Source organism: Thamnophis elegans, chromosome 1 (assembly GCF_009769535.1).
Source record: "Thamnophis elegans isolate rThaEle1 chromosome 1, rThaEle1.pri, whole genome shotgun sequence".
NCBI lineage: Eukaryota > Metazoa > Chordata > Lepidosauria > Squamata > Colubridae > Thamnophis > Thamnophis elegans.
The window spans coordinates 74690166-74834344 of record NC_045541.1 but is presented as its reverse complement, the minus strand read 5'-3'; the positions used below and the strand labels follow the sequence as shown (position 1 = coordinate 74834344).

The 144179-nt window shown below is 39.6% G+C and overlaps 2 protein-coding genes across 6 annotated transcripts; both read right to left on the bottom strand.

The window, feature by feature from the left end:
• Positions 1–17162: 17162 nt before the first annotated feature.
• On the bottom strand, positions 17163–40282 carry TESMIN (testis expressed metallothionein like protein). The gene is given in 14 exon segments (XM_032212657.1): positions 17163–17632; positions 19209–19384; positions 20493–20632; positions 22337–22446; positions 23456–23527; positions 24126–24199; positions 25489–25565; positions 26070–26088; positions 29993–30023; positions 35879–35985; positions 36748–36909; positions 37594–37652; positions 37942–38056; positions 39764–40282. Coding segments are annotated over 14 exon segments (1854 nt in total). The 3' UTR covers positions 17163–17439.
• An 8632-nt stretch (positions 40283–48914) lies between these two features.
• CPT1A (carnitine palmitoyltransferase 1A) lies at positions 48915–108773 on the bottom strand. Of its 5 annotated transcripts, none has more exons than XM_032220860.1 (21): positions 108745–108773; positions 102763–102820; positions 100525–100585; positions 98772–98925; positions 97821–97960; positions 96138–96318; positions 92097–92198; positions 91171–91308; positions 81172–81249; positions 79937–80044; positions 77935–78022; positions 72151–72346; positions 64673–64861; positions 61778–61883; positions 60760–60876; positions 60342–60506; positions 59061–59195; positions 56586–56738; positions 55099–55203; positions 52580–52672; positions 48915–50924 (listed from the first exon to the last, which is right to left on the bottom strand). In XM_032220860.1, exons 4-21 carry the CDS (start codon positions 98910–98912, stop codon positions 50838–50840), a joined length of 2322 nt encoding a protein of 773 aa, XP_032076751.1. In that variant the 5' UTR covers positions 98913–98925; positions 100525–100585; positions 102763–102820; positions 108745–108773; the 3' UTR covers positions 48915–50837. The 5 variants fall into 5 exon arrangements, with proteins under 5 accessions (XP_032076751.1, XP_032076770.1, XP_032076741.1 ...); XM_032220879.1 differs by lacking the exon at positions 108745–108773 and adding an exon at positions 104723–104793; XM_032220850.1 differs by lacking the exon at positions 100525–100585.
• Positions 108774–144179: the final 35406 nt, after the last annotated feature.

The following is a 144179-nucleotide window of genomic DNA, read 5'->3' as shown; positions in this document are numbered from 1 at the left end:
TAGATTTCTTAGCTCAGCTTGTAAATTAATTTTATTAGTTTTTAGAGGGACTTGCTGGCAGATTGTCCTGATATGCAGAACAGGACAGTCCTTCTAGCTTATCATTATTTCTCTTAAAACCGGTTGCCATACAGCACTGATGAAAGGCACTGAAGTTCAGTTCAGTTTTCTCATCTGATTTGTAGCAGCAGTCCTCAGTAATCTATGTTGAACAGATCCATTGTGTGACCAAAAATTAAATTGTCAATAACAAAAAAAAAACCCTGAAAGCAAAACAACTGAACCCAAATCTAATAGTTTATTCTTCATTTTAAAAAGCCTTGTTATTATCATCAGTGAGCTAACAAAAAAAAAAGACCATTTGTAAAATTATTTTTATCAGAAACTCATTTTTTGGAAGGAAAAAATCCTACCAATCACAAAAGCTGTACTTTGGAGAAAAGAAATCTTTTATGGCAAAAAAGTATTGATTTGTGGAAAAGGAGGGGTTGGTTAGTATATCACCTGCTTGTATTATTTGTCTTTTGTGCATAGACAAAGATTTTTTATTTAAGAATATGGGGAAAATGCTGTGCTTTCTTTTTCAAATATTATAAGACCGCATTTCTTCCTTATACCATACTTAAATAAAAGATCTTTGTCCATGGATTACAATTATTCATATTAATAATTGTTCTTCAGCTAGACTTAGAAAGTGAGCTGCTATTCAAATTCTAAAAGATCCTTTAGCACTTTCCTTGATAACTTTTTCCAACAGACTGGTGTAGCATAAATGAAGTATTTGGTACTTCATTCCATTTGGAAAAGCAGGATTTCCGGGAGAGCAGTTGAATGGCCCAATGGCCATGTTATGACATGCAAGAAGAAAGGCCAAGGGACTTCCTCAACTTGCAACCCATCTCTTACCAGGTCCCTACTCAGACCTCTTTGCTGCTCACTCCATGCTGACCTGGGCAAGTGGTGCCCTTTTTTCTCATGGGAATATATCAGTCCTTCCTCACTGAGCTTCTCACTATGGGCTTCTAAGTGCAAAGGAGTTGTTTCTGCTGTGCTACTTTCCCTTTTTGGTTTCTGAGTGCTTAAAGCAGGTTCAGCAGGACAGCAAATCTGCCCTCCTTGTTCTTGTGAAAGGAGACTGAGGTGGGAGCCTGGCAGAGAGGTGGCCATCAGACCACCACACATTACACCTGCTAGTTTTGACTTTAGTCTAGAATGACTGGGAAACAGCTTGGGCTACCAGTCCCTTCCATCCCAAATAATTCCAGCTAGGATTACTTTTCCTATGAGCTTGCCATGTGAAAATGACCTCATTTTGCCTTGGGCATTGGCTATGTTTCTTCACACCAATCATGAAGGCAACCACCTTCACATACCAAAAGTCTGACCCAAATGAGACAGTGGATATTAGGGTAAGGAGGGAATGTGTCTGTCCTCTGAATCGGGCACAATTATGGCCATTCCCAGTTGAAATGAAGACCAAACTGCAAACCTTACCCATCTCCTGCCACAAGCCGGTGCAGGGTTTGTTTGATGATCTCAGAGGAAGGAGCTTTTCTGGGCTTTATTTCACATTTTGCTCCGCAATCCAGTTTGCACAGGGAAATAGAACTAAGCTTTGATAGTGCTTCCGTTTTCTGGACATAAGCTGAAAACAACATGCAAACCTCTCAAAGGTGCTCCTGGTGGCGTCATAAACTATGTCAGAGGACCCTGACAAAAGATGCAACAGAAGCCTATTCTGAATATCAGTCCTGTGTAAAATGCCATTGTAGACATTACTGCCTCCCCTAACATCATCCAGCTTTAATGAATGGATACAGGTAGAGGGGCAAGAAGGTGATCAGTTTCAGGTAGGTGTTCATTGCCCACCGTTGTTCTAGAATGTCCCCCTGTAGTATCACTTTAGGGCACATTAAGGAGTGAAGTTGTCCTGAAAAGGAGCTCTGCTAAAAAGAAATAGCAAACAGGGAGTATAAAATTTTGAGTTTGTAATATATTACTTCCGGCCTCATGTTCTGTAGGGTTGAAAAAAATAATGAGAGAGAAAAGCAAGAGAAAATAGATTGTCTTATTGATAATAAGTCTAAATGGTCTTTCATCAAGCCAATTTACTTATAATATATGCAAGTCATTTCATAGCTGTTTCTATCTTAGCTTAATGGATATGTCAGTTTACAACCCAGAGCCATCTGCTTTATGGGGTGCTTGCATCATTTCCTCTCTTTTAATTTAATAGCTAAACATTTAAAAAAAAACATTCGCAAGTCTCCTCCATGGAGTACCAGCAAAACTAATCTGTTAAATAAGGACCGGAATTTGGTTCTGAAACATCACATTGGTTTACAACTGGTTGATTAATTTCCCCCACCACAACCCAATGCTTTGAATTTCACTGGACCACCTTCTTGCCTTCCGGCCCTTCCTTTCCCTCTGTGGCTGGCAAGGCAGGCTGTCTATGCCTCATGAAATGCCTCTGTGAACTATATGGTTCTGCTGTCCAGCCTGCTTCTCCTTGCCTGTATTGTTTTCCTAGCAATGGGTGCAAATTTTGCAGCTGGAACCTGCCAGCTTTTGAAACTGAAAACAAGCCCACCTCATGCAGGTGGTCTTTGCAACCAAATCCACAACTTTGAGGTTGAGCAGGAGCATTACTGGCACTGGTGCCCTTTCTATTGCATTCTCTGCGCTGATATAGAGGTCACTCCTTGGGATAAGTATGAGGGTGTCATCTTTGTCCTCTTTCCTCAACACCCTCTCATCAGCAATTGATCCAGTATGTAGATGACAAAGAGGTGAGGCTGATGCTTTTCCTTCGGAAACTCTGGAGCTGCTCAGCATCTCTCATTGTTTCCTGCCAGAGCAATCTCTCAAGCTGTTTTCTGACCACTCAATATATGTGTGCAAATTCTTATCTTGAAAAAAAAGGGTGAGGGCTTACAATTTTTTTTAGAAGAATGGGGAATCATTTAAAGAATTAAAGGCTATGAAAGAAACAATATGAATGTAGTAGGAACAAAGATGGTTTATAAAAAAATAGTGAGTTATGGAGAATGATTGGTATTGTATAAACTAAATTTAGCTCTATCTCCCTTACTTTTGTTTTATTTCTTTATATTTGGAGCTTGACTTAACTGTTGGCTTTCTCTGTTTTGTATAGAGTTGCTTACCCTGCAAGGGAAGAGCATGATGGGCATTTATATAGATTTATAATTTTGTTCTGCTAATGAACTAGGAAGGATATTATTAAAGGGAAACTCTTTAGAAATAGAAACTTGCTGTGCATGAGGGATGATCGGCTGCAAAATTCCACTCATTTTCCTTAAAAGGATTTGGTGTATTATTTACTGATTTGCGTACTGATTAGCCTCTTCATTACTGTGCACTGGATAATAACTCTTCCAAACTGTAATTCAGCATACAGAATAAAACCAGCTATTTGTTAAAAACAAAGGCTAAAAGCCAGGAGTAGATTTCATGTAATTGCTAAAGAAAAATGATTAGTTTAATAGCATCAACCCAAAGCTGTCATCATAATATAACATCATAATGTTGCAATGACTGGAATGGATTTCATAACTTCATGACTTGAACAGAAATTATTTTGATATGAGCTTCCTATGCAACGAGGAAATTTTACTAAATGGACAAATTGGAAAGGAGGAAGATAATAGAAATAAACTGGAATATTTTTATTATGTATTTCCAGCCTTAAGAAAGAAGTAATCACTTTATATCCATTATCACTGTGTAGATGCAGTATGAGTGTGGACAGAAGCACACATTCAGAATTATTGATCTATTGGTACACATTGACAAGAAGAAACTGATCAAAGGAGTGTAATGTCTCACATGCCATACAAGATCTTTTTAATGCATGTTCTTGACATTTTCTGGGTGTAATTCAGAGGTGGGTTCCTACCAGTTCGCACCTATTCGGTAGAACTGGTTCGTCAAATCTACCGAACCGGTTAGAAGAGGTTCCACCAGTGGAACCGGAAAGCAGGCCACACTTACAGAAGAGGTTCCAAGAATTTTTGGAACCCACCATTGCCCCCCCCACACACACACAGAGAGAGAGAGAGAGAGAGAGAGAGAGAGAGAGAGAGAGAGAGAGAGAGAGAGAGAGACTGACACACAGAGAGAGAGAAACAGAAAGAAAGGAAGAAATAAGTAAAGAAAAAAGAAAAAAGAAAGAAAAAGAGTGAGAGAGAGATGAAAGAAAAAAAGAAAAAAGGGACAGAGAAACAAAAGAAAGGAAAGAGAGAGAGAGAGAAAGAGAGAGAGAAAGAAAGAAAACACATGGCCTGCAAGCCACTCCCACCAGGTCACATGGCCGGCAAGCCACTCCCACAAAGGAGGCCACACCCACAGAGTAGGTTCCAAAAAATTTTGAAACCCACCACTGGTGTAATTTATGTACTTCATGAGCTTGGCTATAAGAAGAATATTGAGTGATAAAATTAAACTGGAGCGGACAAAAGTGGAAATGAGTGAACAAAAAGAATCTAGATAGGTTGAACAACATCTGATTAAAATTCATATTAACTACATAGATTGCAGTAAAAGACTTCGATAAACCTAACTAGTTTTTACACTAGGTCCTCATTTTATCATGAATGGATAGTATTTATTTATAATATTTATTATTTCCAGTAAATAAATAATTGTCCCCAGCCTGGTGGTCGACAAATATATTAAGCTTTAATTATGATGACCACCAGGCAGCATGTCGTCGCAAGGCTGGAGAATGAGAAAAAAAGTTACTGAATAGCTGAGGCCATACATGCATTCTTTTTCATCCACAGGAATTAGCTGCAGTTGCTGCTTCCCCCTCCCCCACTAAAAAAATGGGAACAGTTTTATAGATGGCAAAGAAAAACTTTCGAAAAGCAAAGCTAGGTGTCAAACAAGCTTCTTGAAGGACCATATTTCTTTGATGAGTCAAAACGCAATCTCCCAAAAACACCACCATAAATGGGAACAGATAAACATGCTTTCTTGAGAGTACACACAGCAAGTATACCCAGGACAAGGTTGGACTCCGGGAGTTCCTAATACTGTAATGAGACAATATATAGACTAATAGAAGTAATTGTACTTTTAATTCTTTTTTTTTTTTTTTTTTTTTTTTTACAATTTTTATTTATTTATTTTTCTTAACACATATTGTATTTCCCCCCTCCCCCTCCCCCCAAATCCCCACCTCCCTTCCCTCCCCCCGACTTCCCAAAGACCATACGTGGTATAATTTTTGAACAATCACAGTCTGAAATATCTCTACATTGAACTCAGCTTCTTACTGTTACCCAAATTTAAAACAATTTAAATTATTACTGATACTAAGCATAAGCTATCTGGAGTTTTTTAGTCCCATATTTACTTTTTATGTAATCAATCCACTTTTTCCAGTCTCTTTTGTATCTCTCGTTTGAATGTTCTTTGAGATATGCTGAGATTTTGGCCATTTCGGCTAAGTTCATAACTTTCAAAGTCCATTCTTGAATTATAGGTAAATCTTTCTTCTTCCAATACTGCGCCACCAAGAGTCTTGCTGCCGTTATTAAATACAGGATCAAATTAGTCTCTGCTACTGTAAAATCAATGCATATACCCAGTAAAAACAACTGGGGGGTAAATTTTATCCTTCTTTTGAAGATGTTTTGCAGGATCCACCATATTTTTATCCAAAATGCCTTAACATTACGACATGTCCACCATATATGAAAATATGTAGCATCACAAGAACCACATCTCCAACATTTAGGTTGAACATTTGGATACATAGAGGCAAGCTTTTTAGGATCTAGGTGCCATCTATAAAACATCTTATAAAAATTTTCTCTCAAGTTTTGTGCTTGTGTAAATTTCACATTTCTTACCCAGATTCTTTCCCATGTTTCAAGCATTATTGGTTCCTCGACATTCTGAGCCCATTTTATCATACAATCCTTAATCAGTTCTGTTTCAGAATCCATCTGTACTAATACATTATATATCCTCTTTATATGCATTGAGCTTTGATCTCTTATTTGTTTAAACAAATTATCCTCAACTTTTACAAAGCCAATTTTTTGATCTGTTTTCCACCTAGCTTGTAGTTGACCATACTGAAACCACGTTTGAACTACCTTCTCTTCTTTAAGTACCTCTAAAGATTTTAGTTCCATCACCCCTCTTTCTGAGATAAGAAGTTGTCTATAGGTGGTTCTATCGAGTTTTTGTTCTACATTCATATTTTCAATTGCATGTCTAGGAATTGCCCACATGGGCACTTTATCATTTAGTTTATGTTGATATTTTTTCCAAACCCGCAATAAAGCATTTCTTAAGATGTGATTTTTAAATTTCTTATCCGTTTTTTTGTTAAATAACAGGTAAGCATGCCAACCATATAACAAATCATATCCCTCGATATTCAAAATTCTGTCATTAGTTAGATGAATCCAATCACTAATTGCAGATAATGCCACTGCGTCATAGTATAATTTTAAGTTAGGTAATTTCAATCCTCCTCTTTCACGTGCATCTTGCATTATTTTCATCTTTACCCTCGGCTTCTTTCCTGCCCACACAAATTTGTTGATACCCTTCTGCCATTCTAGAAGATTCGCATCTCTTTTAAGTATTGGTAACATTTGAAAAAGAAATAAAAATTTTGGTAAAATGTTCATTTTTACTGCCGCTATTCTACCCAGCAAGGACAAATGCAGTTTTTCCCACCTTTTCAACTCCAACTGTGTACTATGCCAAAGTGGTTCATAATTATACTTGTATAATTTCCCATTTGAGATTAAAATATTAACTCCAAGATATTTAACTTTTTTAACTACCTCACATCTTAGCGTCGCCCCCAGTTCTTCCTTCTGTTTGATAGTCATATTTATAGCTATTATTTTGGTTTTTCCTAGATTTATTTTAAATCCCGAGACTTGACCATATTGATTGATCGTATTCAATAATACCCTACTAGTTTCCTGCGGTTGCTCCAATATTATAACCAGATCATCCGCAAATGCACGAACTCTATATTCTTGCTGTCTAATTTTGATCCCTTTTAGACCGCCCAGGCCCCGTATCTTATTCAGCAGTATTTCCAAAGTTATAATAAACAATAATGGGGACAGAGGACAGCCCTGTCTTGTACCTTTTTCAATTTGAAAGGAGTCTGTCAGACTTCCATTGACAATGATCTGGGCTGTTTGCTGCTGATATATTGCACCAATTGACCGTAAAAAGCCATCTCCTATCTGCATTTTTTGCAATGTCTTCAGCAGGAATTGCCAATTAACTCGATCAAAGGCTTTCTCCGCATCCAAAAATATGAATGCGGCCGGGATTTGATTGTTCTTTCCCAGGTATTCTAAAGCGTTGATAATTAATCTAACGTTATCCTTCATCTGTCTGCCCTGTATAAAACCAGTTTGATCGGTATGTATCAGTTGCTGAGTTACCCCCATTAGCCTATTTGCTAATATTTTAGTAAAAATTTTATAATCTACATTGAGTAATGAAATAGGTCTGTAATTTTTTGGTTGGGTAAGGTCTTGATCTTCTTTGGGTATCAACGATATGAACGCAGTCTTCCACGAGGGAGGCACTTTCCCTCCCGATTGAATTTTATTGAATAGTTCTCTGAGGGGTTCTACCATTTCTAACTGTAGATATTTATAATAAACAGCTGTTAAACCATCTGTACCTGGTGCTTTCCCTAACTTTAATTGTTTAATTGCCTGCAAAATTTCCCCAGAGGTTATAGGTTGGTTCAGCTTATGCCTATGTTCTTCTCTGACTAGGGGGATTTTCTCTTTATCTAGGTATTTGTCTATATCTCCGTCCTTAATTTTATCCCCTTTATACAACTCTGTAAAAAATTCCCGAAATACCTTTTGAATCTCTTCCTGTTGAAACACTTCCTTCCCTCTGTAACACAATTTGGATACATTTCGAGCTTTCCTTTTTTTTCTAATCTGATAAGCCAACCACCTACCGGGTTTATTTGCATTGCAGAAAGTATTATGTTTAGCATATAATAAACTAGTAGCTACCTGGTCAGAGATCAGCATATCAAACTGAGATTTTAATATAGCAATTGTTTCCCTAATCTTTGTATCTCCTGGATTCAATGTTAATTCTGACTCTTTCCCTTTAATTTCCTCTTCCAATTCTTTTCGTTTTTGCCCTTGTTTGTATCTATGTATTTTATTTATATTCATTAATACTCCTCTCATATACGCTTTGCTTGCATCCCATACATATTCCAAAGATGTACCCTTGTTCATATTGAAGACAAAATATTCTGATAGCAATTTTTTACAATCATTAACATACTTTTCATATCTAAATAAATTTTCATTCAACCTCCAGGACCTTCTTGCCTGGGCTACCCTTCCCAATTCCATCCAGACTGGATTATGGTCTGAAAGAACTCTCGCCATAATCTTTGTCTTCTTCACCCTACAAAGTAAATCATTTGTAATTAGTATAAAATCAATCCTTGAAAGAGATTGATGTCTATTGGAAAAAAAGGTAAAGTCATATTCTTCTGCATGCCTCTTGCGCCAAGCGTCTCGCAATTCAAAGTCGTCCAGCATGTCAAAAAAGGGTTTGGGTAACTTAGCTCGAAATTTGGTGTTCGGTCGAGCTGTCTTCTTATCTCTTTTGGTGTCGATCACGCCATTCCAGTCACCCATTAATATACAAGACTCAAAATCCCACTGTACTAATTTAACATGGAGGTTTCTATAAAATCCATCTTGTTGTTGATTTGGAGCATAAATTCCCAATAGTAACGTCTTTTTCCCTTCTAAGATTAAATCTAATGCAATATATCTTCCAAAGGGATCTGCTTCAATTAGCTCAGCTTTAATGTCTTTTCTTAAATATACTACTATGCCATTTTTCTTTTCCATGGCTGAGGTCGCAAAATGTTGGCCCAGTTTGGGGTTAAACAAATATTTTTGATCGGTTGATTTGATATGAGTTTCTTGCAAGCAAATTATGTCATTCTTAAACTGCTTAAGATAATGAAATATTTTCTTTCTTTTCTGTGGAGAGTTCAGTCCGTTAACATTCCATGTCAAAATCTTAGTTGTCATTTTTGGTTGCCTGAAGCTTTTTTAGAGCCTCCCGCAAGGCCTGTCTCACCTTTGGTTTGGCTCCTCCCACAGCTTCTGAGCTTGTTGCAGTAGCACCTTGGTCAGTGGCCAATGATTGTTGAGATTGTTGCATAGTAGCTTGTTTATCCATTTGTCTGGTGGTCTTACGGTTGGATCTTTTTTCCTTGACTCCTTGCCCTTCCGGAAGAGGGAGATGATACATTTTATCTAATGGTTGTGTGGTTTGCTGTTTATCTTGTTCGTCTCGTGGTTTTTCACCATATCCCGAAGGTTCAGGGTATCCCATCTTCAGAATCTTATGATAGAAATCACGAGCTTTCCATACAGAGCTGAGACGATATCTTTGTTTGTCCATTGTAACTATAATACCGAATGGGGCATCCCATCTGTACTGTATCTGACGCCTTCTGAGCTCTTCCACCAGAAAAGCATAATCTCTTCTGGCTCTTAGCATCTGAGGCGGTATTTCTTTCAAAACAATCAGGTCCTGTCCACCAATTTGAAGCTTAGTATTGTAGGACTCTTGTAGTATCATATTTCTAGATTCTCTTGTAACAAAGTATATTACCACGTCTCGGGGAAGTTGCCTTTGTTTTGCCGCCCATGAATTAACACGAAAAATCCTGTCAATCTGCCAATCAGAATTGGATCCCGGTTTTCCCACCAGACGGTCAAAAGCTTCAGAAAACATTTGCTTTAGGTTCTCCTGCTTTTCTTCACGCAGCCCCCTCACTCTTAATGCAAGCTCCATCTGCTTATACTGTATCATAATAATTTGTTTTTCAGCATTATCAATTTTTTGTTCCACCACTTCAGTTTTGGATATCAGGTTAGTTTTAGCTTCATTGAGAGTTTCTAAATTATCTTCCATTCCAGAAATATATTCTGTTATCACATTTACAATTCCCATCATATTATCATTCATTTTAGTGACCCTGGTATCGAATTTGTCATATAGAACTTCCATCTCATTCCTTATTTCATCTTTGAAATCTTTAATCATTTCTAGATTCTGTTCTCTGAATTCTTTAAACATTTCTAAGTTCTGTTCTCTGGATTTTTGGAACATTTCCAGAAAAAATTCTTTTGTTAGTACATCTCCACTAGGGGGCATAGATGGTGGGGGCTGCAACTTTGTGCCAGGTATGGGAGACGTTTTCGGAGGTAATTTAACAGAGGTTGATTTGGATGCCATTATATTTTGGTTTAATTATTTATTCTAAATTACTAATCCACTGTGCTATGTGGAGAAAAAGAAATTCCTCCCCCCCTTTTTTTCCTTCTTTTTTTCTTTTTTTACAAGGGGTTTTACGGAGGATTTCAAAAGAGAAAGTCCGTTTGGAATGTTTGGAATGTCTCTGAATCAACAAAGAGTCTTGAAAGCTTTAAGGGAGTAGCTCTAATTAAATTATAAGAGATTATTTCTTTAGTTCTGTAGCAGGAAGCCGGAGATAACAAATGCAGAAGCTGTAAACGCCATTTTGAAAACAATTAAACAAAAGAGGTTTTTATAACATTGAAGCTGGTATTTCAGATAGAGAAAGGTTTTAAAGTTCACAAGTTGGTCTTTGCTCGTATTGATTTTTAATAGTCTCTTTTCTAAAGATTGTCCTGAGGGGGAGGGGATCCTGTCTTGTGCTGTGGGTAACAGCTGCGAAGTTCAGGTCGGAGTTGAATGACTCAGCTATGGGTTGATCCTCCCCCTCCGTCCACAGCTCACAAAGAAACAAACTGTGAACTTCAAAGAAGATTCTTACCAGCTGAGATTCCTCACTGCTTTTTTCTTGTCTGAAAAAAGAGTTATCTTCTTGATATTGAGTAGATAACGGTCCTGAATTCTGGGGGCAGCTCTGTTAAGCTGCCGACCGGCGACAGGCCACTCCCCGGAAGACATCTACTTTTAATTCTTGTGGGGCTCCTAGACACAAACAAGTTCTAGCAAACAAATTCTAGATCATCTGGGCTTCTAGCAATCAAATTCCAGATCGAGAACATGACCAAAAATGATAGGTTTACGCCAGAGTATCAAGTACAGTATTCATCAGATAGATAGATAGATAGATAGATGTATGTATGTATGTATGTATGTATGTATTACCTTTTATCCAACCATTTTGTCATTGAGCATTCTGGATATCTTAGAGCTTAGAAGCTTGAAACTGAAGTTTAGGGGTGTCTTAGGTTACCTATTTTATTCATAAATAAAACTGTAATGTAGTATCTTAGAAATGTTTAAACTAAATAATTTAGGAATTAGCCCAAATTATTGAATAAACAGTCAAAATATAGTTCTACAGCTGTGATCACATATATGAGAACATAGCTGTCTGTTTTATTTATTTTTCATCAAGCATGAATTAGATAACATATATAAGTATAAACATGATTATGAATACAAGAAATGAATATGAATACAAGGAAATATTAGGACAGGGACGGTAGGCACACTGGTGTACTTATGCATGCCTGTATAGCCTTCTCCTTGAAAGTGTATTTACTACTGCAGAAAATAAGAGAGGAATACAATATGTGAGGTACCAAATATAAATGCTTGACATAGTTATATTTTCTCTCTCTATTTTATCCCATCCCATGTAGTCACAGAAGTCTCATTGTTTGTCCTTTTGTTACAGAACCCATGACACTAATTTTGAAGTGCTGATTATTGAGAAGGCTAAATTACTATCTCTCAATGCGGCTTCTCTATTTGGCATAAAGCCAAAATCTGAGACAAAGAGGAGGGAGGGAAAAGACAAAACCACAATGCACAGCGCAACTTGCATCTAGTGTCATCATCACCAGCTGAAAACTGAAAGTCCCAATTCAGATCTTGGATAATCTTTGGATAAAGCTGATAAAAACTCAACCAGGATGGTGAAGTTTTAGAATCAGGTCTGATCCAAAATATTAAATTTTCATCTGCGGAATGAAGGCAAATATATCATGTTACTCTTTTAGAAAGTTAAAATTACATTAATTTAGGCTTTGACCATCATGCTTGTCTCCTGGTAGTTAAAATATCTGACAATTCAAGGTAAAAGACAAAGAGGAAAAAATATTCTGCAACCCCTGTGCAGAATAGGTTATATTTTTCAGTGATTTACCACTACATTCTTTTTGTAGAATAAAACTTATCTAAAAGACACTTGATAAAGCCTTGAAAAAAATATGTGATGGAGAAAAGATAAATCAAATCCTATAACAATATCTGTTTACATTTAAGATGAAAACTGTTAGAATAAAAATAAGGAATATAAAGTTGATTTATTTAATTGAAGTTCAAATAAGACATTTTTGCAAGTTCTGGTGACCGTCTGTGGAGTTTTTGCTGACACCATGATAGAAAAGCTGATGTTTTATGAATTTGCTTATAGATAAGGCATGGTTATGGAATGCAGAGATATCTCTTGGTAATTTTATAGGGGGTAAAGAATTACTAAATTTGTTTATGCATGTGATAAAAGGTTGGAAGTAACTTCTTTATATATTTTCTTTCTTTTTCCTCTTTTTATTTTTTCTTTCACCTTTTATTCTTTCTATTCCTTTTCTTTATCCTATCCTATTTTTTTCCTCTAAGTTTAATTTGTATTAGTTTTTACTATTGTAAAACTTTTTTACTATTGTAATCAAAATTCATAATAAAAAGAAAAAAAACCTGACAGGATTTTCTTTTATCCAAATTTTGCAGGGAAGGTACCTCTTCAGTTTCATGTTTAAACAAAACTTTATTTTGCCCAAATATAGAATGTTGATTTTGTTTTTCTTATCTTTCTCACAAGTAGAAGAATATGGAACAAATTCCCATTATTATATATTAATAACCTTGAAAAAGTTTCTATTTCAAAAATGCAAAAATTGTCACTGAATGTACTTTTCAAGTAGCAGAACGCCTCCTGCAATCATGGGAGGTTTTTGAGCAAAAGTTGATCAGTTGTTTGTCTTGGTTGGTCTGAGGAGGTAGGACAAGACTTCCAAGGTCTCTTCTAATCCCATGATTCTATGAAAAGGTTCACACTTCTGTAAAGGCACACAAACTTTGTAACTTTTTCTCTATTTAGTGTCATTGATGAAGAAAATCTAGGTTCAGCTTTTCTTGAATTAGTTGTGGATGAGACTATACAGCTAATGATGCAAAATGCATTTTAGTTAATACTCTAGTATCCTGTAATTCATGGATCAGAAGGACATTTCACTAGAAAATGACAGTGTGATCTTCGATCCATAATAACATTATTCCATAGCAAAGGTACTTAATGATATGTTCTGTTCATCTGCATTTTCAAAAAAACCTTCTGTCCTATAATTGAAAAGTGCTTTCCTTTGGGTTGTTTTGGTTTCACCAGCAGTATGCAGAAACCTTGTTGAGCAGGATAGCTTATTGTAAAATATTAGTGGCCATTAATTTTCATTATGGTAATAGCACATAGGGTTCAAGCTACAATTCTCACAAATTGCACAAACCAACATGCATACCCACTGATTGCAACATTAGTCAAAATTCAACTCTTGACATTCATATGCAATATTTATATGACCCACATAACAGCAGTACTAAATGACCCAGAATCTTTAATACATTTTGTTTATATTTTGGGAAACATAGCATAATTTTCAGTGCATAAATGAGACAGAGAAAGTTGGGATGCTGTTAAAAGCAAAAATTACATTTGCTATGAGTCTTAGCAAAATTAACAATATTTATATTACTTTGCTTTTAAAAGTTTAGCATAAACTATTTACCATGTGATTAGGTATAAAATAGTAAAAGTTGCCTGTTTCTCTTCTAAACCCAAAAGACAGGTCACAGGAACAGCCAATGGTCATGGCCAGAATGAGGTGCTGCTGACCATAGCCCCTCATTGCCAAAACTTACATTCTTTGCAGCAGTCAAGAAGTGGACAATTGATTTCACCCAAAACTAAGATTGTCACAGAGGCTTCTTTAGACAGATTTATTGATTAGGTTACAGAAATCTCAACAATGGGATTATTTTCAAATTCAAAAGCTATTTTGTCTCCCAGCCTGCTAAAGTGGGGATTTTTTTCTGTGCTTAACCAGAATGTCTGTGTGAACTAAAGGGGCATTTTTGGCTGATAAAAGAGGAATGTATAAATGTTAAAAATAGAAATCTTTATCAAGCAATGAACCTAGTTACTTAATTATTGATTGGTCTTTTCTATTTTATCTTTCTTCAACTTCCAAACAATATATTGTGTGCAGAATAGAGAATGCAGATTGAAGTAAGAAACAACTTTCCCAATGGTCTTGATAACCTTTGTCATATTTATGGAAGAGTGCTAAGCCAATGATCAAAAACCGGGTTGTCTATGTAGGAGAGAGGTATAGGATAAAGCAGGAATAACAGATTACTAGATATGTATTTAATCAGAGTTCTCCAAACTGGTCAATACTGACCTCTAAGGGTTAATGGAAGCATTTATTATTATGGTCATGGGCTATAATTCAGATTTAGAAACTGATTCATAATATCGCTCCAACTGGACCTATGGATTGTCAGCCTCAGAATTCATCAAGCCATGATTCATCTGGGCTGGTGCTGATTAACCACAGGCATCTCCTGATCAATTGAAGGATGAGGCCTGGCTCCCAAGTCCCAGGTCTCAAAGTTTGTAGCAGTAAGCAAAGCAACGTCTATGAGGTTCATCATTAGGTAAAGTGTAATGGAATGTATCAATTATCTTGAAGAAAGGAGGAACAAGATTCTGTCTAGGAAACAATTAGACAATAGTGTAGAAAGTTAGAACCCAGCCCTCTCCTAGAAGAATGAAATATCCTAGGAAATATTAAAATGGCAGAATATTATATTTTCCTGGATATGAAAAGAGATAAACATGTTTTAAAGACAAAGTAGCTCCCTGCAGTTTCCTGCCCATCCCCCTTTGTCAATGGGCCATTAAGATTCCCAAACCAGTTTATTCTACATAATAGTTTTCGCCTTCAGCTCCAGGGTGATGGGATTAAGGCATGATAATATTAGCCCTTTACCCAACTCACTACGTGACATCTGAGAATTCAATCAAACTTGGGATTCAAAACACAGCTTAGAGAGTTGACCCTGCATGGCCCCATGGGAGTCTGACAGCCAATCAGAATACATTTATTCCACAGGAACAGGAAACAGAGGTGGGGTTGAACAGTTTATAAAAAGCCCAGTAAGCCCCTTTCTCACTCTCTCTTTGGCTCTCTTCTTCTTCACCCAACAGTGAAGCATGTGATCACCTTTTCTGTTCAGGACTCAAGCCATGTGGTCCTGTTCACCATTAAACCATCTTTCCAAGCAGCCTCCGTGTCTCCAGTGTATTTTTCCCCACTTGGAGCTGAACCCAGGGCATTTCTTTCAACAATAGGAGTAAGAGAAACTGCAGACAATCGGGGAAAGAAAGACTCACCCTAATGGATCAAAGAGTTAAAAATGGAGTCAGGAAGTTTTGTGTCTTGAGACTTGCAAGATTCTGTTAATGTATCCTTACAATAAAATAGAATTAGTTCATCTTGTCTTGTTTCCTATTTGGTTTATTTGGGAGGGCTGACACAAAGAGTGAAGCCCGAGTATTTAAGCCAGATGCCTACAGATTGATTTATGGAACCATTTTGCCTTCAGCTTTAGTTGGAGTTTGGCTATCAAGGAACCACAATTTATACTGGCAGAGTCATTTGTGGGATGGGCAGCCATAAAATAAATAATGCATAGATAATAAATATATTAAAATTATAGTATCTATATAAATATGAATGGAGCTTTGAGGAAGAGCTTTTTGCTTATAAATAAGGTCTCCAAATTTCCAACTAACATCAGATCCTACAAAATCCTGACATGAACACAAGCACTCTTCTGTACATACCAATATTTATATCTGCAAGAGCATTGCAGATAATTTTACAGTGACTCAAGTTGTATATTTGTATTAAATCCAACAAGTGTTCCTTATCATCTTCTGCTCCAGAATAGTGATTGTCAGAATGTCTTCTGTAAATAGGTCTTTACACTTGTTTTTTCCCCCCTTTGAGTCATCCGCTATGAATTATGTTATGTCTAATTAGCTTTGTTATTTGAAAGGATTTATTCCCCTTTCTTTCTTGATGTAAGATTTTCCAGACTTTACAAAACTTTTGCTTAATAATGTAATTTTACTATAATGATATATGGCTTAAAGACATTGAAAACATTGCACACCCTCGACTAGTTTTCTTATTACAGTATAATATAGATAGATGTGTTTCTAGCTGCAGTAATTACTTTAATTTCATTGAAACATAAGACTGTTGAGTAATCGGCTATTACTAATGTAATTACTCCAACAAAAACGGTTCACAAAGAGACAGTGTTAGAGTTGTTCCTACATTGTACTAATTTAATAGTGAGTCACGTTTATATATGAAGTGGATAATACAGGATAACAAAAATCCACATTATAATTAAGATGTATGAAAAGCATTTTTTTAGATGTGCTATTGAGCTTTCCAAAATAAATCTGTATCTCTCTGTCATTTTAATGTCATTATTGGTTGTATTACACTGCCTCCTGAAAATCAAGGCATATATTTGTCTTAATCGAACACTAAAGATGCATTTTTCACATTTAAGAATAATATTTAAGCAGGTAAACATCAATTTCATAAGCAGGGAATGTGCACTATACAAGATCCTCTAGATTTGATTTTCTAGTTTCATAGCTATTTTTAAAAATGTTTTTGAGTTGAATTCTCATTGATTTCAGGTATACCATTTCTTTAATGGTACCCTAGGTATTGTTTCTGCCACATCATGTTCCAGAAACCTAAAGAACCTAGGTCCTTGCTCACTGAATTGGAGTGTCTTGAATGTCATGCCTCAAGTCTTCAGTTTTATGTGGTACATATATGTTGCACAATACAAATAATCTTGTTAAGCATATTTATTAGTTGAAATGTATACCATTGTTACAAAACTAGTAAATAAAGCAAATGGAAAACAGTTCCTTTCATTCTAACAATTGAACATTAAAACAGGGACTTTGCAATTCTTCACTTTTATTTCATCTTTAGTCAGACACTGAGTACTGAACAAGGGGAGTAAAGTAAGAGTAAAGAAATTTTATATGACATATACAGACCATATTAGGAATTCATTTAAAGAATAATTTAAATATAGAATAATCCAGCTGAACTTTTTATTGCTCTGCTAATTTGGAACAAAATAATTATCAATTAGATAATATAAAAGCAGGAGAAATAGAATTAGAAAATAAACTGTGTTACTGTATATATTTTATCAAAATTAAAATAATTTCAAGCACTATTTTAGCACTGCAAGTAAAACACATTATTCTACTTTCAGTCCTTTGGATTTAAATTCAGAATGAAGAATCTGTGATAAGCATCTCCCAAATTCTTCTAGGATCATTTGTTCAGCTAAGCAAATGGAGTAATCTTGTTTTTCTGCCTCTTCAGCTTGAGCAAGAAGACAGGCACATGTTGCCTCAACCACCTCCCAAGATATACACGTACTAGATTGTCTATTACAACAAAACAATATATAATTACATTTTAAATATATAAATTGATGCAAAGAGAATTACTATACATAACCACCAAATTCTAAATTTACTCATGGCTTAACTAACTGTTCTGTGACAGATTTGTATTTCAACACTGACTGATCCCTGAATAGATGTTAAGTGACAGAAGAAATCAGTCTGAGAGACACAAACATTTTTTTTCAATTTGCAGCTTTCTTTCTGCAACCAATCTCCTTTTATACAGTTAGATGGAATCTTTCAGGAAAAAGATAGGGACATGGTTGTCTGCAGGGATGACAATAGCTGAAATATGAGCCATGTTACAATGCAATCTCTGCATACTTGCATGCAGTGTTTTGGCAGAAGACAGACAAAAACTTAATTCAATGAATGATCAGATTGGGACAGGCGTATGAAAGGGGGAATTTTGAATTATGCACATCTTGTATTTTTGGCATTTACTTGTCTACCTATGTGTATTGAATGCACAGGGAACAAATGATGAATTAAGATCCCTGCTGTTACCCATCACTTCTTGCACTTTAATGCCGTTTTTCAATATTTTAGTTCATTCTTTCAGAACTCAACTAATGCCAAATGTTAATTTCAGTCTTTAGTCAGACAATATCAATTAGTAATAAAGATACTTTTAAAAATACCAAACTAGGGCAATCTTTTTCCACAGAAATAGGTAGGTTTCATAGTTATTTCTGAAACACTTATATTCTTGAAGTAACTACAGAGAAAATAGTAAATTCTTTAAAGATTACTGAAGCTTTCCCTTATTTACTAGTCTTTGAGTGGCTTTATTCAATTTTTAAAAATCTAAATTATGGAGGTTTTCAGGATATTTCCATGTTTTTTGTTTGCATCCATATTGTAATTCAGTATAAACAGGATAATGGTAAATTCTGAAAGAGTTTTGAAATTGTAGTTGTATAATACACAAAACATATGCATTTGTACATGTGTTCGAAAGTACATCTGTAACAAATTACTGAGTCTGGTTTGGATAACTACAAATGAAAAGAACAAAGGTTGGAAGTCCAGACTCAAAGTTTCAAAGTTTAATAGCATTTGTATGCCGCCCAATCCCGTGGGACTCCGGGCGGCTAACAATACAAATAAAAAAGAATAGAAGGAAAGAAAAGATAGATTTAAAAACACACCATGCACTCCATTCCAAGTGGGGCTGGACCATATTTTGGGGTCAACAGCCCCAGGCCTGCCGGAACAGCCAGGTTTTAGTGGCCTTACGGAAGGCCAAGAGAGTGGGAAGGGTCCGGATCGCTGCAGGGAGATCATTCCACAGGGCCGGAGCAGCTACAGAGAAAGACCCCCCCCCCGAGTAGTTGCCAACCGGCATTGCCCGGTCAACGGTACCCGGAGGAGGCCCAATCTGTGTGATCTTATAGGTCGTTGGGAGGTATGTGGCAGGAGGCGGTCCCATAGGTATCCAGGTCCTAAACCATGTAAGGCTTTAAAGGTAATGACCAGCACCATTATCCAAAAATTTTCCCATAGTACAAAAGAAATGTCTTAGAAAAATATTGCATAGGTAATTAATTTCTACCTTTCTTTCTTGGTTTTTGATAATATTTCAGAGTTAGAAAAAGATTCAGAATCATTTTCTTCATTAGTTTTAAATTCCATTTGAAGTGGCATATTCATTAATGTTTTTCGATCAGGGCTTTCTTCATAATTTTTGCATCCAATACATTTGCAGATAGATGAGCACATAATTTTAGCCTACAGAAAAACAAAATATTTTAATTCTTAAAAATACATGTTATTTAATAAAGGTCCACAATAAAAAAACCCAATGAGATTGGATGTTCAACAATTCAATCATACAGCTGCTTCACTGGAAATAAATCTCCTGAGTCCAGTAATTTTTCATTGAACAAATATTGTTTTATCCAGAGAACGCTTAAATATTTTAAAATGAGAGGAATTTGCCTAATCCCAGTCCAATTTTCATTTGCCCTACTATTCTAGGAGGTTGAAAACCTCTTTAAAGTTTTTAGGGTTCAAACTGTTAGGAAGATAAGGGACATATTGAAAAGAAAAAGCTCACTTCCTGTTCTGTAAATGAAAACTTTCTGTGTCATTTAGGATCTAAAACTATATATTTATTTTAAATCTTTATTTACAGCTTTTCCAAATCGATGAAGTCATACATAGCAAACAGCACCATTGATATCTAAAAAGAAAGTATAGACCAGATTAGGTAAGTTTGACTCCTGGTAATTTCGTAGATGTATATTAGAGCTATGTAGTAGTTTGGATTTTATCTCTAAAAGTGGTTCAGAGTAGGAACATGAATGTAGCAACAGTCTGCAAAATATAAAGCAGTTCAAGCAACTTAAATTGCAGTCCTGTTAGGATGTTGTATATTGTTGCTTCATTCATACATTATTGCACTTTAAAATATTAAGAATCAAACAAGAGCATTGCACAGTCCTAATATCTGTGTTATCTTCCTGGTTACAATGTAAAAGTGATTTGCCATTATCTTTTTCTGGGAATTTTTTCAGATTTCCCCATTTTGGGATTTCTTGGTGGCCTCCTATCCACGTATTAAAAAGATCTGACCACCTCCTAGTTTTTATGGATCAAAAAAATTGGCTAGTTACTGCCATTCAGCATGCCATAGGTAGGCATTTGTCTTTGTCCTGTTGTTTTCTTATTTGTCATTCACTCGTCCCTTTTTAAAATTTAAAAACCATTTTTTTCCACAATTGCTTACTCCAGTTTCCCCTGATCACATACCCTGGAGGTTCCCCCAAATAAAGACTCTTAATGCTTCTGCTATGATAATACTTTTATAAAACTGATGAAAATATTTTCAACAAACCTCAAAGCATTCACAGTAATTTTTTAGGCACCCTGAACGCTTACAGTTACAACCTTTATTATGCCTTGGTTTAATATCGCCAAGTTTTCCTTTTCCAATCTTTGGCAGGAAAGCTTCTGGATTTCTGTCAAGACAAGCCTAAATAAAACATATTATTCATATAGAATATATCTCTCAAGCAGTTTGAAAAAAAAAGTTTACTTGCTTCCTAAAAGCAAACCTTTCCTGAAGTAGATTATGGTTCACTCTTTTCAAGAGACAGAAATTTCTAAGCATGCTAATGTTCCTATGAAATAGAATTATATAAGGCAAAGTGTATATCAGGCAGAATTTCACTGTCAAATTATCTAAAGCACTGGTGTATATTTTATTAGTACATCAAGAATCCTTGATTTGAACCATTAGTCCTAAAAGAATTTGTGCATGTTTCACATGTTCAAAGAAACCCTAACAAGAACAAAAAATCAGGAATCTGATACCATGTTTTCCTACCAGAAAAGTTGATTAAAAAACATAAGTTTTTGTGAGCTGCAGCTCACTTCATCATATCTGATGAAGTAACTTGCAGTCCTGATGTATCTAACAACAATAAGCTAACTCTTGGATGAAGACTTTTGGGAGTAGAAAATTTTTAAGATAGCTCACTTTGAATTCAGATCAGCACCAGCTGTCTGCATCTATAAATCCATTGAACACTAGGTAATAGATGAAGAGACAGTTTTAGAGTTGCTATGCACTTTTATCATCTTGTAAAAAAGACTTACTTAGAATGCTTCTATATAATATGTATCCTATTGGTTGGATTGATTTTTTTTCATCACTTCCTTCCTGCCTCAGTTCAGTTCCTTTTTTTCCTTACCAAACTGTTGTTTCTTTATAAGGGGAGAGTACTCTATCATTATAGACTATTAACATTCAATCATGTCTGATTCTAGAAACTGCTTGGACAAATCCTTGCAATTTTCTTGGTAAGGTTTTTCAGAAATGCCATTGCCTGAAGAGAAATCCAGATGCCATAGGAAAAATACATCTTGTTTAGGAATTGCAAACAATTATTTTCCTATCCCTGTATGCTCCAAAGCATGGTTCTTTTTGCCTTTGTATCCAAATTATTGCTCAAATCTGTTAATTGTAGTACCATTCCTATTATTTCCTGCATCTTCCAGTAAAGTTGAATTGAGAACCAACATGCTAATCATCTGTGGTGAGGTGAAATTGCATCAAAGTGACTGAACAGAGATATGTTTTTAACATAATTTCTCTTTCCCTAATTCAAGTGATATGTAAAAAATGAGATGGTGTTAAGATATCACTACAGGTAGTCCTCAAGTTATAAAGACGATTGAGTCCAAAATTTACATTGCTAAATGAATGGTTTTGCCTCATTTTATTATAATTCTTGCCACAGTTGCTAAGGGAATCACTGCAGTTGTTAAGTTAGCAATATAGTTGAATCTGGCTTCTCCATTGACTTTGCTTGTTAGAAGGTTGCAAAAGGGGATAACATGACCCCGGGACACTGCAACCATCATAAATATGAGTCAATTGCCAAGCATCTGAATTTTGATCATGTGACCATGGGGATGCTGTAATGGTCATAAGTGTGAAAAATTGTCATAAGTCACTTTTTAAAGTGCTATTGTAACTTTGAACAATCACTAAATGAGTTGTTGTAAGTCGAGGACTACCTGTATTTCAAAAGGCTGTTTTAATATGTTTACTCAATTTGATATCCTGAATTGTTGGAATATGTAAATGCAATTCATTCAAAAATGTTTTAAAAATAACACGTTATGAATATAAAGTAAATAATTTTCATATCAAAATAAAAAGAGAACATAGTTGAATTACCTTAATAGCCTTAAACCGTTCTATTTCATGCTCTGGATTGTTATAACAATTATTACAGTTGCAATTACTACAGAAATCACCATTGGCAAAACAATCGCAGTATCTATGTTTAACAAAATAAGTACATTAAATTGTTTGCAGTTCAACATTTTCAGATAATGCTCACTCTTATCTATTATTTTTATTTAATTTATTTATTTAAATTTCCTGTATGGCCACTTGTTTTAACATCACAACTCTGGGCAGTTCATGATCCATAGTAAAATCCATCAAACAGTAAAACTAAAATACAAAAAAGAAAAAAAAAAACTTAAGCCAACAGCCCCTAACTGATCCACAACTTCAATTACTGGGCTACAGCCTCACTTTACCCCCAATGCCTGAAGGAACAGCCAGGTTTTCAATCCCCTCTTAAAGGCTAGGAGAATGGAGGCTTGCCAGATCCCGGGGTGCTGCAGAAAAGGCTTGTTGCCTAAGCCCCACTAGGGAAAGAACTTGGACTAAATCCACTCTACTAGACTGAGAAACAAGTAAATTAAACTACCATATATGAATATCTATTAGTTTTATCCTTTATATATTTTGCCACATTTGTGGGTACTTTGAAGACTGTTAACAAATGGACTTCGAGAAAATCAGTCGTACTAAAAGGCTTTGGGATACATTCAAATATTTTATTATTATTATTTATTTTTATGTTATCTTTTGGGATTCCTTTTCATTATATGCTATTGCTTTATGTTTTGATATGCATCTAATTTAATGCAAAAGTTATTAAGCATTCTTCCTATCTTCACTATAAGCCATGTTTTACTTAAGGTTATTTAAAGAAGAAGAAATACAGAAAATAAAAGACCTAAATGAAGTTCAGATAAACATAAACTCATACCCTTGTGCGAAGCACAGTATTTAACATATAAAAGCAAAAAAAAAATTCCTTAATACTATAAAGAAAATGTATAGTAACTTAGTATAATATACATTTTGTCGAATATTGTATCTGACTTTCCTACAATAACATCTGCATGACATATTTTGAGTATATACAAAAGAAACAAATAAAACTTCTTTCTTATATAGCCAAATATCTCAGTGACATTTTGTTTACTCACAGTTTGAGGCATTGTGATTTAGTGCAGTTGCATGGCTTCTTTGATTTTGTGTCCCAGGAAGCACAAGGAAATCTAAACAAACACATGTTGCATCTAAACTATTATGAAGTATTTATGGAATAGTGCATATTAGAAAGATGACACCCACATAGTGATAAGGTAACAAGAAAAATATCATTGTTTCATTTCCGATTTTCCATTTAGTTTCTTCTTTTGGTATCCATGAATTCTATCTTTTTGGTAGAATAATTAAATTATAAGCAAAAATATTTATTATGTAATGATGTTTAAATTGTATTACTTTGCATTTTTATCTAGCAATTCCAAAACATATATTATTATATTGGGGAAAGTGCCCAAATATATTTAGTTCCAATGTATATAGTATTCTCATTGTTGATTATGTAACAGTATGATTCCTAAAATGAATTCTCCTTGCAAAATTTAATGAAGTATCTCAGAATGTAACCTTTTGTTCACTTGACTGAAATGAAATGCATACAGTATATTTCATTAGAAACTAGGTGTAGGAATCAATAAAATATATGTGCTATATAAAATGCTTTATTTAAAACAATTGTAAATAATAAGTATTTCAGTCTGCAAAGATAATTATATAAATGCCTAATTCATATAATGCCAGGGAAGTGTACATTTTTACAATTCTTACCCAACTAAAGTTAGTTTTGTTGGCTCCTGAAGAGTCAGATCTGAACTGCTTGTATGTATGGATCCATTATCAAGCTGCTCAAAATAAAATCCAAATATTCCATTTGCATTATATTAACATACATTTACACACTATATAATATTAATAACAATTAATAGTCTTAGAGAACATCATTTGAAAGAATTGATATTTTAAAACATTGCCTTCATAGCATACTGTCTTCTATTTATGTTACTACATATTGCACATTGCTGCTTAGGAGCAGCTCCAGATTGTTGAGCAGAACGCCAAAGATAAAAAAAATTATCTGCACATGCTGCTCAATAATACTACAAAATGTTGGAAATGTTTGAAAGAGTGAACAAATGAATAGGTGAAACGAAAGAAACTGTAGCAATGTAAAAAGAGTTGGAATAAAAAAAGAAGGGAAAGAAGCAAAACAGAAAAATTATTTGATACATACTGTATGTTATAATTAAAACAAATAATGAATGAGGATGAAAGGAAAGAGAGCATAAAAAAGATTAAAGCCCAAGAAATGAGAGACTAGATAATTAATAGTAACCAGGTAAAGGGTAAGGATTAGAGTTGGCTCTATATTAGGCAGTATGACATGGTTGCCATTAGCTTGGCAAAATAAAATAATAAAATAAAATATTTATTATAGTCATAGAGCACCATAAATAACTTGACAGATACTGGATGGTAAGGGGATGTCATTTTCACGTTTTGGGAGGGAAAAGTCAGGGAGAAATTAACCTGCTCCAGATAAGGTTATTGGCTGGAGATAGCCATTCATGTGACGGGAAGGATACTAGCTCTTAAACAGGGTGGATCAGAAAAATCTCCAAACATTTTGCTGCTCAAGCACAATATATTATTTTTAGTATGAGTGCTAATAGATCCTATACTTTTCTGTACTCTAGCTGTTTTCCTCCCTCTGAATTATTCTGTTCAGTTTCATGAAACATGATAGTTGCCTCAGTGTATCCTTACCCTGCAGTGGTAATCGAAGGCTCCACACAAGGGATGCCAACCATAATCTCTTAATATATGAAATTTATTTATTCATACAAATTTAGAAACTGCTGGATTCCAAACAATTCTGGGTGGCTTACAATTCTCAGCATGGAAAGAAAAACCATGCTGTTGCTGGGAAGTTAATCTTAATTGCATTATTAAGCCTTTTAAAGAGAAAGTCTACAATAAAATTACAGAAAGGTGAATCCATGCAGCTGGGCAGACAATGACGAGATAATAAAATATAGAGATATCCTTTGCACAAAAAAGGGACAACAACATATAGTATAAGATTGTAAGATTAAAAATACTTAGTTGAAGGAAAAGGAAAAAATATACTTACCTCTTGAGTACAGGTATTCAGTTTACCTGCAACTGGCAAAAACTGCCCAAGTACAGATGTTACCGAGTTGCTTGCATCTAATAAGAAAGTGCTTATTGAATGACATTTGGTGCAACAATATCTTCAGTACATAACTGGGTAACAGATCTAGGTAACTAAGAATGAAGATTTTTGTTACAAAAAATAACGATATATTTATTTCTGAAATAGAAGGATATATTTTAAAAGGATATGTATCCTACTCTGATAGGCAGAAATAGAAATGTCCTTCCTAGTGGAAGAACAATATTCTTACAAATTGAGATGTCAATACAAATAAATGTACAAATAAATGTAGATAGAAAACTGGAAAAAATTGTTCCTACCTTTGAAACAAAACTAGAGAACAGATTGAAATAAAATAGGGAAAAGGCAAACAAAATAGATGATACTACTACAAAATAGGTCAGGCTGCTAATTGGCAGCTGAAGTTTTTTAAGTGGTCGTATGTTCCCACAAATGAATTTGCATGCCTATATATTGTACCATTGACAAAGCTCCAGACACGAGGGATTATTACTGTTTTGCACAGTCAGTCAGACTGGATTTGGCATTTTTATTCTGTGTATCATGCAAATGGGAAAGTAGCAAGTTATATTTACTGGAGATGAGCCAGGCAATTGGATATTATACCAAAGAAAGCAAACCGAATAAAATAGCCAAATAAATCAATGTTAAGATAATGCAGTGAAATTTTTATTGGTTTCAAAGGTGGAGAGATCAAGGTAGAATCATGGTCTGAATAACATGAAATTTCATAAGAATGTAACATTTACATGGAGTATGAAACTTACTGTATCTATAAAAAGAGAAAAATGGGTGAAAGAATTGATCTTCACTGTTCCCAAGACAGTCACTGATGCGATAGTCCAAAGGAGTATCACCTTCAAAGACAGTAGATGAAACAGTAAAGTAATAAAAATCACTTTTGCCATCAAAGCAGAAAGTATCACAGAGACTAAGAAGGTCCAATGGATATACATGCAAAATCTTAAGAAATTTATAAAGGAATCATGTGAGATGCCATGAAAAAAATTGAAAATCTTTGCAACAGAAGGTGAGAACAAAAAGGGTGAAGAAACGGCTAATCTCGTGGCATAAAAAGAAAGCAGAATCTTGACAAACTGTAACCCAGCATTAATTATTTTTAATATTGTACAAAAGCATACTGTCTATGAGTTCATTGATATAGGGATCATTTTTTTGGTGGAAGGATTCTGTAAAGTATGTTAAGAGGAGAGAGAAATCACAGATAAATTATTTTTGTGTGACTTCAGAGATCATAGAATTTAGATATCAAGCTTGATACTGGTGAATGAGAAATATTATGCAGGAGTGGGGAACTTTTTCAGGTATTTATACAAAAAGTCATGGGTGCTCAAGGCACAAAACATATAATAAACTAGCACGATGATTTTTGAACTAGAACTACAAATAATTAGTTGCATTTATAACAGACTACAGTATCTAGTATCTTGGAGATGAGTTATTGCATGGCCAATACCATAAAAAAATCTCTTTTTACAACCCTGTAATCTCTTAAATTGGGGTAGGATGACTAGATGTAGCTGAGCGTTTACTGGCCGGATGCCCTTCCTGACACCACACGGAGTTCATAAGAGATATTTTGTATCCTGCCCTAGAAGAGAAACATCTGCCCCTACCTAGGATTGAACACTCAACCTTCCGAGTGGGAAGCAAGTGTCTTCATTGCTAGGCCACTATGCCACCTACCATATAGTCTGTAAAATCCTGGGAATGGTAAACAGAAGTACTCAAAACTGAAAATGGTGATCTCTATTTGCAAACTCCTAATATTTTTAACTGAACAAATAGTTACATGGTAGCAGTGCTGTATTGGGAGCTAGCTTTTCCCAGAGCAGGAGAGTGAAGATTCTAAATAAGCAAGTATCACTTACACCAGAGTATGGGAGTTTATAGTCACTCTGTGAAAAATGTAGAAAAAGTAAGTTTTGAATCTAAGAGAATATAAGATCATCCTAGAAGATATTAACTGCTCATAACGGATTCAGTTTTAGATTTTAATAAAAAGTCCATCTATTCTAAGCCCTGCTGTGTTGAGTTCCTGAAAAGCTTTTCCATACGTCATGCACAATTCTTTTCCCATTAGCTACTGTTGCTTTGAAATCTTACTTGCCATATTATTAAAATTCAAAAATTTAAAAATCCAAAATACATTTTTGCCTATATTCAGCTTTGGTTTCTTTCAAAATCAAGAATAAAAAAATTAACACATCATTTCAATCAGCAAATATTGCCTCTACTTCCATGTTATCTACTATCTCTATTAGTATCAAGGATAGCCATTTCTCTTCTGCATCCCCTTACCATCTCCAGGAAAAAGTTTTCAGCAATCAAATTATGAATCTCCTAAAGGATCAGACTTGGAAGTATTTGCTTTCCAATCAATGCCAGGTAATTAAAGTGACTACTTGATATATTAGGAAGCAAGAATAAATACTACTTTGACATGGGCTCTGGGTATATCTGTTATAGACCCATGATCAGCTGGCTGCATAATTAGTGCCCCAAGGCCTCTTATGCTCAGTAACATTGCCCTGGAATCTGCCAACCTGCAATCATGTTGCTTGGTGGCTGTTACTTTTGAGATGATGGCAGGCTGTTTTTTAATGGATTTTTTTTTTAAAAAAAACAAAAGATAAAAGTGAACACAAACTCATCAAAAGTAAGGAGGAAAAAAGAAATAAAAGAAAAAGCAAAAATAAAGATTAAAAATAATAAAGAAACAATAAAGAGGTGACTTCTGATATTCTTCAAGGTTATAAGTAAAATATATTTTAACCTCTCTCTGTAAATCACATCCTACTACTCTTCTTTCTCGAGCTGGTGCTGGGCTTTATAAGCAGGAATAGCAAGGAAGTTAAGGTTCAGCTACAGAAAATGAGCCAAGAGTTGGGACTACCTCTTCCATGGGGAAGATGGAGGGCAGTGATCAGAAAGACCAGATCTGATTGCTCTACTCTATAAGGATCTTTGCCAGCAGGGAATAGAAAAGACCAATTAAGCAAGATATCTTTTAAGTCAAAGGAAAGAAAGGATAATACCAGGCAAGAAGAGATAAGAAAAAGACCAAAACAAGGAAAGATCTCTAGTCATAAAAGAGAGATGAAAAAGGAAAGCAGGATAGATTTCTAAATTTAATTATCCTAGACATGCTTTAAAAAAAGTTATACATCAGCCCAATAATAAAACTAAACATTGATGTATTAGTTAATGAAAAATACTGTTACCCAAGTGGTCACGGTAAAATAACTGTTTTGTAGCTCTTTTTTGCAAGTAGCTCATAGTGTTTTTTTTTAATATAATGCATTTATGTTTCATGGCATATGCGATACTTTTCATTTTTGATTCAGTACTGTGTATTAATATATGGGAATATTTTAGTGTTATGACCCTCAGGATAATGTACTAGTACTCATGTGATGAAACTCTTTGGTTATTTCAGTCTGAGATCTTTCTAATAATGAAGGAACTGATCCAAATCCCCCTCCTTTCTTTTTTCTCCCTTCTTTTCTTTAAATGTAGGAGAACCTTTATGAGAAAGCTACATAGACATTTGAAGATTATTTCTGCACAATGTGCTTAAATTGGTGGTTGCAAGAAAAAGGCAAGGTCAAAAATATTCTGAAGAAACAACAGCAGAATGCTCTAACTGAGAGGAGCAGAAGGTATATAGATTCCCATTTTCTCAGGTAAAATTTCACATGAGGGAATTATGACTTGACAGTAACAATTTGACTATTATTTCAGTTTCATGAGGGGACAAATTTGAACTCAAATGTGAATTATAAATTGCCAAAGTGCCAAATTCAGCATAAAGAGTGTTTCCTTTTATTTATTTATTTTTTGGGGGGGGGGGCAGAGAATATATAGCCTTGCTATTGTCCACTTTCAGTACCTTCCATGTCAAATATACCTCCCTATTCTGTTGGATCTTATTAGCAAAAAGGAAATAGAAAAATAATTCTGATTCATGTAGAGAAATTGCTCCCACGTGTGAGATCTTGTATCATAATCAATAAACTGCTCCACCCCTTTTCTTTTTCAAATCAATTACAGAATTCTGATTCCTCAGAGTCAGAAGGTAACTCTAGGCTGTCCTAGCATCACACACTATGGCAATAAGATTTTAAAATAGCCCATTAATAGAAAGCTAAATGGGTCCACAGCAGAAGTGGGTTGCTCCCGGTTTTACTACCGGTTTGCTTCGCGAGTGCTTTGTTCGTGTGCGCTCCAGATGCGCATATGCACATTTCAATGTAAATTGTTCTTCAGGCATGCACAGAACAATTTACAATGAACTGCACATGCGTGCACACTACTAAACAACATGCCAGCAATGGCAGAGGCAACTGGGGAAACAGTTTGGGGGCGTGTCCAGCCTGGGCCGCTGCTAGTTCTGTGACCCAGGCCAAAATACCACTACCAGTTTGGCCAAACCAGGAGCAACCTACCTCTGGTCCACAGAACCTGGCAGTTTCCTGAAAATGAAATGACCACAGTGCTATGATTCTAGCTCCGTGCATTGTATAATGTGTATGCAACATAATGGTGCACATATACAATAGATAGACTTTTAGTCAGGACACTCATTTTGTCATGTCTCCTTGTCCCTTTATAGATATGCATGGGAAAAGACCGTAACTATTTATTTAATAAATACATGAAAAAGAGAAAATCTGCACACATATACCAGTTTCCTCTCATATAATAAGGAGAAACAAAATTGTAAATAGTTCCCCCACTGCAGGAAAAATAGGCATACTGTACAATGATAGATATTTCTTTCAATATCAATTTGAATTCATTTTTGTGTAGAAAGCATACAAACTAAAAATGCATGGTTATGTAAAAGTTGTGGAAAAAGATTTGTAAAAGAAAGGAAGTACATCTTTCTTTTTGAGACAAAAAAGGTCTCAGGGGAGAGAGCAAATTGCTCAGTAAATGGACAGCACCTGGGCTACTATTCTCTTGTCAGTTTAAGCCAGTGGTTCCCAAACTTGGCAACTTTAAGACTTGTGGACTTCAACTCCCAGAATTCTCCAGCTAGCTCTTCTGGCTGGAGAACTCTGGGAGTTAAAGTCCACAAGTCTTAAAGTTGCCAAGTTTGGGAACCACTGCTTTAAGCCCTCTCCACAGTCAACAAAGTTGACTATAAAAACTGAGCTGAGCTGTGTGTGGGAAAGAGAAGAGGGTGTCTGTTTGTAAAGCAATCAAAAAGACATAGTAGGACTCATCAGGAATAGTAGTTGCAGTAGTAGGATTAGCAAGAAGTCCTAGTTGTATCATTGGGGGGAAATGATGTAGTGGTGAGTAGTAGATAAATTGGAATGCTTGTGTATATGTTGTCTAGGGGTGTATGCTGTGTTGGTTCTTTTGTGTCGAGCCCACAGAATTGGATATAGTTAAAAGAACCTGAGATACATGTTATTGTGGGATATCCATAAACAAATGGGGTCTCAATTAAATACTTTATGAAAAAGAAACCAATATTAGCTAAAAGGGGAATTTGGCCTTGGCAGAACTCAAACTTTGCAAACAATAGCCAACATCCTACTTGCAGAAACTGCACCTCTTACCAGAACCTTTACCACATCCACAGAGACAGTGAAAAGATAGAAGGTACAGATTCTCCTTACAGACTACTACTTTGGCAGAGACAGATATCCAACCTATGCTGGGAATTAAACCAAAGAAAGTAGACCAGCCAGAAATGGGATTAGGCTCAAATACTTGGGCCAGTATCATCAGGGAAATGTTAAAGAAATAGCAACAGAAAAAGCTTTGATTAAAACAGGAGAACTGCTTTGCAGGGAGACAGAAAGGAAAAGTAGGCTACAATGGGAAAAGAATGAAAGAAACAAGAAGAGAAGAATTTAGGGGCTCATAGATTTATTTAAAGGGGACCAGTCCAGTCACCAGAAAGGGCACAAATACCTCTTAAGTTTTTCAGAATGCATAGAGAGATGATCTCAAAGACATAAAAATCCCTAAAATGTCAGAAGTTCTAACAATAGCATATTTACCATGTTTGAAAGAATTGCTACCTCTTGTGAATGGGTCTCAATAGCCCCATGTTTAAGAGGAAAGGTTTTGAGAGTTTGTAATAGTCTTGCAGCAAGAGAAGTAATGGATTATTCCCATGTTCAAGAGATAATCCTATTCAGTCATGATGTAACTCCCACAGGTTTAGACCTACATATGACAAATATGAAGAGATTCATGAATTGTGCACAATATTAAAGACTTAGATAGGAAATGGTTGAGGCCAGATAAAAGAAGCAAAGAAAAAGTGACAGAAGAAGTAATTTTAGAACAGTTTCTACAGGTACTCTCTACCAAAGTGAGGTTTTGGGTACAAAACACAACCCCAAGAAAAGGGCAGTATAATTGGATGAGGACTACATGGCAACAAAATGGTCAGAGGATGTTAGAAAAATAAAGGGGAAACAATAGGAAAGCCTGTTCCCGAAAGAAGCTGAAAGGGATAAAGGTAAAAGCCTTTAGCTTCTGCTCAAACAAAAAGGGAGCATTGGGAAGTCAGAGCCCTGTGGTTGTTACAATGGTGGGACTTTTATCAAAACTAAAAGCCAGAGGAAAAAGGGAATCTCTGCAGTATGCAAGCAACTCTGTGGAGAAAAATTATAATCCCAGCAAGTTAATGCGGTCACTGTTACAGGATTAGTAGGTCCTGGGAGTAGATGAATGTTGGTACATTCTCATTTCATAAAAAGGCAGCATCGGGGAAAAGAGCCCCTTACAAGTATGTTTGGGCAGATTGAGAAGGTTCCATTGTTAAAGCCAGAGTGCCGATACAGGAAAGCAACAGGTAATAGTGGTAGGAGTAAGCCTAATTTACCATGTAACCTAATGATTGGAACAGATTTTTCATTTATAGAGAGACTCAGAAAGAAGGATTCAAGAAGGAGGCTAAGAAAGAGGGTATAACTACAAGAGCTCAGTCTAAGACAAAGACAAGGATGGAACAGAAACAGGAAGTGAAGGAACCTGGGATTTGTCCTAATCATCCTGGTTTTATAGGAGAAATGAGATGTCCCAGAAAGGAAAAAGCTTTATGAAAGGTCAACAAAACTAGGGGTGAAGTCATAGGGACAGACATTCCTAATGGAAAATTCACCTGGGACACTTACAAAATAAACCAATATTGTTGGCTAGCAGAAAAGGAGAGAAATGGGGAAACAACACCCAGATTCTAAGAAAAAGCAAGGTTGCTGTACTGAATAAGGGATTCATCCCTATATGAAGGAACAAATTGGACAGATAACAGTTTGCCAAGGAATATACTGCAGGGCAATATTGGAAGTAGCCCCTGAAATTCCATGGTCTGGACTTATGTGTAGGAATAGGATCACATACAGAATTTTAGATTTTAGATTAGGACAGGGATCTGTAAAGAAGTGGCCCAGTAATGTAGATCCTGCTTTATGTTTCAATTTGTAAAACCAAAAGGGGAATATGATAAAGTTCCTATGGAGAGATTGCCTTTAATCTCTACTTTTCTAAAATAGCTATGAACACTGTAGGACTTTTGCCACAATGTAGTAAATGATTATATTCTAGTTATCTATGATTATGCAATTCAATATCCTGAAGGAATGTGATTACCAAAAGAATAGTAAAGTAGCTGGTCAAAATCTTTAAGACATGTAGGCATACCAAATGAGATCCTTGCAGATCAAGGATCCAATTTCTAATCAGCGCTGCTGTATATGTGGGCCTGGGAATAAAAGGGATGCATACAAGTCCTTATCCATAGCCAATTATTCTTATGGAAAGGGCGAACCAGAAATATTAAGAAATATGCAGGCCAAGACTCAAAACACTGGGATATGTGGTTGCCTTTTCTATTGTTTCCCTACAGGATAATTCCCAAGACATTAACAAAATCTTTTGAGTTACTTCATAGCAGACAATGTTCAAGAGTTTTAGACATTATTAAGGAAACGTATAGTGTGAAAACTTAGAAGGCCCGAAGAACTTAATCAAATATATATTAATGCAGAGGAACAAGTTAAAAGTCCTAGGACACATTGCCCAGGAATATTTAGAGATAGTCACGGAAGGCCGGAAAGACACTATGATAAAAAATTAAAGGCAAAGCAATTTAGTATAGGAGATCAAGTGCTGTTGTTATTACATGCTAAAAAAAGCAAACAGCACTTGATCTCCTATATTAAATTGCCAGGTAAGGTTCCCACATAGTAAAGAAAAGAACTGGGCCAGTAAATTATGAACTTGAATTGGAAGGGAGGAAAAAGAATCCACCATGCCATCCTCCTGAGGAAATGGCGCAATAAAGCTGAACCTAGAATGGTTTTGTTTGTTCTAAAAGAAAGGCATCCAGAATTGTTGAATTAAGCTTGGGAGACAATACTGTAACTATCCCATGGAAAAATACATATTAATTTAGACCTAGGAGACCATCAAAAGAAAGAGATAGAAAAAATGTTGGGAGTGTAAACATATGTTTACCATATAATCAATGTAACTACTCCTAGTAGAGCATATAATAGAAATGGGGAAACCAGACTGATTAGACAATGTCCATATAGGATTCCTGAGCAGTTGAAAGCTGTGTTACAAAATAAAGTAGAAAAGATGCTCCAGATGGACATTATAGAACCATCTCAAAGTGACTGTCCAATTTTATTGGTCCCAAAACCAAATGGAGACATATGATTATGTGTAGATTTCAGACAAATAACACTCAGACTTTCCCCAAGTTTTATGAGTTAGTTGCAAAATGTCATAGCTTCAATAGTCTATGTTACATGCTTGGGAAGTACTCTAGGAAAATCTGAATTGAAAAGCTAGAGTATCATTGCTACTGTACTTAGCAACATAGATATTTAGCTTTATGAATCAGTAATGTAACACGTGTGCACAAACACATTTCCTGACATATACATATTTGTAATAAATTGCATGAAAAATGCCCTGGCTTATAGAATGTTTTGCTACTATTTCTTTTTATTGTGCTCCTTAAGGTCCATTACTTGGATTCATCTCACCATTATTTTACATAACTGCTGTAGCAAGCCATCACATTTAGAAAAGCTAATTTATTTAAAGTTGTTAAGGATGTTTTCTTATTTGTTTGTCTATTATTTAATTTATATGCTGCCCATTTCATAGCAACTCTATGCAGCTCACTATAGAAAAAAAGGTAAACAAAATATAAGATGATTAAAATTAAAAGGATTGAATAGGAAACTAAAAACCAAGAAGTTCGGTGACATGGGGGTGGATATCATCTCTGTCAACCCCAATAGGCACTCCCATTATAGCAAGCCAATATCAGGGTCCCATAGCAGCTAGCAGAGCCAGGTTTTGAGATCTAATAAATTAATACTCATTTACTGAAAGAGTTATTGACATATATTATATAAAAATAACGCCATAAAATTAAGCAACAATATATACTTTCAGGTAGTTTTATGGTGGTGGTGAGTTAGGAAAAACTTTCAATGTGTATATTCAATAGGTTCTTACTAGTTAGCTTAACAATGTTTTCTGAAAAATCCTGAAATGCTTTATTCTTGTTTACCTTTGTACTGTTCAAACAGAATGATTGCTATGTACAAGATACAGGTTATTAATACATAAGATATTTTTCATTGTTAATAAAAGAGTGACATCAGGTGGATAGTTTGTGCATAAATACAGTTAGGTTTTTAGTTTCATCAGGGCCTTTCCCCTTTCATAATATATGAATGCATATTTGTATTAACTCAGTTGAGAAACTTTCTCTTCTCCTACATTGTCACTTCTATTATGGTAACACTGCATTTTCTTGAAATTGAAATCATTATAATTTGGAAAATGTAATGGTTTTCTGTGTTTTGTTTTCCTATAAAAATTGCTGTAAATATACAGGCAGGACCAGTGTACAATGATACAATGTATATATCAAAATGTAATAGAATAAATCTAAATAGAAGCAGAGACTAATGAGGGATGATGGAATTTTTTGGTGAAAAATACCACAGATTCTTAATCATTGATAAGCGAAGAAAGAATAAAGTTTTTAAAGCAGGCCAATGCACTTTAATTTTTTTGGAAGGAATAGATCTTCAGTGGGTAGGTAGGTAGGTAAATTATATGAAGTGGATATGATCACATCATGCACAGGGATGGATTTCTGTCCCTCCATATTATTACAGCTTGAAGAGATTGTACCATAATGTTCAACTTATAAATGTATTATTAGAGCTCCACATCAACACTTAAGAAGTACCAACATAGTTAATAATTTGAATATCAGAAACAGTATATCTATTATAGATACTTACGCTGTTCTTGATACTGGGGAACCAAATGAATAGCTTTCAATTCTCTTGTCTCAGTATTGTTTACACAAAGTATATGAGTGCCATTTTTCAACTGACATATTATCTAAAATAAATAACCAATTATTAGTTTGCTACAATTTTCATTCTATGTGTAGCAGAAGTACTGTATTTATGTAAAAGGGACTCATTAAAATCTTTACTTAAAACCAGTGCATTAATTTCTGGTATTAACACTGAATATTTGTGTAGTTTTGGAGGAATATACAAAGATGTCCATACTCGCACTTAAACAATGCTCAATACTTTACATTTCTGTTTATTGCATAATACTGCAATCATATTGTACATTTATCAGGGAATAGGTCTTATTAAACTGAAAGGTATTATTACTTCTAAATTGTAGATTTTAAGACTGAGCTCTAATCTTTTGCATTAAATAATGAAAAACAAGTCTGAGTGCTTGCATGCACGTGAGAAGGAAAACCACATCCTCTCCATACCTGCTAGCGGCTTGTACCTCTAATCTACTTTGTTCTACCACTTGTGACTTTCACATGAATAAGGAGTACACAGTACACAGAATAAGGAGTATACCGTTTCACAGTGCTTTACAGCCCTCTCTAAGTGGTTTATAGAGTCAGCATTCTGCCCCCAACAAGTGGGCCCTCATTTTACTGACCTCGGAAGGATAGAAGGATTATAAAAGCAGTTATCAAGCTTTTTAAAATATTACTGTGCCATTTGTATAGCTATGTTAGCCATAAAAAATTTAACAAATATAAAAATGACTCAAGAAATTTTTAATAAAACATGCAAAATTCTCTAATGGAGATATATATTGTTATTATGACGAGGTTATATTTACCACTTGAGGAGTGGAGTAATTTCTCTGCGAATAGGAGGGTTCCTCCACGGCATTTTGTTCAGCTGCCAGATTGTGGTCTGCCTCAGCACCATTTGAACTGTGAAAAACACCTTCTTCAGTATTATTTACTACAAGGCTTACAGCTGTCTCTTTGATCTCATTCTGAAATACAAGAATTTCATATTTGAAATGGGATACATTATATTAGAATATTAAGAATAAAATCTAATAATTTAAACAGAATATGCTGACATTGATATGTAAATAAGAATTTCAAATTACCACTATTCTTAATTGTCATTAAAATATTTTTTAAAGGAACATTTTTATTTTCTTTTAACAAGTGGCTAAAGAGTATCAAAGAAAATACGGCAGAATTTTTTCCCCAACTTCTCCAGGGAAATGCCTGCTTCATGAGCTGTGGCCATTTGGTTTTTAAGGGTTTCATCAAAGACTCCTACATAGTTAGCATTTGTAGACAGGGCATGTTTATGTTATTTATTTTTTATTAAATCTATATTCTGAATGTTTGTTTTTAATAATCCTAAAGCAGATTCTGTTAGGATATCAGACTTTGTCTCTTTGTTTAAAATATTTGTATTCTTTTTCATTACCAATCCTTCCCCTTGGAATAAAAATGATATAATAAAAAGGATGAGCAATACAGTAACACATAAATGACTAATATATATAATAAATAATCTGAAAACATAATTCAGGGCATATATAGATATGGTACATAGAAACAAAGTTCAGCTTCAGAAGGCCTTCAAATGGTGATTCTGCTTGCATGATAATTCATAAAGTTCTATTAGATGTTGCAAGAAATGTCAAATTAATACTTACAAATGTATCATAAACAGGATCTGCATCTTGAGGTGAAATACATATACCATTGCAAGATTCTATTGCACAAAACAAATGTGAAAAATTATAAGGACAAATTATACCATACATAAACCATTGAACTCAAAAAGCAAAATAACTTTGAAAGTATCTAAGATTAATTCACCCAAATACCTCTAATGTGAAAGATGGCATAGACAACTCTATTAAACATCTTCTTAACCTTTCTTCCTATGGGAGGTTCACCTGAATCTTACTCCCATTTTAAATAGATTTTTTCTATTTGCAGGAGGAATATCCTGGTTGCAATATAATTTATTCAGATACTGATATTATAAAATCACTTACCATTAGAGCAGCCTGATACGGTTTGTGACACTGTAGAATTATTAATAATCCCTTTGATTTGGTCACAAGAAATAATGCTATTTGCATTTGAAGGAGTTAATAAAGGTCTCAGTACCTAGGAAACAAAGTAGGCATACTACTGAAGCTTAAAACTATTATTTACATTGTAAAATTAAGCCTTTATGATTATCTAATATTGAGCTTTCTTTAGCAGAAAATATTTTCCCACCTAGGTTGTAGAATCTCATATTTTCTGTTCCACTACCTTTTGCAGTTATATTGTATAACTTTTATCTATTATCATAATCCATTGCTATAGAGACTATCCCAGATCCTCCAGAATAGATTTCTGAAGGGAGTGAGAAGTTTAAGATTGTTGACTATATTAGCAATAATCTGAGGTCCTGATATACTTTCATTAACATACTCTCTTTTGAAACATGAAAACAGGAAAGTGGAGGGATTCTATAGAATACTTAAACTTTCATAAGGCTTTGCACAAATCTCAATACTTCCTGAACTAATTTAGGCTAGAAGACAGCTCTTTTTATGGATTACGTCAGGGGTAGTTAACCTTTTTTACCTACCGCCCACTTTTGTATCTCTGTTAGCAGTAAAATTTTCTAACCGCCCACCGGTTCCACAATAATGGTGATCTATAAAGTAGGGAAGTAACTTTACCTTATAAAATTTATAAAGCAGAGTTACAGCAAACCCATACCCCCCACCATGAAAGCTGGAACACCCACTAGTGGGCGGTAGGGACCAGGTTGACTACCACTGGATTAGGTAAAAAAAAAATTACAGAACAGGAAGCAGTGGGAAAAATACTTTTTCTTCAGTGAAACAAACTATATATATTTGCATATATGCATAAACAGAAGAAAACAGCTTCCAGATCAGTTTCAGAAGCTTCGAAAAAGATGCCCTTGATCAAAATAGTTTTTTAAAAGTGCTTTGTTTCCATGTGTTCTGAATAGCCTGTTTCAGTCAATTTGGACAGCCAGTCCTATAAATTATCAGTTCTTGCAATGGAAATGTTGCACAAGAGTGGAGATTGGAATGCTATAAATAGTTATGGATGCACCAAAGCTTTTGTAACTTTAGATATCTGGATTTGAATAATTGAATAATCCAGATTCAAAGGCAACATACTACCAATACCATTCAATACAGAACAAAACAATAGAGAACAAATATGTCACCTTGCTCATCTTGGTTATGATATTCAACATATATTTTGTTGATCATTATATGATGCTGAATATATTTTTATAAAATTAACATGTTTTCTCCCTCAAATTATCAGGATTTAAATGATAAAATATTATTTTAGGGCTAAAATATGTAATTTTATATTTAAAAAGGAGTTGTTCCTTTTGGTAACCTAATAGCTTTTAGTTATATAAAATATTTAAAATTTAAAACATTTTGAAGTACTCCAATTTGAATTCAATGCACTCAAAATGCTCAACTCATAAAACTTCAAAATAGTTGTTCTGAATTTGAGATAGAACACTGAGTCCAAATCATTTTGAATTTAAAATGTTTTATGTACCTCCAACAGATTCTTATCCCATTTTCAGCTTTTATCTCCAAATCTATTCTAATGAAACATCCTCTGAGACAAAGAGAAACTTGTGTTGCATAGCTGCATAATATGATAATCTAACTCAGCAGTCTTAAAATTGTTTCAGATTTAACCAGCAGTATTCAATAATGTAATTAATTAGTTACAGTTTAATATAATTTGAATATAATAAAGTATGATAAATATAATAGCTATAGTTTTTCTAAATGGTAAATAGAAGCACAATCTTACTGGTGTAATTTCTGTATTTGTACTGATCGTTCCATCAGGAGTGTTGGTGCCAAGAGATAGTACAGCATTTCTATCTTGTGTCATTAATGAAGAAAATTGAACACTGTATGAATGTAGTTGCAGTTCTGGTAAATATGCACGTCTTGCTGCTTCTGAAGGAGCCTCTTCAGATACTTTTTCATATTTTCCAAGGTCTTCATCACAATAATCTTGTGTAGACGGCTGCATTTTTACTTCTAGCACTGCTTTTTCATTTTCCCTGTTAAGTGTATGTTTCAAATGATCAACTGCAGTTTCACCTGTGCAGTTTAAACAAGCATCTTGACTACAAAGGGCTCTCTTTTCAACTGGTTTATTTAGTAAATCAATTTTAAGATTATGGTTTTCAGAGCTAAACGCAAGTCCTTTATCTGTCCTGGAAATTCCAGCAAGAATTAGATGATTTTCTGCAGGTACAGTTAAACTTTCAGATTGGCTATGTTTCATCTCAATGGAAACACGTCCTATAGCAGTTTTCATCTTGGTAAATGTATCAGCTTCAAAATAAGCAAAAAAAGTAATATAAAGCTCTCATCACAAATTTAAATACTCTTCTCCATATATAGTCAGACAGTATATTAAATATTAAGTTATACTCTATACATTAAGTACATTCATTATACTACATATTTAGGCACCAAATTAGAAAACAGAAAACTAGTTCTAGTTGTGTTTTAGCCATGAAAGCCAGCTGGGTGACTTTGGGCCAGTCACTCTCAGTCCAACTCACCTTAGGGTAGTTGCTGTGGAGACAATTGGAGGAGGAAAATGTGTTGGACATATTCACTGCCTTGAGTTATTTGTAAAAATAATAGAGGTGGGATACACATACATATGGAAAAAATATTCTAAGTAGATGGCAATACTTATTTTGAAATTGATTATATATGAACTTCTATGCTTATTTAAATAGTGTTACATATTTGCATTTTAAATGCATTAATATGAGAAACCTCAATCACATTGCAATTTTTTCTATACATCTGAAATACTAAAATGCTTTTGTTACAAAAGAAGAGTAATCTGTATTAGACATAGGTGAAGGTTTTATTTTATCATAACTGATACCTCTGTTTCTATGAAAATATACACCTATGGCAATATAAATATAATCCTATACTTTGGAAATGTTAGTATGTTGCTTATCTATAAACTATTAGAACTCTCATTGTCATGACTTTTAACTGGGTGAAATGGTGCGTAATAGGGCAACATTTTTTGAACCAAGGTACATCAAATGGATTAACTTACAGAATGTGCCCAAATCCAAGATTCCAGATTCCTAAAGTAATGAAAGATGGAAACATTGTGTGGTCATGTGATCTTCATTTTCAATGTTTTGTGACAGCTACCAAGCCAGTCTCACAATCCCTTGCTCCCCTCTCTGCACAACAACAGCCATTTATCTGCCTGCTGGGAAGGGAAGGTCCTACTGCTTTTTTGCACAGCCTTGGTCATTCTGTTTCTCTATGTAGGTAAGAAAATATCTCTGAAACAATGGCTGAATTTGGCATTGGTCTTCTTGTTACATTTATAAAATGAGCATATTTATTTTTGTATTCTGGTCATAGTCAGTTTAGAATTAAAGTACAAACAATCATGGTTTCATATCAGAATGAAACAATGTAAAAGATGAATTCCCATTTCAATTTGTGATTTTTTAAATTACAATTTACTAATTTATATTCCTCAAGGTATACTGAATTATCTTTCTACATACTAACTGCTTCAAGGATATTATAGACTTTATACTGCAAAAGTCATATGATTCTCTCACTGAAAGAATAGCTGAAGAACTTGTTAGGAGTATGCTTTAATATTCTAGAATAACTTTATATCTTAAAAGAAAATCTAACACAGAAATTTAATTCAAATTGGATAGCATTCAAAATTTCAATTTAATACATGGATTGGGTGTACATTCAAAGATTATATTCCTCTTTGCTTAGAGTCTATCTGTTTTTATAGAACTTCCCAATAAGAACAGATTTTGGCAATTGGGATAATATTTATTATAGTTTATAATCTCACTTGGTGAATTATAGTGTTCTGACTATGATTACTGTTATTCCCAATTTTCTAAGTAAATACAACTTATATTATGAAGAACAATTTCAAAGCAAACCAGACTGTAATGTATATCAGTAGATTCATTTAGTAAATTAATTAAATTAATATTAGATATGAAAATCAGCAAGAAGCTAATATAAACCAAAATTACATTTTCAAAGCTATATCCTCAGCTTTACAACCCTATTTTATCTGGGTACCGTATTTTTTGGAGTATAAGACGCACCTTTCCCCTTCCTAAAAGAGGGTGAAAATTTTGGTGCGTCTTATATACTGAATGTAGCCCCACCCACCCATTGGCCCCCACCCTTTGGCCTCTGCCTCCCAGCAATTTACCTCCTTGCAGCAAACGGGAAAAATGGGATTGAGGCTGCAATTGGCTATGGCAATCCCTGCAGCCTGAAACAGCTGATGATCAGGAGGCTCAAGCTAAAATTGAAAGTGAAACTTGCTGTTTGCTGCACTAGGCAAATTGCTGGGAGGCAGAGACAAGTTTTTTTTCTTGTGCTAAACAGCTGTTTGCTGCAAGGAGGTAGGTTAATAACTATAAATGCCTATAGAATGTTCAAATTATTAGACTTATTTTTTAAAGGCTGTTTTATTATTGTTCTAGACAACTTAACAAAATGAAGAAGCTTTTTAAAATAAATGCTTATCCAAAAGAGGCCCAGTGCTTCTTTTAAATAGCAGAGAATAACTATACTTCCAGAAAGCCACATCAATTTTAACAGCATTGGTACAAGTAACCAATTTCATTGTATTTAAGTACAATGACAATAAAGATTATACTTATAAAAGTATAGTCTGAAATGTAACACCATAAACAGTGTATATGTTTGTAATTTTTTGCTTTATGATTCCCCTACAGTATTCTGCATGAACAGAAACCGTACATCAATTGGGGGGGGGGGGAATTATTTTGTATATTAACTTCATTTATTGTAATTATTTAATACAGGTAGTCCTCAACTTACCTCCAACACTTCATTTAGTGATCATTCAAAGTTACAACATCACTGAAAAAAGTAAGCTAAGACCATTTTTCACACTTAGAATCATTGGAGCATCTCATAGTCACATGATCAAAATTCAGATGTTTGGCTACTGACTCATTTATGGCTACTACAATGCCCAGGGGTCATGTGATCACATTTTGCGACCTTCTGACAAGCAAAGTCAATGGAGAAACCAGTTTCATATAACAACCATGTTACTAATTTACCAACTGTTGTGATTCACTTAACAACTGTGGCAAGAAAAGTCATAAAATGGGTCAAAAGTCATTTAACAAATGTTTCACTTAGCAACAGAAATTTTGGATTCAATTGTGGTCGTAAGCTGAGGACTACCTGTACATAATACCATCAAATTCCACAGGAACTCATGGTAGTGCACATTACAAACTAAAATAATTGTAAAATACAATAATATAAACTGCAATGTTTCTTTAAAATGTTAATTTAACAGTTATAAGAGATGTACCAATGAAGATATTAAATATTCTTTGAACAGTTCAGATTTTAATTAAGTTTTTTTCTAAGGTGTGGAGTGATGGATATGAATTTTTGGTGGAAGACTCTTCTTTAGGGTAGGTTCCAATGCTGATAAACCAATGATATGAGGATGGTGAATTGTAGATACAATATATTAATGGTATGAAATGATTATACACACCTACAGAATTTCATCATCTGTACCAAGTAAATTGAATAGGAATTTAGGTCTATATATACAGCTCTTCAGGAATGCTTTTTTTTTGCACTGTGCATGATGGAAATAATTTATACATACAGTTGTTGGCTCTTTTTTTTTTCATACATATACACTCTTCTGAAAATAATGAATAGTGACTTTTTCATGGGTGATCGAAGATGGGCTGCCTCAGAGTTTACAATGCCGCCTGTACTGAAAGGACTTGCGGTTACGTCAGGGTTTAATAAGCGTGCATTATCTTTATCCACCTATACCAGTTCCAGTTCCAGCTGCTGGGTAGACTAATACGCGTTACCTCAGAGAAAAGGGCCACAGATCTGATCACATTACCCCCCCCCCAAATATTTATCGATTCTGTCGGGGGGGGGGGAGGTTCGTGCGTGCGCAAGTCATATGAGGAGAACAAGTCATTCGTACATATAGTACAGTAACTTCTACGTTTCTCTCCGTCTCTCCCGCTCACCTTCCTCCTCGGCAGATTCCCGCCTTTTCCCTTCCATCACGCTGACGAGCGCCTGCTCTAATTTGCGGAGGAAGAGCCGTTGGGCGGGGAGCGGGGGGGAGCCGCGGGTGCCTCGAGCTGAGACGGAGCTTGGAGAGCACGCGCTGGTTCCTGGTCAGATGACCTGATCTCCGAGAGTACAAACACCACCCATCCACACCGAGCGCTTCGCCGGTGGCTGGGCGCGCTTGGTTTGCAGGGCAGCGGTGGGTTTTGGAAATGCACGGTCTTATTCTACACGGTCCAGTTTCAGATTCGTGCTCATCCTCTCAGGAGATGAGAGGACTTAAATAATGGGCAAGGTTGTTGCGACCTTTTCACTTTGCGAAGAAAAAATGGAGGGGAAGACGAAGTGCTGCATTTCTGAGCAAAAGACAAAACATTCTCTCCAACGGGGATAATAGGTAAAAAGGGCTGCTATGCACATGAGACCGTACACCCAAATTCATATCAACTATAAATCAAACTAGGAGATCCTGCGAACACCCGGAGATTGACAGTCATTAACCACCGGCAGGCAAGCGCATTGTCCTTGATAGCTTACTTACTGGTCTTTACTGTACTTAAAAACCTGTAGGTTGGTGGGTTTCTTATTCTTCAGTCAGACCACTCTAACATATACCTTGCTTTTTAATTATTCTGCACAATAATAAATACAGCCTTCTACACTTAGGAAGTTAAATCCTCAAGAAAGAAAGTTATGCAACTTGCACTTAATATTCTACAAAAGGAAATATAAATACTGTACGGTTGTGGTATTTGTCTTTTTTCCCTTTTAAGGGAATGAATACCTTTGTTATACATACTAACATTGCAGACACCGTGTAACCTCTTTTCCCCCAGTGAAATGTCTAAGACAGGTGAGAAGAATGGGACCACTGGAACCAGTGGTGGGTTTCAAATTTTTTTAGAACCTCTTCTGTGGGTGTGGCCTGCTTTGTGGTAGTAGCTTGCCAGCCATGTGACTGGGTGGGAGTGGCTTGCCAGCCATGTGACTGGGTGGGAGTGGCCAACTTGTAAATGTGGTGAAACTCACTTAACAACGCTCTTGCTTAGCAACCAAACTGTTGGCTCAGAAACTCTGGCATTTGAAGCATACAAGTCTTAAAGCTGTCAAGTTACAAGACCCTTGCACCCACCCTTTAGGAAAAAAAACCAGGGGTGTTCAAACTTGATAGCTTTAAGACTTGTGGACTTCAACTCCCAGAATCCCTCCCACAGTCATGTTGGCTCAGGAACTCTGGCATTGAAGTGTGCAAGTCTTAAAGCTGTCAAGTTACAAGACCCTTGCACCCCTAACTTTAGAAAAAAAAACCCAGGGCTTTTCAAACTTGACAGCTTTAAGACTTGTGGACTTCAATGTCCAGAATTCCTCCTCTCACTCTTCATCTTGATGATGTGCGGACGGGCGGGGGGAGGGGGCTAGAACCGGTTCTAAACGGCATGGTAGATTTGTGGAACCTCTTCTACAGAAGAGGTTAGAACTGGCAGGAACCCACCCTTGACTGGAACACATTGCTTATTGCATGTGATGTTTTGGGGTGGAGTGGAGCTTGTGCTTATATTCATGCATGTATGTTCCTTATTGTGTTGCAGAAAATAACAGGGCTTAGACGTCTCAGGATCAAGGAGAAGTTTATTTGGCAGCCAGGTTCAGAAAAGCTAGTCAAAGGCTAGCATGTAACTTCTGAACAAGTCTTCTAATGGAAGCATACATTCTTATACATTGTCAAAAGCAGCATAACACGGAACTACTTAACCCATTTCTGATTGGTTATCTTGAGGAAAGACACCTTATAAGCAGATACTGTCTTACTTCCCCTTTTGTCTGGGCTGCAGGTATGGAGCTCTAGTCTCATAATGGCTACGTGGCTTTGTAAGAACTTTAGCTGAACTCTGTGGTTTTGTGAGAACTTTAACTGAACTCTGCGGCTTCATATATTCTTTTGCAAGCTTCAAACTCGTCTTTTACTTTATAATAACAAGATGAAAGGGGCCCCAAGAGGCTATCCAGCCTGACCCCATATGTTCACTCTTAATGTCCAAATCTTACTTTATGTCCTATTTTAATTGGATAAGATAATGAACCACATGTATTTATACATGGCAAACTAACAATTTCTTAAATTCTACCATTTATATTCAATTGCTGTAAAGTTAAAGACAAGCAGGCAAATCACAAGAAAGTGAAAAATTTGAATAGGAAACACTTCGCAGTAGAGACAAAGGCCCGTTTCCTTCATTTTTGGTGCTAGTGTTGCTTCTAAAAAACAGGGTGATTATCTTACCACCCTACCTCCACCTTCAAGTCCCAGATTTTAGGTGATCTACAAAATAACCATGGCACATGGTGGCTAAGACGCTGAGCTTGTCGATCAGAAAGGTCGATAGTTCGGCGGTTCGAATCCCTAGTGCTGCGTAACGGAGTGAGCTCCATTTAATTGTCCCAGCTTCTGCCAACCTAGCAGTTCAAAAGCATGTAAAAATGCAAGTAGAAAAATAGGAACCACCTTTGGTGGGAAGATAATAGCACTCTGTGTCCCTTTGGCGTTTAGTCATGCCGGCCATATAACTACGGAGACGCCTTTGGACAGTGCTGGCTCTTTGGCTTTGAAACGGAGATGAGCACCGCCCCCTAGAGTCGGGAGTGACTAGCACATATGTGCGAGAAATTCAGAAAATAACCTTTTCTGCTCAAGATGCCAAGGAAGCTATTGTGTCTACCAGGTTAAGTCTTGTTTATTGATAGATATGCAGAGACAAGTGAGAGAAGGCAACACATGCCACTGTCTTTAATTTATTTTAAAAAGTTGTATTGCCACCTATTTGCATATGGCGACTCAAGGTGGCTTACAGGAATATTAAAACATATATAATAGCAATAGCAGTAGACTTATATACCGCTTCATAGGGCTTTCAGCCCTCTCTAAGCGGTTTACAGAGAGTCAGCATATTGCCCCCAACAATCTGGGTCCTCATTTTACCCACCTCGGAAGGATGGAAGGCTGAGTCAACCCTGAGCCGGTGAGATTTGAACCGCTGAACTGATCTAGCAGTAGTCTGCAGTGCTGCATTTAACCACTGCACCACCTTTTCTATAAAAAAGAAAACAATCAAATAACAAATTAATAAAATAATATAATAGCATCCCATCCTCACCACAGTAACAATACATCACACAAGCCATTTAATGGACTCTGTCCCACTCTGGGTTCCCCAGGCCTGCTGGCAGAACCAGGTCTTCAGTGGCTTCTGGAAGATTGTTGGAGTGGGGAACATTCTAATATCTGGGGAAATGGATGTTCATTAGCCTATCATGGTTTTCAAAGTATTTTCCCTTCTATCAAGGAAAATATGCTTTACTAACCAGCAACTGAATGAGCATAGGTCACATCACTGCATGCTATTACATTGTAGCAGCATTAGATAGGTTAAGTGAATAAATAACTGTACCTAAGTAGGGTATAGGCTTCATTGTGCCTTCAGCATCAGGAAGTGAAAATTTTTAATCTTGCCCTTTGAGCTGTTGAACTTCAAGAGCCGAGGTGGCGCAGTGGTTAAATGCAGCACTGCAGGCTACTTCAGCTAACTGAAGTTCTGCAGTTCGGCTGTTCAAATCTCACCGGCTCAGGGTTGACTCAGCCTTCCATCCTTCCGAGGTGGGTAAAATGAGGACCCGGTTTGTTGGGGGCAATATGCTGACTCATTGAAAAATCTCAAATTATAGTGAGATGGGCAGCATATAAATTTATAAATAAAAGAAAGCTCCTTGACTGATTTGGGACTACTAGCTCTTAAAACTAATAATTTTAAATAGCTGATACAACAGCAAAATCTCCTGCTCCCCTGTGAATATATGATGCTGTTATATGACCACAGCAGGATTTGGGTTCATTTCTCCCAAGTATGTTTTTAAAAGTCTTCTATCCTTTAAGAGAATATGGGAATTCACTTCAGCAGGAGATGCTGTTTCATCAATGGCCAAGCATTATTAGATTCATCTCAGGAAAAAAAAAGATTTAAGATTCCAGGAATCTCAGTTTTTATGATTAAGTGATACACACCAAAATACAGACATTTACAAAATAAATTGGACTTAGAATATTATGCTAAGAACTTAAGCAAAACATGTAAACTTCAGGATTTTTTAAAATTCTAACTATTACTTCCAAATGCAGCTAATATGATACAGAAAATATAATGGGGTAAACTTTAAATACTAGTAGACAGTATTAGTTTTACTCTATGTTTAAGTGAAGAATATGGGAAAACATAGTTTAAACATTTCTTAGGAAACCTTTGGGCTCTTATGTTTTTTGTATTTGTACATATGTGGACAAGCAAATACTCATTTACAGGTAGCCCTCGACTTACAACCAACAATTCACCCAAAACTTCTGTTGCTAAGTGAAATAGTTAAGTGAATTTTGCCCCATGTTATGACTTTTCTTGCCACAGCTGTTAAGTAAATCACTGTAATTGTGAAGTTAGTAATAGATTGTTAAATGAATCTGGCTTCCTCATTGCTTGTCAGGTCACCAAGGTGACCCTGGCACATGACTCTGGGACACTGAAATCAAAATAAATGAGTCAGTTGTCAAGCATCTAAATTTTGATCATGTGACCAAGGGGATGCTGCAATGGTTCTAAGTGTGAAAAATGGTCATAAGTGACTTTTTTAGTGCTGCTGTAACTTTGAATAGTCATACACATACATATACATACATATACATATTTAAAGTCTAAATATTGTCAAACCAATTATTTCAAAATAAATTTCAATAGAAATTTCTATGAAAGTTATAAATAATGAGAACAGTCCATATATCTAATATAAAATTCACACCTTTAAATAATATTTTTATTAAGAATAAGCTGTTTACTATGTGTTTAAAGATTTACAACCAAAAGCAGTATTATATACAGGCAGTTGACATTCTTAAGAGGACCAAGGTCAGAAACTGTTTTTGTGTCAATTTTTTTAAAAAAAAGACATTTAACCTTTCAATCACTTACAGTAAAATTCATGTTAACTTCAGCCAATTACACATTTACATTTCCTTAAAATATGAAACATTGCATTGATAATGCACTAATTAAGCATGTTTACAATTCTAATATCTAAAACCTGAGTCAAACCTAATAATGCTCTTGATGATAAAAAAATTCTTAGAATATAGAGACTGGTCAGTTGTTAAAATAAAGCATATACTTAACAGAACACTGACTTAAGAATGCAGCATGACATCCATTGCTCCCCCCCTCCCACCCCATAATTTTGTGTTTACCATTCTTGATCATATGAAACATGACCCTTCTATTCTTTTGCAGATTTATATATCAATATTTATTTAGGGAATAATATAACTGAGTTGCATTAATTGAAGTCAAAAAATCTAATAGCAAATTCTCAGGACAGCAACTTCAATCCCATATCTTCTATTGGTATTAAAAGCTCAGTGTTTTATTAGATTAACTTCCATATTTGTTACTTGATGTGTCTTAAAGCCATTAAATTAAAAACCAGATAATTGGTGGATAAGGCCTTTTAGCGCTTTATGTAAAGACTTATGAGAGACTCATAAGAATTGTGTCTTATGTAAAGACTGTTGAGATTTCATTTTTTGATTTTTGTAATATTTGCATTTCTGATTCTGGTCTGAATAAAGTTCCTGCCAGCCATAAGACCAACTATATTTTTTCTTTGTAATTTCTAATGCAGATTTTTTAGTAATACTATTCATGATTTGTCACATTCTCTACATTTAAAAAAACTGAGATAACTCTAATCTATGACATTTAAGTGTTAGGTGTTTATATTAATGACTATTGGAATTGGAATACACTCATATGATAATTTCTTAAGGCAGAAGGTGGTCAAACTACTTTGACTGATCTTTATACTGAAGATTGTCTCAACAGATTTTAAACCAGCTGATTAATTGTAATGCACAAAGAGTGATGGGATGAAACAAACTCTTGAAGCAACATAACTTCACTTTTTTGTATCTGTGTAAAATTAGTCTCATAAGAAATAGATTTTATTGTATAATACAAATAAAAACTATTTATGAGATTTTCCATGAAAACATATTCATTTTTATCTGCAGATATTATACTCAACATTACTGCAAATTCAGCATTCTTATTTTTCAAATTCAGCCATTCCACTTTTGAAATTCAGCAAATACAGGCTTTAAAATTGTATACAGAAAAAACCTCATCTGACATTTCAAGTAGCAAGACAGGCTTAATTCCAAATAGCAAAATATTTCCCCTCACCAAGTACAATTCACTAATTTGCCTTTAGATGTTTCTAAATGTTCAATGAAATGCCTTTATTATGTATGTCCTAAACGATAACTTTCTGAAAAAACTCTCACCAACAATTAAATCAATTATGCCTTTTGCTATTATATTTCAAGTCATATTTTTTCTATTAGCATGAGCTTGGAATACACATACATATTCTCTTAATTTACAGAACACAAATAAAAAATTGTTAAATTAAGACAAACCAGGAATAAATTTCATGTTGCTATTTCTCAGCAAATACAAAAATCTCAACAGTCATTTCTCATGAAAAAGAAAATTCTTCTGAAGAATCAAAGGGTTGGCCGTTGAAGCCACACAAGAATAGTTTATATACTTGGGAATGGAATGCTGCTCAGCATAGCTTATTTTCAGTCACTGTACAGAAGAGTTCTCATCTCCAACATTGACCAACTAGTTGTTCTACTGTTAGAAAAATCATTTAGTAGAGTTTTTGCCGAAGTGAAACAAGTCACGAATGTCACACAACGCTTGTTTGAGGTTTTTCCCAAAACGATGAGAATTCTAAAAAAAAAAAAAAAGTTAAAATTCAAATTCACAATCACAAAGCAATCTTATAGTGCACATAATGCACGCATATACATAATTCTACTTTTTAAATATGTGATGCTATATACTTTTGTTTATTCAGTGATGTGATTTTTATAGGTTCTTTTTATAAAACCTTTAATAGGATTAATGTTTGGAAAATAATTCGGACTTGATTTTATTTATTTACTGTAAACATTTATGATACCGATATCTACTAAATTAGATATATGATATTAGTAGATAAGTATATGATGAAAGTGGAAAAAGGTAGGTTCCAATGCCATTTTGATGTGACTCAGAAAGTCATTTCTGAGGCTTGGATGAATATGTATCAACAGCAGCATCACTATATTAGTTATGTAAGATAAAGCCAGTTTTAGGCTGTTGGTTATGGTGTATCTTACATTAGCCACTTTATCTCAGAAAACTGCTTAATATAGAGTGACAGTATCTATCTGATTGGATCCAGGCCTAGAAGCAAAGCAAAGCTGGGCCTGGTTAGTACTTGACTGAGAACAATTTTACAAAAGGCAATGGCAAGATACTTTCATTATGTTGGTAAGAAAGTTGCATAAATGGATGTGTCCACTGCTTTAGAAGTCGAAGATTTTACTTAAACTTTGGTCCCCGAGAATTTCATGAGATGTTGAAGTGTTTAACGGTATGCCTGTCTACATATAAATATCCATACCTCCAAATTCACCTAATCCACTGTCTCCTTGCTCTCTCTCTTACACACAGTTCAGCTCTCTTCTCAGGGAGAACACTGCAACCTTCTGCCCCTTTCACTGGGTATATGAGAGTTAAAGGTAGTTCTCCCAAACCCCAGTGATCAGTGGCTTATAAGTACCAGGGATCTGTTGCAATCCTGGTGCCTTAAGGCTGTTGGGATCTGCATGGAGAGGAATCATCTCTGACCTGATCTTACCCCGACTAAGGGGTTGTGAGTGTTTGAGCTGCCAAAGTCTGGGGATACTCCATCTTTGATCCTGGATGTATCTTTCTGGACAATTTAATCTACCAGGGTTGGCACAGTCCAGGTTCTTTTGATGATTAAAGCCATCTATTGGGATCCCAGAAATGAGCCTACTCCGCAGCAACATCTGCCCTTTGGAAGGAGGCTCCCTGCAAGAACCAGATGGTTCCCTCTTGGCTGTTGATGGGCCTTGAATACAAGGCATTTTGCCCAGGTCTTAGGCAAGAGAAAGTAAAATCCGTTTCCTTTCTTCCTGCTCAATTTTTATTTTTTATTAACTGTGCTCTTGTTTTACTTGTTCTGAGCTGCTCAGAGTTGTTGGGAGTCGGGTGCCATAAAAATGTGCTAAATAAATAGATAAATAAAAAAGCCAGAAACAAAACCTATAGAAGATTGCAGCTGACATCTATATTTTCCAACCTTTGTTTAGTGTAACGAGATTTTATACATGCTTATTTGGAATACTGAAGTACATTATCTAAAAATATTGGGCAATATTTTAAAACTAATTATGTATGTTTTACAGTTTCTTATAGATCCAATTTTCTTTTGAGATAAGCAGTGCAAAAAAATATACCTGATACAAAAATGGGGCTATTAGTGAATCATACAGGATGAGAGTAATAGACCATAAAATTAATAAAATACTTACTGTTTCAGTACAGGAAAATTTACTGGATATGTGGAAGTTGATGAGATCCTCACCCACAATAATGTACGATACACCATATCCATCATCAGCAACCTGTAGAAAATATATGTAGAATACCTCAGTTCTCTACATGTCCATAACAAACCAGCTCAAGACTATTTTGTTTTTAAAGTCCAGTATAAGATATTCAATAATAGGACATATTTTTATGTTTCAATAAAGACAGGAATCATTTGAAAACAGTTTATCATTCTGGGAAGAATTGAAAGGAATGTCAGGCTAATATACTGTGCATTCTCAAGATGATAGGAACCATTTGCTTTTAAAAAAACTGATATAACCTCAATAATTAAATCACGCACTGTGATTAATCACAATTATTAGTCAAATGTATTTAAGGCAAATGGAACATCAGCCATATTGAATTATAAAGAATTCAAATAATCTAATGAATTTGTTTAGGAAATTATGTAGGAAATGTATATGAGGGAATATAATTTCTTGGGGAAAAGGCAGAAAATTTGGCAAAAATCTATAAATGTTATAGTGATCAGAGAAACTTTTCTGAAAGTTATTTATGGATGGTCCTATTGAGAACTAAAAAAAATCATATAATAAAATTTAATCATCTCCCTATTAATTTTTTTTAACTGTTTAGGTTTAGGTTTATAGGTTTATTGACATTTTTATGCTGCCCACTCCCTAGGGACTCTGGGCGGCTTACAGACAAGACAAAGGGACATATATAAAAATTAAAATAAGAATACAATTATTAAAATTACACATCATGCATACTGCTTAGAGTGGGGCTGAATACTAATCAACAGCCCCAGGCCTGCCGGAACAGCCAGGTCTTAGTAGCTTTACGGAAGGCCGGAAGAGTAGTAAGTGTCCAGATCTCTACGGGGAGATCGTTCCATAGGGCCGGAGCAGGTACAGAGAAGGCCCTCCCCCGGGGAGCCGCCAACCGACATTGACTGGCCGATGGCACCCGGAGGAGGCCCAATCTGTGTGACCTTATTGGTCTTTGGGAGGTAAATGGCAGGAGGCGGTCTCTCAGGTAGCCAGGTCCTAAACCATGTAGGGCTTTAAAAGTAACGACTAGCACCTTGAAGCGTGTCCGGAGACCAATGGGGAGCCAGTGCAGCTCGCGGAGGATAGGTGTAACGTGGGTGTATCTAGGTTCACCCACTATTGCTCGCGCGGCTGCATTCTGGACCAATTGCAGTCTTCGAACACTCTTCAGGGGCAGCCCCATGTAGAGCGCGTTACAGTAATCCAGTCTTGAGGTGACGAGGGCATGAGTGACCATCCGAAGGGCCTCCCGGTCCAGATAGGGTCGCAACTGGTGCACCAGGCGAACCTGGGCAAAGGCCCCCCTGGTCACAGTTCACAGATGATGTTCTAACGTCAGCTGCGGATCCAGGAGGACACCCAAATTGCAGACCCTCTCTGAGGGGTGTATAATTTCACCCCACAGGCTAAGAGATGGAATGTCTGGACCATCCTTGGGAGGGAGCATCAATAGCCACTCAGTCTTGTCGGGATTGAGTGCAAGCTTGTTTGCTCCCATCCAGACCCTGACAGCCTCCAGGCACTGGCACATCACTTCTACTGCTTTGCTGAGTTGGCACGGGGCGGACAGATACAGTTGAGTATTGTCCACGTATTGGTGATATTTGATCCCGTGCCATAACTGATTTTCTCCACACGTGAAGGTATCATATTCGTGATATAACATCAATTTATATCAATTTCTGACATTGTTCTAAAATAAGGAACAGATTTATTTTGTTACTTCTGTCTTTCGTGTGACAAGTGGTCTTAAGTTGACATTATACAATAGAAGAGGAATAAGCTATCAAAGCAGCATTTATTTGTTAAAATATGGAGCAGTCACATTTACTACAATGAATCTTAATTTGATTTTTGGTTCTCTGCTACTTTTATTATTATATGGTTAATTTCATAAAATATATAAAAACATTTGAGTAAGATATTCAGTTTGCAGAATCTCTTAGTTGGGGTTTCTTAAATTATACAGTGCATTATTTAAATTTATTTTCATGGATTTTTAATATATTATTGGTTGGGCGGTTAATACATTCATAAAAAAAAGAAACATAACTTTTTCCTTCACTGATCTGTTTCAATTTATAAACAATATTCACTTCTCAGCCTTTCGTTAAACTATACATTGACTGATAGAATTAATAGATTCTGCCCATCTCAAAAATTATAATATGAAAACTAGGGTAATTGCTTAGGTTATAAGAACAACAATTCATCTAATGTTGTTCAATCAGTTTTTTTTTAAATATAACATTTCTGATTAACAACTCATTTAATTGCATTTTTGCTCTTTTCCTTAGATATAAAAGCTTAAGATTCATAAAGTTCATGTTTCCATTGATAAATATTTGAGCATATGTCTGCAGCATTGTATGATTAAAAAATGTGGTTGGGCATGAGGTGATCTGTAATACTAGATGTTTACAATAACATATATGCAGACATACAGGTCCAAAGCCTCCACCACTGGACTCCATTCCAGGATTCTTATCCAGATCAATATGTTGTTGAGGTGTTTGACTTGTTGAAAGTCTCCAGGGTTCTGCCAAAACCTGAGAAAGACGATAGAAGATATTACTCTTTTCAGCTGCTTACAGGAACAAAAACTACTATTTTGAAATCAAAGGACACGTGCAGCTTGAGTAAGCAAACCATCTGCACTTTTGCCAAAACCTCTCTTATAACCACAATTTCCCCAAAAGGGATGGAATGTCACTACTGGAAATTTCCCCAGAGCATTAATTGGAATGAATAGTGGAGTTTTCCCATGAATTGTGAATGGAAGATATGTCAATTATGCAATGCATGTTGCTTTCAATTCTCAAAGGCCTGATCAGAGAATATTCTATTTATTATAGCTGGTTTCTCGTGAAATTAGATCATATATTCCAAATTATTTTGGTGATAGTGATGAGAAATTGTTATTAAGAATGGCATAGAGGTGTAAATAAAGCCTGCAAAATGTGATACAAAACATCTTTTTCTGATTTTATTGCATTTTACATACAATTTAGTCTGCTTTCTATTAAAAATAATCCCTGAAATACTTCTGTGGCACAAAAGTTAAAGAAAGCACAACAGTTCAAGGATGGATCATATGTGCAGTATACCACAGAAAAGGTATTAAACCCTGAACCCACCCACCCCCCAATCGAAACACCTAATAGTAACTGTATCTTCTCTGGCATATATGAAAATTGTAGAGGATAGCTGCACAACTTTAGGAAAAGCTGCAGTTTCCTCAACTACATATATGTATCATTCAAACTTCAAGGGTTGTAGGCTAGACTAGGTGGTCAAAAACAATCCCAGAAGACCATGGCAAACTAAATGTTACCAAAATTATAGGAAAGTGACCATATACGCACCAGCTCACTTCCTTTTATTACTTTTCTCTTGCAGTTATCCTTATTCAGGATAAATGTGTAAATTTCGGCAGACTCCTTGGCCTGCTTCTTAGAAAAACCATTTTGTTTCATATAGCCCCCCAGGTCTTTCCAAACCATCCCAGTTTGATTCTTAATTTGATTGAATACAATGCATACCTTCCACTTTTGTATTCAACACTTCTATTTCTATGACTCCAGGCATAAAAAAGCTAAGACCAAATATGGCATAGCACTTGCAAATGATTGTAATTCTTGTTTCAATAAATTAAGTGTTCATAATGCTGAATGTACACATTTAAAATTTGCAAACACACACACACACACACACAAACACACACACCTTCTTTAATATACTAAATTCTTAAAATACACTTATTTTCAGTTTTGCAAAGATTTTAAGCCTCGGAAAGTTTTCTCAAAATGTTTCAAAGTTTCTAGCTTAAAAGGTTTTCAACTGTTTGAACAACAGATCATTAAAGATACCAACAAAAATTTTAGGAAGAGAAAAAACCCAAATTATTTACACGTATTATATGGCTACTTACTTCTTTCAGAAAAGGTGATTCAACAGCAAGGTACTTGGAGACCACATAAAGACAGAAAAGGTGACGATCAATGCCAGCACCAGTCATGGCCAGACGATATAAGCACTGATGAGTAGCAGCAGCAGCCTTGAATAGATTACGCTTCTTTTCAGGCTGTAAATTAAAAGGGGGAAACAACTCTCTATTTCTGTTTAAATGCTATTAAAATGAAACATCAAATTCTAGAAAAAAGACAAGAGCAGATTCAACTACTAAAGTCCCTTTAGGAACAAACACCTGGAATGTAGTATCCCACCCACTGGACTTTCCTCATCTGTACAATTTCCCACTGCACTTGTACTACTTCTAAAAATGATTTTATTTAACGTGGAAATTTATTAAGAAACAAATGGATGGAGAGTAGAAAAGGGAGTTGTTTTATGTGTGTCTGTATGTTTGTGTGTGTGTCAAAAGAGGCAGATGTGTGTATCACATTGTTGCATCTGATAGATAATGGGAAGGGAAAGGCAGTTCTAAGTTTTCTGTGTTTGTTTTATTGGCATCCCATCTATTTATATGCAGTGCAAAAAGATGGACTAGAAGACAGATACTGGAATTAAAATTACTGAAACACCAACAATTTCAAATATGCTGATTGAATTACTTTAAAGGCTGAACATGAAGAAACCTTAAATAATATTTTGCTCAAGATGAAAGAAGGCAAGATAAATGCTGATCTGCTGCTCACTATTTTAAAAAGATGTGTAATGCCAATCCAATGCAAATAAAAGGAGAAAAAAATAACACGTTTTATCTTCTGAGAAGCAAAAATGTACAGAAATGCTACATGGAATTAGGTAATAAATCTAAACAAAATGTTGAAGTGCAGAGATCTGCTGATAACAAAAGTACGTTTTGTCCAAAGTATGATTTCCCCAAGTACAAGCTGTTTACTTATTAGATTTTATCCTGACTTTATTACTTTTTATATTGCTGTGAAATTCAGATCATCAGAAAGCCTAAACAAAACAAAGACAGCTCTAACTGTGATGTTGGAGAAAAAGTTTGACAATACATAGAACTGTCAAAAGAACAAATCATCCAATACTAAAGGAAGCGAAACCAGACTGCTTGTGGGAAACTCTTAACACTGTACTGAAATTATTCATATCATATGTTGGACATATGATAGGAAAAAAGTGTAAAATAATTGAAAAAAAGGCCAACAAAAGTCAAGGTAGATAAGTATTATGATTGATGATATAAACGTACAAGGACTCAGAGTTAACAAACAATGCTGCAAAATGATATCTTTCTCACAAAGAGGCAAAAGTGATTGAACAAATGAACAAATCAACTTTTATATTATTATAAAACTAGCACTCAAACTATGGACACTTCCATATGAAGTTTCTATGATGGTTTGATTATAGCACTAAAACTCTTAATGATATAAATTTATATTTTTTACTACCTAGATCTATTGCAGTGTTGGCAAACCTTTTTGACACCGAGTGCCAAAACAGGAGCGTGCACACATGCGCGGGGTAGCACCAGAAACTGGAAGAAAAGCTTCCAGTTTCCACATGTACGGCGGTCACCTGGTCTTCTGGTTTCTGGCATGCATGTATGCATGAAGACTAGCTGGCCAGCGCGCACGTGCCCACTGGAAACCAGAAGCGTGCCAGAGAGCTGCTCTTCTGGTTTTCGGCGCTCCTGCATGCGCGAAGACCAGCCGAACCTGGAAGAGCAATGGGCGACAGCTGGCGTGCCTGGGGAGATGGCTCTGTGTATCACTTCCAGCACGGGTACCATAGGTTTACCATCACGGATCTATTGTGTCCTACGTTTTCTCTGTACTCATTTGAAATCACACATTAATCACAGGAAAATTGTGATTTTATGTCCCTATCATCAATGATTCATAACGGTGAAGATTTAATGGCTTTTACATATTGCTCTGGAAATCTAAACACGTGGTTTAAGTAATATGAAAGATAAAAAGAGTACTTCTACACAGAAAACTTTTTAATAACATGTTCAATAATTGAAAATGAACAGTCGACACTTTGAACTATTAAACTTAATATACCAAACATAAATAGTACTCTTTATGACCACCAGATGGCTTCACCTTTTCCCAGCTACTTAGTTTCAGGAAGTTCTGTATATGTACTCACAAATTTAGTGTGCTCTGTTTGGAAAAAACTAACAATGTTTACATAAAATTAAAAGCAGAAATTGCATGGAAAAAAATGTTTTCACGCTAAAGTTTTCCTGACCTCAATCAACTATTTCTCTAAGGGAAAAAACGTGAAATATTTCCAACTTTATTTTAATATTGTATTGTACAATACAAATGTATTGTATTGTAATGTATAACCCAGGAAAGCAAATCAAACTACCTGTTTGTCTTTGAAATTGTGGGCTTAAATAAAAGTAAACTTAGGTAAAAGCGAAGGTAATATTTAGACTTGATTAGTACATTCAACTTACAATTTCATTTGGGTCTTCCATAGCTTGCACAAAATTGCAGGACTGGACAGTACATGAACGGACGGTTTCTGTTCTGCCTTCTCTAAATAGGCGGGTCATAGATGCTTCGTATGTTAAGCAAAATTTTCCCATGTCCTAAGAAAAATACAAAGTTATTTATATGCAACAGTAAAAACAAGTCACATATATTATTTATTTAGTGTAAAGTGTTGGTACATGAAAGCCAGGAGTCTACTATGTTAGTACAGAGTAGAAGTTTGGCTGTTTAAGATTGCAAGCTTGTTCAATTCACAGTCGCGTGCCATGTACTACAGGGGGTGAACTAGCTCTACACACAGAGCAGTTAATGGCATTCTGCTGGAGCGTCAACATCATCCGGGGCTTTTTCTCTGGTGTTCACCTTGCATTCGGGCTGGTCTGGCGCTGGTTGGTTTCTTGCTTCTGCCGTTAGTCCCACTGAAGTATTACCTATCGATCTACTTGCATTTGCATGCTTTCGAACTGCTAGGTTGGCAGAAGCTGAATCAAGTGAGGGGAGCTCATACCGTCATGCGGTGCTAAGTCTTGAACTGCTGAAATGCAGACAGCCAACCTTCTCTGGTCAACAAATCCAGTGTCTTTAAGTTGCTAAACTACCACGTCTCTTTGACATATGAATATATATCATATTGTCAGTCACATAAATATGAACATTAACTCTTACTTTCAATACAAACACACACCTTTATTCCCATCTCAATTTTCCGAAAGAAATAAAAAAAGAAAGACAGACAGATAGAAAAATAAAGAAAGAAGCTAAGGAGTATATGAGAATAAACTAAGATGTACACTACCTATATAGAGGAGGCAGAAAGGCAACAGAGAGCAAGGCGATAGTACTAGCCTTTGTTCCTGGGTGAGCAACAGTATCTAGGTGCATATGGAGATAAAACCTAATTTCCTCATGGCAGAATCCTATTCAACAATTCTTTTTCTGACTTCAACAGAATTTAATCCCAAATACATTCTAGAATATTTTTCATTTAATTACTTAAATTTCATTTCTGGGTGATTGAAAAAAAAATACTACCGTATTAAGGGCTTCAGCATGGAAGCTTTAGAAAAGATTGTCAGCTCTCATTAGCTACACTGGAACGTTCATTTTTTTAATCTGGGGAAACTTTTTCTTTTTAAGCAGGAAGTTCAAAAATTCTATCAGGTACTTTATGTTTGCTTGTTTTTTTTTAAAAAAAAAAGATGTCTAAATTAGACTACCTAATACCTAGTAACTAAGATACTTACCCGATAATGAGCCAGTTGCAAAGCAAGTTGCACAAATGCATCTGGACTAGTTTTGGTTTTCTTCATTAATCCTTTCCCAAATATATCAAAAGGAAAAGAATGAAAATCCACATCATCTGCTAATGGCCTTGCAATGTCGAGAGACTTCTCAATCACTTCTTGGCACTAAATAATAGCAACAAGCATATTATTATTCAGGAAATATTCAGAGATCATATTTTTTAAACCATTTAATCCTAAATTTATCAGCTTATCCTAAACAAAATCAGCAGAGATCACATTGATCTATTTTAAAAACAAATATAACATTTTCATTGAAAAATGGATAGGTGTCTACTTCAGTCAGTTAAGAAACGCTATAGGGTAGCATCCTGAAGTATACCTGATAACACGGATCTAGAATTGGATATGCACCCACCTCTTCAGAGATTTCCCACTGTAGCTTGGTAGGCATAGGAATGCCTAGAGTAGCCTCCCCTTTGCAGTGTCCATCTTCTGTGTATCCCAATTCAAGACAGTCCGAAAACATGACATTCTGGAGGTGGATAGTATAGATGGTTGGGGGAATGAGAGAAATACTTACAAGCATGTTAAACATACTGCTGAAGACCATACAAAGAAAATAAATCAAAGTTTCTGATTAAATCTTGCATTTTGATTTAAAACTTCAAATTATCAATGGTAAGGCAAGATGTTATGCAAGTCAAAAATCTTCTCTCAATGTGCTATGATCCCATATCACACAATAAACTTCCATATTGAGAGAGAGAGACAGAGAGTGATAGAGACATAAACTATTTGGCAGATTCATGGGATCACATGCAATATTATCAATGAACTTCAATTACTCTGTTTCTGGCATAGATTTATTATGTGAGGAACATAATATCAATATCTATTTTTATCTATTTTCCTGGCCCTCTTCACTTCCTAGTGTGCAGTCTTCAATACTAATCAGAGGCCAAGAATTGCCCTCCTCCTCAGGAAGAAAGCATGCACCCCTGCTGTAATCCATTTGATTTATGATAGGAAACAGCAGTAGAATTTAGGTCATAGTCCTAATGATTGCATGGTCCATTGCATAGTTCCAACAGGGATCTGAACTTTCTGCAAAGGAAGAATCACATTTGACCCTTGAATGACGGACACTCCAAAAATAGTTCAAGATTTCAAGATTCAAGATTTAATGAATTTGTATGCCGCCTAATCCCGAAGGACTCCGGGCAGCTTACATAAAAACAATTTTAAAAATACTAAAAGAATTTAAAATACAAAGACAGAACAAGTTAAAAGGACACAACATGCACTCAACCTTAGTGGGACTGGAACTCAATCAGGGTTAACACGACCAAGGCAAAAGCTAAATTTGATTTCATTTTATTTAAATTATTAAATTTAATTAATATGAACAATTTCATGGTAATAGAAATGCTCACCTCCCAAAGATGTCCGACAATTGGGGCATCTGCCCAAGAGTGTTCAGTATTCAGGCCTATTTTGCCATTTCTGAACACTATGAGATTAAACGACTTGTCAAACCACCTATGAAAAACAATAATGTCCATATGTTTTATCACCATACTTATCAACTGCAAGAGGATGTATCTATAGACTTGACAAAAAGATTTTAGGTAAAAATACCCGCAGGGAGATGCTATGCCTCATTCTCCACAAACATAGACTAATAAACATTCAGCAAAGAATCGTGCATTATAGGAATGCTGAAGAAAACTAAGGAAAGGACAGAGAAGGGAGCAAAACACCGAAAGAACAGTTTCAAATTGAAACTCTTATTTCAATTACTAAAAACAATTTTATAAATCAATGGTTCTTTCACCCAAAACATTTTAAAAAAATAAATAAACAAGATCGATGTCTTTGTCAAAACAATGCTCCAAATTTGGAAGAATAACTATGTAGCCTTGATATAGGATACTTCTCCTCAACCCTTTAATAACATATATAGAGAACAGGACAATTACTATAATTTGACTTAAAGAAGACTTTGCTGAAGATATAACATTTAGAATAAAAAAATCCTACAAGGAACTCTCGATAAAGGACAATGTAAAAAAATGAGTAAGTGATCATGTATTTTTCTGAAACCAACTTTATTAGTAATAAAGATATTAGAGCTTCAGCAATTTGTTCTTATACCAGTTTGGAGAAGGATAAATATTTAACCATAAATATTTAACCATCTCGAACAACCACAAGAAACTATTTCAAAAATTTAGCTATTACTATTGCAAAATAGGAGATCCATCTCTTGATTCAACCTTCAGTAGAAGATTGCATAGGACTCATACTTGATTCCAGTCAAATTGGCACATACTCTGTCAATCTTAATTGTTCTTATAAAAGTTAGAGAGGTTGTTACAAAAAAGGGACTTTCTTTTGTGATGGCCATGTGACCACTCTTTTGGCATAAATCTCTTAAAGCTGATAATGCTGATGAGATTAGCATTATTATCGAAAAAAGAAATCAAAACTACCCAGAGATAGCGTTACTCCACTTATTCACTGGACTAGCTGGATACCCATGCTTCGGTATGAAACGTGATAAGGCTGGCCGGATGAGTCACGCATTGGCCACACCCATATAAGGCAACTGGCAGTTGGAACAGAATTCCTTTCAGGTTGGGAGGGGGAGTAGAACATCTAACTCCTTAGCATCAACGCGTGTTAATATAGTACTGTATAGGAAATACTGATGATCTGATGGTCATTTTGAAAAATCCTTTCTAATGAGTACCTAGAAGCCAAGAGGAACATACGTGCTGAATTTCAAGTTTGTAGGCTTTACAGTTCTGGAGATTTTGTGATGAATGAGTGGTATTTGGCTTTTATATATACAGATTGGATATCAACCTTAAAACAAATGAATTTATCTTTTACTTAACCTTAGCAGCTAAAAAAAGTAATTGCCCAATGGTGGAAAACTATAGATAATGGAACAATTGAGAGATAAATTAACAAGCCCGCTTCAAATATGTTAGAAAATCTCACAGATAACACTTAAGATAAGGAAATACCAGATGTAGGAATCACAACTTTATCCAATTTGGATGGATTTTATATGTTAAATTGAAAGAGACATATTTTTGGCTGCACTTTAGATATGCAGCAGACCCAAAGCTTAGTGATGCATTTGGTATTGAGCAGGGAATGAAAGAAGCATGTGCCATCTACTTTTATTTAACATATTTACTATAAACATAAAGGAATGCTTGTGCTGAAGTTAGAGATATGTTTGTTGGGAATGTGGATACTGTACATGTTTACTTTTATAGGCTGGAAGCAGCAGAATCTGCCACATTGGGACATCACTAGTAGCTAAGGAGAGGAATGGAAGACTTTGCTAAATCTAGGGATTAGGAGATGAGGACTAGAGAGAGATGCTGTGCTGGGAGAAGAAATGGACAACATGTACCAGCCTTGCTTCATTTGTCCTACTGAATTCTGTTTTGCCCAAAAACTGGAATCCCCAAAACATTCAGTCATGGTGGCACAGTGGTTACAATGAAGTATTTCAGGCTAACTCTGCTGACTGCCAGCAGTTTGATACTGACTGGCTCAAGGTCGACTCAGCCTTCCATCCTTCTGAGGTCAGTAAAATGAGGAGCCAGATTATTGGAGGTAATATGCTGACTCTAAACTGCTTAGAGAGGGGTGTGAAGCACTAGGGGTGGTATACAAGTCTAAGAGCTATTGCTATTCTAATTTGCATTTCTACCAAACCACGGCTCACCCAAAATGATGTGGAAAAAAATCTTCAGAATACAATGGGTTGTTGCAGTTTCAAAACTATTTTTTCATGTCTCTAGTGATCAGGTTTAGAGAAATACAGTGAATGGTGTTGATGTACACAAAGTTTAATGGAGCTAATTTCCTTTTTCTTTTATCTCTCCTCTCCTGTTATATTTCTTTTGCTTACCATTTCTTAATTCTTTTCTGTGCATTGCATAAAGAGGTTATTGCGATAGGTATTTATGTACCGTATTATCGTCTATAACTATACTTTTTGTGGACAAAGCCAACTCTTTAATTAAAGATACAAATATAATATTTCTTTAAATGAGGAAACAGAATCCTGAGCTAATCTTGACTTCTAAAAGGGGCCATTGTTTAATTATTCAGAAAAACACTACAACCAAAAGATATTGAAGCAGTAAGCATTTAACCGAACAGTGTACCATTTGTTCTTTGATTTTCAATGATAGTCAAACCCATGCCTTCAGACAGAATATTTCTTTTCACCTACTAAAAATGGAATATTTATATATACATGAAAAAGATGGAAGAATGCCTCTTTCTCAAGCATAATATACCTGTCATAGCATTTGCCATGTAGAAGTGCCTTTGCATATGCATCCATTGATTTAACTGGATCCTCTTCTCTGTAACCTTGAACAGTATCATCCAAAGTAACAAAGAAAGCAGCCTTTTCAATTGCATCCAATGACTGCTTGTTCTTTCCTTTTGCAAAATACGTTTGGCGAGCTTTAGCCCAAGGAATTCTGTCAGACAAATATAAAAACATTGTGTCAAATCACTTGAAGAATCATCCTTATAAAAAGGGTGTAATTTTATACTCAGATTTAAAGTAATGTCTAATGAACTCTGTATGCATTCATGTGTCTGTGTGTGGGTAGACATCTTCAGGTTAGTATCAATTCCTGGACTGCAGTTTTATTGGCAATGTTTTTTGGAGAAGGGGTTTACCATTGCATTTTCCCCAGGGCTGAGAGACAGTGACTTGCCTAAGGCAGGACTAGAATTCACGGTCTCCTGATTTCTAGTCTGGTGCCTTAACCACTCCCTCAAGCTGGCTCTCTCTAATAAAGAAACAACAAAAATTTCTGCAAATTTCACCAATGCTATGTATGAGAAGAAGAAAAAAACAAGTTGCAGAGCAATGGCATTCTCAAACAAAACATTTATATAAAGCTTCAAATTTTAACCATGCATTTCACCATAATGTTTAAATGCATCTGTGCAAATTAAGAGCTTGCTACATATAATCCTCTGGCTTTCCTTATCTTGTCTCCACAATCCCCTATTTATTTATTTAATGTAACAGCACATCATTAACATTTCACCCAGACTAGTAAAACACAATAAAATATACTGTTAAAAAGATCTATGTTCAAATACTAATGTCTAGGCCATCTAACCATTAACACACAGCATTGCTTATATTTAAAAAAAATCAGATACTGGACCACTGGACCCGAATATGCCCTCAGCTTTTACCCCATCATGATGTGATCTATAGTTTGATGTAGGATCCCGCAGTCATTTATACAGAAAATCTCAGGAAAGACACCATGTGAGATGTGAATCCTATTCAGGATTGTCCACCCTGGATAACATGACAGAGTGAACTAAACGACCGTTGACTTACCTGAACAGTCCTTCTATGTGCACTGCGAGGGGAATCCAAGCATGGGTTAACTTTGTCCATTAGCCTTGAGACTGAGTTATGCAAATTGCTGGTCACGCCTCCTGTGACTGGACTGGTTCAGTTTTGCATGAAGGATCAGCTGACTTGAGAGAAGCAAAATAAGTCTAGAAGTCAAGGTAAGTCAGAATGTCATAGGAAAAAAAGGAAGTCCAGGCCCAGAACAGCCGAAGCCGAGGGGTTTGGATTCCCCTCGCAGCGCACATAGAAGGACCTTTCAGGTAAGTCAATGGTCGTTCTCCTGTGCGCTGCTTGGGGAATCCAAGCATGGGACATGCCAAAGCAATAGACTTCAGGGGAGGGAGCAAGGCTGGTCTGGTGCTGTAGCCGAAGAAGCTACCCTTTGCAGCATGCGCCGTCCAATGGATGCCTCAGCTGAGGCATAAACATCCACCTTGTAGTGACGGATAAAGGGTGACGGCGATGACCAGGTTGCTGCCCTGCAATGTCCTCCAGCGAGGCTTGCGTTGCCCAGGCCACCGTCGTGGCCACACTCCTGGTAGAATGGGGAGTAATGCAACTGGGAACCGGTCGGGACTGACAGTCATAGGCTAGGGCAATACACGCCTTCAACCAGCGGCCGATGGTATGCAATGATGCCTTTTGGCCCATGGTGGCAGGTTGGAAAGACACAAACAGGGCCTCCGTCCTTCTGAACGACGCTATGCATTGCACATAGCGGCGAAGTGAACGACGAATGTCGACATGATGCCAATGCCGTTCTCGGGGATGAGATGGCCATGGACAGCAATCCGGGAGAGTGATCTCTTGTGACCTGTGGAACCACAAGTTGACTTTTGGAAGAAAGGTTGAATCCAAACGTACTACGACCCTGCTCGGATGGAAAATACAGAGGTCATCCTGGACGGAGAGCACTGCCAACTCGGACACACGCCTGGCCGATGTGATAGCTACTAAAAAGATAGTCTTAAGGGTCAGTAACCTGAGGGAGATGGTCTGAATAAGCTCGAATGGAGCCGCCGTAAGGGCATTGAGTACTAGGGAGAGGTCCCAGGTCGGGTAGCGATGAACCATAGGCGGACTAAGGTTCGCCGCTCCCTTCATGAAGGCCCACACCCCTGGGTGTCGAGATAGGGGTGGCCCCGCCCACCGCCAATCACTGTAGACAGAGCCGCAATTTGACGGCGGGGGGTGTTAGGTGTTAGCCCTTTGTCCATGCCCATCTGTAGGAAGTCCAATACCTGTGGTATGGTTGCCCCGGTTGGGTCTGCACCTGTTGCTCAACACCATCTGCAGAAGGCATGCCAGGTAGCCTCATAGATGTGGGTTGTTGACGAGCGGCGAGCGGCCTGGATCATGGAGATGACCTTATCAGAGAAATGCTGATTCAGGATCGCCCGCTCACGTGCCACATGGCTAACTATAACAGCTGTGGATTCGGGTGGACAAGGGCTCCTTGCAAGAGGGATATCCGGCTGTCCGGAATTCTCCATGGACGTGAGATGGACAGATGGACGAGGTCTGCATACCGGGGTGCCATGGCCGCATCGGTGCGACCAGCAGCACCTCAGCCTGTTCTGCCAGAATATTCTGGATGACCAGCGGTACAATTGGCAGCGGCAGAAAGGCATAAAGGAGGCCCTCCGGCCAAGGGCTGCGGAGGGTGTCGATGCCTTCCGCCCCTGGTACCTGGTGTAAAATCGCAGCAGGTGTCGGGTTGAGCGAACAGGTCCACCTGGGGGTTAACCTAAGTGGCGGGACAGTTCTCGGAACAGAGCTGGGTGCAAGCGCCACTCTGCCTGATCCACCGTGGCTCTGCTCAACCAGTCTGCTTGGACGTTCGCAGTGCCCGAATGTGTTCTGCTTGGACTGACAATAGATAGTTTTCCGCCCAGTGGTGCAGACGTTCTGCTTCCATCATCAGGGATTTGGACCTCGTGCTCCCTTGGCGGTTGATATGCGCCTTGGAGACCACGTTGTCACTGAGTATTAACACATGGTTGGATCAGAGGGCTAGGCGGAGAGCCCGTAGCTTCAGCCAATTGACCCTGCGCCACTGGGTCCAGGGCATGGGCCCCCCACCCGAATTGGCTCACATCCGTTGTAACTACAATCCACTTCGGTTCCTTGAAGAGGGATCCCTTGAGGATGCGGGACGACATCCACCAATGGAGCGACAGGGACACCTTGGTCGGTAAGCGAACCCTGGCCTGAGAGTGACTGGTGTGAGCCCTTTGGAATGGGAAGAGATACCACTGCAGTGGTTGTGCGTGGAACCTTGCCCAAGGAACAACATCTATGCAAGAAATAATCTTCCCTAGAAGTTGGGACAATACTGCAAGGGAAGGTGACCTCTGCTTGAGCACTTGACTCACCAGAGATTGCAGGCTCTGCTGTCTCTCCCTCAAGAGAGAGAGACCACATAAGTCTCCAAGTTGATAATTGTCCCGAGATGTAGCAGGGACCTGGTCGAGTGCAGGTGGCTCTTTGGAAAGTTCAGCACAAATCCGTGATCCTGTAGGGCGTCGATCATCAGCTATAAGTCGCAATAAGCCTGATTCCACAACGACGATAAGATTAAGATGTCGTCGAGATAACAATTGGCTCTTATGGGAACCGACCTCAGCGAGGCTGCGACCACCGCTAGCAGTTTGGTGAAGGTCCACGGGGCTGATGATGGGCCGAATGGTAAGGCGCGGTACTGGAAATGATGCCCCGTGAAGTGGAAGCACAGAAACCTTCGATGGGCCGGATGTATTGGAACGTGCAAGTAGGCCTCCTTGATGTCGATGGAGGTCAGGAGATCGCCTTGGTGAATGCTCACCAGAATACTATTGAGTGATTGCATTTTGAATTTTTGGTACTTTATGTAGAAATTGAGCCGTTTCAAGTCTAGGATGGCCCGCCATCATCCTGAGGTCTTGGGAATAGAATGGAAAAGAAACCTAGACCCTCCTGCCCCCTTGGAACCTGTTCAATTGCTCTGATGGAAATGAGATGCTGGATTTCCGTGTCCATCAGGCGCCGCTTTACCTGGCACCTGGGCACCGGGCATTTGATGAAACGTCTTGGGGGAATGGCCAGGAACTCCAGAGTGACGCCCAGCCTCACGGTCTGAAGAGCCCAGGCATCTGAGGTTGTGGTTTCCCATTGGTGGACAAAGGTGGTTAAGTGTCCGCCAATAGGGCCACCCTCTAGCAAGTCACCGGTACTTACGAAAAGATCGGTTGTTGGCGCCACGAAAGGGCCGCCGGGCCTAGGCTTGCTGTTGGTGATGGTTTCTACCTCTGTCCCTAGTATTGGCTCTGTCCTGAAACCTGTCCTGGGACTGAGAAAAGGATCTATTAGATAGAGGGGTGTAGGGGAGGGAGGAGTACCCTGTCTCCCCAATACGAAAGGGCTGCCTTTGAGGATACGGTTGTTGCCTCGATCCGTGCGCTTAGCAGTCGAAGGAAGTACCTTTCGCTTGTCCCTCGTTTCAATCAGTATAGGATCCAGTGCTGCTCCGAATAGGGAACCGCCCTTGAAGGGGGTGGAGGCAAAGCGCCATTTGGATTGTACGTCTCCCTGCCAATGGCGTAGCCATAACAGGCGACGAGACACTATGTTGGAAGCCACAGCTCAGGAAGTGAACTTGGCCGCATTGAGCATGGCATCCGAAGAGAATTCTAAGGCCACCACTAGTTTGACTACATCCTTATGAAGGCACAAGTCCTCTGGACCTAACCTCTCCTGTAGTTGTCTTAACCAAACTAAAGAAGTTCTATTGAAGAACGAGGCCACCTGGTGCATTTTGCGAATAACGAGCTCTGCCTTGCGGTCCTCAGCCTTCAATCCCTCCGAAATCTCAAATGGAATGAGGGCCAGGGAAGCCAAGGACGCTATCGGCGGGTCAACAGTGGGAAACTGCAAAATGGTGTCCAATTCCGGAGTGGAAGCATAAAGTTTTCTATCACCATTACTAGGGGGCAAGACTGCGGTGGGCTGGAACCATTCTTTTTGGATTACCTCCAGAAACAATTTGGGTGATGGAATAGCCTCTTGTTCTTGTACTTATTCAGCGAACAAGTGCTCCGTGGGATCAAGGCCCATGTCGGTATTGGCCTGGGTGATTGCTCCCCCCAAATTGGAGGTGGCCTTGGCTTTATAAAGTAGAGATTTAAATAGGGCTGGTCTGAAGAGGCCCGAAAAAGGAACTTTATACTGAATCAGATCATCATCTGATAACTCTAAATCCAAAATCTCACCTTCCTCCCCTAAAATAGACCCCTCACTGTAGATGGAAGGCAAGGGAGGAGGAGGATCAGCCTGCGAGGTGGGTAACTCTCTGGCAGAAATCAAATTCCTAGAGCGTTGACTCCTATGCTGCAATTCTGCATCAACTACCCTAGATATGGCAGTGGCAATCATGTCCCTGAGCCCAGGGGAGAAGTCAAATTCTGAAGTATCCTCCGGTCTGCTGCCAGCAGCCGTGGGAGTAAAGGTGGCTGAGGCCCCTGAACGGGAGAGGGGTGGGCCTGGGCTGGGCTCAGAAGGATCAGATGAGCCCTGAAGGCCTGAGTCAGGTCCTGCAGTTGTGAGATCCTGAGGGCGAGGGGGTCTGGGGACCAACCTTGAATTCCAGTTAGGCTGGAGGTAGAAGGCCCTTCAGGCAGCAGGATGGGAGGTGGCCTGGGGGCTAAGGGATCCCTAGACCCGTTCTTGGTCTTACTGGTGCGCTTAGCGACGCTGGCAGGAGCCGCTGAGGTGGCAAGGGATCTGTGGCTGGTGGCCCTGGTGGTGGTCCAACCCTCTCTAGATGAGGCCCCAGTGGCATCCGAGGACAACTGAGGAGAGGTGGAAGCCCCAGCGCTGCCCGGTAATAAAACGATCTGCCATGTAAGCTAGGTTGAAAGGGCTCAAGTTCACGTTCACTGAAAATACCAAATGCCGATTGCAATCGAAGCAGGAGGCCATGAGAGATCAAACTCATGCTCCAGTAGAATGGTGGTGAACCGACCTCCGTGGATCAATGAATCTGGTGATTTTCCATCACTGCGGGTGGGAAAATGAAGCCATGTCCAGCTAGACTGTTTGTCGGCGCAAAAAGGGCTCCAAAATGGCCCCTGCAACCAACAGCGGGGGCGGGAGATTCAAACCGGCAAGGTACAAAGGCTGCTGCCAGAATGGAGAAAACCTGCCTTGTATCTTGCCAGCGACCGCAGCCGCAGCTTCCAGAGGCTCTCTAGGTCGAGGTAATACAGGGAGCCCAGCCATATGGCTTCACCAGGCAACCTCAAGGGGAAGGAGGAGGTGACGGACAGCGGCTAGAGCGGGTGGTGCGGTGCACCAATCTCTAGCCTCCCTCGGCAAGACAAAACGAAGGCGGCGAACCGACCTTGCCACAATGAACAACGGCACGCCCTCGCCTCCAATAAAGAGGTTCCCTGGCCCTGAAGGCTCCGGGAACGCTAAAATCCATCACTTCAAATGAAGAGAAAACGAACCTATTTGTAGAGATACTTACCGCTCCGCGAAAGGAGCTCAAGCTGGTGAAGGGAATCCAAGCTGAATAATAATAATGATGAATTTGTCTAGTAACCCAGAGAGAATAATTTGCATCTCTTTAGGCTGGACTGAGTTAAAAAAACCTGAACCAGTCCAGTCAGAGGAGGCTTGACCAGCAATTTGCATAACTCAGTCTCAAGGCTAATGGACAAAGTTAACCCATGCTTGGATTCCCCAAGCAGCGCACAGGAGAATGAACTAGCAACTGCTGCAGACAGACTACTATGTAGACTTTCCTGACTCTCAAAATACATGGCAATGAAAAAAATGGACTTTTTCAGGCTCAAATGACAAGAGATCAGTAATATTATTTGAATGCCAAATCAACGTTGAAGCATTTAGTAGATCCAAGAGCCACATGTTTCCTAATTTGTATTGGACGGTAACATAGACATGACCATCCTCCAAGAAATGCATCCCCCTTCTCTTGGTTTCAAACCCATTTATCATAGTCTTTCATTCTCAAATACTGCTAACATTCAATAGTGTGTTATGTACATGTTAACTTTGTGTGTAGTGTGTTCAGTATGTCTGGATCCAATCCACTGTGTATACAGTATGTTGTATCCCTATCCTCCTCACCAAATAATTGAAATAAATAATTAAACCTACCAAAGCCTACACTCAGCCATTTCTTAGCTTTACAAGTAAGAGATACAGTCAAACTTTCAGTTTAAAAAAAGCAATACTGTGCATTGCTAAGAAGGGTCTAAATCCCACAATTAATCCAATTTACAATAAGCGTATCAATCAAGGAAGAATAAAGAAGAGATCAGGTAAATTTAAAAAAAAACATTTTAAAAAAATTAAGAAACCCACAATTACCAAGTTTCATACCTGTCTCCAGCAGTAAGAGCTGCTAACTTCTCTTCACCTGGCTGAGGCTCAGATTTGTCATTTAAGATCCACTGCACCTGCTGCTCAATCTCCCTGGGTTTCAGGAGTCTACCATCATAGTACAACCATACTTTGTAGTAGCGTCCCTTATGATATACAGCAATATGTTTGCTGTCCTTCAAATGTTGGATGGTGTCTAGAATTGAAAATCAAAATTTGAAATAACTGTAGGGTTTAATAATAAAAGAATTTACATATTGCAGTCCTCAGCTACCAAGTACAGCTATTTTTTTAATTTATTTTATTTTTTCATTAAATTCATATGCTGCCCATCTCATTGATAAGGTGACCTTGGTCTCTCAACTACCGGTATTAATGAAACTCTTCCATTCAATTGCATAAGAATTGTTTACTTTTTGCTATAATTTTCATTAAAAAGCAGCTTAGTTTTTATTTTTTTTAAAAAATTTAGTAGACAAAAATCAGTTTCTTTTTAAATAGAGTCAAGATTATCTTCTATGCACTCAATTATGTAATTTAATGGCTTTTGTATGTGCTACTTTTCCTAAAGGTGGGTCATGGGAAAGTGCTGGGACTAAATTTCCAGCCTGCAACATGTTACTGAAAGATATCTTGTCATAACTAGTGATGCAATTTTTATATTTAGGTTGAGTTGCTTAGTTGAACCACTGAAATTGTCACATGTACAAGCAATTTAAATATACATACATATGCATGTAGTCCTGAAGTGTCTAAAGTGGTGTAGGGTTTCCTGCCTAAGCAGGGGGTTGGATTAGAAGACCTCCAAGGTCCCTTTCAACTCTGTTATTCTGTTTTTCCTCAGCTTACGACCAATTGCTTAGTGATTGTTTGATGTTACAATGGACTGCAAAATGGGACTTATGACCTTAATTTCTAATCTGTCCTCCCCACCTCTTTTTGGGCACTTGCCAACTGCCCTGCATTATGGCATTGCCCTGCAGTTATATGATGGTGATTTATGACATATTTTTTTCAGAAATGGGTGTTAAAATGCCAGTTTCCAGCAAAAAATGCCCCAAACCAAACAATGAGTTTGGTTAACAGCAGCAAATACCCTTAATGACTGCTGCAAAATAGATTGTAAAATTGGATCTGGTCATATGGTGTGATGCTCTCATAACATATGACCGTAATTGTAGCCTCAATTATGGTTGAAACTCAAGGACTATCTTTAAACCCTGCAAAATAAGTCTTGATGTTTCTTTCTAAATCTCGTGGAAAATATTCAAACATTCATTCTTCTAGATCATTTCAAACTAAAAGCTAGTTTTAATCTTCTTCTAAGATTTAAATATGCTCAATATCACAAAAAATAAAAATGTCTGCATCTTACCAAACTGATATTTTATAAACAAGAAACATAAATGCCATAAATTAACTTTTATATAATTTCCATACAAATATTGCAGATAACATTTTCAAAATAAATGCATTAAAACAATTAGCAATTTAATTATCACATACGTAAAAGCAATGCCCTTACATATTTTTCTAAAATAAAGCCACAATAATCTGTAATTCAGGGTCAGCACTTGATTATTCTTTTTCATTATCAAGAATTACATGCCAATAAAAACTTAGAAAAAATAAGCTTTGAAGAAAAAAGGTTAGTGAAGACATTAGTAGTGATTGAGAGAATATTAAAAAAGTGATTTTAAGATTAGGAAAAATGGGCACAATTATGAAGTGTTATATGGGATTTTTACAAGACAGTTCAAATAACATGAACCATTTGAACTGTTACCATGCATGCCTCTACTTGTATCTTTTGTGGAAGATAATTTAAAAAAAATATATTTTTGTTAAATCAGGGAAGTGCAGAAAAATAGATTTTTTACTTATTCCAGTTGTTTAAATATGGTTTCATATGTTTATTTAAGCCCAGTGTGAGATGATGTGTATTAAAAAGATTCTACATAACCTCTACAGGAATTTTATTCTCTTTTGGTTATAATATATAAGGCAAAACGGCGGATCAAGCATCAGAGGATTCTAAAAACTTTGCCATTTGTGAGAAAACTCTACTACCGTTGTTTTTTCCCAGTAAAGGTAAAGGTTCCCCTTGCACATATGTGTTAGTCATTCCCGACTTTAGGGGGCAGTGCTCATCTCCATTTCAAAGCCGAAGAGCCCCACTGTCTGAAGACATCTCTGTGGTCATGTAGCCAACAAGACTAAACGCCAAAGGCACACAGAACACTGTTACCTTCCCACCAAAGGTGGTTCTTTTTTTCTACTTGCATTTTTAAATACTTTCAAACTGTTAGGTTGGCAGAAGCTGTGACAAGTACAGGGAGCTCACTCCATTATGCGATGCTAGGGATTCGAACTGCCGACCTTTCTGATCCACAAGCTCAGCGTCTTAACCACTGAACCAATCTGTCCCTTGTTTTTCCAGTAGTGGCTGTCAATGGTAAATGCACAATATTGGGAATCAAAACCAACTCCTCTCCATTAAATAGTACTTTCAAATTATTAATGTAATACAATTGAAATACATTTAATTACAGAAATATGTTGAATTTACTTAATTGTTGTCATATATTTTCATCATTTTAAAATATTTTGGACAATGTCTCTTCATTCCTAAATATTTTTTGTGGAATCCTTGGTGCTTAAAGGGCTTGCAGATGTTTCATTACGCAACTAGGTAATATCAGTATTAGCAATTGTCGGGTTTGCTCCCTATTTACACATAGCAACTTGCCCTACCAATTTTGTTGCGTGTGTGGTTTTCTCCTTGGTAGTTTCTTAATGTATTGTTTTCTGATTGTTTGCCTGATGTTAATCCTTGATTAGCTTGGTGTTGGTGTCTGAGAGGTTGTGTTCTGTTGTTTTTTTTTTTGTTTCTTTTTTACCGTATTTTTCAGAGTATAAGACGCACCGGAGTGTAAGACGCACCAAGGTTTTACAGAGGCAAATTTTTTTAAAAAGTAGGTAGGTAGGTAGATAGAGGGATAAAGAGAAATACAGTAGGCAGGTAGGGAGGGAGAGAGAGAGCAGTTAGGTAGATAAAGGGATAGAGAGGGAGAAATACAGTATGTAGGTAGGGAGAAAGTGTAGTTAGGTAGGTAAATAAAGGAATATAGAGAGAGAAATAGAGAGAGAGAAATACTTGGTAGGTAGGTAGGGATAGAGAATAGGTAGATGTTTCCAGGTGTATTTATCCATGTGCTGGAGAAGGAAATTGCTGACAATTTGCAGCACCTAAGACTTTGTTTCTGCTGGCATAGCAATTGATCAATGTAATTCCCATCAATCACTTGAAGAGCTTTCCAAAAGATGGGGGGAAAAGTTTTTGCACTCTGCAAACCTCCCCAAAATGGCCTGTTTTTTGCGAAAACAGGCTCATTTTTTCCCAAAAAAAGGCATGAATAGCCTGGGGAGGGGGGGCTTGCAGAGTGCTGGGGGGGGCAAAATGAGCAAAAAACCTAGCCCATTTTTTGTCAAAAAAATTGCACGCATAGCCTTATGGAGACTTATAGAATGGTGCTGGGGGGGGGGGGGGACAAAACACAGTCTGTTTTTTGCTCATTTCTGCCCTCCCCAGACCCCAGGAGCTCTCTGAAAGCCTCCGTAAGGGTATGCATGGCCATTTTGTTGAAGGGGCGGGGCTTCGGGAGGAAAAAAATTCTGTATTCAATGTATAAGACACACCCAGATTTTCAGCCCTTTTTGAGAAAAAAAGGTGTGCCATACTCTGAAAAATAACAGTAGTTTTTTATTGTCTCTTTTGAATGGTGTATAAATATGGGTTTTTTATGTACTATTGATGGGTGATTTGTGAGTGCGCAAAGCTTCCAGGAATTTCCTAGCATTTTTAAATTTAGTTTGTTCTAGGGTGCCCAATTAAAACTATAATTAAATCTGTTCCTATGTTGTGAGATCAAAGAGTTTCCATTGTGTTTTCTGATTTTACTTGGTGTTCATGGATGGGTTGTGCTCTTCCAGTCCTTAAAACTGCATTTGAAGATGACTCCTGTGGATTTTTATTGGGCTTCTGGGTCTTTTGGTTTACTAAGTTGGTTTGGATAGTTAGTTTGTATAGCCAAAGGATTCCACAATTCAATCCTGAGCTACATATTTTCTCTTCTATTGCTTATTTTATTTCTTCCCACAGAAGGAAGTGCTGGACCATATACCAGCTTGCACAAAGTACAGCATAAATTACAATGTGTTCTTAATGAAATAAATGTTCCCTTCAAGAACACTTCCTTTTTTCAAGGGCAGGATCAAAGTTCATTGGAACCCTTTCACTCAATGCTTAAAGTTTTTTCAAAATTTTTATAGTTCTTTGTTAGTTTTACTTTTTTAAAGGTTCTTGCTGTACTCAATTTTATTATATAGTTATACCACTTTGAATGAAGTTATAGTGGCATAAAAGTGGCAAAAGTGGTTAGAATGCAGTACTGCAGCCTACTTCTGCTGACTCCTGGCTACCTGCAATTTGAAAGACCAGATCTCACCAGGCTCAAGTTTGACTCAGCCTTCCATTCTTCCGAGGGCCGAGGGTAAAATGAGAGCCCAGATTGTTGGGGGCAATATGCTGACTCTGTAAGTCTAAGTGCTACTGCTATTTTTAAAAAATGATTCAGTAGCTGTATAAGGAATGCACATTGGAATTTCTAAGACATCTCATCCTAATTCATTCTTTAATTATCCACTTTTTACTGAGATGTCCCAAACTGAAATGGCCCATACAGTTTTAAGAACTGGATCTCTTATCGCACTATATTAAAAGCATAGTAACTTCTGCAAGAAAAAAGCGCACAGCTTTAGCAAATGTGGCAATTATACGTTGCAGTAATTTTCTATATACAGAATGTAAAAGAGGGGCCAAATATATTGACAGGACTAACACTGTACCTGTCTCTATGCCTGGTATACGGCTAGTGTTGAACAAACGTTCATACTGAGAGGAGCACAATGGGACGGTATTGTAAATCATAAGCTGAAAGGAAAAAAGGAAAATGAAAATATCCCCCAAACAAAGGTTTCAAATTAAGGAGAAAGTGTAGCTGTCACGAAGATTAAAGAAGTGGTGGAAAATTAGAAGACCTAAAGAAATGGAAACAAAAGTATTAATAATCATACAAAATGAAATCTCCATAGTAGTTAGCAAGCCATTTCCCAATAGCAATTCTTTCTACAAGCAAAACTTGTAGAAATGCAAGCTAAAATCTTTTTCTTTAGGCAGTGAATTATTTTAATTTGGCTGCAGATTTACTCACCAGCTACCACATTGTTTGAAGTGTGCAGTTCACTCCATTTCCTTAGGTTAGGGATGTAACATCAGAATATAAAACAGGCAAGGGAGCTTTATACCTAGCACTGGACTCTTTACAGTATTTGTTGACTGCTGGTTAACAAAATGACACTTTTTCCAGGCTAATGCTGAAGCCACATGGGCTCAGGAAAACCACTATTTGAGTGGAAAAGATGTTAAGATGTAACTACATGTTACCATCCTGCTGCCAAAAAATCCTGAGGCACATGGCTGTTCTGTAAGCTGTGGAAAAGGCACAACTTGTTCAAGAAGCAGAAGGCAGATATAGTTAAGGTGACCATGCTAGACCCAAAGGTCTCTTGCCCTCTTTGAATCAGAATAATGCAAATGTGCAGGCTCTGCATGGTGTTAATATAAAGATTTGTAATCAGCAGAATAGAGTTAAGAGGGAATTCTGGCATTGTTTTATACATTGAATTCTCTGGTGCTCCATGTTGTCATCTGGTTCTTCTTACCTGTTTCATTTCCTGGAATACGGGAGGTGTTAAACATCCTCTCCCATTGAGCTGAGCAGAGTGGAACAGTGGATCCCATCAGAAGAATCTATGCAGCAAATGAGCATTACAATTGTGTTTTACAGAAATAATTAGGTTGTGAAGAAAAAAAAAATCATGTGTGAAGGTTAGAGAGATTACCAGAAGATCTGAGGATCCCCAGAGCTCTTCAGGCCTGGAGTAATTACCCAAAAAAGGTCATTCCTATTTGAAAAAACAAGTTTTATGTGGTTTATAACTTGACAATAATAACCGAGGGGTTTTGCCAGGTGATTTTTCCACTGGAAATGCCTTCTGTTGATGAAGTATCTTTCAAAAGTATAGTTTTCAAAATGTATCTTTTCTTCCGATAGTTTTTAGGTTGTATTGAAGTATTTTCTTTCAGGTATTATGTAATTATGCAAAATTTGAGAGCTCCAGCAACAGTGCTAGAAAAGATCACTGAAGGGCCTCATACAAATGTAACTTATTTTATGTGTGTATGTGTGCATACAAACCTTCTTTCATTTTTACTTTCTCTGCATATTCTATCCTACGCATTGAATATTTGAGGTCTTCCTTCTCAGCATTTTTATTTATCAAATTTCCATTTTAAAAATAGAAAAAACACCCATATTTTTTGGGGGGGGGGAATCCTTCACAGAACACAGCATAGTGTGTATCATTGCCCTCATCTATGTCTTCTTTCTGCCAACATGATTGCTGCAAGTTCCCAAATATTTCAGAGCCTTGGCCACAAAATATAACCTATACTTGCAGCATTAGCACAATTACAGCCTTATAACCAAAAGAACTTGAGTTCTTTTTCCTATGGTAACAAAGATACCTTGTATTTAGAGGAAGTTGTTACATTATATATAAGAAAATAGCCTGGATTTAAAAATACTTCATAATGATTATTACACTTAGGAATAGCTAAAATGGAAGTTGAATTGTACACTTATTTCTATATAGCACTCCATGTTAATATATGTGTGTTGTATTTATTCAATACCTATAAATATATTGATCAACCAAAGTTTCTACCTACCCCACAGTTGAGAAGCCTGAAAAACCTGCTCATGACAACAAACAGTGAAATACACTTGAAACAGTCACATTGTGACTTTAGAAATAAACACCTAAATTTCAGGCATGAAAACAATAGTAAAATAGGAAAGTTCAATAGAAGAGTCATGTCTCTATAGCAATACTCAATTCTTCATCAGTAAAAAACGGCAGGAAGCTATCTTTTATAGAAAAGATAAAGGCCAGCATGCTACTTTATTTGGTATTTCCTATGCATACCTCTGGATTTTTAGTATTGTAGAATCATTTTATTTAGGAACTTAGCATTATAGTGTGTGTGTATAACACTGAAAGCCTTCAAATGTATTTTTTAAAATAATACAATTTTAATTTCAAAGAAAGTTAAAAATATTAAATGGCTTAATTCTTCCAAAGCCTTCTGAGAACACATGGCCTGGCACTATTTTGGTGTCTGTGCGCCATGGAGGTATAAATAAATAAAATGGAATCAATGGGTATCAAGATGCCTGTAAGCATCAAGTTGCTGATCTTGAAGTAGATGACTATTCAATACAGGTACACAAAGATGCTAGTCTTTTTTGCGGGATACACAAAAGTCTCTCCAAAATTCTTTATCCTAAATTCTAAGATTGGAACTTTACTGCTATTATGTGAATAGGATTAAATACCCACTGAATCGGAAGTCAAGAAAAAATAGCCTTGTTACATGAGCCTGGAAAAAAAACACCCTTCCTGGCTTGCTCATATACTTAATTTTAATTTGGTCCCTAATTCTGTTACTCAACCATCCTGCTTTTTTTCATTTATCTTATCAGGTCGTGTACACATTATATTTACATTTGACAGTCAGATGTCTTATTTTTCTCTCGCAATCTATCAATAGAAATAATACTTCTTATCTATGGGATTCGAAAAAATTGGAAAATTTACATACTGGCTGGATTTGTTGTCTATCCAGTTTTCTTCTGTACAGCAAGATAGCATGGATGGCGTTGCCAGCTCTAGCTGCCTGCACAGTAGTTGGAGTAAAATACAGAAAATCCTGAAAGATGACAAAAAGAGGTAAGAACAGATGTTAAAGTATTATGTTCGTGAGGACTTTTTAGATACCCACAAGCAATAATATTGTTGCAGTAATAAAGAAACAAAAGTACACAGAAAATACAGGAAGTTTTTTTTCCCTTATAGTTCCCTGTAATAGCATACTTGAATAATGATCTAAATGTCATATCTCTAATATACCAAACATGGGAAGGAAAGAGAGAATAAACTATTTGGAACTTTTCTTATCATCATAATCTAAAAAGTAGAGAATATACTTCTAAGGCTAAGATAATTCTGAAAGCCGTTTGAAGCAAAAGCATACTGTGAAATCTATATACTATTAAAACTTGTTGTCATGCCCTTTAATTGGGTGAAATGGTACATCACAGAGTAACAATTTTTGAACCAAGATACTCAAATAGGGTAACTTATAGAATGTGTTCAAAATCCAGGCCACATGACTCTTGGAAGTTGTGACTGCTTCAGTACTACTGGCTGCTGGGATGCTACCCATCACACAATCTTCATTTTCAATTTTCCATGATAATTTCCCAGCCACAATCCCCCCCTCTCCTCCCCCACCCTGCAGCAGCCATTTACTTGCCTGCTGGGAAAGGAATGGAAATTAATGGGGAAATTGTTCCTGCTCCAACTGCTTTTTTGCCAACTCTTGCTCATTCTATTTCTCTGTTTAGGTAAGGAAATACCTCTGAAATGATGACCCAATGGAGCACCTGTTGTCTAATTCACACCAAAATCAAAAACGTTATGATGGCCGTAACATATAAGCTGCCATGAATGAATGAAAAGCACCTGCATCCTTGACATACCATTATTTTTATACCTCCATCTAGATCCAGATTTTGATGTTATAGGACAACAATATTAGCACCTACACCTAGTGAAATTAAGCCTAAAGTATATACCTTTACTAGGACTGACCAAGATGATTAAAAAAGGATTTTCAGTAAGATGTTATCATTGATTTGCGTTGGGATACATTGAAATAATGACATCTGTTGTTACTATATAGACACAAATTGTTATCCAGGCAAGTACATGTCAGTTGGGGGACTAGTTATGACCTTATTCCACCTGAATAGCCAATTTGAATAGTTCACTCACCATCGCAAAGTAATTACTGTTTACCATGATAGGCCCACGTCCTCTGAGATAAATGTATTCTTCCCACCAATCACTAACCTACAACAAAGAAATGATCTGGTTCATTGATCTATGAAACTCAAAGAGAATATCAAAAGGCATTCAGATACAATTAGTTCAAACAAGCCACAAATTATGATATCTTGATTGCTCTGGGAGCCTGTATTGGTTTACATAAGCAACAATATCCACCCAACAGTTCTTAAATAAAGCTCATCCAACCTTACTTCTTCTTCCTGTGGGGAAAAACACCGTCGTGGTTAATGTTTGGCAAGAGTTGTTAGAAAAAGCTCCTGTCAGAAGAGAGCTGATGTTGCGACGGCACGACATGCAATCTTGGTGGTCCGAGAACGCAGTCGAATTCCTGCCGCTGGACGGTCCATTTGGACCTAAACCATCCCGCAGAGATGGTGATTGAGAAGGGCACCTCCTGCTGATCTCAGGGACACCGCAAAGTCCCTGAAAGATCCAGGAATAGCCTTTTTTTCCGGCGACAGAAACGCAGCTAATGAAGCTGCTGAAGTTGGGACAGCTCCAAAACGGGAAGAAAGCGGAGAGAGAAAGTGTCGAATTGGTGAGGAAATTTTATTATTAGAGGAAGAGACTACCCAAGAAAAAAATTTAAGTTAAGATCAAAGACAAAAGACTGTAGGCGGCAAGATTGATCTGCATTGAACTTAGTGTGTTATCCAGTTTCTAATTTCTTTTTTTTTCACGGATGAAACTTTTGCAGGGGCTACCTATTTTTTTAAACTGAATGGATTAATTCTTTCTTCTTATTTTTTCACTTTTGCTTATACCTATGGATTAAAATTCGCCTTTTTTAAATAATGCTTGATTTGATTGATTGGATTGTTTTTGATCTCCATTTAAGTTTTTTTTTCTTTCTTAAGCTTGGAATATAAAGAAGAAAATAAAAATGACTATAAAGAGGGTTGTAACAACAGGAGGAAAAGCAGTTACACTGCCACTTAGAGGCTGGATACATGTTTTTTCTTCTTTCTCTTTGATCACTTGAGATTCAAGGTTCTTTCAGCTTGTTTACTGACAGTGATAGTAGGAAGTGCACAAGTTGTTTATACAGGTCCCTTTTTGAAGTTCTATCACTAGCTATTGGAGAGAAGACAATATCTTGACTTGAAAGATAATAAATGAACCTGTTTGAAGTTTATTAAAATAGCCTTGAACCCCATAGTGGCAGTATCTGCAAAATTGAAAGAATGGCCCAGCAGGAAAAAGAAACTGTAACATTGCAAATGATTATGTTTGAAATTCAAAATATATTAGTTGTGACAGAGAGAATTGAAAGAGATTGGAGAATATGGAATACAAAACAGAAAAATCTGATGGAGAAACTGAGGATGTTTACCAAATGAAGAAAGTGGAGGACAGAGTTGAAAAGATGGAAGAAAAAAATAAGCAAAAAGATAAGAAAACTGTGGATTCTGACAACAAAGTGAGCATGGTTGGCAATGGCAAGAGCGGAATATGGAAAGGGGAGATGGATGGATTGGAACTCTATCCCAGACTTCAAAGCACAGAAGAAAAGAGAGAAAAATTGACGGAGATAAGGAGAGAAATATTTATAGAAGCACTAGTGATAACCAAAGATAAACTGATGGAAAGAGCAGATGTTGGGTTTCAAGCTTTTGTGAGATACGAAAGGAACAGCATGTTGCCAAGGGAGGTTTATACAAGATTTATTAAGAAAGTAACTAGAACATTAATGCTACAAATGGCAAGAGATATAAGACAGTACTATTGCTGGAAGGATACAGGTTGATGCAATGAAAATGTATAATAAAAATTAAGCTAAATTTAGTTTATTAGTAGTATGTATAAAATGTAGTGACAATAGCTATAGTTAAATAATGATTAATGATAACAATACATATAGATATATTAGTTTGATAATATGAAATTTTATATAAACAATATATGGAGATTATGAGAGGAGGTTTAAAAGCTTTATTTAGAATATGTTATAAAGATGTATTGCGATTGGATGATTTTAGGATGATTTAATGGAATGTTATTATATAATTCTATTCTAGATTTTGAATATTATATATAAAATAACATAAAAACAATTAGAGTCAAATTAAGGTTGAGATATAATAATTGTGATATACATGAATATAGGTGAATTTAAAATATGCAATTTGATATGAAAAGCAGGTGGAGACTATGGAAGAGATGCATGGAAATACTGTAATCAACTGATACACTTTCTAAAATTTGTAAGGAAGATGGTTTTTTTATTTTTATGTTTGTTTGTTTAAAAAACAAATAAAAATTGTTTAAATAAAAAAGAAAAAGCTCCTGTCATGGGTTGTTGGAGGGTTGGGTATTTTTTTTTGGGGGGGGGGGCTTACTGCAGAATAATATGAAACTGGTGCTTATTTATTTTTGCAAGGCTTCCAAGTAATATTGCAGCCAAAGAGAGAATATAGGGAATGAACATGTAGAAGATGAGCTTCATCAAAAGTTGTTATACTTGCTAAAGAAAATAACACAAAGGACTGAAAGATTAGACTGACTCTCAATTACATATTGTATGAGGGGTAATCAGTCTTTTCTACTATGATTAATGATTTGGGGAGGGGGGGTTCCCCCACAGTGCAATTGTTTAGAACAAAAATATGTAGAAATCAAGTTGTTTCAGGAAATCATATAAAAACTGCACCTTTCAAGCCAGGAAACCAAGTCAGAGATGGATTAAAGTAAATGTTGCAAATTTGTTTCAAAGTTTTGTGATTAAGGGTTCCATGCTCAGAGTTTAAGTTAACAAAAGCGATTAGGCTAACATTGATCATCTAAATAATTGACTTCACTAACATGAAGTGCTAAAGGTCTCCTATCAGGATATATAACAGGAGGAAGAGAGGCAGGTTTCCTTGGTTGATGCTTCCCTATCAAGCTTATCTATCAAGGCATTAATGACTTCCATTTTTATGGCCTTCTAGAGCAGTGGTCCCCAACCCCCGGTCCGCGGACCGGTGCCGGGCCGTGGAGTACCTGGCACCGGGCTGCGCAGCGGCCGGGGGCCATGATCGCTGCAGCGGCCGGGGGACATGATCGCTGCAGCGCAAAGGCTCCTGGGCCGTGCGCAAAGGCTCCAGGGAAGAGAGCCCCGCGCTGGTACGCACATGATATATAAACAATCAATGTGTCGTCGCGAACAACGCCCCCCCACCCCTGCGCGCGCTCAGCAGGCCATGGTAAAATTATCAAAGGCTGACTGGTCCGCGGCGATAAAAAGGTTGGGGACCACTGTTCTAGAGAATAGCACCTGATTAAGAATAGCACCTTATTTCTCTAGAAAACATTGAGTGATTTCTTATTGTTGTGTTCCTTGTGCTATGTTTTGATTTTATATACTGCCTAAACCCATAGGTGGCACATGGAGTCATATTTGCTGGCATGGCATCCCTCAGCTCACCTGATTTTCAGCCTTCCGGAGGGCTGGGGGAGGCCGTTTTTCATCCTCTCCAGGCTTCAGAAAAGCCTCCGGAGCCTGAGGAGGGTGAAAAACAGGCCCAACAGGTCAACCGGAAGTTTGGAAATGACCGTTGTCTTACCTGAACGGTCCTTCTATGGGTGCTGCGAAGGGAATCCAATCATGGGTTAACTTAGCCCTCTAGCCTTGAGACTGAGTATGCAAATTTCAAAGTCACGCCTCCTCTGACTGGACTTCCGTTTCCATTCAGTTCTCGTACGAAGTCCACCGAAGGAACAATATGTCAATTGTCAATCAAGCCGCAGGCCATCTGGCACTACCTAGTCGAGTCCAGTCAGAATAAGAAAGTCACAGAGTCGCGATCAAAATGGAGCCCTGACCAGCCGAAACTGCAGGCGGGTTTGGATTCCCTTCGCAGCACCCATAGAAGGACCATTCAGGTAAGACAACGGTCATTCTCCTGTGTGCTGCTCCGGGAATCCAATCATGGGATATGCCAAAGCAATTAAGTCCCAGGGCGGGAGCTAGGCTGGTCAGGCTCCTCCGCAGACGGAAGGACCCTTTGCAACACTCTCCGCCCAAAGGACGCCTCAGCCGAGGCAAAGACATCAATCTTGTAGTGGCGAATAAAAGGTGAGGGCGACGCCCAGGTGGCCGCCCTGCAAATCTCTTCTACGGACGCTTGCGTCGCCCAGGCCGCTGTGGTGGCCGCACTCCTGGTGGAATGAGGAGTGATCCGCCTTGGAACCGGTCTGGAGTGGGTGTCATACGCCAACGCAATGCAAGCTTTCAACCATCGGCCGATGGTGTGGGAGGACACCTTCTGTCCCATTGAAGACGGCTGGAAGGAGACGAACAGAGCCTCTGATCGTCGGAACGACGCAGTACGTTTCACATAGCGACGAAGAGCCCTGCGAACATCCAGATGGTGCCACTGGCGTTCCTGCGGATGAGACGGGTGAGGACAAAAGTCCGGCAGGACAAGTTCCTGAGTTCTGTGAAACAACGAGTTTATCTTTGGAAGAAAGGTCGGATCCAAACGAAGCACCACCTTGTTCGGGTGGAAGATGCAAAGATCCGCACGAACAGAAAGGGCTGCTAGCTCTGACACCCTCCTGGCCGATGTTATGGCCACCAGAAAAGCCGTCTTGAGCGTCAATAATCGGAGGCTGATGGAATGGAGAGGTTCAAAGGGGGCAGCTGTTAGGGCCCTGAGAACCAAGGCCAAATCCCACGTGGGATAACGGTGTACCGTCGGCGGTCGTAAGTTGGAAGCACCCTTAAGGAAGGTCCGAACCTGCGAGTGCTGAGATAAGGAGCGGCCTTGGCCACCCCCGACCACCGTCGACAAGGCTGTGACCTGACGGCGAAGCGTGTTTGGCGCCAACCCTTTGTTGAGGCCGGACTGCAAGAAATCCAGAACTTGGGGCACCGAGGCCCTGATGGGATTGACCCCGGTGCGCCGGCACCACCGACAGAAGGCCTGCCAGGTAGCCTCGTAAATACGGGTAGTTGACGGGCGACGGGCCGCTTGAATGGTAGAAATTACTTCATCCGAATAGTGAAGGGCCGCTAGCATCGCCCGCTCACGTGCCACACGGCTAACTGCAACAGCTGAGGGCTCGGGTGCAGGAGAGCCCCTTGGTTGAGCTGAATCCGGTCGTCCGGAATCCTCCAAGGACGCGAAACGGACAGATGGACAAGGTCTGCGTACCAGGGACATCTGGGCCACATCGGAGCGACCAGCAGTACTTCCGCCTGTTCCGTCAAGATCTTCTGAATGACCGACGGAAGGATCGGGAGAGGAGGAAAGGCATAAAGAAGGCCGGCCGGCCACCGACTGCGTAGAGCGTCTACTCCCTCCGCCCCCGGAGTCTGGTATCGGGAGTAAAACCGGTGAAGCTGCGCATTGTGCGGGTGAGCAAACAGATCCACCTCGGGTAGGCCGAAGCGGCGAGAGAGTTCCTGGAAGAGAATGGGGTGGAGCTGCCACTCCCCCTGATCCACAGTCGCTCTGCTCAGCCAGTCCGCCTGAGTGTTGGCTTCGCCCGAGATGTGCTCCGCCCGAATCGATGAGAGTCTGGGCTCAGCCCAATGGAACAACCTTTCCGCTTCCAGCATCAGAGCTCTGGACTGTGTTCCCCCTTGGCGGTTGATGTGGGCCTTGGAAGCCACATTGTCGGTCAAAATTAACACATGGCAATGAGATACAATGTCCCGAAACTCCAGGAGAGCTAGACGGATGGCCCGCAACTCCAGCCAGTTTATGCTGTTCGTCAGCTCCTGATCTGACCAGCGACCTTGGGCCACTCTGTCCAGGGCATGGGCCCCCCATCCAAATAAACTGGCGTCCGTTGTAACTTGAACGCGGTCCGGCTCCTTGAATGGACATCCCCGGAGGAGCATGGACGACATCCACCAATGCAGGGACCACCTGGCCTTGCCCGGAAGCTGCACCTTGATGTGGGAATGACTGGTATGCGCTCTCTGGAAGGGCAGCAGAAACCACTGGAGAGGGCGCGCATGGAACCTGGCCCAGGGCACCACGCCGATGCAGGAGATCATCTTTCCTAGCAGTTTGGACAGCGACAGCAGTGGTACTCGCCGTTGAGATAGCACATGATGCGCCAGATGGTATATGCTCTGCCTCCTTTCCGGGGACAGGAAAACCTCGCACGACATCGAGTTGATGGTGGTTCCCAGATGAAGGAGGGACGTGGTTGGACGCAGATGGCTCTTGGGCAGGTTGAGGACAAACCCATGGTTTCGCAATGAGTCCATCGTGACCTGTAGGTCTCGGAGAGCCTGATCTCGAGAAGGCGACAACACCAACACGTCGTCTAAATAACAATTGATGCGTATTGGAATTGAGCGAAGGGAAGCTGCCAACACTGCCAGAAGTTTGGTGAACGTGCGCGGGGCCGAGGAGAGGCCGAATGGCAAGGCCCGGTATTGATAATGGCGGCCGTTGAAGTGAAACCGCAGGAACTTCCGATGTGCCGGATGAATGGGCACATGGAGGTACGCTTCTTTGATGTCTATGGAAGTCATCATGTCGCCTTGGCGGATGGAAGCCAATATGCTCTTTAGAGACTGCATTTTGAATTTTTGGTATTTGATATGCTGATTGAGCTGTTTCAAATCTAGGATTGCCCTCCATCCCCCGGAGTTCTTTGGTACCAGGAACAAGATGGAATAAAACCCTAGGCCTTCCTGCCCCTTGGGTACCTGTTCTATGGCCCTGATGGTGAGAAGATGGAATATCTCGGCGTACATAAGGCGCCGTTTCGACGGGCACCTGGGCACAGGGCACCTGATGAACCTCCTCGGGGGGATGGATAGAAATTCTAGAGTGAGACCCAAGCTCACCACTTGAAGGGCCCAGGCGTCTGATGTGAGCTCCGCCCATTGGTGGGCGAAGGCCAAGAGACGTCCTCCTATGGCCCCTACCTCCTGCGAGTCAGCGGTATCTACGAAAGGAACGGTTGCCCACTCCTCGGGAGGACCGTCTACTCTGCGTCTGACCCTGCTGGCGCCCCCTGTCTCTGGCCCCAGCTCGGTCCTGGCCACGGTCCTGTGCCTGGGAGAACCCCCTGGTGTAGTTGGGGACATAGGGGGCGGAAGTAAACCCCGAGTCCCCAGACCGAAAGGGCTGCCGCCTACTATAAGGCTGTGGCCTCCTAAGTACACGGGCGCTGGTGGAGGGAAGCACCTTGCGTTTGTCCCGAGTCTCAATGAGAATGGGATCCAGCACTGCACCAAACAAGGCCCCGCCCTTGAAGGGCGTGGATGCTAGGCGCCACTTAGATTTGACATCAGCTTGCCAGTGGCGGAGCCAGAGCAAGTGGCGAGAGGCCACATTGGAAACCACGGCTCGGGATGCAAATTTTGCCGCGCTAAGGGTGGCATCTGCAGAATACTCTAAGGCCGCTATCAGCTTGGTGACATCCTGATGGAGGCGCAGTTCCTCCGGGTCCAGCCTTTCCTGTAGTTGTCTCAGCCAAACTAAGGAAGTCCTATTAAAGAAGGAAGCTGCAGTAGCGGAACGTAAGGCCCACGCCGCTGCCTGATGAGTTTTACGAATGACCGATTCGGCCTTGCGGTCCTCGGCCTTCAAACCTTCTGAAATTTCAGAAGGAATTAATGCCGGTGAGGCAAGAGCAGCAATGGGAGCATCCACCGTGGGAAACTGGAGGAGTGCCTCCAACTCTGGGGAAGATGTGTAAAGTTTCCTATCTCCGGACCCTGGAGGCTTAACTGCGGTCGGCTCATCCCACTGCTTCTGGATTAAATCAAGAAAAAGCTTGGGAGATGGGATAAAATCCTGTAAGGCCACCTGCTCAGCAAAGAGCCGCTCGGTGGCATCCAGGCCCACAGCAGCACTTTCTCCAGAAACCGCCTCCCCCATGTGGGCGGTAGTCTTGGCCTTATACAGCAGAGACTTGAAAAGAGTGTGCCTGAAGAGCCCAGGGGCAGTAGGCTGATCCATAGGTAGGCCCTCATCACCAGAAAAATCCCTATCCGGGATTTCACCTTCCTCCACTAAAGGAGATTGTGCACTAAACACAGAGGGGAAAGGGGAAGGAGGATCCGTTTGCAGGATGGAAGAATCCCCTTGCAGTGCCTGAGGAGCTAGGCCCGAGTAGGCCATAGTAGGCCTGGAGGCCTGGGATCTACGCATTAATTCCGCATCCACCCCTCTGGAAATAGCCTCTGAGATCATGCTGTAAAAATCAGCAGGAAGGCCCAAATCCTGGCCCTCCAGAGGCCTGAGGCCTGCAGCTGTGGGGGTGAATGTGGCAGAAGGCCCAGCGCGTGGAGGCGAACGAAGAGAAGCCCCACTAGCCTCAGAAATAATTGGGGGAGATTGAGGCCCGAAAACCCCTACCTCAGGAAGAGGGGCCTGGGGAAGCTGAATATCAGGGGACCAACCCTGCTCAACGACTCGCACCGGAGAAACAGGCTGCTGAATCAGAACCGGAGGGGAACAAATGGGAGCCCCAGATGCCTTGGGGGGAGCCTTGGCCTTATCTTTGCGACTTATCCCGAACAGTAGATGAGGCTCGAGGCCTGCTACTGGAAGCCCTGGTCGTGGCCTTGCTAGGCCCAGGGTTATCCCCCCCCTCGCCAGGGGAACGGGGCTCAGAAACTGGCCCGACAGTACCTTGCACTACCGATTGATCAGCCATAGTATGAATTTGAAAGAGCTCAATCAGCGAAACAAAGGAATGCAATTGCAAAGCACTCGCCAAGAACGCCACGTGGAAGCAGAGACAAAGAGAGAAGCGACCTCCTTCCTGAGTCAGCAACCTCGAGTGAGGGAAAAGGGAGGGGCGAAAGCAGTGCGCAGACTCAAGCGCGCGAATAAATTCTGCCTTCTCATCCCCAGACATTATCACGCATGCGTGAAGTTGCTTCCAAATAAGGCAGCCGGCATCAAAGGCGCGAAATTTAAAAGAAACGGCAGGGAGAAATCCCAAACAGCCGATCCATGCAATCCTCCGGCAGCCGCTCCAGCGAGGGCAGAAGGGAGGGAGGCAGGGGGGAGGAGAGGAACAGCCCCGATAAGCCACAGCTTCGGATCTGACCGCGCCCGTAGGCGGGTGCTATCCGGTGTGGGAAGGCGGCGCTGGAGAGACTCAGCTTCCCTGCGCGCCGAACTTAAAGGGAGGACAGGCGGAGAAGCCGTTTGGGAATGGCAAGATCGCCCCACGCTCCAGCTGCAGTAATCCGATATCCCTGCAAAGGGAGTAGTGAGAGAGGAATCGGCTGGCAGAAAACTGCCGCTTTACCTCCAACCAGCAAGAAATCCACAATGAAAACCAAGGAAATCCAGTATTAATCCTGAGAAATTATCAATTAGTCAAGAGAGAATTGAAATAGGTCTGTAGGCTTGGACTGAGTAAGAGAAACTGAATGGAAACGGAAGTCCAGTCAGAGGAGGCGTGACTTTGAAATTTGCATACTCAGTCTCAAGGCTAGAGGGCTAAGTTAACCCATGATTGGATTCCCGGAGCAGCACACAGGAGAACTATCCTTTTCCGCCTTCCGGAGCGCCTCCAGGGGTCCGGGGGAGGCAGTTTTTGTCCCCCCCCCCCCAGGCTTCAGGAAAGCCTCCAGAGCCTGGGGAGGCTGAAAATTCATGCACACATGTGCGCAGGCGGTCGCACGCGCATGTGCAGGTGGGTGGGGCACAATTTTGGCACGCCTTTAGAAAAAGGTTAGCCATCACTGGCCTAAGCCCTCTGAGTTAGTTGGTTTATCCATCATGTAAATAAACTACCAAGAAAACAAATAATTTGCAAGTTTAATTTAGGCATCCTAAGCCGTTTTCAACACTCTGGTAACAAGAAGAGAGCTAGTGAAAATTGCATAACAGTATCAGTCAATGTTTTGAATATGATAGGATTATTTAAAAAGTGAGATTATTTAAAAACAAAGAAAACTTGTGTAACTTAAAATGGTATGATTTCATGAAAGCACTTGCTTTAACTACTTACATAATTTGTAGCCCACCAAGACTTTAACTTCAGATACCACTGTAGCTTTGGTCCCAGATTTACAGCAAAATCTTTGCCAAGACCTTCCATTCTTTTAAATTCTTCATTGTTCATAAGTGGACGCACTGATTCTAAATACTAAAACCATTAAGAAGAAATGAGTTGGGATCAATAAAGCAAGGTCTATCTGAAGAACATCTCTCCACTTACACTGTTCAAACAAGAGCTAGCAGCAATCTTCTAAATAATAATTTCACAATACAGCAGCAGCAACACATATCTATATTATTCCCAATTATATCAAGATGGAAATCTATAATATGGAGCCAGTTAATTTAAAATGATAGTTTCAATTGTGGCTTAAAACTTAAGATGGTGACTGATTTTAAGTTAGTTTTCCAATTCTGGACTATGGTAATTGATTTCTTTCTCTTAGCCATAATACCTGAAGATGTGAACTGAGTTTGACCTTCAACATTGACTGCTAAGCTGTTTTTTGAACTGGATTTCCTCTTTCTAACTGCCCAAGGTCATAACCATTTAGTCCATGGATAATCAATTTGGATCATTTTCAGTAGGAAAAAATACATCTATCATCTTCAAAACATCTTGAGCATTATTTTATAACAGATATTCTGGATAGCTGAATCACTCTCTCATTCACTCACTCTCAAACATACATCTGGGCATTTGAACACTTGGATATCTGGTCTTTAATAGTATAAATACAATGCAAAAACCTGATCAGTGAATAACTCAAATAATAATTACGACTCTACTTGTATCTGAAATTAACAAAATAACATATTGGGAAGGTTTCCCCCCCCATCCCACCCTGGTAGAAGTCTTTAGGTGAAGCAAATCAAAATTTGCATTTCATCTCAATATAAATGTCTAGGGAGAAAAGTTTCAAATATTCACCTTACCCTATTTACAGTATCCTTTACAGCTGGAACAGGAAGGCGTGGTAGTGAGGTCTGAAAACTATACAGCATTGGTTTACGTCCAGAGAAAAGTTTCACAAGCGCCTGGAAATAAAACAGGAAAAATAACATTTTGCAGACTAGATGAAAAAAGTATCTTCACCAGAAGGAGTGTTGGCAAACTATTTTTCCTCTCACCATTCTTTTAATATAGAAAGAGAATTATATATTAACATAATATGAAACAACATTCAGGATATAGTTTTATATTGTGCTGATATATTGTTTTATTGTTCTTTTTACTGTAATCTGATTCTATATACAGTACTTCAACTTGGAAGAAACATAACATTTCAAAAATAAGCCATTGTGTCTTTGCCCTTCCTTTTCTGAAAATCATGGTCAGAATAAATTATGAATGTTATTTTATAAACCTATGGTTTTTAAATTTTAAAACTGTTATCCTCTTTAATAAGAATATTTTCGTCCTTGGCTAAGGTGGGGCAATTCCTAATTCTACCTGAACTTTAATTACATCTAATATTTCTCTGTTCTCTCTCTACCCCCCACCTCGCCCCCGATTTTACTGCTTCAGGAGGAAAACTTCATTAATTCTGCAAAAGTCCATAGTATTCACACTGACAGTGCAACATAAATAAGACTTTCCAATTTTTTTCACAGACAACAAATGTTAGTAGTACAACTGCTGAAGGACAGTATATTGGAATGAGTACAGACATTCTTTCAGTGGGAAAAGTTTTGTAAGTGGGTAATTTCCACTCTCACATTGCTCTGCTTCTCCCTGAAATTTTTTAAAGTCTATTTACTTTGGACACATTTATGGCCTTTGCCATTGGCTCAAATATTCCTTACTAATTGTTCTTGAAGGACACATCAGCTTGACACAGCTTTCCTCTCATGCCCAAGCCAAAGGCAAAGTCAGCTTAGTTTGAATTTTTCTAATCTGATGTTGGAGTACCATTTTCCACTTCCACTATAAGTTCTTCTATAGGCGTGAACTGCACTACTGTGGCTGTAATCATGATGACCTGACCAATTTCAGGTGCTGTGGGCATGCTACCATCTTTTTGTTTTTTGTTGTCTTCTATTCACAGCCATTTTGGTTTATGCCGATGGACTGACATGTCACAGGAGAAGAACAGTAGCACCAAAATCACCAGAGAAAGCTGTAGACTTTGTGGGTCTTTGTATAGTTCCTGTCTGATATATGCAGAGGGAAATGCCCAACAGGTAGATCCCCCTGCAGGTCACACCAAGATTCTGAATAATGTTAAATAATTTTTAGATCGCCGATAAGATGTTTTAGTTTTCCATTTTATCACAGTAGGGAAGTTTTTACTCTATTTGCTTATATCTACTCATATAGAAAATATTCATAAATACAAATATCTGAAAAATATGTCATGGCACTTTCAATTCTGGCTCATGAAGTGCTTACACTTCTTGCCATACTTATCCATAGAAAGCAATGGCTCAATACAATAGGCACTGCCTGAATGGGAATTATTTTTTTTGCCTCCAAGTAGGAATTCTCATTAACATGGCATTATAAAGTTGTCTTCCTAAAAGCATCACTATCACAAAAATAATGATACTCTAATTTCTGATATTTTGCATAACGTAACATTACAAGGATAGAGATTAACATGTTACAATAACCATCTCTCTCAAAGCTATTTTTAGGGGGAAAATATTAATTAGAAAAATTATGAAAAATAAGGATTAGAAGAAAATCTTGAATGATCAGGACAATTTAATGTTTAAAGTAAAACAAATGTCCTTATCCTGGTGTTCCCTCAATGTGCAAGACTTCAACAGTGGAAACCCAGAACATCTGATGAGATTTAGGAAGGCACAAGCCATCCAATTATGTTAATATTGTTCAAAAACGTAAGGGTTTTAGTCCTTATAGAAAGAAAGCAATTATCAACTGAATTTCTCCACACGTTTTTCATTTCAGTAATGGTAAATTATTTCCTGTTTATAAACAGGAGTAACAATCAAAACAGCAGAATGTATTAGTTACAGTTGTTAACAATGCCCAAGCATAGCATTGTTTAAACAAAAAAGATGTAAAGCAATAAACAATAGGCCATGCCAAATACTCAGCCAATGGAACATTAAGCTATGACAAAGCAATGCTCTGGGCCTTACCCTTCAGATACAGCCTGTATTCAAATGAAAAAGTCTTGGAATTATCTCTGAAGTAAATTATCAGACATTTAGTATGCAACTGCTTTTTATTATTCATAGAGGTATTTAAAATTGCAGTTACTTTCATATATATTCCATTTATATTCTACCAATAAACACAAATAGTAGTTTGCATGAATCATAGGAAGTAACTGCATATAATCTTGCTATATAAATATTTCTAAGCCCGTGCTATATGATTGAAGCTCCTAGTAGACTACCCATGACCCATTAGGACATTTTTCCTTTCACATATAATGTAAGGTAATGCTGTTTCTCTTCTCCTCATGACCCTCAGTAGAACCCCAGTGAAACTCTCCCCCCCTCCTCTTCCATCTCCTCAGTTGACCAGCGCAATTGCCTGCTAGAGAGAAGCGAAACAAAGGGAGCTGTGGACTGCAACGAAAACTGCATCCCTGATCCCCATCCTAGCATGTCCCCGAGGTATTCTCCCTCCAGGGAGAAAGTGGATGTACCCATTGACTGCCGGAATCCCCCAGCCAACCCTATTTTGCCAGCAGCTCATTCTTGCCTCACCACCCAATACTGTTAAGATCAGGACTTGCATCTGATTGGGTGTAGGAGTCAAAGGGATTTAGGAAAGAGGGCAGGGATCTGCACCTCCCGTCTTCTCTTATACCATACAACTACCGAGAAGTGTAGTCAGAAATTACATGATTTGCTGAATTTCAATCATCTTGAGGTACATGGTGCTATCATCACCTTAGAAGACTTCACACTTCCCAATGGTTTCTTCACCGACTTGTGGGAAGCTTGCAGGGAATATGGGAAATGATAATCATGTGACCGCAGCTGACTGTGCAGCAGTGCAGTGATACTGAAAAGGCCACAACTTTTCTAAATTTCAATTCCATGGGAGTAATGGTTTTTGGATGCTTTCTGTTAAGTTTGCCCATTTGAGGAACGTTTATTCAAAAATTATTGCCCTATGAGCTACTGTTTTGCCCAATTGAAGATTACAAACCAACAAAAAGAAGTTTTACTAGCATATAAATAAATAGATCTGGTATGCTTTACAACACAAAAGCTGGTTTACAATATAGGTAGTCTTCTATTTATGTCTAGTTGCTTAGCAACTGTTTAAAATTCTGATGGATCCTCCAAAAAGGTACTTATGACTTGATTCTGAACTTCTGATGGATGGAGGGGCCCCATAATCATGTGAGCAAATTTTGGGCCCTTGACAACTAGCCCACGCTTATGGCTGTGCTGTGCCCCAGTTATGTTACCACGAATTATATTGTTTTCATCAAAAACCAGCATTTACTTCTAGTTTCTGGCAAAAACAGGCCCAAAGTGAACAATGGGTCCCCTTAACAACCATGGCATTCTCTTAATAGCCGCTGCAAAAAAAGGTCATAAAATCACATTGATCACTTTACAACCATCACTGCAGGCTCAGTTACAGTTGGAAGTCGAGGACTACCTCTAGCTAAGCAATAATATATATTGCTTTCCTAAATTACAAAATTATTTATGTACTTATGAAACACATTTATATGGTTCTCCAAGTCACACATGGTGAACTCCACAATTAAAATTCCACAATATAAAAATCCCTATCCCCTGGGGGAAACTACTGTGATTAATTTAATTAATTAATGTTAAATACTGTAGCCTTTAGCCATCCAAATGTTCTATGGTTAAATGGATGGCCATATAAATCCAATTAATATAAAATAAATAAATAATAATAAATACATGTTTTAAATAAATGTCACCATTCTGAAAACAAATCCTCAAATAGTGGTTATAGTAAGGCAAGGTTATATCAATGTCACTTTCAAGTATATGTTGAAATTATCTTACCATCCATATCCTGGTTCCTGTAGAAAGTTTTCCATGCTCTGCAAACATCCAACCATGGTATGAAAGCAGCATCTTCAAAGAGTAGCGCATTGAGAAAATAAGAGTCACCCACAGCCCTGTCCCAAACAGAATCCCACTGACAATATTCTGCGTTTGATTGGACATATTGGACATATAGCCGCTGTTTAAAAAAAAGAAAGAGAGGAAATTAAAACATGTCAAAAATTTCAGAATTTTAAAACCATAATATACTAAGAAGGGTCTGTTAATCAAAAAAGGGTATTAAGGGTAAAAATTGCAAACTTCTGCAAATTTATCAACCCACTGATAATAAATATATATTGTCCCAAGAGGGGTGGGGATAACAGTAGGGGTGGAATGACTTCCAGTCTATAGATAGTTCTATTGGTTTTTAGAGAATACTTATTCAAAAAGATTTTTTTCCTTTTTTATATATATAAAAATGGTACCTGAACAAAGTTTTGATTATGCCTTTTCCAATACTTCTAGAAAAATTGTATTGCAATAATACAATTATTTTTCAATGGAGGTATACAGCAAACATAATGTATTCCTCCATTGAAATATACAGCAAACATAATCCCTAGACCTTAATTCTAATCATTGACAATGATTTTTAAACATTAAGCAGAAAAAGCCACCATGACTATCCTCAGAACTCCATTAAAAATATTTCCGTTGTCTATATCCAAAAATGAAGGAATCAGAATGGTTTTATTTATCACAGGCTCAAATTTGGGGGCAATAAGGGCAGACATTTAGACAAAGAGTCAAAATTTAACAGTACTCTTTTTTTAATATCTTCCTCTCCAATCTCTCTGCACTGTGGAAAGGGGAGGGAAAAAATTGCTTGCTTGACTGATACAGAAATTGTTTGCTTTTTTCCTCTTCCTATTTCCATCAAGGGTACAGAGAGCAGAGAGAAAGAAATGTCAAGATTTCTTGTCTTCTAAGGATCAAGAGCAAATGCCATCACCTTGGCAGTGGGAAAGGACAATTCAAAGGAGAGGCTGCTTATAGAAATCACATTTTTCTCCTGCCTATTATCCCGCACAGAGAAATTAGAAAGAAAGAGATTTCAAGAGAATGCTGTAAGGCTGTTTGTGTAATGTGGCCATGGCTTCCAGTTCCAGGCTACCAGCACAATCACAGGTTTCAATGTGTAAAACAGCTTACACTCTTGCAACCTCTTTCTTCCATTTTTCTCTTCTCTGCAGGAGAGGAAAAAAACACAGATTGGGCACAGGAGAATGTATAATTGACTGTAACAATGATTACATGACTGAGGGATACTGCAGAGTTGTAAATGATCATAAAGAGGCTGTAAAGTTATTTTTTCAGCACTATTGTTACTTCAGTCAACTTCAGAGGTTGAATGATCAAGGACTACCTGCATTTTATTATGATTGCAAGGGGAGGGGTGTATTGCCAAGCATCCAAATTTTGTTTTCACGTTCAGAGGCATTGCAGTGGCTGTAACTTTGGGTACAAGGTCGTAAGTACCTTCTTTCAGCGTCATCCTAGTTTCAAACAGTCTCTAAGCAAAAGGTGGTAAATCGAGGACATCTCTATTCTAAAGCAAAAATTTGAATGCTTCAGTATCCCCAGCAATGGCAAAAAGATTAATTGATATTGACAAATTAAGGCCAGAAGTTTACTTACGTTGTATCCAGGGTCCGATTGATTTTAGCTATTAACCCCAGGGAAGGATCTATTTTTGCATACATAGTTGACATTACTCCTACTACAACAATAAGCCAACTGGATGGGCTAGCAGGATAGACTCCTGTGATTATGCCGTTCTAGAAAAAGAAGATATCCATACTTTATGTTCTGATTTATTTAAACCATCACTTTACATTCTCAAAAGAAACTTTCAAAGAATGGACCCAGCACATTGGAAGACATTACCATATGGATGCAGCCTGCCTTGCAGTATTTGTCTTCTTTAGAGATGTGTATTATACATTGTTAGCAAAAATATTTATTGGAATGGGAAGGAAAAGGGCAGGCAATAGGTGAATATTGCAATGCTGGATAGTTGGCAGTTTTGGAATTTACAAAAAAATAGCAGGGAAGCTGCAATCTACATAATTGTAAGCCATGAAATACATATATGTAATGCCATGAAAAACAGACTGCCCAAAATGATGTCAATGAAGATTCATTGGCAATTGGACTTATTTTGTTGTTGCTTTGAGATGTTTTATGAACTGGAAAAAGTCCAGTTGCTATGACTCAACTTTCAGGCATCCAAAATGTTGTTACAGGATATGTTTTCTATCAGTTAAAAAAAGTCATTTAATGAATAGTGTGAAGCAAAACTCTCAATGGAAAGAAGATAAGAAAAATACCAATGGTTGGCTGTAATACAAAGGCAAAGAAATATACACATAGGAAACCTTTAAAAAATCTTGAAGCATCGTAATTATTTCTACAATTTCATTTTTCTTTCATAGAATTTAAAACAGAAGAGACAGGATTGTCCATAATTGTTTCATAGTTTATTAATAAATGACAAAGTTTTAAAGAAATCATGCAATATGGATGTGTAGCATTGGCTGTTTGTTGCATGCCCTGCCCCAAGTACAAATCTGTGTTTATCTCCATTACCTTGAATCTGATGAACTTCTTTTTCCAGGAATAAAGCCCAGATAGATAGATCTGCCTAAGTGCTTCATGGCTCATGCGCAAATCAATTCCATCTGGCGTTACTGTAAACTGAAACGCAACTGCTTGATGGGCTTCCGCCATTCTTAAAATATATCTGCCAAGTAAAATAACATTTTTTAAAAATCAGTAGCCATTTGGCATGAGGTATTAAATTGGAAACAAAATGTCAATGCTCCCAGGTAAACCATACAGAACATGTGAGCTAATTATTATAAAGCTATATTAACAGAATATTGAATACAAATTTTCTGCCACCACTTTTAATTGTTTCATCCATGATGGTGGGTTCTTCCTAAATTTCTTTCTCTGACTGCAAGCCAATGGGGGCTCCTGCCTCTTTTATCCAGTTGTTTCCTAGGCAGTATCTCTTCCTTTTGGTCATCCACAAATTACACAAAAAATAACCCAACATTGGCAGATTCATGGAGATCAAATATTTGCCATCTTGGGTTTTTCCAGTTGTTAAATATGACTCTTTTATTAATTGTTCAATAGGAACATAGACATGGTCAGTGTGGGTGGCATATAGATATCAATTAAAAGTAAATAGTTTATAAAGGAAAAAAAATCACTAAGTAGAGACAAAACCACAAAAAAAAACTTTAAACTGAAGGGAATTAAGCAGTATCCTATCCCATGGCTGAGAAGAACATCACCAAAAATATCAGAAGTCACTCCAAAAATTATTGTAAAGATTTGTTAGAAGATCAAAAATATGCCAAGAATAACAAATAAAATTGTTTTATACAATATTTATTATGTAGATTCAGTGCTGTTTTACTAAAAATTCTTACAGTTCTTAGAAGATTTATCAAACCTAAAACCACAATATTCTTCTAGAATAATTTCTTTATCCTGTTTGACAATAGCCTGTAGCCTCCAAAGCAAGCTCTTTATTCATTTGGACCATAAACACATTTTCCTCTATAAATCACAGTTTATTTCCTTCTTAAAATGTTTACATATTGTGGTTTTATTAACACCTAATAAATATCACATCTAATATATAATTCATTCCCTCTTCCTCGGCTACATGGATGCAAGTTTGCTTTTCAAGCCAATTCAAGGACTAATATTTACTTTCAAAGGCAAGAGGACAAGTGCTTTGAAGGTATTTATGAAAACATTACCAAGAGCCTTTCTCTACATGTTTTTCTTAAATGTTACAATTAATTTTGTAAATCATCTAAGATGTCTTTGATAGTATGATTATTTGAAAAATAAATAAATAAGGCAAGACATCAACCATTGAAGAGATATTTTTATAATATTGCATCATTTGGAGAAAGAGAAATTTCTAGTTTGCAGTGTAATTGCACTCAACTTACTCCTTCATCAACTAGCCAATATATTTCAGAACTTAAAACACATAAATGTACAGGCAGCCCTTAACTCACAACCATTCACTTAGTGACTGAAATGGCACTGAAAAAAAGTGGCTTAAGACCATTTTTGACATTTATGACCATTGCATCATCCCTGTGGTCACGAGATCAAAATTCAAATGCTTGGCAACTGGCATGTATTTATGACAGTTGCAATATACTGGGATCCTTTTGCAGCCTTCTGACAAGCAAAATCAATGCGGAAGTCAGATTCACTTAACAACCATGTTACTAACAAGTGCAGTGATTCACTTAACAACTGTGGCAAAAAAGGCCGTGAAAATGGGGTGTAGGAAGTTAGTACTCACCCCTCTCCTAGAAGAATGAAATATTCTGGGAAATATTAAAAAGGCAGAATATTATACCTCCCTGGATGAGAAATGGAGAAACATGGTTTTTTTAGGCAAGAAGCAGACTCGTTTTTAATAGCTCCCACCCTCCTCAATAGCCTACAGCAGATGCGAGCACTTAAGAAATAAAGAGTTAGCTAGGTTTATTCATAAGCAAATACCCTCACCCAAGATCCAACAAAGGTAGGATTAGCCCCCAGCCATAATAGGAATTGCCCAAAACTCCTTCATTACATCATCACCCAGCAAGATTCAACCAGGCCTGGGACTCAAGACAACCTACAAAGTTACCCCTGCATGGCCCCATGGGAGTCTGACAACCAATAAGAATACATTTTTTACACAGGAACAGAAAGCTCCAAGGTGGGGCCCAAGAGAGGGTATAAATCTCTCTCCCTCTCACCTGTGTACTCTTTTTGCCCAGGACCCCAAACCATGTGGCCCTGCCCACCATTAAACCATCTTTCCAAATAGCCTCGTGTTTCCAGTGTCTTTCTCCCCACTAGGAACTGAACCCAAATGGATATTTCTTCCAACAGGGACAAAACTCTCTTAACGAGCATCTTGCTTAGCAACAGAAATCTACCATAAGACAGAGATAACAGCAAGATACATATGAATGTTCTGTAAGAGTTTTTAAGAATTTTCCTAAATAGGTTTTGAAAGCTCGGGGGGGGGGGGGGGGCTTGAAAAAAAACCAAATAAAAGTTAAGCTGTTTTCTCCCATCTTTTAATCCAGGTGGTGAAATGTTCTTCCAAGAGGCTTTCTTACTGAGAAATAAAACTTTATTTTCTAGGCTATTTTAGCTATGTTATACTGCACTGTTCTGGTGGTTTTCATTTTATTTATTTTTCTCGTTTTGACTTTTCAGTTCTAATTTTTATGACTTAGGTTTTATAAACGTTAAAAAATTAGAAACAAGCAAAAGGGAACAAGCACAGCACGCTGAACTAGGGCAGAAACAGCAATAATTGACAGAATAATGCAATATTATCCTAAAATTCTCAAACATTCACTATATCAACAGTTGAAATTTCAGGGTCAAATTACTCTTGGATACTAAGGAACTGACCACTACACATTTTATACTGAAAAGTTGCTAAGAAAACAAAATATGGGAAGTCTTGTCCCCTTCAGTACTTCAGTATTATGGATAGAGGGCAATGAAGCATACATGATTCATTCCCAAGGTATACAGAAAAATAAGAGGGAGAGACACATTTGTATGCAATCTAAGATAGTGGCTTAGCTAAGATCTTTTAAGTGTTAAGCTTTCTAGGATTTCCGAGAGTGGTACAGTAGTGCCAACAAACTTACAGAACAAAAAATTTGAGAAGCCTTCTTTTAAAGATTTAGCAGCTGGATTAAACATATTTGCATGCAAACTGTACATATTTTATCTCTAGGCAGTCTAACAATCTTTAAGGTATGTTTGTTACCTATTTTTGTTTACTGTTTTGTCACACATAAAGCAAGTGTCCCATTCAGCTTCCCCATATATGAAATAATCCCACAAGATATTAATCTAATTACCAAAACCGAGGCAGACACAACTGTCATGTTGCCCAAGTAGCATTTCCTCACTCTCCAAATTCTTTTAACTTTGTGGCTCTGTATCATTCTGAATATATTTTTTTTCCAGAAGAACGATCGTTGCTAGTCACGTTTATGAAACATGATTCAACAAAAAAAACCAAACTTTTTTTTTTAGGGTAAAAAAGCAATTGCAACAATCCAAACTATTCTTTTTCAAGATCATTCTTTTGGATAGTAAAAGAGGTTTCATTGTCTACTGCAATCTTTCTCCGCCTCCACATTTCTGAAGTGGTCATGTGTTTTGTCCCAGAAAACTAGGTAAAAGGCCGTAGCATTACAGAGCATGCGTCTCAATTTAGAAATGCAATACAAATCACACTGTGCAAGGAATGCAGAAGTGCCATCAAATTTCTCCAGTCAGAAGAGGAGGAAAACTTTTATTAGTACTGCTGACATGTATTTGGCAAAGCCCATAGGATCAGAACATGCTGGGAAAGAAGCAGAGTGAAAGAGAAAATACAAGGCTGGTGTCTAATTTTTTTCATACAATAACATCAACATAGCTTTACAAATTTTCTATATCAGTAACATTTATCCTATTATTAGAAAACTTCTTGAAAAAAACACAGGATGGCTCATAAAGAAGGAGTCCTACTCACCAAATGGGAACTAAGCAAGAATATATGCAGCTATTGTTTTCCTTGGGTTCTATTCAACCTGAATTGCAAGACCAAAGAAAAGCATGTTAGTTCAAATTCAAACATCAGGACTAAGATATAAGAAAAATGCACTCCCCAGCAGTAGGAAAAAGACTGATGCAAAAAAAGAAAAAGAAAAACAGTATCTACACTGATATAATATATGCAAATACTTGGATGACACTGTTATCTTGAAAGAAGAAGGTTGTTTTTTAACTTTGAATGTTCTCTACAGCATACTGAGAAAGTTAATTTTCAGCAGCTGTACATTTAGTACTGAGGCCCTAAAATTTCATAGTCTCACATTTATGAAATCTGCAATAACTGTTTTTTTTAAGAGTACAGGATGGAACTCATTAATATATAACACATATTACTGTAATTAAAGTGAACAACGGTATTCACTTTCTTGATTTAAATAATCAGCCATATTGAACGTGCAACATTAGATCTGCATGAGGCTTCCTACAATTGCAGATCAGGCTGCATTTAAAAAACTCAGCCTCCAATTCAGTTTCTGAAAGCCGGTTTGTGCTTCTGTGAAACTAAGCGGGTTCAATTAATAAGCATGAATCAAATGTGCCCAAATAGTTCAAATATATGGGATAAGTTTATAATCCAACGGTTTATGGAGTACATATATATTTGGAGCGGAAAATTATATATAATGTACAAGTTGCTAGTTCTATTTTTGTACAACGGAATCATTTCCATGAGCCGGAATGCTATCAGGAAGAGATCCCTTTGGAATAAGGCAAGTAAGAAATACGTATGATATGCTTAACCCAATCTTTTCTTTCCACCCGTTACCATTAAAACCTCGTGATTCAGTTTATGGAGGTATTCAGTAAGTCATCTGAACAGCTCTTTCTCAAAAGCAGCAACTTCTTGAAACCCCGCCCTTCCACCGCAGCAGGGAAGGATCACATGGCACGCTTAGAAAAAGTAGGTAAAAGGTTACGCTGATGCACAAAACACGACTGGACTGCAAACGTTCAGTTTGGTCTTTCAGTCTCTGCAGAAAACGAGGAAACGCTCCGAAAGTATCGCGCATTCAAAAGGCACGGAAAACAACCGTTCAAAAGCAATTCACAGCTAGCTAAGTTACATTCAAACCAACACCACGGCAAATCTGGATGCTAGGATCATAAAAATAAAGCCCTGGTAGAATTGCTCCCGATTTTTTTCCCCATGCAGTGCTGCAAACAACGTAAGTCTTTAAATATCTATTTTTTAAAAAAACATAATTAGTTACTATATTAGTTTCTAATAATTAAGACGAGGGAGACCTTCTGCTTTTGTAAATGCCGAGAGAGGAAGGGGTAGGCGTGCTTTCTGCCATGTATTCCTTGCCCTTTTCTGAACAGTATGAGAAGCCCACACAACAGCTCCGATGCTGGTGTTTGGAGGGGGGCGGCTAGAGAAGATACCTGACCATTCTTGTCAAAATGTCTGACAAGGTTCAGTATTAATGGATGGAATAGCAAGCATTGGATCCCACCCAAGGAGCATGCTTTTTTTCTCCTGGAATTTTTATCCAGAAGTGTAACTCATTCTTCCTTTAAAAGATCTGCCATCAGATGAATGCATCCATAGATACCCAAGAAAGAGAAGGAAATGGATTTCTTTTCTTCATATTCTGCTCTCTGTCACACAGCCCACTCCAGCCTTTATTCAAGAATAAGTCATACTGCATTCAAGGGATGCATCCCTATTACAATATGCGTAGATTCAAAAAGTTATATGGCATTATCAAATTGGCCCAGAAGTAGCACCTGCTTGCCTCCATGCATGTGACTGCAGCCTCAGCCTGCAGGTATCTAAACTATTTGAAATTAATGTTTTATGGATATGTTAAAGTCCCCCCCCCCACCTTGGAGACTAGGCTCTCTGGGATTTATAGTATTTCACAGAATCTTACAATCGGAAGAAGCTGCTTTGTCATTGTGGGCCAACCTTCAAATTTCCCTGCTTGCAGAGCCTGGTCCGACCTGGAAACGGCCAAAAGGAGGTGTTCGTCTAACCACTCTGCGTCACTTCAAACTGGCTGCACCACCTGACAACCCTAGCCCAGGACCGAAAACAGTGGCGTCAAATTTCCATGGAAGTCACCTATACCCACGATGGGTGAAGAGGCGTCAAGTACAAGTACAACCTTCACCTCACTCCAAGAATCCAAATTAAAGCATGGCTGTTTGGTCTCGCCTAAATACATCCCAGAAAGGGGAACCCACCAGCTTTCTGATTAATTTATGAAGACTTTTGCCCCTAACATTCATTAGGAATCTGTTGTCCTAAAACAAGGCATTTTTCCATTAGTGATTTCTGCCTTTAGCGCCCCTGTTCTTTCTTACTGCTAAATAGCACTGTCCTGATTTTGTGTATGCAGCACTTGATAAGACAAGCAGCTGGCTGATTCCTCCAGCTGTGCTGCTGTCCATCTTCAGCAGGTCACCAGGCAGGAGGAAATCCATGCACCAATCAATGTGCTGCAGGAGAAACGAAGCAAGTCTCACCTCAGACTTCCATCTAGGTTGTGACACTTCTGTAATACTTGTTGAATTTGAATATACCAAAGTTTTTTAAAAACCCAGTTCAGAATTCTGAAAATAACTGATATACGAACAGCATCACTGAGTCTACTACTTCAGGGACAGCTTTAGAAAAATTCTACTGAAGGCATTTATTTGAAAATATCCAAATAGTGCGGTATTAAACATTACTTCTCTTCCCAATACCTACTCATAACAGTATGACAATGCCTCACTAACCATTTTAAAGCATATTTTCATAATGTCACATTTACCTTATTCCCTGCCTTTGCCTGCCACAAAGGCAACCTACATTTGAATTTCATTGTTCCGTTTAGAGGTAGGCCTTTCCCTCTTGACCCAATATTGTACAAACAATACCTTGATGACATCTCATTAAAGCTGTTGACAAAGGTTTGGAATCTGCCTAGCTTCTATTAGTCACTGTTGTAGGCTCCCTTCCCTCCAATTGCTCGATACCACCATCCTTGGGCATTTTGGGGCATTAGCAGAAGAGACCAGGCTTTCACAGAGGCAGCTCAGAGAACAAGAGACAGATTTGAAAAGACAGAATTTAGACTAATAAGCTCCATTGAAGCTCAACGTACTCCTGAGTGGGAAGTACAAAAGCCCATGAACTTTATGGGAAGGAAAGTTTCACTGCTCATGTTACCATCCTGAAGCCTGAGACATGGGAAAATAGATTGGTGTTAACAATCTGTATTTGCACAAAAAAAATCCAATCCCACCTGTAAACTGCTGGATACTATGCAATAGCTATTCTGAACTTCTACATGAAATTATATAAATACATCCTGTATGCATTATGCATACAGTACTGGCTCATTATAGTTGCAATAATTACTTTGCCTATATCCGTGATGGTAAACCTATGGCACGCGTTCTGGATGTGGCACGCAGAGCCCTCTGGGCATGTGTGCCATCGTCAGCTGCTCTTCTGGTTTCTGGCATGCAGCTGGTCTTTGCATACACTGGAAACCCAAAGACCAGCTGGGTGGCACGCGTATGCGCTCCAGCCAGCTGGTGTTCGCGTTTCCGGCATTTCAGCGTGCGCATGTTCCAGTTTGGACACTCAGTGCTGAGAAGGTTCGCCATCACTGGCCTACATAGTGATTTTAACTGTTACTGTGAACTACATAATTCTGTGTCTCAGAAATTACAGCACTTATTAAAAACATAAGATGAAACAGTGAACATTCTGCTTGCTCATCTAGCTATTCCAGTATACAAGAACCACTGTGTAGTTTATGCCCATTTACCCACATTGCATCAGGTCATAAAATCAATAGTGTGGGATAAAGCTTTAAGCTGCACCTACATTATATTAAAAGCACCTTTCTTAATCCTAAATATTTGTAAAATATTACTTGTTTTCTTAATATCATGTGTGCAATTGAAGCTCAAGGTATTTCTTGGCAATAAAACTGAACGTTCCAGATTTTTAAAGACTTATAGGGATAGATTTACCGTACACAATGACCTGAGATTATATATCATATTCTATCTCACAATGCATCTTTACACCTGCATGACTCTGTTACCTAAACTCCAGAAATACATGTTCATTAGAGATTTAGCCAGTCTTTTTAAATCGTATGAAACATGCTCTTTTTAAGTGGACCAATTTTGCTTAAGAACGTTGGCATATTCTGGAGATGAATCTTTTAAATATTCTCACTTTTGTTTATCCAACTTAAATCAATTGATTAATTTAAAATATGTTTGCATTTCTCTAAAACTTCAATATTAGCATCTTATGGATTATGGATTTTAAAATATGTAATTTCTTTTAGGAGTAAGAAGAGTGTGGTATACCTCTATATTGTTAGCTATATTTTCTCTTTCCTAAATATAAAATTTTAAATAACATAAAGAAAAGGTAAAGCAGCTGCTCTAAAAAAGTTATATTATAGTATGAACATTCCACAGTTTATATCATGTAGTACTGAATTCAAGTCATTTGTTTTTAGCTTGACTTCTGAAACCTAAGGAAGAAAGGTTCATTTAAAAATAGAACAGGCGGCTAGTTTCAAAAATGCAATTTTATAATAGCATTTTCCTAATACATATTCCCATCTACTTGGTTATACACCCGAATCATTATGACTAAAATGTATGCTTGTTTTCATAAAATTTTGGTTTGAAAGGGGTGGAAAGAAAAGACAATGAAAGACTAAGTAGTTTAAGTAGAAAATGTATTTCTCAGTGTTTCAGGGGATTACCATATGACTGCTTTATCTTGTAAGGCCTTGCCATAGAAAGCTTTTCAACAAAAAGAAATAATACAGTTTAACTGGATGATTTAATATTAAGCAAATGCATCTATCCCAGTAGGACAACATGTGAGTACAGTAAAGTTCCTTAATAGTGTCGTTCCTTGCTAGAGCATTTTTCAATTTCTCAACACAAATGAGAAGTGATGCTTCTGTGTGGGTTGGACTACATTCCTACCATCCTCAGCTACAAACCAGGGGCAGGGCTCTGTGAAACACTATGATGCCTAGGAGCAGAATCTTCATTTGACCTTCCAATCCCATTATAATTCTATGCCAAGGTAGGTTTCCGTGCTCCACTACTATAAAGTCTATGACCTAATGAACATGAAACCCCAAATGCTTAAGTAAGTCCTTGGGAATGTTCATGCTGCCTTGAAATAAAATATTATCCAAGCGATCATGCCACTTCTCGATTCATGTTCTGAGTTAGGTCACCTTCAATCCCTTCCCTTCTTTAAATAAGCCTGCCCCTCCTACCCCAAATTCCCCACCTCTAGAGAAATCTACTTGGGGGAAGCCGAAGTAGACAGGGAAGAGACTCTTCCAGGTGGCCTACAGTCAAACGACTGCCTGAAGCGGAGGAGGGAGGAAGACCCAAACGGTGACAGGCAGAGTCTGGGCAGAGTCAAAAGTTCCTCCAAGGTGAGCGCCTGGGATTCGCGATCCGTGTCTTCTTCCCGCAAATCCCCAGGGAAACAAGCCAACAGCCGAGAGAAGCTGACTACTTTTTCCCCCGCCTTTCCGGGTTCAAGATTTGGTGGTTTTGTGCCTCTAATTGTCCCCCTCCTTTTGAGAGGAGCTCCCGGCGGGGAAGAAACGCGCGTGTGCACACAATTCCAGGCGAGAGAGCCAAGCACGCTCCAGACCCCGCCAGCCCGGCACCTGCCCATTGCCCAGTTTCTACCCCCGCAGCGGCCACACCGATTCCAGTAAGGCTCCATTACCGTCCACGCCAACTACTTCCCGCTCCACGAGTACGTCTCGTTTTCCTGCAAAGGGGGTTTCTGCAAAGCACGCCCTTTCTTTAAACTAAAGAAAGGGAGCGGAAGGGGCGACAGGCGAGACGCAAATAGGCGAAGGCGGTGTGTGTATGTGGGGCGGGGAACGTCACTTACTGTACCGCTGTCCAGCGAGCAGCAAGCAGACGCGGGGGAGGAAAGCGGCCGGACTCCGCGAGCGCAAGAAGCAAAAGAGGGCGAGGGAGGAGAACCCACGCGCGGTACAGCGCCCGTTACCGGCCTAGGGCCGGATTGGCCAATGCCAACACAAGAGGCGGGGCCAAAAGAGGCGGCACGGCCAGAGGAAAGGGCGGTCTTACTCATCTTGGGTGGAGACTGGACTGCGGGCAGAAAGTGCGGCGAGGAGGGAGAGCAAAGGAAGGGGGCGTGGTCGGGGGCTCCTTTCGAGGACCTCGACAGCTACGTCCGCAAAAGGAAGCTTTTCTCCTCCGAGTCCGACGAAGTGCCGCAGAGGTGAAGGAAGTGGCCTGCTGATACAATCTCTCGCCTCCTGCTGTGAAAGTTTTATTAAAAGCATTGGGAACTTGAATGGGTGTCCTGCGTAGACCGCGCAACGGGTCAGGCGCGGGTCAGTTAGAGGTCCCGGCTTCAAGTATGAAAGAGAAGCCGCATGGAAAGTTAGCATTGCAAGAATGGGGCCAGTTGCGACTTGCATCGGTTCCAGAACTTCCCAGCCGACCTATTTCCCCCTCGTCTGAAGGACTCTGGCCTTAGCTTGTCCTTAGTCCAAGAATGTAAAGAATCTTAAACTGAACCTTCCAGTTCGAGAAAACTGGATTTCCACTGTGCCTGGTGAGGTCCCACCAGCCGCAGGAACATAGAACGGTGGGGGCGGTGCCTGCCTGGTTTAGGCAGGTGAGTTCAGGTGACTTGTGGCAAAGTGCGACCAAAAGTGCATCGTGAAGAAGGGATATATATATATATCTTTGAGACTAATTAAAAGATCTTTGGTCTCTTTACAGCAGTTTTCGGGGACACTGTTGCAACATTGTTTGTGTTTTAAAGTAAATATTGTTTTATTAAGTGTACTTATTTATTAAGTGCTTCCTACTGTTGATTTCTCTACAGTTACATCAATATTGTAAAACAAAAATTGTTTCTAACTGGCCTAAAGAAGGAAAAAGTGAAGTTAATAATGCCACCCTGGTGAATTGGGGCTGAACTAAGCATCTGCTGCTATCAGTTTATGCAGTTAACAGCTTTCTTCACAATTTAAGTTGACAATGAGGATCCAGGGTTGGTTGTGAGACATATGTCAGGAACAGAGGCAATTTTGCCCATGTTCAATTATGCTAAGGTAGAAGCTCTTGATTTCCAGAAGGCAGGATCATACAGTGGGTTTCACAGAAATAATTTTACAGTGAATCCAGATAAAACTATATTCTATTGTTTATCTTCCAGTGTTTACACACAATGTAATCTGATTTTCTTGTTTACTGCAAAAATTGAGAACAAGTGCTCTTCATTCACTATTAGGAGCTGTCCACTTTAAAGTACTCTGTCAGCAATAGAGAATTGCTGTAGTTTGTTGACTTACAGTACGGTTTCCTTATCAAATTGTTATCATGTGTTTTCCCGTTTTTGTGCCTCTTTTTCTCTAGCATCTTGTTGATCTTATTGGCAGCTTAGATTTCATCTTTTCCTCTTAAAATATTGTCTCTCCATCCATCCATGAATCAGCAGAAAATATTGTCAACACAACCTTTCCAGTCTCCATTCTCTATTCTGCTCCTGCTGTGTCTTCTATGAGTTCTTGCTGTTGAATAATAGTGTCCTAATTAATAATGTGCCAGTCATGATCAGTAAATTGTTTCCCATTTTGCTTTGCTTGCTATGCCTCCCCCACCTCATGACCCCAACCAGTAGAAAATATACCTAAAGAGGCCATTGCAACATGAATGGGATGAGTCAGACATAGGATTCCTTCTGTCTGTGTTCCCCTTCTCCTAATCCCCACTTAGTATCCTTTAAATTTTTAAAAAGGTATAATCATGCAAAAAGACTAGAGTAAAATAGACCCAAAGAGGAAGGAGGCAGATAGGCCCCATAGGAATGGATAATTGAAGCTAACTGGCTTATCTTACTTCATAAGAGAATGTTAGGCATGGAGAAGGACTGAACTGACCAATTTCCAAACACAGCATAGTTTACCAATCTCATTTTCTAATACTGACCAAGCTTTGTGGATTTTATATACATGAAGCTCTGGCTATATTATGTTGGCTTAAGCAGGAAAGAGCTGCTTTTATTTGGGTATACTTTAGCAGTTTTATTTATGGGATGGGCATGAGATGTGGGCAGCATCTTGCAACCCTAAGGGAAAATTCGACTATGGGTACATAAAGAGGTTTCATTAAACTGGATTAACTGGCAATGAAATAGGACAAGTGTGTCCTTGTATTTTAGAATTCTACATTTAATATTTTGCAACCCAGAGCCTCTAACAGATACAGACAAAAGTGGAAAATACAGAAATGAAGCAAAACTATAGTACAGAATGCAGATAGAAATATTGTGCAATGGTCACCCTCAAAATGGATTATCTAAAAGTAGTATAACCTGTTATCTTGTTATTTCTAGGAATTAATGAATTAATATTTATTCATTTTTCCAAGGATATGTTGTTATAGTAAAGATAATGTGACTGTGATACTGTCTAGTTCTGTAATTATATTTATCTAATCTTGATACAACTCAGAATATGAGTTCATTAGTCTCATGAACACATTGTTCCATTCATGACATTCCTTAAATGATTTAATTATCCACATTATAAAATTTTACGGACTTTTACCCTTTGTGACTCACCACTTGGATGTTTCTGAACAAGGAAAACTTTCCTTCATTCTTATCAAGAGGTGTGTATTCTTCTTGTTTAGTTACTACAGAGATCATAATAAAGAGTTTCTGTTGTTAAACTTTCTTCACAATAAATAAAAGTACTATTACTTCACTTTTCCCAATTCTAATTTACAACACACAACTGCCACACCAGAATTAAGACACTACCATAGCAACATGCTGTCTAATAACTGTTTTGAAAGTAAGTTGGCATTAACTGAATTATTAACTTGCACAAGAAGGTCAAAGGTATTGAAATTGTCCTGCGTACTTCCTTGGCCACTTACGTTAATAGGTTTATCTGCATGTTTGCTAATATGCCAGAGCTGCCCTTTGTCCTTTAATGTGATTAAAAAGTCGCACTACAGCTATTGCATGTTGAATCTATCCAGTGGGATCAAAGGGTTAAGTCTGAATGACAACACATACATAGATACTTGGAGAAAAATGTTGAATTGTTTAATATTGAAAAAGTTACACAGATTATCTTTTTAAAAGATAATTTTTAAAAATTTTCCTAGAAACAATGAAGATAAGCCTAGCAATCATTAGGCTATATTTCAGTGTTGTGACCCAGCAGGTCCGTTTGAGCTGCTGATGGACTCAGATAGCGAGGAACCCTATGAGTCTGCTATGGAAGATGTGGAGGACCCCTGGGCAGGGTTCAGACTCAGAGCAGGGAGAAGAGAGGCTGGTTGGCCACCAGGAGGCGCCTGAGGCATGGAGCAATGGGCAGGACCTAAGGCAGTTTGTTCTTGATGCCAGGCAAAGGAGAGCGGAGAAATGGAAGCAGCAGCTGCGGAGGCAGACTCATAAGAGATAATCAAGCCCAGGTGGTTGTGACTTGGCCCCTCCCAAGAGAGTATATAAGTGAGAAATTGGGAGTGGTCCTTTTGCAGGACACCACCATTCATAACAGTCTTGAGGCACTCTTGTCTGGTCTGTTTTGTATTTCCGTTCTGTTTGCTTTGGGTTGCTGGCAACCCTTCTTGCATGAGAGTGTTGTCTGAGCTTTCAGCCAACAGAGTTGTAATTCCTGTGATTAAAGAGTGGCAAATAACCAAGCCTGTGTCTGCGTTACTCACAGGCCGGGGGGGGGGGGGTGGTCAGAACAGGTTGTGTCCTGTCCCAAACAAGCAAAACTAAGCCACTATGGAGCAACTCTGTGCTGAGAACGCCCAATTGGCACAATAGGTGGCCTTGCTGGCTGGCAAGATAGCTCAGCTACAGGGCCCTGTTATTCCCCCCCCCCCCAGCCTTGGAGGAAATGTCCGGTTGCCGTGCCTGACAAGTTTGACGACACCCAAGCGATGTTTCCAGCTTTCTTGGGACAATACCAGCTTTTTATCAGTCTGAGAGCGGAGGACTTTCCCACTGACTGGGCTAAAGTGGGATTTATTATCAGCTTGCTCTCAGGCACCGCAGCTTGTTGGGCTACTTCTTTGTTGTCCCAGGCTAACCCTTTGCTAGACGATTTCAGGGGGTTTTGTGATCACCTCAGACTCATGTACAAGGACCCCAATAAGGAGGAAACAGCCACCAGACTGCTCAAGACGCTGCAGCAGGGCCGGGGTTCCTTGCAGGATTATGTCAGAGAATTTCGGCTCCTTAGCCAAGATTCGGCCTAGAATGAGGCAGCCCTCATGGACACTTTTCAAGATGGGCTGTCGAACGATCTGCAGGATGAGCTGGTGCGGGTCGACAGGCCACCGACATTCAACACGCTGATCCACCTGTGCCTCCGGATAGACGTCCGGTTGCAGAGGCGGGGGCCTCGCCATGCGTCCCAGGAGACCAGGGGATGCCAATCCTGCAGGAGACCCTAGCTCCACAGGAGGAGCCCATGGATTTGGGCGTTGCCAAAACCCGCTTATCACGAACGGAGATGGACAACGGCACACAGGGGGGGTTGTGCTTCTATTGCGGGGATCTTGGACACATGGCCACAGCTTGCCCAAGAAGAGTAGGGGGTTTTGCGACATCTGGGGCCTACCCCTCAGCTCCAGAACACTTGTAGAGAAACAGCCGGAGACCTTGGGTCGGGCGCACACTGAAACAGAGATGGACGACCCTCCCCGGCACTGATCTTGGCAGCACGCATTTTCCTGTCTGGTAGTCCGCCGGGGATTCCAGCCCACGCCCAGGTCGGTTCTGGGGCTATCACGAACTTCATGGATGAGGCGTTTGCGACCAAGTATGCCATCCCTCTGTGTCTGGTGGACCCACCGATGCTGGTCGAGACCATTGATGGCCGGGTGCTCCTGTCTGGGCCTATCAAGGCCGCCACACAGCCCTTGCGCCTGGTCCTCGAGGATCACGAAGAGGTCATCCAGTTTTACATTGCTTCGGGTCTGCATTTCCCCATGGTCCTGTGCTTGGCTTGGCTGCGGGTGCCCGACCCTCAGATTTATTGGTCCCAGAACCTAGTGATGTTCCCATCCCCGCAATGTGTCGACCACACCCGTCATGTCTGTGCAGGCCAGGTGCACAGTTCGCCTGGGGTGTCCTTGCCGCCGGACTTAGCGGAGTTTGCGGACATCTTCAGGGAGCAGGAGGTGGACCAAATGCCGCCGCACCGGCCTTATGACTGCCCCATTGACTTGGTACCGAATGCGAAGCTCCCTGTGGGTCGCCTGTACTCCATGTCCGAGCCGGAGTTGGCTGCATTGCGGGACTTTCTGGACAAGAACCTCGCCCGGGGTTTAATCTGGCCCTCGTCTTCGCCACTGTCTACGCTGGTCTTGTTCATCAAAAAGAAGACTGGGGATCTGAGACTGTTGCGATTATCATCGCTTGAATGCCATCACAGTGCGCAACCGTTACCCGCTGCCCCTGATTCCTGAGTTGTTGGAGCAGCTCCAGGAGGCGACAGTGTTCACGAAACTGGAGTTGCACGGCACTTATAACTTGGTCCAAGTCCAGGCGGGGGATGAATGGAAGACGGCCTTCAGCACCCGGTATGGACATTTTGAGTACACAGTCATGCCGTTCGGCTTGGCCAATGCCCCGGAAGTTTTCCAGCACTTTATGAATGATATCTTCCTTACTGCAGGCTCACGCCCCTGGTGGTACCCTTTTTCCTTGCGCTTTATTCTCATGGAAACTCAATCCTTACGAGCACAATTACACCATCTGGGAGAAGGAGTTACTGGCCATTAAGGTGGTGTTTGAGGCCTGGAGGCATTACCTGGAGGGGGCCAGACATCAAGTCGAGGTCCGGACAGACCATAGGAATCTAGAGTTCCTGACAACGGCGCACAAGTTGAACCAGTGCCAGATCTGGTTCTTTGCCTGGTTCAACTTCAGAGTGACCTACATTCCGAGTGCGCAAAACCAAAAGACGGATGCCCTGTCCCAGAAACTGGAGTACTCTGACACTGCAGACTCACTTCTACCCTGGACAGTTTTGCCCGTTGAATCCTTCGCTGCAATTCACGAGCCAGTGGACTTACGGTCTCATATACGGGATGTGCAGCGGTGCGACGAGTGGGTGGAGCAACAGAGGGCAGCGGTAGGGCCGGCCTCCCCATGGACCTTCGACAATGACCTCTTGAGGTACCAGGACTGCCTCTATGTGCCCACAGGGCCCCTCCGGGGACTTATTCTCTCCCAGTGTCATGACAATCTGGCGGCGCTTCATTTTGGCCTTTTCAAGACTTTGAACCTGGTCTCCCGTACTTTCTGGTGGCCCTGCTTGCGACACGACATACAGATGTACGTCACTCCTTGTGTACAGTGTCGGCAGGCCAAGTCAGCGACGGGAGCTCCTCCAGACCTGCTTCAGCCATTGCCGAACCCCAGACAGACCCTGGGGAGCCATGTCCATGGACTTTCTGACGGAACTGCCTTCGTTTTCAGGGTTTATCATGGTCCTTGTGGTGGTGGACATGCTCACAAAGATGGTACATTTCATCCCATGTCGGAGATTGCCGACAGCCCGTGCCACCGCCTGCATGTTCATCCAGCATGTCTTCCAGCTGCACGGCCTACCCGATCAGGTCGTGTCGGACCGTGGGACGCAATTCATGGCCCAGTTCTGGAAAGGGCTGATGGAGGCTCTGGACGTCCAGGTTTGCTTGTCCTCGGTGCACAATCCCGAAACCGATGGGGGGACGGAGAAGGTGATTGGTATCTTGGAGCAGTACCTGCGCTGCTTCGTGAATCAGTAGCAGAACAACTGGGCGGAGTACCTGGCTGTGGTGAAGTTTGCGTTTAACAACTTGCAGCATACCTCCACATGGATGACGCCTTTCATGGATAATGTTGGGTATCACCCTCGCTTCTTCCCTCTTACCCCAGTCGACTCCCCGGTCCCCACAGCGCATGACTTCCTCTCAGAGCTCCAGGTGGTCCACCAAGTGGTGCGCCGCTATCTGAATCAAGAGAAGGAGGACTACAAGAGGGTGGCGGATAGGTCTCGGCATGCGGTGCCGGAGTTGGCTGTGGGAGATCGCGTGTGGCTGTCCACACAGCATCTTCCATCCCACCGGCCGGCTAAGAAATTGGACCACTGGTATCTTGGGCCGTTCCCCGTGGAGGCTGTCATCAACCCAGTGGCCTATCACCTGACCCTGCCACACTCGATGCAAGTGCACTCGGTGTTCCATTGCTCGCTCCTGTTCCCTGAGCAGTCAGCTTGTCCTCTCCGCCATCTGTCTCTGCTCCAGCCATCATCGCATGAGGTGGAGACACAGCTCCCGCACCAAGTGGCCCAGATCCGAGACTCAAGATAGCTAAAGGGATGTTTCCAATACTTGGTGGACTGGAAGGACAACGGGTCGGACAGGGAGACTTGGGTCAATGCGACGGATGTACATGCCCCCGCTTTGGTGCGGACCTACCATGCACAATATTCCTCGAGGCCGGAGGGGGGGGTCAGAATATTTCAGGTATTTAAAATCTTGCATTTATATAGAGCTGAGGTCATAATTATATATTTTCAATATTACATTATGCTTTTCATACAGAATGGCCTACGTTCTTGTTGGATTAGTGTTTTTTTATTGTATTTCAAAGCTTCTGATACTTGGCTGGAGCCAGGAAGAGTTCATTCTGATCAAATCTGATGGGATAAAACCTTTGGTACATGCTCACAGAGCTGGGATATGCACAAGCTGAGCTTCTGCTGAGTTTGTTGGGTGAAATGAAGAACTATAAGAGACCTTCTGGTAAATGCTAACACCATTTTATATCCTGAAATTTCTCTGCATCATAGTTCAGCAATCCCCACTCCCCAAGAAAGGAACATTATTATGTGATGGCACACAATGATACCACCACCTTTAGAGTAAAATGAAAAGCTGTCATTTCATACATTTCTGAAATCATGCAATTTTTTGCTGAATTGACGGTGTTTACTTTTGCACATTTTCATTTAATTAATGTACTCATAAGATTTCATCTGAAAACAGAAAGTTATCTAGGGCCACAGAAATTGGGCAATGCTCAATTTGCTAAATAAAACATTCAGTTTTATGAGATTTGGCAGTTTCATGAGATTATTGTACAGTATTGTATAGTTATTTACATTTCTTACTTATTCATGGGAATTGACAGATGAAAAGGAAGGACTCACTGGAGAAAAGCCTAATGCTGGGAAAGATTGAAGGCAAAAGAAGAAGGGGGCGACAGAAAATGAGGTGGCTGGATGGAGTCACTGAAACAGTAGGCATGAGCTTAATTTGACTCCAAAGGATGGTAGAGGACAGGAAGGCCTGGAGGAATGTTGTCCATGGGTTTGCAATGGGTTGGACACGACTTCGCAACTAACAACAGCTATGCTCTATGTTTTGTGAGAGGTACAAGTTCCTGCACTCATAACAGAAGACATCTAGGAAGCTTGATCCAAGGCATTAACTATACTACTGCTTTATTGCTAATGCCAGGGTTGGAGTGGCCATCTTCAAAAGAAACGATTTGGCTTCTCTCTGAGAAATTAGTGAGAACAGTGAAGCAGGAGGGAAACAAGATATCACCAAGGAGATAAGAAATCATAAGAAATCACCTCTATGAGTTTTCTCCAATCAGCTATACGGGACAGGAAAATGGGCATAATTAAAAGATCCTGAATAGATCTGGCAAATATCCTAAAGCACTCAATATAGATCTTTTCCACACTGTGGCCTCTTTGCTGCCTAAATTATTACAGCTTTTTCATGATGTTCTCTGTCCCTTTCTAGAGCAGCATAGGTCTTCCTCCAGTGGGCCAATGCAGGAGTGTTAAAAATGGACATTAGCTGGCTTCCCATTCTCGTCTTGTTCTTCTTTCATATTTTCAAGTAAAAAAAGTAAAGCACAAAACTTCTATCCAGCTACTCAGGCATAGCAAAGCTGCAATAGTAAGACTATGTCTTTGTTTCAAAAGAGGAAATAAAGTCCAAGGCACCAATTGGTGAGATAAGGTGAGAGTTCTGTGGATGGAGAGCTTCCCTTAGCATCTAAAGAGGAGGGCCAGCCATTCCCTCTTTCTGGCTCTAGCAGTAGGAGCTGAGCTGATTAAATTTCTGAAGTTAATCAGCTCAGTGTATGAAGACTTAGATGTTCTATGGTATCATGAAGAGATAACAAGAGCGGAGCCAAGCTGACCTTGTGTATGAAAGGACATGAATAGCATTGTGGAAAATTTGTAATTTCTGCTATCTAGTTGGCCAACATTTTCAGGAGCCAAGGAAAGAAAGTCAGAGACTGAGAAGCACCACTATGTCTTGTCTGCTCAACCCTACAGTCCACTTATTTTGATGTTTGTTCCATTAAAGCAGTGTTTTTCAACCTTTTTTGTGCAAAGGCACACTTTTTTCATGAAAAAAATCACGAGGCACACCACCATTAGAAAATGTTAAAAAAAATTAACTCTGTGCCTATATTGACTATATATAAAGTAATTCTAGGCCCTAGAAGACAGAAAGGAGGACCCAAGCAGTGGGGGGGGAGGGGAGGGTCCCCTGCCCGGTCAGCTTGGAAGGATCTTTCCCTGCCCAGTGAAGGTTGAAGGGGCTGCAGGAAGGGCCAAAGTGACATCCACGAAGCTGATCACACCTTTGTCCCATCCTGAGAAAGCCCCTGGCAGCCCGGGCTGCCTCTGGGTTCCCCTCCTCCAGGGAAGGGAGCATTGGTGACGGGCAGGCGGCTACCCGGGGCAGTCTTGGAGAGCGAAGGTGAGGACCTCCTTTGTCCAAACGGGGATCTCTCTTCCGCTACCCACACCGCCAGTGGTCAGTCTCTACCCCCCCCAGCCCGCTTCCCTCCCTTTCTTCAGGTCGGGCCGTTGGAAGGGGCGGGTTGGGCTGAGCCGGGCGGCGGACGAGACTCCTTTCTCAGCCGCGCAGGGCTCCTGGCAGACCCTGGCCCCGCGGGACTGCAGCCCCCTTGGACGTTTGAGGACGAGAGGGGCGCTTTGGCCCTGGTAGTGGTCCTTCGTTTATTCCCTGGAGCCGTCGGCCGGGCTGGGCATCTTCGGCTTGAAGCCAGCGAGAGGGCCCCTGTGCCCCAGCGGAGGGCGGGCGGGCTGTGGGCTCCCCGTCCCCACATCAGTTTGCCTCAGTTGGCGCGGCTCCAGGGTCGCTGCCCGTCAAGCGGGACATCAGGTCATGTGCCGCCCCTTTTGCTCCAATTTGGGGCGTCCTGTTCTGTCGTGGCTCGCGGCGAGGCGGCGCTCGAAACCTGCCACCGGCCCCGAACGGAATGCGCTGCGCGAAATGTCTCCCCCGCAGCTCCGGCTGTCCAGGAGGGCGGCCGGTCGGACCCAGCGCGGGCTCACGTACGGCGCGGCAGCAGGAGCGAGCAGGCGGGCGGCGATGGCGGGTGGGGGGGGTCTCCAGCCCCAGAGGCGCTCGCGGGGCAGAGCGGCATCCCAGGCACGCCGCACGCCCCGCCCGAGCCACACGGTAGTTGGCCGGCGTGGAGGAGAGAGCCAGCGGGGCGAGGAGACAGGAAGGCGCTTTCAGGGCCAGCCAGTCAGACCCACCGCTATGGGCGCACACATGGGACGTCAGTGACGTCCCTGCGTGCGCTACCTCCCGGCGGTCCCCGCGTTTTTAAAGTAAATGCGGGGCTGCAGGGACTTAATAGAGGCATCCCTGTGTCCCGAAAGCAACTTTCGGGATACAGAGATGTCCCGAGGCAAAAACACCCGGTGGGTGTTTTTCCCATGGCACACCTTACACTATGTCACGGCACACTAGTGTGCTGCGGCACAGTGGTTGAAAAACACTGCCTTACACTATGTCACGGCACACTAGTGTGCCGCGGCACAGTGGTTGAAAAACACTGTATTAAAATTACCTCCCTGCGACCAATAAGATCACATAGATTAGGCCTCCTCCGTATTCCATCGGCCAGCCAGTGCCGGCTGGCAACTACAAGGAGGAGGGCCTTCTCAGTAGTAGCCCCGACCCTTTGGAATGAGCTCCCCGTGGAGATTCGTACCCTCTCCACCGTCCAGGCCTTCCGCACAGCCCTTAAGAACTGGCTAGCCCGTCAGGCCTGGGGATAAGGATAGCCGCCCCTCCCGAATGATGAGTGTATGTTGCTTACTATTTTATTATATGTCACTATGTCAATGTCTGTATTCCCCCTCCCTGATTTTATGTGAGCCGCCCTGAGTCCCCTCAGGGAAAAGGGCGGCCTACAAATATTAATAAAATCAAAATCAAATCAAAGAACAAATCCCATGTTATCATCAAGCGGACCAAAGGCCATTAATATTTATCTTTTGCCCAGCTGAGGATTTCAGCATTTATCTCTCAGTTACTTTCACCAGTTATGGTTTGAGTATAGCTAGCCTGAAATGTTCAACCACAACTTCCAAGTCCCATGGTCTGCCTGCTTTGCCTCACAAAGAAGCACAGGAAGAATTAGTGTCTCATGAGCTGGACTGACATATTGCTTGTATAAAAACAGTACCATAATATGGTTCAGGTCAGTGCTCTACATAAAACTAATGTTATTAATGTTTACTTTTTAAAAAGCAACTTCCTTCTCTTCTAGCACTTATCTGATCTCTTTCTCTCTCTCCTGGCAACATATCTAAAGACAAAAGAGAAGAAGAACCAGGCTTCTATGCAGGCTATTGCTTTCTATTTCCCAATCCTTTCACATGTTCAATCAGCCTCCGACAGAGGCTACTAGAATGATATGATTATGTTAATTTCTGTCCAAGGTAACTATGCTTGTGCCTACGTGCAAAATTTTTACTAGTGACACTGTATACCAATATTTGCTAAGTTGTATGTCTAATTTTTACTATTTAGGGCACAATAAATATGGCACATGGAGCAAAAACCAATTCATTTATACCATTAGTTTTTCAGCCCAAGGGTCTCAAGCTCCTTCTCCCTTCTAGGTCTCACCCCTCCCATCATAAGTGATGAAACTGTGCTTACGATGCCATGTGTAATGCCTGAAGGGGGTTCTGCTTCCCTAAACGAGATGTTTCCTAATGGACCTTCCCTAAAGAAGAAAATGTTGAGTGGCTGAAGCTGAGTCCCTTGGAATTGGTACTTAGAAATACACTTTGCTAGGAGCAACTTCAAATTCCACCTTCCAGGAAGGAGAACATCTCTTCTTAGCGCTTTGAAGTACTGTACTTTCTTCTTTACAACTAGAAAAAAAATTGGGGAGTAGTATGTGGATTTAGGTGACAGGTGACATAATTTAATCACAGGAGGGAGCCTGGCTCAGGAAAAAAAAAACTGACACACAAGGCCAATCCTATTACACTGAGTTAAATCCAGGCCACTTTGAATAGAAATAGTTATATGGAAAATCTAGCTGAGCAAACCATGCAGTTGTGTGATGCACGATTTTTTTTAATACAAACCATGTATTAGCATTCTTGTTTGCATTATATGTTAGTATAAACAGAGCAGTGGTGAAATTCACTTTTTTTTTACCACCGGTTCTGTGGGTGTGGTTTGGTGGACCTGGCAGGGGAAGGATACTGCAAAATCTCCATTCCCTCCCCACTCCTGGCCGAAGGATATTGCGAAATCTCCATTCCCACCCCACTCTGGGACCAGCCAGAAGTGGTATTTGTTGGTTTCCTGAACTACTCAAATTTTCCGCTACCGGTTTTCCAGAACTTGTCAGAACCTGCTGAATTTCACCCCTGAAACAGAGAGATAGTATTTGTGTTTAAATAATTGAAAATATAAAACACTGGGTGGAATACAATATTCTACAAATAAATTTTCTGGAGAGAGTGACTTAAAAAAGGGAAATTGGGCTGAATTGCCTTTCTCTTGCTTCCATCAGTGGAACTCAGCTCTTAAAATGTAATTATATAATTGACAAATGTTTAGTGTCCCCCCCCCCCATGTTCCTTGTAGCTAGAAATCTATAGTGTTGATCCTGTGTGATAGAGGAAGCAGATTTTCCTTCTGAGGCTGGGACTGCTGACTTCCAGCCAGCGAGCAGCTTATTTAGACATATACTTAACAACCCTAAGTTTCATACGTAATATTCTGATTGTAAATTGGAGTTCTTCCCCCACCATCTTTCAGAAGTCTCTTCATGCAATACATTAAATCATAAACTAGCCAACTATATTTTAGTTTAGTTTAGTTTAGTTTTATTGAACTTGTATGCCGCCCTATTCCCCGAGGGGACTCAGGGCGGCTAACAAACTAAATAAGGGAGAGGGAAAGTACAACAAACGAAAAGACAGACGAATACAAACAGATTAAAAACTCATCAACAGCCGCAACAATTCGAGTGGGGCTGGGAACTCATCAGCCCCAGGCCTGCCAGAACAGACAGGTTTTAACAGCTTTGCGGAAAGCCTGAAGGGTGGCAAGGGTCCGAATCTCCACGGGGAGATCGTTCCAGAGGGCCGGAGCAGCCACAGAGAAGGCCCTCCCCCGGGGGGTTGACAGTCGACACTGGCTAGTTGATGGGATCCGGAGGAGGCCTAATCTGTGGGATCTAATCAGTTGTGAGGAGGTAATTGGCAGAAGGCGGTCTCTCAAGTACCCAGGTCCGATACCATGTAGGGCTTTAAAAGTAATGATTAGCACCTTGAAGCGCATCCGGAGTCCAATAGGCAGCCAGTGCAGCTCGCGGAGGATAGGCGTAACGTGGGTGTACCGAGGTTCACCCACAATTGCTCGCGCGGCTGCATTCTGGACAAGCTGCAGTCTCTGAATGCTCTTCAAGGGCTGCCCCATGTAGAGCGCATTACAGTAGTCCAGTCTTGAGGTCACAAGGGCGTGAGTGACTGTTCTGAGTGCCTCCTGGTTCAGGTAGGGACGCAATTGGTGCACCAGGCGAACCTGGGCAAATGTCCCCCTGGTCACTGCTGACAAATGATGCTCTAAAGTCAGCTGTGGATCCAGGAGGATTCCCAAATTGCGAACCCTGTCTGAGGAGTGTATAATTTCACCCCCCAGCCTGAGAGTTGGAATACAAGGCCAATTATTGGGAGGGAAAAACACAAGCCACTCGGTCTTGTCGGGATTCAGTGCAAGCTTGTTCACACCCATCCAGACCCTAACAGCCTCCAGGCACTGACACATCACATCAACAGCTTCACTGAGTTGGCACGGGGCGGACAGATACAACTGTGTATCGTCCGCGTATTGATGGTATTTTATCCCGTGCCTCCGAATGATCTCACCCAGTGGCTTCATGTAGATGTTAAACAGGAGGGGGGACAGGACCAAACCCTGCGGCACCCCATACTTAAGGGGCCTAGGGGTCTGCCCACCAACCAATACCGACTGTGACCTGTCCGAGAGGTAGGAGGAGAACCACCGAAGGACGGTGCCTCCCACTCCCACCTCCCGCAACCGCCGCAGAAGGATACCATGGTCGATGGTATCGAAGGCCACTGAGAGGTCAAGGAGCACTAGGACAGAGGCATAACCCCTGTCCCTGGCTCTCCAGAGATCATCGATCAGCGCGACCAAAGCGGTTTCCGTGCTGTAGCCAGGCCTGAATCCAGACTGAAAGGGATCTAGATAATTGGTTTCATCCAAGGACCGCCGGAGCTGAGAGGCCACCACTTTCTCAACAACCTTCCCAACAAAGGGGAGGTTGGAGACTGGACGGTAGTTACTTAGAATGGCTGGATCCAAAGACGGCTTCTTCAGGAGGGGTCTCACCACCACCACCTTTAAGAGGGGCGGGAAGGTCCCCTCCCGAAGAGAGGCGGTAACTATCGTCGGGATCCAGACCCGTGTCACCTCCCTGCTGTTAGCAACCAGCCAGGAGGGGCATGGGTCCAGCATGCAAGTGGAGGCGCTCACAGCTCCCATGGCCTTGTCCACTTCCTCAGGTATGACAAGTTGAAAGTCAATCCATAAATTCCGCTCAAGACCCTCCCCCAGTACCTCGGCTGGCTCTGAGCAATTGGAGTCCAGGTCTGCCCGAAGCCGAGCAACTTTATCCACGAGAAATTGGACAAATTCCTCAGCTCTACCTTGTAAAGGGTTGCCCGCATCCCTCCCTTTCAAGAGGGAGTGGGTTATTCTGAACAAGGCGGCTGGGCGCGACTCAGCGGAAGCAATCAGAGCGGCAAAGTATGTGTTTTTTGTTGTCCGAATTGCCAGGAGGTAGGCTCTGATGCAGGTTTTCAACAGTGCTCGGTCTGACTCGGACTTACTGGACCTCCAGGGGTGCTCTAGGCGTCTCTTTTGGCGTTTCATCTCCCGGAGTTCCTCAGTAAACCAAGGAGCCCTCCTGGATCTGCTACCTCGGAGAGGCCGTAAAGGCGCAATCCGGTTGAGAGCCTCCAACGCCGCTGAGCTCCAAGCAGCGACCAAGGCCTCCACCGGACTGTGGACGAGAGTATCAGGTATAATACCAAGCGCCGTCTGAAAGCCCGTAGGGTCCATAAGGCACATGGGGTGGAACCACCTAATCGGTTCCTCCTCCCTACAGTGGGGGATTGGTCTCCGAAAGTCAAGCATCAGCAGGAAGTGGTCTGACCATGACGGGGGCAAGATCTCAATACCCCTCAAACCAAGATCACAACTCCACTGCTCCGAGAGAAATACAAGGTCAAGCGTGTGACCTGCTGAGTGAGTCGAGCCCCGAATTACTTGGGTCAAGCCCATGGCTTTCATGGAAACCATGAACTCCTGCGCTCCATCAGCGTGTTCGCCGAGCAAAGGCAAATTGAAATCCCCCAGCACCATAAGCCTGGGGAACTCAACTGCCAGCTCGGCTACTGACTCGAGGAGCGAGGGGAGGGCTGTTGCAACGCTGTTGGGAGGCAGGTACATTAACAACAAGCCCACTTGACCCTCAAGGTCCAACTTCACCAGTAAGGACTCACACCCGACAAGCTCCGGAGCAGGGATCCTGCGAGGAACTAGAGACCCTCAGATAAAAATGGCCACTCCCCCACCACTTCCCTGGGATCGCGGCTGATGAAGCACCTGAAAACCCACTGGGCACATCTCAGTGAGGGGGACTCCTCCCTCCAGGCCCAACCAGGTTTCAGTAATACATGCCAGGTCTGCCCTCTCGTCTAAAATTAGGTCCCGGACGAGGGGAGCCTTGTGAACTACAGACCTGGCATTTAGCGACAGCAGCCTGAGACCATGGCCCTGACTACTCACTCCATCTGGCCTTGGAGTGGAACTAGTAGGGCCAGAAGGCGGGATCTCTGTGACGTAGCGAACCCTCCTTCCCTGGTAATGGCTAGCCCTAAAGTCCCCGCCATATCTGCCCCTCCCTGTTATGACCGTAATGTTCCGGCCCATTCCCATGTCTAAGGTCCCTCCCCCCTCCCCCCTGGCCACCGCATTCCCCAGCAGGCCCTTCGAATCAGACATCCTAAGGATGGGATTAGGCCCAGGCCCCCCTGACACTTCTGCACAGCACTCAGCACAGGAGTACCCGGCTATGGTCCCAACCTTCTCAAACATACACAGCCATACTATCAGACAATCCCCACAAACAGTTTAAAAACAGAATACAACAATATAATTAATAAAAGTGGGTTTAGCCTAGTATGTTGCATGAACTGTGGCCTTATGCTAAGTTTAAGGTTTCATGTGTTTTCCAAATCCAGAAAATCGGGTTATCAGCATAAGTAATAGCTTAAAAGTAGGAAAGTATTGGGGGGGAGGGGAGAGAGAGAGAGAAAGAACCTTTCTTCAGTTACCTCTGGCCATTTGATTTTTCCTGTAATTAACCTTTTCAAAACTTCCCTGCAAGTGTCAATTTTTTGCATGTTAAATTTGACTTAACCACCTGGACATTATTACTAAGTAAATATAACATGCTGAAGATGGATCCTGACAAGCATGAAACATAGCCACTCTAGAGCCAATGCCCACCATATGAAAATATAATTAACTGCTTGTTCAACATTATGGCTAAGTACCTGGACTGGCTGATGTTTCAATACTGCAATTTAAGTGGCAAGTGAATTGCATTATGAGAGTCACACACCAATGCACGCTGTGCTTAGGGAACTATGTTAATAGCAGATCAACATCTGTGCACCTAATTGTGTATATTGCTTGGAATAGCAACTGCCTTGTTAGAAATATTGTGAAGAAAAACAACATGTCTGCTGCCTTCAAAAGGAAAAGTCTTTGGTTCTGTTGAAAAAAGTTGGGATCCAAGAATGAGCTTTGTTTGAAGACCAAGGGTGGGTGTACAGGAAGACAAGGAGAATGGGCAAGCTTTTTGCTTTAGTCAGCCCTGTTCAGTGGTGGGTTCCTACTGGTTCGGGTGAACCGGTAGTGGTATGGTGTCCTGAGTCGCTGGAACCGGTTCCCCGGTCTCTTCTGCCGTCGGCGGCATGTTTCTGCACATGCGCAGAACAGTTTTCAGTCAACTGTGCATGTGCAGCAATGCACGGCATGCATGCGGGCGAAGCGAGCAGTGTGCACACATAACGCCCTCTCAGCGAACTGGTAATAAACCAGTTAGGACCCACCACTGGTCCAGTTGTTTTTGCTATTTATCTTTTATACAAGCTGACCATGTTGGATTAATTTGGAATTATTCTTTCTGGGTGTTCAGGAAATTAAGCCAACTGAATTCAACCGAGCTTACTGTCAGGTAAACTGCAATGCGCTCTACATGGGGCAGCCCTTGAAGAGTATTCGGAGACTTCAGCTCGTCCAGAATGCAGCCGCGCGAGCGATTGTGGGCGCACCTCGGTACACCCACATTACACCTATCCTCCGCGAGCTGCACTGGTTACCGATTGGTCTCCGGATACGCTTCAAGGTGCTAGTCGTGACTTATAAAGCCCTTCATGGTATTGGACTGGGTACTTGAGAGACCGCCTGCTGCCAATTACCTCCCAAAGGCGCATTAGATCCCACAGATTAGGCCTCCTCCGGGTTCCATCTACTGGCCAATGTCATCTGGCTACTACCCGGGGGAGGGCCTTCTCTGTGGCTGCTCCGGCCCTTTGGAACGAACTCCCCGCAGAGATTCAGACCCTCACCTCTCTCCAGGCTTTCCGAAAAGCTGTTAAAACCTGGCTGTGTCGGCAGCCCTGGGGTTGATGAGTTCCCTTCCCCTCTCGAATTGTGTGACTGTTGGTTGTTTTTTAAATTCCCCTGTACCTTTTCTGTTGTAGTTTCTTTGTGTTTAGCTTCCCCCCCCCCCTTGGGTTTGTGCGCCGCCCTGAGTCCCTCAGGGAATAGGGTGGCATATAAATAAAATAAACCTTCAAACCTTCAACCTTCAAAGGAATATAGATTTTTTTCCCTATAAAATCTTTGGCATTTACATACTCCATGGCAGGACTGTCAAACTTGCAGCCTGGATGCGTCACGTGCTGGCCATGCCCATGCCCAGTTTAGCAAAAGGGAAAAAGGCTGTTATACATCACATGACCCCGCTGTGACGACATGAGTTTGACACCCCTGTTAAATGGCAAAAGTATTAAGCACCTTTTTTAAACAAAAAAGAATACTGGCAGCCAACTGCTTTGGTTTACTATTTTCCACAGCTGCTGGCTACTTAACAAGCACAACACTTGTAGTAAATGGCAAAACATTTCTAAAAAAAGCAGACTAAATCTGTTCCCTTTCTTTCCTCTTCTATTACACAGGGATAGCTGCTTAGGAACTCAGCACTCCAATTACTCAAGAGATGTGAACAAAGTGGTGACAAATGAAGTACACTTCTAACTTATTCCAGGCAGCTGTAGCTTATATTACATCCAAATTCTATCAGCCCCTGTGTTCTTGCCAAGTTTTTAACCAGGGAATAAAACCCTTGAGGATTTAATTTGTACACATTCACACAGACGCCTCTGTGCATACATGTATTATAGGGAGAGAGGGCAAAACAACCTCACCTTAAGACCACAAATAAGGCAGGATAATTGAAACAATGGGAGATACTTTGCTGTCTAAATAAGGGCCATTATGCTGTTCTCCATTTCCACTGTGAGACTAATTTTACTTTCATACTAGTGACAGATTGTATTTTATCAGTGTTTTGGGAATGAAAAACAGGCATTATAGCACATTCCCCAGAACTGTAGAACTATAGAATAGTACAACTGTCCCTGTTTTAACAAATATGTAGTCCAAATCTATGCTTATTTATTTATATAAATATTTTTGAACTGCTTTTTTATCCAAAAGAGTCTTCAAAGCAACATGCAGTTTTAAAAACAATGAAATTAAGAACAGCATAATATACCTCTGAACTCCAATAGAGAATTTCATGGCTTAAAAATGAACTGTAGAGATAAAACAATCTACACAAAAACAAAAGGCTGGAACACATGACCTCCAGCAATCACATAAACAAGGATTAGCACCAGATAAACAGTCAGGCAGAAAACAATACCCTAATCAGAGAATTATCAAGGAAAAACCATAGCCCTACCAAAACTGACCAGGCAAACAATTTCATATAACCCTACACTCTTTTACACTGATAAAGTTATCTAGTTGGGTAATGAAATGTCTGCAAGCAAACCGCCAAGCTCAGGGAACATAAAAACTATATCTAATTTTTTTTGGGGGGGGGCAGTGGGAGAGACGATGAACCCAAGAATGAATATTAGCAGTCAGCATTCCCTGCATGTATGTATGCATGTATTTATTTTATTTCATGTCATGTCGTGTCATGTTATTTTATGTTATTTTACTTATTACATTTATATGGTTGCCCATCTTGTGAGCCCCTACTCTGGGCAGCTAATAGCAGTAATAAAAATGTAGCAATAAAACAATTCAAGAAACAAGAAAACCCCAACATCTGATTAACAGTATTCATCCAACTATGCAGTAGTATAGTAACCATGCTATCCCAGTTCCTGGTGGTAGTGGTGGGAAATGATATTTTAATGACTTTCTGGAAAGCCAAGAGAATGGGAGCTTGCTACGTCTCAAGGGGGAAAATGTACTACAGAGCAGGTATAGCTATGGAAAATGAACTCCCACTGTCTCTGACCTAATGGAATGGACAGATACTATCAGAGAGAGGCAGACTCACAGATAAACTGACTTTGTACCATAGTTTTTTAAAAATATAATTGAAGATTTTTACACACGTGAAAGCTAAACATGAAAACAAATACAAAGGAAGCTTAAGAAAAAGATAAAAGAGTTTGAAAACCATATGGATAACGGGAAAAAAGATTAAAGAAGTAATCAGATCTTCTTTAGAGTTACAAGCAAACCTATTATCTCTTCTGAGATTATGTTGTATAGTTCAACCCTTTTAAATCAGCAAATCCAGAAAGACCCATTTTGTTTTTGTTTTTCATTTTCACCATTAAAGTCTTTTATTAAAGACTTTTATTAAAAAAATGTTATCTCTGATCAAGCAGGTCAGTTTTGCCATTTCTGTAAATTCTGTCAACTTCACAATCCATTCCTCCATTGTCGGTGTTTCATCAACATTGTACATTTGATAGTATTGCTATAGTTACCATGTACAAACCCAATCTTCTTTGAGTCTTTTCTAACTGGTTAGCCATAAGTTCCATTAACAAAGTTCTGGTTTTATCTAAATATTGACATTTTAAATTATTTGTATCATATTTATTTGTATCCAATTTTTCTCCCACAACCCCATCATGCATGGTGAAATATTCCTTTATGATTTTCACACTTCCAACATTGATTAGAAGTGCCTTTATACACCTTAGATAATTTTTGCTGGTGTCATGTACTAGTGGTACCTTTTGTTTATATTACTTCAGTGGCCACTACATGGGACTGTCCTTAAAGAGCATTTGGAAGCTTCAATTGGTGCAGAATTGGTTACATGCAGGTATGGGATTCAGCCGGTGCACATTGGTTCGGGTGAACCGGATGTTATTTTTGCATCCGGTTCACCGAACTGGTTGTTGAAAGGACCGGCTGGCCCTGCCTACTCTGCCCCATCCTCCCAGAAGTTTCCACGTGGCCCGTTCATCATGCCAGGTAAGTGCAGGACACGTGTGGAGTCTGTGAGGGCGAAAAATGGGCCTCCCAGAAGTCCAAAAACAGGCCCGTTTCTGACCTCCGGAGGGCCTCTGGAGCTCAGGGGAGGCCATTTTCACCCTCCTAGAGGCTCGGAGAACGCCTCTGGAACCTGGGGAAGGTGAAAAATGGGGCAACTGGAAGTACCAGAAGTCCAAAAATGGGCCTGTTTCTAGCCTCTGGAGGCACTCTGGAACCTGGGGGAGGCTGTTTTCGCCCTCCTGGAAGCTTGAGGAAAGCCTCCGGAGCCTGTGGAGGATGAAAAATGGGTCTACCAGAAGACTGAAAACAGGCCTGTTTCCGACCTCTGGAGGCCATTTTCACCCTCCTGGAGGCTCGATAAAAACCTCTGGAGCATGGGTAGGGCAAAAACACCCCCCACTGTGGTTCAGGAGGCTGAATAGGCCACACCCACCATGGCCACACCCACCATGGCCACACCCACCCAGGCAGAGAACCAGTTGCTAACATTTTTGAATCCCACCCCTGGTTACATGAGTAGTAAAATGTTTCAGATATTCGACCCATGTAATACCACTGCTTTGTGAACTGAATTGGTTGCTAGTGTGTTTCTGAGTCGAATTCATAGTGCTGGTTACCACCTTTAAAGCCTTCATGGCTTGGGGTTAGGTTATTTTAGGGAGCAACTTCTTCTAGTCATTTCTACACATCCAATTCAGTCAGGTAGGTTGGGCATGTTGGGTAAGGAATATAAGTTGGTGGGAACCAGGAGGCATGCCTTCTGTGCTGTAGCCCTGCTCCAGTGGTGGGTTTCAAAAATTGTTGGAACCCACTCTGTGGGTGTGGCCTCCTTTGTGGGAGTGGCTTGCCACCCATGTGACCGAATGGGAGTGGCTTGGTGCCCATGTGACCGAATGGGAGTGGCTTGGTGCCCATGTGACCGGATGTGAAATTATGAATTAGTACTTAGGTCGGTCCAAGTAGCTATTCAGAAACTCTGGCATTGAAGCATGCAAGTCTTAAAGCTGTCAAGTTACAAGATCCTTGCCGGTGGTGAGTTTCAAAAATTTTTGGAACCTCTTCTGTAGGTGTGGCCTGCTTTCTGGGTCCATTGGTGGAACCTCTTCTAACCGGTTCGGTAGATTTGACGAACCGGTTCTACCGAATAGGTGCGAACTGGTAGGAACCCATCTCTGCCCTGCTCTCTGGAATATTCTTCCTTCACATATCAGGGTGACCCTGACCTTGTTGCCCTTTGGCAAGGCTGTAAAGACATGGTTGGGTTCCTAGGCCTCAAATGTGTTAAAGGTCTTTTTTTTCTGGCTGTACTAGTATTCATAGAAACAGTTTCATTTGGTGCCATATATATTTATTTTGTACTCTTTTGATTATTTTGTTTTTAATTGTGCTTATGTTTTATGATGTATGCCACCTATGTATGGGCGGCTATTGAAATCAAATAAATAAAATTTTACAAAAGCTGTCTCTTAAATTATAACATAATGTGAATTTTAGTCTTTTTAACCACATTCTTTTCCATTGAGCCATCTATATAGTATAGTATATTCAAAATTCTTAGTCCATTTTATCATGCACTTTTTCACTTCTTCAGTTTCAAACTCAAAAAAGTTTATACATTTTAGCAATCAGATGTTCATCAGTTGTACACTGCTCAATGTTAAACTCCATCTTACAGTGTTCATTTCCAGTTATCTTTCTATGTTAAATCTTTCTCTTAACCGTGCATATGAAAATCATTGACAGCTAAATCCCTTTTCAGTCATTTCTGATCCTGATTTCATTTTAAACTATCCATGTCCCTGTACTAACAAATTTTGATATGTTAACCATTTCTCTATGTCTTCTGTGCCCCCCCCCCTAAAATGCTTCTTGTAGTCAAGCATTTTGGGGCATATCTTGAGTTTATACCTGCTTCATATTCTTAATATGGCACTTCTAACAATGTTTTCTTAAAATCTAAATAACATTAACATTAATCATATCGTAAAGAACCATGCCACCTAAACCTTGTGTTGTATGCTTCTAGTTCTCTTCTCTTATTCTCTTATTTCTCAATATCGCCCACAAACTAGAGAGCAGATTGCAAAATACAATTTAAAGTCAGGTAGTCCTTATCCTCCTCTTTTCTTTGCAATTGTAAAATTTTATATTTAACCTTAGGTCCATATAGAACTTTAAAGGTAATAGCCAGCACCTTTATACCCAGAGAAAAACTGAAAGCAGTGTAGCTTGTGTGGATAGAGTTATAGTATCGGCTCCCAAATTGTGCACCAGCTCTGTTTGGGGAAATGTTACACCACTGAAAGTTAAATAAATGTATCATCAGACCCAATGGGCCCCCAAACCCAAATCTACTGTATTGCTAGGATTGAGTTGAATCCAGTTCCTCCCTATCCAGATCCTCACAGCCTACAGACATCGGGTCAGCACGCTATCTGTCCAGCCAGCGATGGAGCTGTATGTGGATATATGCAAACTAATGCTGCTGCGCCTCATGACATCAGATAACCCCACTCAGTGATTTCATGTAGATGTTAAAAAGCGTGGCGCACATTGTAAATCAACCTGATTATAGGGATCTAGGGCTGAACCTCTACCTCTTCCCACCCACACTGACTGGTGTAGCCATAGTGAAAGGGGGTGCTCACTTCCAATCCCTGCATTCAGTCCAGAAGGTAGATGGTATGGAAAGTCAACAAGATCCAGAAGCCCAAAAGACATGCAGTACCTCCATCTCAAGTCCTTCAAGGGTTACCCAAAAGCATTATCAGTATCCTTTTTTGCTGCTATACCCTGATCTGAACCCAGAATGAAAAGGATGCACATGGATTCCATTTGAATTGTGTGAAAATTATCTAGCATTTTCAGTACCGAATGATTTTACAAATACATATATATCTTGTGGGATTCTCCTTCCTACTTGTTGTCATGGTTTTTCTTCTTGTTTCTTGATGAGCGGGGTCCAACATTTTGTTTAATGCCCTATGTGCGAGTGGCCTTAAAACTCTAATTGAAATTTCAGCAGTAACAATTTAGTGGACATATAAACATATTTGCAGAATTTATTTGTTAACTTTTTGCTCCCTCTGCTGCTCTTATTGACAGATATAGCTCACATAAGCAGAGGGCCTAACCAAAAATGGATGCATATCCCCCCCCCATTTCAGAAAAAAATCTAGTTCTCTTAATCCTTCAGTATGGCTGTAGCTGAAGGATTTAAGTAATTGACGTCTTCAGATTTGAAGCCCTTTCTTGTTATCCTAATTGTCTGTCTGTTGAGGAGGACCTGAATTTCCAACCATCTAACTTGTGGGAGAGGCTAGAGGCAGAGCCTCATTTATATTGGATTTGTATTTATTTTTTCATCTAGACCTCTTCTTGTACTTTAATTATTTCTTCTTACTTTGTAACTTCATTGGATGGCTAATTAATGAATGAACATTTCATAAAAATGTGAGAATAAATGGACGCAACAAACAAGTAATCCCTGAAAATTTGCAAACTAAAATACTTGGGGGTGATGTACAGAGTTGGGGAGGAATTAGATGAACATGCAAGTCATTCTCCAAAAGCTTCCTCTAAAAACAGATCATATACATTTTACGGAACTGTCTTATTATTTAGAGGCCTTGAGGTGAAGCAGTTAGACGTTTGCGGGGAATTCATTGCACAACATGCCTGTTCAGCTCTGCTGAGCAGAGGTAATGGATCACATCTTCATTCTGCCACATTAGAGAAAGATGGATTAGGAAACATTGAGTGAGTTTATTGTTTTGATGGGAGATCCAAATCCAGAAGACTTCAAAGCTATCTATTTTCTTGAAAGAAAAGCAGAGTATAAAAGTAAAATGTTTTCCAATAACAAATGCATATTTATTAAGTCATGTATACTTTAATTGCGATGCAGATGAATATTGATAAATATGTTCCCTGCAGGCAGTTTACAATTATATGAAAAAGAGTTTGCAGTATTTCTGGAAAGGACAGTATATTTTCATTCATGTTTTTTAAGAACTCTACAATGAACTAGCTAATATACAGAGAGCATTGCCATCTACTGGACATAAAGTAATAACAGAGTAGTTTAATGGTTTCCCATAATCACAGCTGAAGGAAAGTATTTTGAAATTAAAACATAGGATTTCAATTTGTTATTTGTTCCACATTGCTGTAACTATGAACATTCTAATAAATCTTAGAATAACTTTATTATATAAGCGTTGGTTGAATATTATTTCCAAGAAAATGGGACATGATAAAGCTAATATACTGTAGTTTTAGTATTTAAAATCAAAAGGGAAACCTAACATTGAGAACACTAATGGCAGGATTTTAAAGAACAGTTTCAGTTTAGATTTAGGAGAAATCATACTTAATGAGAAATAAAACAGATAGCTATTTTTACAGCCTGCTCAGTGGGAAGCAAAGTCCATTCAAGTGTAAGAGCCTACTTCCATCTAAAGGAGATTTTGTTAATATACAACCTTAAATTGTATCCCTCTCATTTACAATTATCACAAGTTTTGGAGCCAGGAGAATTATTCTAATGAGTCTGAGCAATTTTACCATTTTTCACATTGAGCTTTTAAAAGTAATTCTTGGCAATTCCATCGCCTTGCAGTCAGCAAAACTTTGCAGCAAAATCATTGAAAAAGAAAAAAATATATAAGCCAGGTAATTAAAATGAAACAAGAAACCATATAATGTGCTGTACTGTAGAACAATACTATAATACTACTCGTATATGAAATATTATAATAGGCTTCAATTGTATTTTACCCATTCATATTGGATAGGTTTTAGCTGCAGTTTTGATCAATATCAAACAGTATCTCATAGGGCAGGTCTGAAAAGTAAATGAGACAGAAGAACAAACTTTTGGATGAATGAAGCAACTGCATAATTACACTAGGATTCCAACTAAGGGTTCCAGCAATGTAGTGGATACTAGTGTATTGGAAGGTTATCAACCCTTGAAGTAATCCAGAAGAAGCACCAATACTAATTCTGTCTTTATTGTAAGGTTACATTAACAGAATCTTGCAAATCTGAAAGCAGTCCTCCCTTTTTTTACTTTCCAGAAAAGTAGGGAGGGTCTCTTCTGAGATGCTTCCCACCCAACCTTTGCTTCTGTGGCCTGTATTATGGTTGACTAGGCTATGACTTTTCCTCCTGTCTCCCAAGGTGACTCCCAAATACTATTACAAAGCTGGAGAGTAAGGACCCAAGACTGCATCATGGTCTCTTCCTAAACTCACTTGCAATGCATTTTCTCTTTCCCCCCCCTCCATCCCTTCTGATTTCTACCATTTGCCTTCCCCCCTCTTATTTGTGAATGCTTTTCCCAGTGGAAGGGCATCAGATTCAAGCTGAAAGCCTGACTGTTTCTTCTTCATTCTTGAGATGCTGAGAAAACAGTTCTAGAGGTATCTCCTGAATGCCAATCATATTTATATCTGACTCAAAGGGGCATAGAGCAGTCTCCCCTACATTTGAATTTTACGAACAATCTCAGGAAGTAGACTAAGCAAAGTGATCATCAATGGTCCCAAATACCAGAGAGCTTCGTGTTGGCTTTGTGACCAGCTAGGATGCAAAACCAGATGAGCTATTTCTACTTAATTTGAAATACTACATTGGCAGAATCTTGCAAATATGAAAATAAAATTTTTCCTCAACTCCTTTATAGCCTGAGAAACTTGGAAGGGTCTCTTCAGAGCCTCTTGCTTCACTTACAACTCAGCTATAGACTATGCTGTTACTTGACTGTTCCCTTGACCGAGTCTCTTCACCCTGCCTTCCAGGGTCTTTCTTAGGTGCTATTGCACATCATGGTGAGAGATGTTATGGTCTACTCTGATTCCTCAGAGTTAGAAGCTGAAAGGCTGGATGCATCAAATTGTCAGTCTCAGAAGCCAGCCACTAATCTACTACCTGAGGCTATCTTGGCAGACAAATAAGCAAGAGCATATGAGGACAGACTTAGTTGATGAAGGATCACATTCTGGCAGGGCACCAAGAACTGCCAATAGCTTCAGAGAACAGAGTAAAGGTGAGTTGCTCAGCAACTCAGAAAGCAAACAGGATAACTCCTTTTACTAAACTTCTTCTACAGCCTTAGGAGCAGCTTCCAGAACCTTCAACTTCATACCTACATTTATTGCTTTTTAAATGTTTAGCTTTACCTTGGTATAGAGGACATAGGGATGGCCTTGAAGGAAGGAGGGAGAACTGCTACTAAGGCAAACAATCTAAATTGAAAAACTTCTCAGATAGGCCCCTTCCTAATTCACATAAAGTGAGGGAGGGGGAAAATCTAGTTGTGGACTAGATTCTCTTCTCCTAATGCTACATTCCAGTTACAGAATAGGAACTTACTTCCCCTGTATTTGTCCTATTGAATGTATATGTCTATGCAGCCAGGCTGTTGACCCCTCTAGTTGTTGGAAGTGCTGTGGCATGTTTGCTGAGTTCAAAACAGGACAAACAGGACTTTGAACCTTATTCTTCCTTATGAAAATCATAGGGCCATGGCCATAACATAGTCATTTTATAACCCTATAGGCATAACCCCCCAATTTGGTTAGGTTGGTATCAAGCCACTTTTATAGATGGTACAGGATTATGAGTCTTAATCCATCATTGAAATAGCAGCCAACATGACTTTTTAAAGGTTCCAACATATATATCTTAAAATAATTTCATTTTCATTTTTTAATTGTCCACATTACAGCATATTATGATGTGAAAAGTAAAGTCTTTTGTCTAAGGTTGATACAGCTTGACCTTAGATTCTATCAGAGTGGCCAGCAGATGTCCACTTTTTCTGCTATAGAGAGTATTTTGTGACAGCTGTGAAATGTTCAATGGACCTTGCTCTTGGGCAAACAAAACTGAATTGGTGATGACAAATTTATCCTTGGTGTAGCATGCTTGACTCTACCACATTTACAGAAGGAACAGTTTTGAATCATGAAAGCTGAAAAGCATGATGTTGACCAAGATTTAAAAAAAAAAAACAAGCTGGAGTTTTGTACCTGCAAGCTGTAAACATGTTTTGCTAAGGTATCCATTCAAAAAGAAGAAATAACTTGTGGTCTTATTTTGAATGAAATCAGATGGACTTCGGGGAAATGTTCAAATTTCCCAATGTGTTTTTAAATGTTGGGAATAGGAACACTGAATGTCCCTTCTAAAAACCTTACTGCATCACAGTTGCGTACACCAGAAACCTTAACTGAGTAAAGATTATTCAAGTGACAACTAAAATCTCAAGAGAAAAAAATTCTGGCTATTATTTTAAAAAGCTATCAATGTGTAGTATTATTTGTTCAAAATATTAAGAACCTCCAAATCAGAGGTGGTATTCAGCAGGTTCTGATCAGTTCTGGAGAACCAGTAGCGGAAATTTTGAGTAGTTCAGAGAACTGGTAAATACCACATCTGACTGGCCCCACCTCTATCTATTCTCTGCCTCCCATGTCCCAGCTGATTGGGAGAGAATGGGGATTTTGCAGTAACCTTCCCCTGCCACGCCCATTCTGCCACGCCCAGCATGCCATGCCCACCAAGCAATGCCCACAGAACTGGTAGCAAATTTTTTTGAATCCCACCACTGCTCCAAATATAGCAAAACACAAATTCAATTTTAAATACATACTAGAATTTTATTTTAGAATTCTAGAATAGAATTAATAAATTAATAGATTAATTTAGAATTAATCAATGACATAAATGTGTGTTATCTTTGTAAGATAAAAATTCCAAAGATGAATGTTATCCTTAACTAGACCTTTCAAGAGTAATTAATAAGTCATTTAGAGATCCTACTTCTGCCAGAAGGTTGCTTGTCTAGGTCACCAAAGAGGTCTGTTCCCAAAAGGCTCCAAGAATGCCTTCCTCATTCTCCTAGTATTTGTTATGCAAAGTCAAAGAGTATGTAGAGCTATTACAGAATCCTCAGAAATTAGAGAGGAAGGAGAAAGAAACCTAAAAAAAATTCTGCCTTAATTTTGTATTTGTAATTCTGCATCTCTTTAAGTATAAGAGAGTTGACATCAGCTTTGGCTGGCTTTTAAGATTTTGTTATAATACCCGAATTGCAATAAAATAGATTACAAAACTCCAAGTTCCTCCTGTTTGCAGACCTTGGCTTTTCTGGAATGTTATACAGTATTAAGCAAATGGCAAACTTTCGTGTCTTGAAACTTTTATTTTTAGTTGAATTGATTTTGATTTAGTGGCATTATTTTTAATTTTTCCTTGATCTGAATTGTCTTTATTTTTTCATTCTAACATTTGTATTTAAATTGTAAGTTGCATTGAGTAAGGATGTTATCTAGCCAATTTGCTACTGGTCATGAAACATTTTTCATGCTCTTCCCAAGTAATGCACAGCCTTTCAGACAACTTAAGCCATGTACCATCTGTGTGACTTCTATTTGTGGCAAGACTATGGCTTGGAATGGAAGGCCAGTGCATCATCATGCAGATTGGAGAAATCACATTTCCATTGGGCAGCAAAAGAGCTCTTTGCAGTTAAGTATTGTTGGAAGAAATGTCCTTCTGGGTTCAGCTCCAAGTGGGGAAAAAGGCAGTGTACTTTCCAACTTATTGCGAAAGGACTGGAAACATGATGTTCCTCCCCTGTTACGATGACCACAGATCTGTCACATGTGGGACTTATGGTGGCAGAAAGAGTGAGCACTATATAGCCCAAGGCCAGGTTATCTGTAGTATCCCTTGTGTTGTTATTTTTGCCATCCCACATGATACGGCAAGATGGGCATGGTCCAAATCCCTTCTATCAAACAACATCATCTACTGAGATCCTAGTAGCATGGCTTCTCTCTCGTGCTTCCTGCCATATGAAACTGCTCCCCCCCCCCGCACCTCCTGTTACAAATATTTGAGCTGGTACACTATCAGTGGACTATAACTTGGTATCCTCTTTTCAAACAGAGTCCTGCATATAACCATACAAAAATCTGGTTTGTTCTCAAATAGATCTTTTACACAAAATCAGTCAAAAGAAAAGGCTTCCCATTCTACTTGGTCTTTTTGCATGACAGAGCTTGAGAAAGCAGTGATGTAATTGTTGCTTATTTTGCATGTCAGTACAATCAACTTTTGCAACTGGGAAACATGCCATTTATATTTATAGAAGGTACACGAAGATTCTGGCAAAAATTCATCCCACTCTGTAGAGTAAAAGCTTTATTATTATTTTTTGAGAATAGGGTTGTTTAATTTTTGCCTCAACATAATGTCACATAAACTGAAGAGCTGCGCAGGATTGCACATAATTTAATGCTTTAAAACTACCTAGGCTTCTACGGTAGGTGAACATTTTGTTAGAAACCACAATGGAGCATCAAACTTCTATTAAACTGAGCAGGATTTGACAGAGTTCAGTTCCCAAATACAAATTATTTTGAGAAAAATTCAGGGGCAAGGAAATGGAAATCAGGGATGATAGGAATCCCTTTGTTCTGCTCGCTCCAGGATAGTTTGGCAAAAGCATTTTTTTTCCCTCTCTCATCCATTAGATACTTTGGAGTCAGAATTCAGATTGGAATTCAGTATAAATCAAATATATAGTTGTTGCTCCATCTCACCATGCATAAATACATGTCATTGTTGATACATCCTATGTAGAGTTTTGGCTTCCATGACATTTCCTTTGTTTGACATTCCTCCTATGTCTGCTTCTGCCTCAGGCATTCTCTCAGTAGGTCATGTTTGGGTGCCCTCTTATTGATGTATTCTTGGATGCTCTTGGGTTTTGTCCAGGACAGTGACTATGACACTCACCAAACCCCACCTGGCCTCTTTTGAATGGGTGTACAGTCTCTGGCTATTGCACTCTGAACTCTGAACAACTAAAGCAAGAAGCTGAGGAAAAGAGTAACATAATAGGCACTTTTTTTAGGTATTGACTTTTCTAAGCTGTTGGCATAAACATGGGTTATAAATGGCTAACATGGAATATAAATGGAGCAAATACGAAAAGAAGAATTTTTTTTCACTCTTTTAAAGCATTGAGACAAGATATAGTTTGCAAGAAACACATTGGGGGGGGGGGGGAGAGTACCATATATAAAGTATTTGATTTGCAAAAAAAATAGGTAAAAATTTATTTCAGTAGGAATAAAAAAGAGAGATTGAGTTGTTTTGCATAGAAATCTCCAATTACACCCAGAACTAATACTGAATGATGATTATAGTAAATATGTGAGGGGTGTAAGCTACTTTGCATGGGGCTTAGAATAATTATTTGATATGAAATCCTGTCACAAATTAGGCAGTCATGCAAAGTATGGTATATAATTAGGTGCTGCAGTAGAATTACTGAAATGTATGAATGAGTAGAGATCAAGGTATTTTTTTAAAAAAAGCAAAAACTTTTAAAAGGCAAATATTACAAAGCAAAGTACTGTCTGAGGGAAAAAACGTTCAAGCCCTTTTGGGGGGGAATGAAGTAGATGATCCAAAATACAAATTTCACATTACTGAGGTCCTTAATGATGTGGTGGATGAAACAATTTTGCTTTATTTAAAGGAGTTTAGGAACAGATATTGAATCATATTTGATATCAATTCATTAACAAAAATGAGTGGTTGGAGTATTGAAAAATAATGCAAAATTGTGTCTTCACACCATAAGACAGAATTGATTCTGCCAGACTGATGCCTATAATACAGTTTATTTAAAATATATATATAGCTTCAGAATATCTTCAATATATGTCTGTTTGTCTATCTAGTTCTCTGTCTGTTAGTCATATATCTATCATCTGTCTGTCTAGTAGTTTGCATTCTTCTCATTGTGCAGTAACAATTGTGTCTGATGGAGGTCCTTTTCAAAATTGAAAATGTTATCTGTGCTAAATACCTGGTTGAATATATAATGATCCCAATCGAAAACACAGTTGGAAAAAGATTAGATTGGGATATGCATGTGATATGCACGTGATTGAGTGAATGATCCCACTTTTATTACCTATTGTTGCTGTATTTTTTGTGTTTTTAATTACTACGTGGGGATTGCCTGGGTGAATGAATGAGTATGTTTGATTCGGAGGACCTGTCAAGGAATGCGGGGGTCATTGGGGTGGTTGGGGAGACCATGGACACGGGAGTGGGCCGGAGCATCATGGTCGTAACAGGGAGAGGCAGATATGGCGGGGACTTTAGGGCTGGCCATTACCGGGGAAGGAGGGCTCGCTACGTTACAGAGATCCCTCCTTCCGGCCCTATGAGTCCCACTCCAAGGCCAGATGGCGCGAGTAACCAGGAGGGATGCGGGTGATCCTTTGCAGGGCAGGGCTGAGGACTACGTCCAGTTTCTCGCGGACAAAGTTGCTCGGTTTCGGGCGGACTTGGACTCCAACCCTGCAGAACCAGCCGAGGCACTAGGGGATAATCTGGTAGATCATTGCTGGATTGAGTTTCAGGCTGTTGCCCCTGAGGACGTGGACAAGGCCATGAGAGCTGTAGGTGCCTCCACATGCGTGCTGGACCCGTGCCCCTCCTGGCTGGCTGTCAACAGCAGGGAGGTGACACGGGGCTGGATCCAGGCGGTTGTTACCGCCTCCCTTCGGGAGGGGGTCTTTCCCCCCGCTCTTAAGGCGGCAGTGGTGAGACCTCTCCTGAAGAAACCATCCTTGGATCCAGCCATTTTAAACAACTATCGTCCAGTCTCCAACCTCCCCTTTGTGGGGAAGGTTGTTGAGAAGGTGGTGGCCTTTCAGCTCCAGCGGTCCTTGGAGGAAGCTAGTTATCTTGATCCATTCCAGTCTGGCTTCAGGCCCGGCTACAGCACAGAAACCGCTTTGGTCGCATTGACCGATGATCTCTGGAGAGCCAGGGATGGAGGCCATGCCTCCATCCTGGTACTCCTGGACCTCTCGGCGGCTTTCGATACCATCGACCATGGTATCCTTCTGCGACGACTGCGGGAGGTGGGGGTGGGAGGCACTGTTCTACGGTGGTTCTCCTCTTACCTCTCAGACAGGTTGCAGTCAGTGTTAGTCGGAGGGCAGAGATCGACCCCTAGGCCCCTAACATATGGGGTGCCGCAGGGCTCGGTCCTGTCCCCCCTACTCTTTAATATCTACATGAAACCGCTGGGCGAGATCATTCGATGGCACGGGATAAAATACCACCAGTATGCGGACAATACTCAGTTGTATCTGTCCGCCCCGTGCCAACTCAATGAAGCGATGGACGTGATGAGTCAGGGCCTTGAGGCTGTTAGAGACTGGATGGGGGTTAACAAGCTTGTGCTCAATCCGGATAAGACCGAGTGGCTGCTGTGCTTCCCTCCCACTAATTGGCCAAGTGTTCCATCTCTCAGGCTGGGGGGGTCAAATACTACGCCCCTCAGACAGGGTCCGCAACTTGGGAGTCCTCCTGGACCCACAGCTGACTTTTGAACACCATTTGTCAGCTGTGACCAGGGGGGCATTTGCCCAGGTTCGCCTGGTGCACCAGTTGCGTCCCTACCTGAACCGGGAGGCTCTCACAACAGTCACTCGTGCCCTTGTGACCTCTAGGCTGGAATACTGCAATGTGCTCTACATGGGGCTGCCCTTGAAGAGTATTCGGCGACTTCAGCTAGTCCAGAATGCGGCCGCGCAAGCGATTGTGGGTGCACCTCGTTTCACCCACATAACACCTATCCTCCGCGAGCTGCACTGGCTACCTGTTGATCTCCGGATACGCTTTAAGGTGCTAGTTGTCACCTATAAAGCCCTTCATGGTATTGGATCTGGGTACTTGAGAGACCGCCTACTGCCAATTACCTCCACTCGACCAATTAGATCCCACAGGTTAGGCCTCCTCCGAGTTCCATCAGCCAGTCAATGTCAACTGGCAACTACGCGGAGGAGAGCCTTCTCTGTGGCAGCTCCGACCCTATGGAACGAACTCCCCGTGGAGATTCGTACCCTCACCACCCTCCAGACCTTCCGCATAGCACTTAAAACCTGACTGTCCCGACAGGCCTGGGGCTAAAGACCTTCACCGTACCCGAATTGTATGAATGTTGTGCTTTTAATGATGTATTGTCCTATATGTAACTCGGTTTGTCTCCCCCTCCCTTTGAATTGTGAGCCGCCCTGAGTCCCCTTGGGGAAAAGGGCAGCATACAAATATTAATAAATACAAAATACAAATACAAATAGAGTAGATTTTATTGAGGATTTTTCATACAAAAAGGAAAAGGCTTGAAAAGTTTCATTTCAGTAAACTATAGCCATAATGTTCGCTTACGAAATCAAATAAATCGAGAAATTCTTCATCCTTTGTGTAGGACTTCACTACAACCCTAACTACACATTCTATAGTCTAAACTGCTGGGATTTTGTCTTCAGAAAACCCACTCTGAACTTCATTTTATAGGAAATAGTATGTGCAATGGAAGTGGAACTGAAAATTCTGCACATCTTCAGTTTACTTACAAAATAATAGAGGACATCCCAGAAAAGGTAATTAAATAAGGGCTGTTTAAAAGTCCTTCTCCACTAGATGTCATTACAACCTAGCACTCAATTGCATGGCAATCAGCAGCATGGGAAGAAATAGTTTGATGAAGGATAACCTAAAAAAGACATAATGTCCTAGTTAGAATCATAAAACCTCTTAAATGAAACTTTTTGCAGTTAAATGGTAGTAGTACTGTTACTCTGACTTAATTAAATATTATGCACATTGAATTGGCTTTTTTTAAAAAAATGTATGGATTACATTCCAGAATAACAGAGTTGGAAGAGACATTGGAGTCTTCTAGTCCAACCCCCTGCTCAAGTAGTAAATCTCTACCATTCTAGAGAAGTGGCTGCCCAGTCTCTTCTTAGAAGACTCCAATGATGGAGCACTCACTTCTGGAGGCAAGTCGTTCCACTGATTAATTGTTCTAATTGTCAGGAAGTTTCTCCTTAATTCTAGGTTGCTTCTCTCCTTGACTAGTTTCCATCCATGCTTCTTGTTCTACCCTCAGGGGCTTTGGAGAATAACTTGACTCCTTCTTTGTGGCAACCCCTGAGATATTGGAACATTGCTATCATGTCTCCCCATGTCCTTCTTTTCATTAAATTAGGCATACCCAGTTCCTGCAACCGTTCTTCATATGTTTTAGCCTCCAGTCCCTTAATCAGAAGCACATTCAGTCTTCCAAGATTCTGTTGTTATAGTTGTTTTTAATAAAAGTAGTATTGCCTTTTGTGACTTTGGCTTCCTAGTCTGATCTACCTTGATGGCTGACAATGCTAAAGGCAAAATGAGAACATTTCCCACAGCAGGTTCCTCCAG

Excerpts from the sequence above, each read along its gene's own strand:
- CPT1A (XM_032220860.1), bottom strand. The coding sequence starts at position 98,912 with ATGGCGGAAGCCCATCAAGCAGTTGCGTTTCAGTTTACAGTAACGCCA. Across the intron at positions 60,507-60,759 it reads AGTGGGAAATCTCTGAAGAG|TGCCAAGAAGTGATTGAGAA; the intron begins GTGGGTGCATAT and ends GCTATTATTTAG. Across the intron at positions 52,673-55,098 it reads GTGGTGGAGGCTTTGGACCT|GTTGCTGATGATGGATATGG; the intron begins GTATGTCTGCAT and ends TATTTTCTACAG.